Source organism: Corvus hawaiiensis, chromosome 23, assembly GCF_020740725.1.
Source record: "Corvus hawaiiensis isolate bCorHaw1 chromosome 23, bCorHaw1.pri.cur, whole genome shotgun sequence".
NCBI classification, from domain to species: domain Eukaryota; kingdom Metazoa; phylum Chordata; class Aves; order Passeriformes; family Corvidae; genus Corvus; species Corvus hawaiiensis.
Window position 1 is genome coordinate 2,028,042 of NC_063235.1, and position 140,901 is coordinate 2,168,942.

The 140,901-nt window shown below is 51.5% G+C and overlaps 2 protein-coding genes across 8 annotated transcripts; one reads left to right on the top strand and one right to left on the bottom strand.

The window, feature by feature from the left end:
• The first annotated feature begins 24,396 nt into the window (after nucleotides 1–24,396).
• On the top strand, nucleotides 24,397–97,703 carry SCMH1 (Scm polycomb group protein homolog 1). 7 transcript variants are annotated; one of them, XM_048326756.1, is made up of 16 exons: nucleotides 24,397–24,483; nucleotides 39,901–40,007; nucleotides 43,830–43,914; nucleotides 46,582–46,650; nucleotides 52,021–52,091; nucleotides 55,780–56,014; nucleotides 58,649–58,737; nucleotides 59,300–59,543; nucleotides 79,319–79,551; nucleotides 80,107–80,233; nucleotides 81,256–81,456; nucleotides 82,102–82,287; nucleotides 88,203–88,334; nucleotides 94,210–94,413; nucleotides 95,432–95,574; nucleotides 97,451–97,703. In XM_048326756.1, the coding sequence occupies exons 3-16, from the start codon at nucleotides 43,890–43,892 to the stop codon at nucleotides 97,574–97,576; spliced, it is 2,085 nt and encodes a 694-aa protein (XP_048182713.1). In that variant the 5' UTR covers nucleotides 24,397–24,483; nucleotides 39,901–40,007; nucleotides 43,830–43,889; the 3' UTR covers nucleotides 97,577–97,703. The 7 variants fall into 7 exon arrangements, with proteins under 7 accessions (XP_048182713.1, XP_048182716.1, XP_048182715.1 ...); XM_048326759.1 differs by lacking the exon at nucleotides 94,210–94,413; XM_048326758.1 differs by lacking the exon at nucleotides 88,203–88,334.
• Nucleotides 97,704–101,490: 3,787 nt separating this feature from the next.
• Nucleotides 101,491–119,274, bottom strand: CTPS1 (CTP synthase 1). The gene is made up of 19 exons (XM_048326763.1): nucleotides 119,187–119,274; nucleotides 118,699–118,875; nucleotides 118,158–118,328; nucleotides 117,431–117,531; nucleotides 115,654–115,770; nucleotides 114,923–115,006; nucleotides 114,595–114,675; nucleotides 112,826–112,977; nucleotides 111,193–111,325; nucleotides 109,702–109,790; nucleotides 108,716–108,810; nucleotides 108,114–108,176; nucleotides 107,306–107,349; nucleotides 106,471–106,567; nucleotides 106,173–106,228; nucleotides 105,992–106,088; nucleotides 105,563–105,707; nucleotides 104,471–104,561; nucleotides 101,491–103,098 (listed from the first exon to the last, which is right to left on the bottom strand). The coding sequence occupies exons 2-18, from the start codon at nucleotides 118,862–118,864 to the stop codon at nucleotides 104,477–104,479; spliced, it is 1,776 nt and encodes a 591-aa protein (XP_048182720.1). The 5' UTR covers nucleotides 118,865–118,875; nucleotides 119,187–119,274; the 3' UTR covers nucleotides 101,491–103,098; nucleotides 104,471–104,476.
• Nucleotides 119,275–140,901: the final 21,627 nt, after the last annotated feature.

The following is a 140,901-nucleotide window of genomic DNA, read 5'->3' on the forward strand; positions in this document are numbered from 1 at the left end:
AGGCTCAGGGGGGACCTTGTGGCTCTGCACAACTCCCTGACAGGAGGGGGCAGCCGGGGGGGTCGGGCTCTGCTGGCAGGGAACAGGGACAGGAGGAGAGGGAACGGCCTCAGGCTGGGCCAGGGGAGGGGCAGGATGGATATTGGGAAGATCCCTGTCCATGGCAGGGGAAGGGGCTCTGGCAGCTCTTGTGGGAGCCCCATACAACACCCACCCATATGACACCCCTGTTCTGGGGGAAGAGCTGAGCTGTGACCAGTGCTGCGTGTCCACACAAGGATTGGGCACCCTCAGGGTGTCTCTCCTCACTGCCCATTCCACAGGGTCATCCCGTGGTGCTCTGGCACCAACAAGCTGGGCCCGAGGCAGCTCTGGTGATCTGCAGGGTGGATCAGCCTTTTCCTATTCTCTGCAAGGACTCCAAGCCCTGCATTTCTGTGGAAAACCAAGTCAGGTAATCTGTCACTTGGTTATATTTTTAGGTTAATAACAGATGTGTAAATATATATATGTCTCATCTTCACAGGTACTTGGAGCCAGGAGCTCACCACTTGCCAATGTTTAAAACAAGCCCAGAGCTAACTTGATAAACTGACTGTAAATCCAGCTCTAACCTGACTCCCAGCTCCCAGGCTGAGGCTGCAGAGCTTCCCACACAGCTGACACCAAAATCTGCCCACAGGCAACAGGGTGATACCTCCAGCTGGGTGCTCATCCCAAACCCAACCCTCCACAAGGACAATGGGCATTGGGGGTTGTTTTCTTGCAGTGTCATCACTTTCCTGCCTGCTCCAGAGGGAGAAGATGAATGATGGCTCCAAGGGGTGCAGGCACCCAAAAACCAGGAGACTGCCCAGAAATCTCTTTGTAAAAGTGTAAGGAGCCTCAGTGCCTTCACCTTGTCAGTCTGTACTCACGGCGCTCTTCCCCACCAAAGAAGGAAACTGCTTTTATCCAGCAAGAGGAGCTGAGTTCCTCCCATCACCTGTGTCCAAGAGCTTGGGTTTTCAACAAAATCCCCAGGGATGCAAGGTCTGGCAAACAAGGTTGAGCCCTGGCCAGATCTGGCCAGCAAAAGCAGCAGAGCTTGGTGTACCCATACCATATGAGCCCTGGCACAGAGCAGGTGAGTACCTGGTCTCCAGTAGTGCCATGCTGCACTAGGACAGCAGCCAGCAGAGGAGGAAAAGGGAAGAGGAGAGATAATTATTAGTGATTGAAACTGATTGCATGAAAGAAGGACAGATGTTTCTTGTTGTGCTTGTGTGCCTGAGGCTACGGAGCCATGCAAGAGACCAGGGAAAACTCCTTCTCAGCCTGGGAATGCTGTGGCACTGAGCCGCATTCAAATGAGGGCTGAAATCCACACACACTTTTCCTCTGACTCTTTCAAATCCACCCAGGATCTGTTAAATGGCCAAACTTCTCACTCCCCCCATGCAGGCAGGTGATGTCCATACAGGTGCCCTCTGGCCAAGGGTCACCAGGGGCTGCAGAGATCCCCCCAGCTTCTCTCCACACCCCAGTCATGCAGCCATCCCAGTAAGGCCCAGGCTCTGGGAGATGATGGAACTGGAGAAACGCAGCCAGTCCAGGCAAAGCAGGTGGGGAGTTGAAATTTTGAGCACAGCATCTATAAAAGCACAGGACTGAAATCAGGGAAAGCCCCTGGTCACCCTGCTGCCAGAGCACAACAGGCCTTTCTCTGAGAACAGGAGGCTTTACAGTCACCATCCTCCCTTGCAGGACCTGGGACGGGGAATCCTGCTGATGTTTTCCTTGAGCAAGGATGGTCACCCATGGGGAGAGCCAGCTGGTGTCCCCACCAGGCTGAGGAGAGGCTGTTAAGGGGACACAAAGCCCCTGTGGTATGTTCTGTGGGCTGCAGTGCATATTTAATGCTATAAAATATGCAAATAGAGGCTTGTCTTAGCAATGTTACTGATGGTGGTGATGTGCTCCTGGCAGCGGTTCAGCTGGCTCCAGTGCCAAGGCAGGATGGAGCCAGAGATGCATTCAGGGAACTGAGCAGGGGTCTTGTCCCACCATGGGAGGAATCAGCCCCCCCCCAGCATGGCCTGGCTCCCTGTGGATGGCCTGAGCTCCTCCCTTGGCAGCCCTTGGAGGCACCATCCTGTTTGTGACCCTTGGGTACCAAGAGCCCCAGGCAGCGCTCCAGGCTCGGGGCAGAGTGGCTGGAAAGCTGCGGGTCAGGAACGGATCGGGGAGTGCCAGTGCTGACAGTGGCTGAACATGAGCCCAGGGGTGCCCAGGTGGCCAAGAAGGCCAATGACACCTGGCCTGTACCAGCAATGATGTGGCAGCAGGACCAGGGCAATGACCATCCCCCTGTGCTGGCACTCAAGAGGCACCTCCAGTTCTGGGGTCAGTTTTGGCCTCCTCATGACAAGGAAAACATTGAGGGCCTGGAGCATGTCCAGGGAAGGGAACAGAGCTGGGAAGGGGCTGGAGCCCCAGGAGCGGCTGAGGGAGCTGGGAAAGGGGCTCAGCCTGGAGCAAAGGAGGCTCAGGGGGGACCTTGTGGCTCTGCACAACTCCCTGACAGGAGGGGGCAGCCGGGGGGGGGGTCGGGCTCTGCTGGCAGGGAACAGGGACAGGAGGAGAGGAACGGCCTTAAGTTCTACTGGGTGAGGATTAGATTGAATATTAGAAAAAATTTCTTCTCTGAAAGGGTGATCAAGCCCTGGCACAGCTGCCCAGGGCAGTGGTGGAATCACCATCCCTGGAGGAATTTAAGAAGTGTAGATGTGGCAGCTGGAGACGTGGGTTAGTAATGGGACATGGCAGTGCTGGAGCACAGCTGATCTCTATCCGAAAGGTCTCTCCCAACCTGAATGATTCTGTGGCTCTATCCAGACTCTGACCTGCATTGGTTTCACTCGAAAGAGCAGCTGGATCACCTCTGTTATAGGCAGGCTCTAGGGAAGGTCCATGGGAGGCAGCAGGGCTCAGACCAGCGCGGGTCTCACTCCAGGAGGGATCCAAGGGAGATCCAAGGAGCCAGTGGCGCAGCGGATGGGCGAAGGCCACGCTCAGCCCCGGAGGTGCCACTACCAGCGCCTGCCGCCGGCTGACCCGGAGGACGGTCACCCCTAGCAGGCCCGTGTCCCCGGCGGGGTCACCGCGGGGGATGGCTCTGGGTGCCCCGGGCATGAGCAGGGCGAGTTCCCCACCCACGCGGGGCAGCGGCCCCGGATCCCCGGATCCCCGGATCCCCATCCCCACTGCGGGCTGCCGGCTGCACAGGGCCGCGTCCCCGTGCTGGGCTGACCTCAGGACCCCCCCCGCCCAGCGACAGACTGGCTGTAGGGCCTGTCCCCCTGTGCCGGGATGGCCGCACGGACACCTGTCCCCATCCCCCTGTTCCCGTCCCCCTGTCCCCATCCCCCTGTCCCTGCCCCATCCCCCTGTCCTTGTCCCCTGTCCCCATCTCCCTGTTCCCGTCCCCCTGTCCCCATCCCCCTGTCCCTGCCCCATCCCCCTGTCCTTGTCCCCTGTCCCCATCTCCCTGTCCCCGTCCCCATCCCCCTGTCCCCATCCCCCTGTCCCTGTCCCTGCCCCGTCCCCCTGTCCCTGCCCCGTCCCCCTGTCCCTGTCCCCTGTCCCCATCCCCCTGTCCCCATCCCCCTGTCCCTGTCCCTGCCCCATCCCCCTGTCCCTGTCCCCTGTCCCCATCCCCCTGTCCCCACCCCCCTGTCCCTGTCCCTGCCCCATCCCCCTGTCCCTGTCCCCTGTCCCCATCCCCCTGTCCCTGTCCCCTGTCCCGTCCCCCTGTCCCTGCCCCATCCCCCTGTCCCTGTCCCCTGTCCCCATCCCCCTGTCCCTGTCCTTGCCCCGTCCCCCTGTCCCTGCCCCATCCCCCTGTCCCTGTCCCCTGTCTCCATCCCCCTGTCCCTGTCCCTGCCCCATCCCCCTGTCCCTGTCCCCTGTCCCCATCCCCCTGTCCCTGTCCCTGCCCCATCCCCCTGTCCCTGTCCCGTCCCCATCCCCCTGTCCCTGCCCCATCCCCCTGTCCCTGTCCCCTGTCCCCATCCCCCTGTCCCTGTCTCTGCCCCATCCCCCTGTCCCTGTCCCCTGTCCCCATCCCCCTGTCCCCATCCCCCTGTCCCTGTCCCTGCCCCGTCCCCCTGTCCCTGCCCCATCCCCCTGTCCCCGTCCCCATCCCCCTGTCCCCATCCCCCTGTCCCTGCCCCATCCCCCTGTCCCTGTCCCCTGTCCCCATCCCCCTGTCCCTGTCCCCGTCCCCATCCCCCTGTCCCTGTCCCGTCCCCATCCCCCTGTCCCTGTCCCCTGTCCCCATCCCCCTGTCCCTGTCCCTGCCCCATCCCCCTGTCCCTGTCCCGTCCCCATCCCCCTGTCCCTGCCCCGTCCCCCCGTCCCTGTCCCGTCCCCCCGTCCCGGCCCCGCCCCGGCCCCTCCCGGGCAGCGCCGATCCGCGCGCGGCCACTGCCCCCTGGTGGGCACGGCCGCCGGGACACGCGGTTGCCACGGAAACGGGCCTTGCGCTCCGCCAGCGCCGCGCGGGCCCCGCGGGACAGCGAGGGCTGGAGGGCCGGGGGGCACACCCGGCTCCTCACGGCACGGTGAAGGCGCAGGGGCCGCTGCGAGGCTGTTCCCGAGGAGGGGCGAGGGCACGGCTGCTCGTCCCACCGTGAACCCCCGCTGCCATGGAGGCACAGCAGCAGAAATTGGTTTGGGTTGGAAGGGACATTAAAGCTCATCTCCTTCCACTCCCTGCCGTGGGCAGGGACACCTCCCACTGTCCCAGGCTGCTCCAAGCCCCATCCAACCTGGCCTGGGACACTGCCAGGGATCCAGGGGCAGCCACAGCTGCTCTGGGCACCCTGTGCCAGGGCCTGGCCACCCTCACAGGGAAGAATTTTTCCTAACATCTCATTTAGCCCTGCCCTCTTGCCCTGGCACTCTCTTCCCATGTAAAAAGTCATTCTCCCTCCTTTTTATAATCCACCTTGCAGTACTGGAAGCACTTAACCTCCCCAATGTCCAGCAGGGGCCTTTTCCCACACAACCCCCCAGCCCTGGGTACCCCAATTCCTCTGCAGCTGCCCCTGCTCTGGCACTATGCAGAGAAATCACACTCTTGCCTCTTCAGATTGGGGGAAAGGCCCCAGTCTTCAGCACATCAGTCCTTCTCAGCTGTTCCTGCTCATTTTGGGAACACCCACAAATGTACAGCCTCTGGACGGTCCTGGTGGCAGCCAGGGACCAGCCCCAGGGTTTCCCCAGTTGCTACTGCCCTTCACTGGCCACTGCCAAGGCAGTGCTGTGTTTTTCCTGCTGCCAAAATCACCTTCCTCCAGCAGGAAAGGGCACTGAGCTAAGCCTTGCTCTTCCCACAGTGTAGACATTCCCTGGATATCCCATGTCATGCTCCCTGGCTGGGCTGGTGTTTCCACGCACCGAGGTACCAGCCAGTGACATCTCCATGCCCAGCCACAGCTGTCCCCTGCCCATGGAGCAGCTCCTCCAGCCTCACAGGGCCTCTCTCAGAGCAGTGTGGGTCTCACTTCAGAAGAAATAAAAGGGAGATTAAATGAGCACCAGTCTCCTTTCCATCCCCTGAGAGCAGCTGTGGTGGCTTTGGGGTCAGGATAGGCTGGAGAAGTTCTTGGCTGCTCTGGGCAGCAGAGGTCTCCTGGTGCATGGAGGGACTGTAATAAAGGAACCATTCACCACTTGTGCTGGTGAGGGCCAAGCACAGCCCCCAGCGCCCCTGGGCCTGGCTGCTGGCGTGGGGTCACTGCAGGGATCAGTGTGGGCAGCAGCAGGGGACACCAGCTGGGGCTGGGCGCTGCCCCAGCGCATCCCCAGGAAACTGATCTCCCACAGGATTTGGGTGGCAGCTGGACCACGGCCCCACCACAGCTGCCAGGACAGCCCATCACCCACATCTGCACCGAGCTCCCAGTGTGCACAGCCCAGGGAGGTCCCAGTGTGGATGTCCTGTGTGCTGGGCAGGATGACCAAGCATTGCAGTCCACCAGACCCCCATCTCCTGCCTCATGCCAGGCTTGGAGCCCTGCTCCAGGCAGCCGGTGGGATGGCTGGGCTGGTCCTGCCTGCACGACTTCGCCCCAGGACCACTCCAGGTCCTGCTCCAGTCTGGGATCACAGGTCCTGGCCAGGATATCTGCAGAGACGGGACCTGTGCAGAGGCTCAGCTCAGCCCAGCACACCTCCCCACAGCCTGACACCCTAAGAGCCCAAGCCGGGCCATGTCTGCACTTTCTGCCTTTGCCATCTCTCTGAGCATTTCCTGCAAAGGATAAAAACATTCACGGAGTGAGAGAAGAGCTGAGGCTGAAAGGAGCCTCTGGAGATGGTCTGCTCCAGATCCTGCTCCCAGCATCCATGTGTTTGTGGGTCTGGCCATGGTGTGCACGTGTGTCCATGTGAGCCTCTCCCCCTCCACAGCTCTGCCCAGGATTACACAGCAGAGAAGAGCAGAGCAGAGCAGAGAAGGGCTGGGATCTGAAGGAGTTGCTTCTCCAGACTTCAGTGCTGCCTTTCAAAGCACATGAAAGGAGGCAGCTCCTGAGCAACCAAAGCCCAGCTCAAGGAGACAAATGTCCTTCTACGCAGCCTCAGCCTTTTCCTGCCACACATGTGACTTTCCTGCTCTCCTGGGCACTGGGATTTGGATGGCTGACATTGGGCTGGGGCCTGCAGGTACTTGGGAGGAGCAGTGGTCCTTGAGAAGGGGCCTGGCTTGGGTCCAGGGCTGCTGGAGACAAGAGCCCCACAGTCCCCACCGTGGGGAGAGCAGCCAGTGCCAGCACTGGCCCCAAGAGCCTCATGTGGGGATGTGGGGAGCAAGAGAAGCAGCGTCTCAGCCCCCCAGCCCTGTCCCAGCACCTCCACCACTGCCCTGGCCTTTCTCAGGGACCAGCGGCTGGAAAGGCCAGTTCCTCCTGCACTCCCTGCCTGGGGCAGGACAGCTGGTCCTGTCCCTCTGATGGGGTTCAACCCCAGCCTGCAACGAAGCATCTACCCATAGGTTGAGATAAGAACAGGTCAATAATTGAAAAGAAGTAAAATATAATAATAGTAACAGTAATGATAATAATAGTAGCAATGAAAAAGGAGATAACAAGAGGAGAGAGAGGAATAAAACCCAACAGAAACAAGTGATGGCCAATACAATTGCTCACCACCCACTGCCCAGCCTGCCCCCCAGCTTCCATCGGCAGCCCCCGGGTGACTCCCCCCAGTTTCTGCACTGGGCATACCAGGCTGTGGTGCAGAATATCCTCTGGCCAGTTTGGGCCAGCTCTCCTGTCCATCACAGACCATGGGGTACTGAAAAGTCCTTGATTTAGAGGAAGCACTACTCAGCAACAGCTAAAACAGCATTTCATCACCATTATTCTCATTCCAAAACCCAGCACTGTACCAATTTCTGGGAAGAAAATTAACTCTATCCCAGACCAAACCAGGACACCCTCTGCCATGTCAGGCTGGCACCAGAGCAGAGGAGGACCATCCCCTAGCAGGGAGCTGTGCAAGTCCCACCCTGAGGCTCTGATGCAGCCACTAACCCAGCCTCTGCTTTGCCAACCCACGTTGGCTGCACTGACCATGCTCCAGCAGACCCATGGTGTGGGGCAACCTCCTTCTGCTGTTGCCCAGGCAATGCCTGAGCACAGCTCTCCTGCCTGCACCCACAGCAGCCGAGGCCACGCTCACGGTGACTGCACGAGGCCACGCGTGACCCAGCCCCCAAACTGACAATTACCCTGCAGCTCCTGCTACAACCTTGGCCAGCCTCCTCTGCATTTCCCCAGGGCCAGAAATCACTCCCTGGACCAAAGGGAAGCTCCTAACAATGGTTTAATCACAACCAAATCCTTTCTGCAGGAAGTTTGGGGTTTGGGAAATCACTGCTCAGTTTTTGTCCTGGTGTAACTTGGTGTTCCCAACTCATCTCAAAAAGCCTCTTGTTCTTTCATCACTTCTCCCCTCACACTGGAGAATAATATTTTCACTCACACGCTGAAATTAGATCCTGATGTTTCTGCCAGCAAGGCTTTCAATAGCTCGCTTATGTTCCTGGATGGAATTGCCTGGCAGGCTGTGCTCAGGGCGCGGGGGAGTGTGGAAAAAGACCCGTGAATCTCCCCCAGCAGCCCCCAGCCCATGTTGGCTGTACCATCAGAGCCAGATGAAGGACAGGCAGAGGGTGAGCACAGACAGGGATGACCCCTCAGCACAGCACCAAGGGGATCCTCCACGAGCTCTGCAGGAACCAGGATCCCTGCTCAACAGTTCCCTAACTCATATCCATAACGCCCAGATCCTTCCCAGCAACTCTCTATGTGACCTGAGCTGCCTCCCAGCCTGGGGGGCTCTCACAGTGGATGAGGGGTGCCAGCAAGGAGGGACACCTGTGTCCCTGACCACTGACACCCTGGTAGGTGCAGCAGCAGACCCCAAAGTGCTGCTGTGCCAGAGACAGGATTTAGTTTCAGGGTTCCCTGAGCTCTCAGCTTTCCTGCTGCACAGCACCTGGCCAGGCGGCACCTGGAAGTCCTGATGGTTCCAGGTGCTGAGCACAGTCCCAGGTTGCCACAGCTTGGGCCAAGAGCCCCGGGGAGCAGGCCAGCTCGGGGATGCTGAGAGCCTGCCAAGCGGGCAGCATGGAGCAGGGGATCCCTGCCAGCCCGGTGGTCCATCTGGCACGCTGTGGAGCGGGTTGGCAATCCCCACTCTGCAGCAACCTGCATGGCAAGCTGCTGGGGACTCAGCGAGCCTGGAAGCCGTGGGTGCCCATCTGCCGGCCTGTCTTAGCAGGCTTGGCAGGGGCTGGAGAGCCCCCACCACTCTCAGCCACTCTCATATTTCAGGAGATCAACGTAGGGAGGAACCTCCCTTGCCCATCAGGAAATCACAGTTCTCCAGGGTGCAATTCCAAAGTTATCCTTGAAGCACCTCTCCAGCCAGGCCACCTCAGCTCTGCTGTACAGCATCTCCTGAGGCTCCGGGAGCTGCTGCACTGCCCGCACCTTCCCACAGCCCCTGGGCACTGGTCACCCCTGCCCCTGGCTGGCCCCAAGGCTCAAGGCCACCACTCCAATGCCCCATCAGCACACCCTTGATGGGGATTCAGCATCTCCTGTGGGCTCTTACAGCTGCAGAGCTGAGCTTTCTGAAGGCACAAGAAGTTGTTCATAAACAATGGGGAAATAATATCTGTCTCCTCATATCCTCAGGAGTATCATGGTCATTTTCCTTTGGTTTTTCCGAAACAGCTCATCCTCTGGCACAGACCGCATGTGGGGAGCTCAGCTGGGTGATTCAGACAACTTTGAACAACTACAAAAAAGGCTGTAAGTGGTCTCTGCATTAGATACAGCTGTGTCTTAAACTTCTGATGGCTCACAAATATTCACCAGGATGGTACCAGTTACAGCCCAGATCCTGCAGACCTTCCACGTACGACTAAGCTGAGGTTGGAGTGTTCTCCTTCGGGAGCAGAGGCTCTGGCAGGGTGCAGAGGTACCTCTGGGCAGTTCTTGCAGGGAGCCTGAGCCAGCAGGAGTCATCCCTGACCTCCCTGCCTGGCAGGTCACTTCCTCTCCTAGGTTCAAACCAGCCCTGGCTCTGCTGCTCTCATTCAGAGGAGCCTTTCAACAGCACCACAGGAGGTTGGCAGGACTGGGGCTGGGAACTTCTGGCTCAAGCCCTCCCAGCTACCACAACTCAGCTGCCCCAGACAGTCCCTGGCCCCAGTTTGTTCATAAACCCAGCCTCCAGTGAGCACAGTGTCCCAGGGCACGAAGCAGGACACCTGTGGGCACTGCGGAGAGCTGGGCCCTGCTCCTTGGAGGGATGTCAGCCTTTCTCCAGCACTGTCCCTCTGCTCCAGAGATGATGCTGCTTGGCCTGAGCACCTCAGCAGCTCTGGGAGGTGAACCCTCCTCAGGCCTTGGGGCCAGGTGACCAGATTTAAGGTGTCCCAGAGCCACAGCAGGAAGGTCACACTGAGCAGTGAAGGACAATGCTGGCATGGTGTGTAATCATCCTTTTGCTTCCAACTGGGTTTTGAAACAACACACACTGTAAGCTATTTTTTTTAACTATTTTTTTTTAATCAGCTTTTGGGAACTGCGTCTCTTTCCACCTCCAACAGCCTGAATCCCTGCCCATGCTTCTGGTGGCTTCAGCTGCTGTAAAGATGCCTGTAATGAGGAGAGGGAAGACCATCCGCTCCTCCCGCCTGAGCCACGCTTCCCAACAGCAGTTGCTGATAATCCGTGCCACGGTCAGCTGTGCAATCTGGAGATATTTCACCTTGTGAATGTGCTGTCAGGGGGACAGGATTGGGCAGCCAGAGTTCAGCTCTCCCCTTCTGCCAAGCAGGAGTCACCTGGAGAAGGTCTGGCAGGATTTATGGCCCATATAAAGGGGCAGGAGTTGGATGTTTGCTGTTATTATGGGCTGTATTTCTCTCCTTCAGCAACCTGCAGCCTTTACCCCCTCCAGCAGGTTGCTGCTGCCATCCCTTGCTGGAGCCTCATGGGGTGGGAAGAGCTAGGTTTGGGCTCACACAGCCTCATCCCCTCCACTCGGGGAGTGCACAGCACCATGGTGCTGCAGGCCCCACAGGGGATAGGAGGGGACTGGGTGGGACCACATGGCCAAAGCCCCCTGGGGCACCTGTGTCCTTCTCTTCCTCCTGCTGCCAGCCTGCCCATCCCCTTGGAAGGCACACCAGACCACACTGGGGGCCAGGAGCTCGGGGTTGGGAAGAGCTGCAGTAGCACAACCCAGTCCTGGACCCCTTCTCTGACTTCCAGGTGAAGTAATAAATGAACCTGTAATAAATGAACTACTTGTGTTAAAAGTGACACCACCCACCCCACGCCTGTGGGTATTGTAGGGCCAAAGCAGTCAACTCAGTCATTCTTGAGTCAAAGAGTAGGAACTGAAGACTGTGCCTCGGCAGTGTCTGTTCTGGATGTCCCCTACAGGCCTCTCTGCAATAAAAGCTACATCAGGAAGAAAATGACAGGACCATGCAGAGCCTGGAGAGCATATGGAGAGCCTGGTTCAGTTGCTGCCTCAGTTTCCCCCTCTTGGGCACTAAAAATTGTCCAGCAGCAAAGATTCAAACAAACTATTCCCCGATAAGCATCTGTACCCCATCTCAGACCAAGCTCTCCAACCCATCTTCTTTTCCTTTTCCCTAATACGGCCATGTCCAAGGCTCTTCAAGAAGCAGCCTCAGCTTCACCCACCCCTCCAGAACAGCCCAGATCTTCTTCCAGGCCATTGCACCTGCTGATGGGTTGCAATCAATTTTTTGAAGGAAGGAGAGGAGGTAGCTGGGAGCTGTTTGGGTCAGAAAGCAGGTCCTTGGGATATAAAATGTGCTGATGGCAGCACCTCACCTTCCCACCTCCAGAGCTTTGTGGTCCCCAGGGCCATGGAGAGCCTTGCTGGCAGCAGCAGCACAAGGGGTCACCCCTGCACGGATCAGGAAGGAAGGAGTGTGGGCAACAAGGAGCTGAAGTGGCTAAAATGAAGCTAAAGGAAAATGAAGGACATTTAAAGACATTCAGCCGGCACAGGAAAAGACTCAAGTGCACCTTGAAGATTATAGAAAAACAGCAGATTTTTTTTCCCAAGATTGAGAATATTTATGTTCTGAAACACTGCCCAAAGCACCAACCTCCCCTTCGAGTGAGGGACTCTGTGCAGAGAATTGTGCTGAGCCAGGGGAGCTTTGCCCAGCACAGGGCAGGTGTCTCAGTGTGTGGCTCTGCCCAGGCACACACCAGGTGAGGGCAGCTCCAGGTTTCAGAGGGACCTGAGGAATCTGCAGCTGTGTCTCCACTGCCACGAGCTCACTGCAAACCCTGCTGGCTCCAAATACCACAGCGGAGCAGGAGCCACACGCTGAGAGGCTCCAGCAGTGATTCAGAGCAGCGAGGGATGAGGGACCCTTTCCATCACCTAACAAACGTGGCTGGACCTGGAAGCAAAGGAACAGCCCCAGCCCAGTCAAGGTGGCAATAAAGCCAGAGTCTGCATTCCCCTGAGCATCACCTGCACCTCAGTCCAGCTCCCTCCAGGTGAAGCACCTGTGCCACCAGCTCTGCAGCACAGCAGGAGCTTGGGCAGTGAGACCTTTAGAGGCAGCAGAGATATAAACAAGCTGTGGATAAGTTTGAAACTTCCAAGTCATGCCTGAGCCCACCGGCTGGGGTTGGTTCCAACTGGGTGTGTGAGAACATCCTCTCGGATGGATGAGCTAAAGGTGGGGATGCTCTGATGGTCACAAGAGCTTTACTACTTTTACCAGAGCTTCAAAATTGTCCTTCTCTCTGCTCGGGCTGGAAAAATGCTCCCATCTCCAACTGTCCTTCTCAGTCCAAGTCCAAGAAGCAAAGGCCCCTCTGGTTTTGCAGAAGAAGCATCTCTCTGCTGCCCTGGGCACCCCGTGAGCCCAAGATGGAGCTACCTCAGCCTCTACTTTTTAACCTGACTCAGAGGAGCTGCAAAACATAAACCTTCCCCACTCCCAAAGCAGCAACATGAGCAGTGCTGGTTTCTGGTGCACCCCTGGCTCCCTCACAGCCCTTTCAGCACTCACAGCCTGTTTTTCGCAGCTTCTCCTACTTACACCATTCTCCAGGACAAGGAGGAGAGTTCCAGCCTTTGAGGACTGTTTCAGCTGAAGGGAAAACAGCACTTCATTTTAAAATCCTGATATCATTAATCCCATCAGTTTCAAAAAATAAGGTTTTTTCTACCCTACGTTTGAATTTTTGTTTCCCTTTTCTCTTCTAAGTGTTTCCTCCTCTAAGTGTTTTCTCCCCCTTCCGCCATCCTGTGCCTTGCTACCAAAACACTGTACCCTGGAAAGGATGAAAGCAAGACCCCAAAACTGCCTTTTCTTCATGCCAATTTTGTCAAATTGGAAATGTAAAAGATAAGCTTCTCCAGGCTTTTTTCCCCCTCATTTAACCAAAGGCACTGTGGCAGGGGAACATCCCTCTGAGCAGCTGTGCTTCCAGGCTGCTCAGCGTGTCTCCTACCTGTGGAAGCAGATGGAGGCCCATGGCACCTGTGAGGCGTTCATCTCCTATCTGTTGTTCTCTCTCTTTTTCATGAGCATCATGTGTTTATTCCCCCTTTTAGACTCCCAAGTCCCACTGGAGCTGCCCCATATTTTGCCTTATTTTGACTCTTCCATTTTTCCCACATCCCATCCATATCCTGATATGAACTCACACATCAGCAGATCGTTCTGTCTAGGATTTTTTCTATGGGCTTGTTGCAACTCCCTTACTAAAATTCCCCCAGGTTTTCAGCTCCACACTGCTCAGAGTGCTTCTCTTCCCGTGCTTAAGCTGCCACAGCTGCTCCCAGACACAGTCTCTTGGAAAGTGTCTGATCTCCGAGCACCTCCTAAAGCTCATTTCATTCTGCCCTTCCCACACAGACACATCATATTCTTCTGGATTATCAGTGGGAAATCCCTGCTGGACACACTCCACAATGCCACGAGCAGCCACAAGCTCAGCTCATCACTATTTTTCCCCTAAAATAAAGAGTTATTTAAAAAAGAGCAATTTTTTGATTTTCAGCCCCTGCATGAACACTACTCCAGTGTCTTCTCCACCACAAGATTTGGGTCAAAAAGGGACCTGCCCTTCCCTGACCTGCTGAGGACCAGGAGAGTTTTTCCTTCCTTCACATCAGGAGCACCCCTCACCTCCTGCTCATCTGGCTCATTTCCCTAATTTTTGGAAAGCAGGAGCAGGAACTCAAGGCACTGGCAGTGCCCATTCTCCTGCCTCCCATAGGCTCCAAGGCCCCATGTTCAGCATCCTGAAAATCTCGTGTCTCTGGCACAGTTCGTGACACTGTAATAAACACTGAAACTAATAGCAGGTATTTGTGAGCCATGTTTTGTTCTCTGCAAAATGTTAATAGAGAAAAATCTGCAGCACCATGCCAGGAAATCTTTTTATATCTTATTTCCAGGCTACCCTAATATCAATTTATATCTGCAATTCAATTAATGTTCTGGGAGAGGCAAATTAGCATCCCCGGGTCCCTCCTGTCTCAGCAAAGCAAGTTCCCATGGAGAGAGAAAGTCTGGCACAGCCTCTCCCAGGGGCTCAGAGTGGATCAGTGCAAGACCCCAAACACACAGAGATCCCCCAAATAACCAGGGGGTAGCTTCAGACATGCCCCAAAACACCTTTTGTATCATAGAACAGCACTTAACCCCCCCTGAAGCTGGTAGTGGGGTGCATGACACTTCACCTGTAAATCTGCCTGCTATTAAGTGCATTGTGTTTGAACTCTGTAGATTTTAAAATATGATTCAGATCAGATGATGTCACTCAGCTGTGCATGCATCCGCTGGATTTTATGCTCACAGAAGCAGCAGGATGCTGCAATTTTAATTTAAGCAGAACTAGGGAGCTGGTCTTAAAAGATAATCAGGGCCCATTCTGAGCCTTCTGAGGACACTGCCTCAAGTTGTGCTAGGGGAGGTTTAAATTGGATTATAGGAAAAAGGGCGAAAGGGTGGTCAGGCATTAGAAGAAGCTGCCCAGGGCACTGGTGGAGTCACCATCCCTGGAAGTGTTCAAAAAACACGTGGATGTGGCACATGGGGACACGTCTGAGTGGTGGCCCTGGCAGTGCCACAGTCCGAAGTGTAGGGGATAGGAAAACCCCACCTCCCTTCAAAATCCCTACACAGCACCACCCACTGCAGGCAGGGTGGGACCCTCTGCTCCACGCTTTGGGCAGAGGCAAAGCCCTGGAAATTAAAAAAGCTCCTCATGCAAGTCTCCTCAGCATGCTGGCAGCGTCCCGAGGAGAGCGAAGACATTACATAGGAAAAGCACTTTTGAAAGCAAACAGCTCCATTTCCATACTGAACAGCCGATCTCCGATCTCCGAGTTCATGTCCTGAAATAGCCCCGGAGCCATTTCCCAGCAGGATTGCACAGGAACCTCCCCCTTTCTCCAGCACAGTCTCTGTGCTCTTACCTGTATTGATGGGCAATAAATAACCCAGCGACACATCTGCAGGAAAACACAGGATGCCCTGGAAAACGCTCCAAGCCCAGGAGCTGCCCCTGGCCCCCGGTGCCCACGTGTGTGGGAGCCGTGTCCCAGAGAGCCCGGCCACCCGTTAATAATCGTAATGAACAACTCACAAATTAATTCACCAAAATGATTTTCCAACCGGCTTCGAGCTGAGCACGCAGTCAAGGATCTGCTGCAAGTGGTGATGAGGAAAAGGCAAATGCAAGGTGGAAATTGTTGCCAGCTGTTGCTCCAGGGAGTGGGCAAGTTGGGTGGGAGCAGCCCTGCTGCACCATGGTGGTGCTGCTGGAGCAAGGAGCCTGCAGTGGAATTCGAGCACTTCCCTGTAGAAGAGCAGTGGAATCCAAGCCCTTCCAGCCCCACAGGAATGACCACGGGCTGGTCCTGCTTTCCCACCATCACTAGGTATAGGATCTACCCACCACAGAGAAAAGGAAAATGGCTGAGGTCTCTTGACCTGGAAGAGGCTCATCACGTGCAAATGGGAAATAATTCTATTTAATTTAGAAGACATGAATGGGCTGTGTGGCTACTTCTGAAAAAAAAAAAAAAAAACAGAAAGACTGCAAAAATTAAAGCCAAAGTAACTGTTAGAGACCACTTACTGCGACTTTTATGTGTCACAAGTCTCACCCAAACACTCTCTGCTGAGCCCAAAGACTGTAGTGAAGCTGAATGTTTCAATCTTGTAAAACTCAGCTGTCAGAAGAAAGGGACCAGCAGGGCCACTGGAAGGGGTGGGATCCACCATGATCCCCCCCAGATGAACATGGTAAACCACATGCTTCAAGTGAGATGGAAGCCCTTCAGGTCCCTGTCAGTCTGAGGAGCAGGTTCCTCCCAGGGTTCGTGCTCCATTAAGAGACATAATAGACAATTCAGGGCCAGTGGAAACTCTCTGTCACAGGTGAAAGCATGGTCCACCATACTCCACCTCTGGGTGGGACAGACCTGCAATCATTTGGAGAAAGGAAAACGCAGAAAGGCAGGACAAGTGTTTCTGCAGATACAAACAGAAGCTCAGTGTGTGCTATTTAAACGCGATCCCTGCTCTAGGGCAGGAACTCATCTCTTCAGCCAGGATCAGTGTGAAGGGGGAGAGTCCCAGCGTGAGAAGCTCAGCTTCCCTGGCCCCAGTCAGGCCACCCCTGGCACTGACGTCTCTCCCCTCTCTGCACCATCCCCGTTTTCATTCCCAGCCCCTCCATCTCATTCCAACTGCTTCCACACAAGCGGGGCACACGCCATGGCAAAGATCCTTCAGCTTCCTGTGCTGAGCATGAAGAACTCCTTGACCTCAAGTCAAGGAGGTTTTCTAGCCCCCAGAAGATGCTTTTTTTTCCAGCCATCTTTGTGCTTCTACAAGCCCTGTCAGAGGCTGACAGCAGAGCTGCCGTGTTGTTCCTGGAATAGCTTTTCCAACGCCGTGTGAAGGATCTAGGTCACTCCTGACTCCTTGCTATTCCCCTTTTTATAAACCCAGTGTCAGGCAGATACACAGAACGACTCTGAAGCTGCCCTGAATGATGCTTTGTGAGACAGAGTCTCTCATCTTGGGGTATGCATTTTCCAGGCTCTCCGGGGTGGATTGGTGGATGGCTCTTCAAATACAGCAGCTGGACTGGGGCTATTTAACAGTCCTGAGGGTTTGGCAGCCATAACCTGCCCTGCTCGGGATTTTTGTCACCTGCAACCCTTACTGCAGATTTTATGATTGTCATCATCTTTACTAAAATTACTTCACAGCTCTGTCTTCCTAATTTCCAGTCCCAGTAGGAGCAGCACCTCTCCTTCATCTCAGTGCGTTGGCGTTGGTCAGAGGCTCTGTCACAAAGCCAGGCACAGCTGACATTTAACATGCATTACAGCATTTTTACAGCATTAATGATTTCCTTGCTGGCTGGCTCCTCAGGGATTTGTATCCAGCCTCCCCAATCCATGGTGCTGCCAAGGTGCTACTTAGAACTGCTCGGACATGGCCTGGACCAGTGTGGATATTTCCACCAGCCCAAATCTTTCACAGCAAAGCTCACGAGTCTGTCCAGCCAGAGCTACTTTCCATACCAAAAGCCATTAACTGTGCCAGTGTGTAGCTGCAGGAACTTAATTATCCCTCCTACCATCTGATCTGGGTTCGTGGCTTCCTTTCTCAAACCATTATGACAATTGTGTAGATCCCCAGTCCTCTGGGATTTTCCAAGTTTTCAAGGCTTGCTAAATCTCATGGTTCCCAACTCAAGCAGCTTCCCAGCTGCCGCCTTTGTGTATCCCAGGTTTAGACTTTCCGGAGTGTCAACCTGAAAATATTGATGTCATTGGGCTTCCACCCTCCTTAGTTCAGCATGACAGATTTTCCAAGGAAAACCAGCTGAACTGGAGCAGTATTTCATAGAATCACAGAACCACAGATTGGTTTGGGTTAGAAGAGACCTTAAATGCCATCTCATTCCAACCCCCTGCCATGGGCAGGGACACCTCCCACTGTCCCAGGCTGCTCCGAGCCCCAGTGTCCAGCCTGGCCTTGGACACTTCCAGGCATCCAGGGGCAGCCACAGCTGCTCTGGGCGCCCTGTGCCAGGGCCTCAGCACCCTCCCAGGGAACAACTCCTTCCCAATATCCCATCTAGCCCTGCCCTATGGCAGGGGGAAGCCATTCTCTGTGTCCTGTCACAAAGAAAATCTTCCCAGGAAGACACATACAACTTTCAGTCACATGTGGACTCTACATTCTGGTTTGTTGATTATGTATTCCTTCAGTTAGCTAAAGTAATTAATATTATTTTGCATTCTAAAGGGATATTCTGTTCTGAAGGGAATAGAAAGCTGCCACACTCGCTGGAGGGTGAGTCCAGCCAGCAGCTGATGAAGGAGCTGTGAGCTATTGGCCGTATGTTTTAGGAGCAAAATTTAGTCAGAAAAATTGAATGGAGATGGAGACTTCCTGGTGAAACTTTTTTTCAGGTACTCAAAATGGTCACATCATTGTAAGGAGAGCAACAGCTGCAATCCATCCTATTTCACTGGAAAAGGAGGGGGGAAAATTGTAAATTGATAATCCCAAATTGAGATGTATGTGTCAAAGAGCAGTAAGGGCAAACAAATAGCAAGACATATAAATAATAACATTTTATATTGATCAGTGAGTCCAAGATGACCCTGAATCTGAGCAATGCCAGAAATTCAATGGGTGGTTTGAGAAAAGATGACTCAAATTTAATCAATACCTTGAGCTCTTTCCTCTGCCCAATAGTTTATTACGATTCTGAAAAATCTCTTGCTTGAAATTTTTTACAGTAATTCAAGAAGCTGAGCAGGTGCTGTGTTGGAGAAAATGGCAAAAAGGAAAGAAGGGAGAAAGCTCAAGAGGAGGCCTGAACATGAGATCTTCTAAATTAAATTAAATTAAATTAAATTAAATTCCTCAAACAGTTGGTTTCAAAGTTTGGGTGGGAGTGGAAAGGTCAAAAAGTGATGAGAATTTTCTCCCAGCTCTGACCTGCTGGGTGTCACGGGACAGGACTTAGGGATGTGATTTACACTCTCCCACATGCCTTGGGAAGGTTCCCTCCACTCTCCTGGCACGAACAAGGCACAGACACCGGATACTGAGCAGTGAGTGCCCAGCTCTCCCACGTCCCCGCTGCTCCATCCCCTCTGCCCCCACCCCTTCCCTGCACCCCAGTGCTGCTGGCTGGGAGCCCACCAGCAGCCACCACGCTAATGACCTATCACAGCAGCTTGTCATGTCCCGGGGAACGGCATCTCCTTCTGATATGTGGATCAAAGAGGACTCTGGAGCCGTGAATCCCTCCGGGAGGATGAGAGGTCGGCTCGGATTAAGACGTGCAGTAATTTGTGAAGGGTACGAACAGAAGAAATGAGCTATTAGGGGAAGGATTCGTGGCTGGCAGGATCAAAGAGCACCAGTAGGAAATGTTTAGAAGGCGCTGGGAACAAAGGGAATTCAAACCCATATGAGTCTATTAATAGACACAGGAAATTTATTAACAGCAGCAACAAATCAAGTGTTCAATAACTTCCTAAATTCTGCTTTTGCAGAGAAACCAGATCTTTTTTCATAAAGCTGATGAAGGACTTGCAAGACTGCTATTAGCCAAGAAATTTAAACAACATATCTCAAAATAAACTGATATTTTACACCAATACCTGGATAACCCAAACACAATCATCCTTAAAGTGTTGACAGAGGCATATAGCAGGCTTTGGAAATACCAGACAACTGCTGAGTTAGGACTGAGCTATTGTGACAGTCTGAAATCAGATAATTATGGGTTGTATATTGATATTAAATAATAATAAGATAATAATTTCATATTAGAATAACACAAGGATTACAAATATGTACCCAAGCTTGGTGGGGTGCTAAGCAGCAAAGGTGGGGTGGGATCAAGAAAGCAGCAACTCTGGGAAGAAGTTCAGGATGAGCAAAGCAGACCTGAACGGCAAGGAGTGACTCTGTAACAGAGGGGGCTTAGCTTAAATTTGGGTGTATATACTGACAGGAACAGGTATATTTAACCAGGACAAGGGGTGCGAGCCCTGGACGTGGCACAGTGACACCCTGGCACTTTGGACCCAGTCTTGGCATCCACCTGGGATGTGGAGAAGAGAAATAATTGCAAAGAGCCATGAGAAACAGGAGAAACAGATGTGTTATGATGAGAAAATATGTTCTTTTGCCTCACAAGGATATTGGGGGCTCACAGGGGTCTGCAGCGGGCAGCTTTGTCAGAGGGTCACTGTGCAATTGGACAGGGAAAGGCAGAACTGCCTGTAAATGTCTGGCACATGAGGCCAGGAGATTTCCCACTACCAAGAGAGCGCTCTGGTATTCACAAAGGTGATTTTCTAGGCCATGAAGTCTTCAGAACAAAAATGGGCTCTTTGGGGCAGACAGACCCAAAAATTCAACAGCTGGTCTCAATATGAGATTGCTTTGGGAAAGGAAACTTATGGCAGGCCCTGCAAAATGATGTGCTGATTGTTGGGGCTTTAATCTCTGTAAATAACCTTTTCTTCTGCCTTTTTGAGGCATGGGGAGGAGCTTCCCACCTCCTCTCCCCAAGAAAGATGTCAGGTCAAAGAACATATCTATGAGAGAAGCAGGAATACTGGGTGCACATGTTCCTTTAGATCTTCCTCCTCTACATCCATGCCTGTGCCCTCTTCTTCACCTTTTTATTAAGTATCATATTCAGGATAAAAAGGTCACGGACTAGGGGACATTAGGCTTTTTCTTTCAAGCAGAACATGCTCTATATTTTCATCCATGCCAGACTGAGGATCAATTTGTGACAGAAAACAAAGTTCATTAATGGGGACACTGCAAAGAGTGGGAACCAGCCTAGGAGGATATTTGATGCCAGATCGCTGCAAGGCACTAATGGGGAAGGAAGAGGGAGGGGAGAAGGGAAGACAGCAGGAGATTTTCTTCCCAGTCACATTTCCTTATATCCCACTCCACCCTCTCCTTCTGCAGGTCCTGCTCCAGTGTGTCCAACACCCCATGCATCAGGGTACCGGTGCCCCTGTGAGGGGATTCCCTCCCAGCCGTTCATCTCCAGGAGCTGGCCCAAACCGGGCTGCAAATGTGCTGAGCTTTTCTGGCAACACTTCAGAATAAATTGCAAACCATTTCTGCAGCTCGTTTCCATTGTAGTATTAATCAAACTGAATTCCTGTGGTGCTCATATGGATATCATATGTAAATCCCACTGAACTTGGCTGCTGCTCATTCCACATTAAAGCCAATGGGGAAATTTTGCTCCTGTTTCCATCTTGCATCTCTGAGCTCTTGCACATTTATTCCATTCATGAAATCCTGACTACTGTGGACAGGAGGGAATACCAGAGTTGATGACACCCATGAGAAGCATTGGTAATGCTTGTGAATTTATAGAGAAGGTGCTCAGGTGCAAGGTTGAAGCAAACATTCTTCCATGTCCTACCTCAACCAAGTACTCCTCATCTTAAAACAGAAGCCCTCACCAGCATTTCAAACTGTCCATCCCTCAGTGTGAGTTTTTCAGAGCAAGAGGCTTTCCAGGCCAGTGCTGGGCCTCAGTAGTGGCCAGTGCCACCATTCAGAAGAAGACATGAAAAACCTCCAAACAGCAGCTCTGCAACAGTTTCAAAGAGTTTTCTCTCCCACTATTAAAAATCCCACCCTGTTCGATGAAGTATATGTCTTTATTTATAATTTTTTTTTGTGGTGAGAGACAGGCAAACACAGGTTTATTTTGCTCTGAGAGTACTGATCCCTTTTTTCTCTCTTTGAGAAGGGGGTCAAAGAGCTGTGGACTAATTGCTGGACCTCAGAAGCTAGCTGTCACTCAGGCAGAAGCCTTGGGCTGGACTTTCAGCCTTGCACCTGCTGAACCAAGTCCAGCATCTGAACTAGGACAGAGTGAGCACCTACAGGGTGTCTCTTGACTTCAGTCCAGCCATCAGTTTCAGTCCCTTGGGAGCACTGCAGCCTTCAGCCCATCACAGTGATGCCATTCTTTTCCCAGAGGAAAAGGGAGGAACACAGGAATGGGCTGAGGTGCTTCCAGCCCTTCCTGAAAGGCTGGGCAGTGGTGGGAAGGTCCCACCCTGGAGCCCTTGCCCACCCTGTGCTCCCCTGGCTGGCATCAGATTTGGCAGTGGGCAGTGAGCAGATGACTCACGGCTTGGCCTTCTCTCTGTCACTGACAACAAAGCCATTTACTGCAGGAAGCCACACATATTGCAGGGCTTTCCAGAACAACCTTTCCAGACTCCAGCGAGCCCTGTCCACACCACGGGTGTTTCCTTCTGATCTTCTGCCTCACTTTTGACCTAAGCCACTCAAGTTTCCATGTAATCCCCCAGAACAAGAAATCATTCAGGGGGAGACTCCTACATTAGCCATGTCACTACAAGTACTTTGGAAATTGTTCAGGTGCTTTTTCCCTGAGAGGACTTGTCGCACTTGTCTATGTCACTCCAAAAATACGTAAGAAAATATATTAGGAGAAAGCTATTCCCTAGGAGGGTGGGGAGGCCGTGGCACAGGGTGCCCAGAGAAGCTGTGGCTGCCCCATCTCTGGCAGTGTCCAAGACCAGACTGGACAGGGCTTGGAGCAACCTGGGACATTAGTAGGTGTCCCTGCCCATGGCAGAGAGGTGGAACTGGATTATGTTTGCCTCCTCCAACCCAAACCATTCTGTGATTCTATGGTGTCTCCCCTGTCCCAGTGAAATACCTGGGTCATGAGAAATCACTGCTACCCCCAGAGGTCTTTTAGATTTACTGACCGCTCACTTGAGTAGCTTAAAAGATGTGAACTGAATCTCCAAAACACAAGAATTTTGTTGGGATATTTTTTCTGGGCGATCCAGCAAGCAGAGCAAGGACAGGATCTCCTGCTCTGTGTCCAGCTGCAGTGTGACCTGGTTGCTATTTAAGATGAACAGCTTCCTTCAGCTGTGATCCCTACAGTGGAAGCAGGGTCCTCAGCACAGCAAACCCAGCAGCCAGGATACTGCACAGAGCAAATGGGAAATGGCATCCTCAGCTGGGAACCTGGAACACCGTGTCCCGACTGCAAGGGTGGGAGATGGCTGCACCAGGAGTAGGGTGCAGGGCTTGGGGGGAACAGAGGGTGGGCTCTGCTACAGACAGATGTGTTGGTGAGGCAGCTGTGGGGGTGTTGGTGCAAGGGCTAAAGGGATGGTGGGGGAACGACACTGGTGGGGGGCTGTGGGGACAAAAGTGGCTCTTGCAGTAGCCCATGTCACACAGAATCACCAATTGTTTGGGTCAGAAAAGCCTCTAAGATCAAATCCAACAGTTACCCTGGCACTGCCAAGGCCACCACTAACCCATGTCCCCAAGTGCCACATCTACATGTCTTAAATCCCTCCAGGGATGGTAACTCCACCACTGCCCTGGGCATCCTGTGCCAGGGCTGGACAACCCTTTCCATGGCGGTATTTTTCTCAATATCCAATCGAAACCTCCCCTGGCACAACCTGAAGCTGTTTGCTCTTGTTCTGTCGCTTGTTACCTGGGAGTTCCCAAGATAAGGGGCGACAGGGCATGATTTTGGGGTACCATGAGTAGGCTCTGATTGTTCTACAGGACAGAGAAGGACCCCAGCAAGGTCCAAGTCTGGTCAGGATGCTCATGGATGCTCATGGGGCCAGCTTGCACAGGGTTCTCTCCAGATGGAACCTGGAGATGGTGTGTGCAGGTAATGAGGTACAACAGTGGTATGAGGGATCATTTTAGCTTTGGGACTCCTTTAGGGAGTCACAGGGGTCTTACTCTGTTGGGGGGGGGGAATTTGGGGACACTGAGTCCCCAAATACATGTGTACATCTATGGTGTCTCTGGCTGGGATGGCACGGCAGGGAGAGGTCCTGCCCAGTCTGGGAGGAAAGAGTATCTGGGGGTTGCCTGTCCCAGCATTTGGCTGCGCTGCATGGAGTCCACGCCAATCCTGGCCAGCCCCAGTGGGGAGCCAGGCAAGGATGGACATGGCTCTGCACTACCCGAGGGTGTCTCTGGTGGGAACAGGGGGTCCCTCAGGTCACAGTGGGGCTCTGCCCTATGCCCAGAGCGTCCTGGTTGGGAACTGGGGCACCCACTCCCAAGTGTGGAGATCATGGTGGGGGTCTGCCCCATGCCCATGTGTCCCGGGTGGGCATGGGGGGGTCTATCCCAAGGCTGGGGCTCGTGACAGGGAGCAAGTCTGTCCTGTGCCAAGGGTCCGAGCACAGGGGAGTCTGCCCCCAGGTTGGGGCTCACAGTTAGGGTCTGCCCAGTGCCCAGAGTGCGGGGTGAGGACAGGGGTCTGTCCCTGCGTGAGGACGGGCCCGAGCGGGCATGGCCGGGGGCGGCCCGCGGGGCGCAGCGACGGTGCGGGGGATTGTGAGGGCCGAGCCGAGCCGGGCATGGCCGGGCCGAGCCGAGCCGAGCCGAGCCGGGCCGAGCCTGAGCCCGAGCCCGAGCCCGAGCCCGAGCCCGAGCCCGAGCCCGAGCCCGAGCCCGAGCCCGAGCCCGAGCCCGAGCCCGAGCGGAGCCGTGCCGAGACAAGCCGAGAGGAGCCGAGCGGAGCCGATCCGAGCGGACCTGCACGGAGCCAGCCGAACCTCGCCGAGCCTCGGCCGATCAGCTGCCGGGCCCCGGCGCTGGCCGGAGCCGTGCCGGTGGTGGGGGCGGCGCGGGGCCGGACCGGGCCGCCGGTCCCTCCTCCCCGATCCCCCGCCGCTCCCCCTTCGCTCCCCCCCGTTCCCTCCCCGCCTCCCTGCGCAGCGCGAACATGGCGGCGGCGGCAGCGGCGAGGGACTGAGCAGCGCCAGCGCTCGGCGGCCGCGCAGGTGAGGGGGCGGCCCGGGGCGGGCGGCTCGGCCGGGCCCGGTCCGGCCCGGCGCGGGGAGGCGCGGCGGGGGTCGAGCGGGGGTCGGGCTCGCAGCCCAGCCCGGATCTCATCCCTCCTGTTAGCGCGGCCCGGCCGCCGCCTCAGCGCGGTGCCCGGGCCGGGGGCGGCTGTCACCGCCCGCACCTGCTGGTGCCCGTCCGGGACCGGCCCTCCCGGCGGCGGGGCAGCGCCCCAGGGGCTCCCCGGCCCTACGGCTGCTCGGCCGGGCTGTGCCTCCCGGGGAAGCCTCTTCCAGGGCTTTGTTGTTCTGCCGGGTGTCCCCGGGCAGGGCCTCGGGCAGCCGCGGTACCGCCTCGCCCCGAGGCCTCGGAGCGGTTCTTGAACCGGCCGGAGCCGCCCCCCTCCCCGGCGCCGTTCGGTATCAGCCGGACGCTCCTGGCAGGAAAGGGGAAGCGGGACCGAGCTGCCGGAGGTTTGCAGGAGGTGGCCCTCGGCTGCGGGCTGTGCCCGGGGGGGTTTTGTGCCCCTTCTCCCTCACGAGCCCTTCGGGGCTCGGTGACACCCCGTTGTCACTCCAGTGCGTGGAGCTGGTCCCTGGTGCTCCGAGCAGGACCCCCACGAGATCCTGCTGCTGGAGGTGTCAGGGGTGACCTCGGGGACCAGCCGGAGAAATCCCATAACCACCATGCCTGGGGAAAAGCTGCGCCTCCTTCGCAGCCGCCCCGAGTCGAGTGCTGGGATAGAGCTGGGAGTGAGGCAAGATTTGAGCGTTTCGTGCACAGTGAGGTGTTTAAAAATAACCCTGGTGACGGCTGGCTCCTGCCGCGCAGGTTTAATCCGCAAGCTCTTTGAAGCTCCCGTGTAAAACTGTGGCAGCACTTTGGAGTCTGGATGACTGAAGGTAGAGCTGGCAAATCCGAACAGGTTGCTTGAGTTTGGGATGCACTGAGCAGCTTGGCTCCCTTGGGCCTCGGATTGTTTAGGTTCAGCAGCTGAACATGAAACTGATTATTTCGGTGGGGAAAGTTGGGATGTGGAGACCCAGCTCTGGGGTCCCTGGCTTTGATTTTTTGGCTGAGTTTCTGTTTACTGTTGTTGTTTATAGTAAACAGCGTGCACTGAGTGGCTGGGAACAGCCATGTGGTCGCTGCAGTTCGCAGCCAGTAATATTGGGGGAAAATGTTCTCCCACTTCGGTTCAATGGCTGAGCGATGGCTGCGGCAGGCTGGGCCTCCTCCTCTCGCCTTCCTCTCCTCTTACTCTCAGCTTCTGCTGGCCAGACTGTGTTGTCCATATGTGTTTGCTGGGAATATTTGGAGTATGGGATGGTGGTTTCATTCCTTGTGCTTCATCTCAGGCACTGGCCTGTGGCTTGGTGTTAATATAGGGAACAAAACTTGGCTCATGGGGGGCTCAGCTTGGGACAAGCTGCCATGGGATACCGCCCTCATGTGCTGGTGGGTAGTTCAGGATCTGCCCAGTAGATGGTATGAAAATGCAGATGGAAATCAGGGAGTCCCTTGCAATGGGCACGAGGGAAATGCAGATATTTCTAAGCTATTTAAAGTATTTATTTAATTTAAAGTGTGAGTGCGTTTTATTTGAGAGAGTTGTGCTGAGCTTTGGTCCTCCTGGTTTGGTTATTTGCATCTTAGCAAGTGACAATTCTGCATCTTGATAATCTGCTTTTCTTGAGGCACTTCTGTGGAAACCTGCTGAATTTTGCAGGACAATATGGAGTCTTTAAGTGAAAGATGCTGTTAGGGTATTAAATGATGATCTTATTCATGGAGTAGCTGTGCTTCAGTCTAGAGGTGAGTGCTCTGGGATCTGTATCCCTGCCCTATGTCTAATTTAAAGAAAACTCTGAAACTTTGTTTCATAGCCTTATGCATTGAGGACCTCCAGAGATGTCCTCCTTGTATCCCGTCTCTAGTTAAGGTCGAATAGACTTCTAAACCCTTCCTGAGTAACAGTTCTTCTTTTAAGGCTCTTCCTGCTGGCATTCCACATCCTGTGTAGCTGATGTATGCCAGCACTTAGGCCTCCTCATCATTGGAGAGACTTCTCAGGATGTTTAATCTAAATCTTTGTCTTGCACTTTAAACCTGTTCTTTTTCTGATCTCCAGAGCACATGGAGAACACCCTACTCCCCACATTGCTCCACTTCTTACATGTCTGCAGCTCAGTTTGAAGCATTTGAAGACTTTTTTTCCTCTCCGCGAGCTGACCAAGATCAGTTTCTCTGTTCTTCTCACATGGGCATGTCAGCCTAGCCGACCTCTGCCTCTCACTTGGGTTCTGCTTTCATTCATACTTCACCTAAAGCGCTGTGGTCAGTCAGGGTAGGACTGTGTTAGTGGGGCTTCTGCAGAGCAGTTGTAATAAGTGGGCCCAAATGACCCCATTTTGGGTATGTCTCAGCACTGTTATGTGACAAGGAGTGCAGATCACATGTTTGCATATTTGTGCTTTTAACTGTGTGTTTGTGACAGAGGTCTTGGCATGCTCGGTGAGCTCCTGTTTGCAAGTCTGGAGTAGTGTACTAGCAACAGGCTGAGTTAAACCTTGGCATGTTTGGGGCTCATGTCTGAGCTGTAATGTTTGCATCTAGCACCCTGTCTTTTCTCCTTTTCTTTTCCTTGCCTGCAACTGAAACTCAGTTTTTGCAATGAGACAAGCAGATTCTGAGTCGTTTATACATCCATTTATGTTTGAAAAGTTTCCTAACAAGGAGGGGTCCCTGAGACATGCAGGAAGTTGTATTGAGGACAGAGCAGCAACTCTGGCTGTCAGCTTCTCTTGTGAGATGGTTAATCTCCTGCATATCTGTAATTCAGAGACATGCCAAGGTAAAAATCATCTCCACAACTGAACTCTCAGTGTAGCAGAACTGTAACTCTGACCCTTCCTTCACCCCAGCACTACATCCTGGTGTAGCACCTGCACTCCAAGCTGGGACATGAACGTTTCATCCCACTTCATCTGCAGAATAACAGAGCCTAATCCTAAAGGAAATGTTTTTTCTGGGTTTAAGGCAGTTGTAAAGAACTGCTTTCTTACCCAGCTTAAATATCTACCAATTGAAGCTGTTATAAAGCATTTGCACAACGTTTAAACTGATAGTGCAAATCTGAGAGCAGCAGGAAGCACAAGAAAACTTCCTTGTGTATCACCAGGTCTCACTGGGCTTGGAGTGAACAAATACAGTGACCTGGACTGGTGGTATCAGAATGGTATCTGCTGGGGGCACCTGAGCCCTGGAGATCAGCACCTCCTCCTCTTGGCAAAGTTGTGCTCTGTCCTGGGTGGCACTCTCCCTTAGCAGAACATTTCAGAGGTGGTTTCAATTGTGAGCAGAAGGATGGATCAGTACAGGGACATCACTGCAGCCTGGTTGGTGCTGAAAACACTTAATTCCCAGAGATCTCTATCTTCATTCAATTCCCTTTAAAAAACAGTGTAATATTGAGCTCTTTTACCGAGGTTTCTGACATGCACCACCTCTAGCACATTTAGACACTGTGATATACTGTTTGTAGTCTGCAGGGTTCATTCAGGCATCTACCAAATGTTTCTGCCGCTCCGGCAGGGATTTAAGCAGAGTTTGTGTCTGTGCCTCTGCTCTTTCTGGGCTGAGTCTCACACTTTTATGCAGACTCATCCTGAACAAAAAAATCAAGAATTTGGCTGAGAACTGAAGGAAAAGATGAACGTCCGTTTCGCTGCCTCTGCTGTTTGCGTGGCAGCCTCGTCCAACAGGCCAGATGGACGGGTGATGTCTGAGCTGCTGTAGAGGAGTCTAAAGCACTTGGCTTCCTGAGAGCTGACTTGATCAGAGGAGGGAAGTCACCCCTGCAGCTCCACTGTCTGGTTGGTAACAGGTCACTGGAGATAAGGAAACAGAGCAGAATCGATGTGGCCATTGCCAACACAAGGGAGCTGACATGGGAGTTCAGGGCAGGACTGTTTTTTCCCTGGGACCAGCTTGTGCTTCTGCCCCTCTCTATTTCTTGCTCAGAAGTTTTTCTGTTTGTGTTATAAATTGACTGGTGTTATCACCAGTCAGAAACTAAACTCCTGCTGGAGGTGCCTGTTCCCAGCCGATGTGCTCGGAGTTACCCAGCTCCAATTAGCTTGTACGTTTTCCAGACTGCCACAGCGGGAACAGCCCAGAAACCTCCCCATGGCTCGGGTTTGTTTTCAGCAACAGAAACTGTAGGAATAGATGCCAGTGGAAATTTGTGATGCTCAATCTTTGCCCACTAAGTTTCGTGCAATTCCAGTTTCACTGGACACTGGGCCGGGTCCTTTCTCCTGGGTATCATGGCAAGGGAACAAGTTTGGTTCTCCCATTGCTGGAGTGACATCTGCTGCAGTTTGCTTGGGGATGGGGGGAAGTAGGTGCACCCTTCTGATTCCCCAGGGTGCTGCTGATGTTTGACTCCAGGAAAAGGTCCTGCCATGAAAAATGGGATTCGTGCCTGGGGGTAGCTGGAGGACACTTGCGATGTTGGAGTTCAGTGTTGGCAGAGGCTGCACAGGGTGAAGCCCAGCTGTGCTCCACTGAGTGAGCCATGGTCCCATTGGCTGCCACTTGCAGTCACCTCCCTGTTGCCCGCCTGGACAAGGCAGTGCTGGAACTCCTGCCACCCGCGCCTGACCAGCTTTCATCCACTCTGCCCTCCCCGTGCCACTGCTGCACGGTATCCCTGCTCCTGGGCCTCCCTCCCTTCCCGTTTGGAGCAGCCCCTGCCTCCTCCCCCAACGCTGAGCCCTCAGCAGTGGGATGCGCATCCAGCTGTGTCTGCAGTGAGCGGGAGGGCAGCCTGTGTTCCCTGTTCCCCCTCGCTCCCTCCTGTCTGTGGGAGCCTCCCTGGGCCGCTGCCAGGGCCTGCCTGCCCTCCCTGTGTCCCTGCAGCTGTGGGGAGGCCAGGCCAGGCCAGGGGGCCGGGCTGGGCTGCACACACTGTGGGGGACACAGACGAGCAGCACTTTGGGGCAGGAACCCGGGCTTAGCTCTGGCTCCTGGTGGCACAAAACACCCCCACAGTGCAGCTGAATGTCCCTGAAACCAGCTGCTCTGAGAGGTGATGGCTCAGGGTGAGGGTGGCTACCCGAGCTCGGGCTGAACGCACTGGGGGGACTCTGCAGCATGTTGGGCATCTCCCAGCAGTGCTCTCTCCCTGCGGTCACTGCCGCAGGGCCCCTCCCTCCCCACGTTTGCCTTTCCTGCCCAGCTGGCACACATAAGGTAGGAGAAATCTCTGCTCTATACTCATTAGTTAAGTGAAGGCGTAGTGAGCAGGCAGAAGAGCTGATGGAGTCTGATGTGGACCGAGGAGGAAGTTGTACCAATTCCACTTTCTAAAAATAAGTTGAGTGACTTATTCATGCAGCCGAGAGACTGCTGCTCTCTGTACGCTGACTGTACGCTGTGGTTGCTTTTATTTTTTCTTTGTCTTGTTACAGCAAATCTTAGATGCACAGTCCGTTAAAATTGTGCAGTGGCTGTGTGATCAGAGAAGTGCCTATGGAGAAAGTCTTGTGGTTTCAGTGTTTCTAGAAGTGACCTTGAAGGATCACCTATACATAATGTTTCCTAGCGGTTTCTCTAAGGTGTTCTAAGATTTCCAGTGATGGTGATTCTGACTTTCCTCAGCAATCCACTCCGGTGCCTGACTATTCTGAGATTAAGGAGCTTTGACTGATTTCAGCCTGGTATTGCTGCACTTTAACCCCATCATTTTGACATCTCACCTTCTCTACTGGCAAGCTACCAAAGAGAAGAAAAATTCTGTAAATGTAAAAGTAATCATTATGTAGTGTTCAATCTTCTTTTCTGCCTTTCCCTTCTGTGCTCAGAGAGCATCTGCTGGCTCTTGGGCAGTGCTGTGGATTTAATGACACGTGTGGCAGCTGGGCAGCCCCAGTCCCACCTCCCCCTGTTGTGTTGGCCATGACTAACAGTTCTTGATCTGTGCTGATGTCACTGAAAATAGGGTGCTTGAGGTGGCATGGGTTTTATTAAAATTGTAAATCATGAATTCCTGAGTTGTCTTACACTTCGGTAGCAAAATCTATTGTCTTGAACATTTTTAAAGAGTTTTTGGTTAGTGGTATATTTTATAAAAAGCAACAAGATTACATTAAAAGTTACATTATTTCAAAACATGTTTTGTTGCCCAGAGAAGCTGTGGCTGCCCCCGGATCCCTGGAAGTGTCCAAGGCCAGGTTGGACAGGGCTTGGAGCAAGCTGGGATAGTGAGAGGTGTCCCTGCCCATGGCAGGGGGTGGAACCGGATGGACTTTAAGGTCCATCCCAACCCAGGCCATTCAGTGATTCTGTGTGTGCATACACCAGCTCTCCAGACCTGTGAGATTGGTGAGAAGTACCTGGCAGGTGCCCAACTCCCTGTTTTTTGTTGGTAGCAGGTCAGTGTGAGGCAGCGCTGACCCAGGAGCTGTGTGCTGCTGCCTTTGGGCTGAGCAGTGCTGATTGCAGTTGTATGATTTCAGCTCAAAGTTTCTGTGCCTGCCTTCAAAAAGACCAGGGAGACATTCTTATCATCAGCTGGTGTCCTAAGTTTTTAGTCAGACTCTTACAGAAAATAACTCTTGAGGTAGTACAGCATCATTGAAGAATGTTTTCAGGTGTGGTGTCTGTTAGAGTATCAGCTGCAAGTTAAGTACTGTAACCTGCTGATGTGGTAAAGGGCCATCAGCCACCAAGTGTTGTGATTGTTGTTCCTTTATATCTGTGTCAGGAGTGGTTCCTAGTTCAGTAACAGTGTGTAATACATGGTTCCTATGTAGCTCCCTAGGTGATAGAAGTTTAGATCTTTCAGGTTTTGGTCCTAGCCATATTTCTGTCCTTGTGTGCAGAATGTAAAATGTCAATTTTTTTCCTGTAGCTGAATACCTGCTGTACCTCTTGTTATGTACAGTTGACATTATCTAGCAGATATTGGCCACTAATGGGCAGCAGGTATCAGTTCTAGCCAGCAAAGCTACCACCTTGCTGCTCACCTGTAGCCCTTAACTCCTACCACGAGTGGAGTAAACCATGACAACTGGCCGACCTCCTGGTTTGCCATGTGACTCCAGAGGTGAAGTCCATGTTGTCATTTCCACAGCCCCAGACTGGAGGGCTTTGGGTGGCTGCACAATGCCACGTGTCCCCAGCATGGCAGGAGGTAGCAGCTCACTTGATGGCGAATTGCTGTGCCTGGAGAGGGCAGGCAGAACTTGTTTCCACTCGGCATTATCCAAGCCCTGCACTGTAGATCTGGGCAGTCCCACTGTTGTTCCAGCATTATGGTGGGGCTGAGGGATGGCTTTTGAATCTCAGCTCCTTTTCCATCACCGTGAGCTTTGGTCTCGTCTTGTGCACTGCTGGCAGTCTCCAGTTGCGTTAGTTGTGTTTGTGTGTGTGTGTGTGTGTGTGTGGTAGTATCTGTTCAGCGTTACCTTGTGCCTGACCAGAGGACTTGGTGTGTTCTGGAGCTGCTCAGTTATTTCATATTGTTGTCTGCTGGAAAATCTGTAAATGCCCTGTGGTATTTTATGACTTTATAAGCTGTACAAAATGTCCATCAGGTACTTGAATGTCAAGCAGATACAGTCTGTAAGAGTGCCTTGTTTTCATTAGCTCCTTGGCAGACACTGAACATACTTGCAAAGCTGCAGGATGGACTTTTGGTTGCTTGTGGTCATAGTTTGGGGTTTTTTTATTGGCATCTACCGTGTGTTGTACAGAAAACAGTGAAGGGCCTCACAGTATATTTTTTAGTTGTCCAAACTTTTGGCCCTTCAGGAATGTAAAGCAGCCTAACAACTTTTGCTTTACATAATTAACAGCAATCTGTTCAGGGTTTCCTGCAGGAACTGGATAGTGATTTTTCCTCTCTGGGAGTAATTCTCCTGAGCTAATATTTCTATCCACGTCTAGACTGCTCTTTCTTTTGTTATTAAAATTGAGTATAATCTTGATGAACATGTTAGAATTTTTCTGTATCCAGACTTTGTACCCAGTAGAGGATATTTCTCCTATTTGAGTAGATACATGGTTTTGAATCCTGGGATTTTAGCTTCTTAAGTCACAGACGAGACCAGAGTTATACGCAGGATAAAAATAGCAAGCAGTAATTAATACCCATCCTCGGTGAGCCTGGCTCTTCTGGTTTCTCTTGACATGTTGCTCTGTAGCAATTTCCTTTCTTTTTCCTAAGAAATAGACCAATTAATATCTTTCTACAGGAGTGAGAAAATAAAACAAAGATGCTTGTTTCCTGCCTTAGCAGAGCATTCCCTTGGGGTACAGTGAGTTTGTGGGAGCTCTTCTCCTGGGCAGCCCTTTGCCTTGATTGGGCTGGAGCACGCCAGGGCCAGGCACCAGGAGGAATGGCACAGCCTCTCCCTTCACTCTTCCAGACATCCCTCTTTCTTTCTATCAGGGCTGGATTATCTCTGTCTCAGTGCTCCAAGCAGCAGAGACTGACTCCTCTTCCGCTCTAACAGGGGTAAATCCAGGTTTTGTGGCTCTGCTGCATACCCTGAGGGTTTGGAGATTTTATCTTTCTCATTTTTTTAGCAGATGGGGCAGATCAGTAGGAACTGTTTCTCATCTGTCCTTTGTTTCCACAAAAACAATCAGCTGCTGGAAGTGTTGGAGGGGAGTCTGGCTGTGCTGCATGGCAGAGAGACCCTGAGTTTTGTCAGTCTAAGGGTAGATTTTTATTTTCATATATATATATGTATACACATTAAAGGGATCGTTTCACCTTGCCTTCTCTGAGAGGGCAGGCTCAGGAGGGCGGAGAGAGTTCTGTTTGGAAGGTTTGGGAAGATTGGCTGTATGGATGCCAGGGACAGGGATCTTATGAAGGATTCAGCCTTGAGTGTGACTGGAGTCATGTCCACCCTCTGTCAGTAGGGACATGTCTGTGTTGGTGCTGGACCCCAGGAAGGTAAGAAATACTTAACTCCATGGAAGGTCATTCTTTTGCGCTGGATGAGGAAAGAGAGCACTTTAGGCACCCCAGGAACATGCTCAGCGATTGCTTTGATGCCATGTAAGGCTTGAGGGTGAGTTTTCATCCAGTGTGTTTTCCCAAGGGATATTGCTAAGCATTCCATTTAATTGTTAGGATTGGTTACAGAAGGAAAGCAGAAGGAAAATGCAATTCTAGGTGTATGTAACCATCATCATCCCCCACGCCTCAGTATTTAGCTCATTAGAGAGTGGTGATTTTGTCCCTCGCCTTTTCTTCTGGACTGGTTTGTTCTCCTCGGCTCCCTGAGCTCTCATCTCCCTCCCTGCCATTTCAGTGGAAACCCTTGCCCGTGTGTCTCTCCCTGGAAATCACCCTCCTCCTTTATGAGATACAGGGTACTTTAAGGGATTGGGTCATCTCCTTCCCCTCTCTTTCCAAGGTTTTCCTCATTTACATTTCTGTTGTGTCCCCTAATTACCATCCCTCTGGTTTTTTATTCCCCCTCAAGCTGCCTTTCCCTGTTTGTGGTCTCCTGAGGATGTTCTGCTGAAACTTTATCAAACTTACATTACTAGAAATAGTTAATGCAAAATTTTCTTTGAGGAATTCTCGCATCCTGCTTGCAGCATCACTGCACAGTCTGTCGTGAGATTTCCAATAGAGACACAACTGGAAGTCGTCCTTTCCTTCTGGATTGCCTCCTGTTTCCCCTTGCATAGGGACATAGGAATACATTGTCCTCCCATATCTTTCATCCCATAAAGAGTTTATTTTTTAATAGAGTCCAGTAGAGAATTAAGTATAAGGTTGATTAAACATTTTATATATACATGTATCTACTGGGTGTCAACCAGAGACCCATGAAGAGTGTACGCACTGGAGCCCATTCTGGGGCCACATACATCACATATGTAACTGCTGTCTGGGAGAGCAGCCGTGGCTGACTGCAAGGGGGGCTGTACTTGCCTGTCTAGGTATGATATGGAAACCATGTACTGGTTTTTAATGTAGCCCTGTTTAAATTCTTATTTAAAGGCTTTGAAGCATCCTATTGTGTGCTTTTGTGATGGGTGACTTTGTAATTGCCTTGGGCAGAATCCCATTTCAAGGTGTTCTGTAAGCCATCTGCTTTCAGTAACAGCTCTTAGCTTTGGCATGTGTCTCAGTGCAGGCTGAAATAGCCACATTGCTGCAAAACTGTCTTTACTGCCTGCATCGGTTTGGGCTTCCCACTGTGCCTTCGCAGGCTGAGTGCAGCCGCGGGGTGTTCTGCATCGAGCCTGCCCTTGGGGTGCACCCTCCAGCTTGTCCCCAGGTGAGGGGGTCCATGACCCAGCACAGGAGTGTGGGGTGCACAGTCCTGCACCTGTCCGTGTTCTGGGATTGCCATGTAAGGAAACTCAGGTGATTCCAAAACTGGCCTATGGCCTGGTTCCCAGTCACTAGGGTGTCAGGGTATGATCAGAACATGCTGGGATCAGGCTACAGAGCCCCCCATTTGTGATAAACCTTCTGTACTTGCAGATGTCCTCAGTGGATTGGGTACACTGCTGTGCCAATCTGCAACCCAGGCCATTCCTCTTCTAAAGTCAGGAGACTTTAACTTTTAGCTATGGGAGTCCTGCTGACACAAAGTAGCTGTAACACAGCTGGTTCAGTGTTAGAAACAGCAGCCTTAAGCACAAAGATTCAATTCCTTGCTTTGGCATGTTCTTCCCATATGGCACTGAAGTCCATCAGTCCTTTGCTTTTCTATATGTAACAGGCACCTTACCTGCCCAAAAAGTCTCTGTGTTAAGTTTTGTTACAGTGAGTTTGGGAGAGCTCCATGGAGGTACAGTGGTGGTACAGGTCAGAAATGTCTCTGCTTAACACCCAGGAACAGAGATCTGCAGCTTTTCCCAAAACTCCTTCAGAACACTTGTGGAGAGCAATGGTGTTGGTGGCATCTTTCACACTGGGATGTGGGACACGGGCATTGCTCACCTCAGAGGCAGAACCTCAAAGTGACTTCAGCAGTAGGACCAGCCATGAAGGATTTGCTGAAATAATTCTGGAGCACAGTGAAGCTTCCTTAACCCCAGCTGTTATCACAGGGGATTTGTATGATTAGCTAAATCTGTGCCATATCATCCTGTGTTCATGGTGGGCCACTCGCTGTCCCTGGCAATGGGAGGCAGCCCAGGCCTTGGCTCCAAGCCTTGAACATGGTACTGTCTGGGGAGGAGCAGCACAGGATCCTCTGTGTGCTGTGAATCCCTGCCTGTGTCAAGGGGGTTGGAACAAGAGGATCCTTGAGATCCCGTCTGACCCAAACCATTCCACGATTCCATGTTGCCCTGCATGGAAAGGCTTTAGGTTTGGCGCTGTTACCTTCCTATTTGAGTGGGCAGGGGTTTCTAAGAAACTAATCAATACCAGTCTTAAAAGCAGCTCTGATTTTTCAACAGTGTGTGGACTTACAGTCGAGCAGCAGCCGAGCCCCATCTTCCCAAGGAGGATTTGCAGGGCTGGAGTGCTCACCCCCCTCACTACAGAAATGGCAGCCACGGAGCTGTAAGTCCCAGCTCATCAGTAAACATGTCTGTACTGAGAAAACTCAGTCTGTTAAGGGTCTTCCTTTAGCAGACTCAGCAGATTTAGCAGATTATTTTATTTGGCTTTTATTTTAAGCCCTTTCATCTCTCCATTTCTCTCAGCCTGGGTATCCTGTTCCTGGAGTGTGCCAAATATGTTGTCTTTATTGCAACCTCTTCAGTCTTCATGGAGAGCAAGATCTGCTCACAGTGATACATGTCAGGATGTTTTTGGTTTGATCCAAGGCCCATGCTGGTTTTGTTGGGTTGTTTTTGGGGTGGATTTTTTTGGATAGGGAAGGAACCTTTATTGAAATCCTGCAAGGTTTTATTTCATTTCCTCCATGATCATGAGCAGTGGTAACTGTTGTAGCTTTGCTCACGATGGTCCCTGGTTTTCATACTCACCCTGAGGGTGATCTCTTGAGCTTGACTCAGCAGTATCTGATGGTCCAGCTGCCATTTCCTGGGAGGATGACCTATCTCCTCTCCCCAGCAACCTGAAGGTGTTCAAAAGGAAGTCATGAAGTCAATATTTTCATTGTAGAAACATGGTCTATCCAAGTTTTTCACGTGTTTTTGTCTTTTAAAATATGTACTCCCGTGAGACTTGGCTCAGGGACTGAGGAAGTGTGTTGCTTGTGATCACATCTTTGAGACACCTCAGTGTGTTAACACAAGAATGTGTTTGTGAGGAGCCTGTCACAAAGTCTGGAGTTTTATCAGTCCACTTCTTACACTGTAGAAAGATAAAATTAATTCCAGAGAATGAGAGATGTTGGAAATGACAGAAAATCCTTCTGGTAGAAAGAGGAGTACTGGTTTGCAGCCGTCAGGTATTTCAGATCACACAAGGGGATCAGTACTGCAGATGGAAATACCAGCATTCATTGTACAGTGTTACTTAGAAATATTCCCTGCTATGAATGTAGGGACTCTCTAGACCTGATGAGGGGAGATGCTTCCAGAGGTGCTGTTTCTTCATCAGCCTTCGTTTGGAGCTGCCAAAAACGTGACTTTGCACAGACAGGGAAAATAAAACTCCAGTCTTGCCCAGGAGGATGGTAACAGGGAGGTGGAAGGAAATAAAATCATTGGTTAAGATAAATTCTGACTCACCTTTTCAAACGTGGAAGCTGCTCACTCCCAAGAGTTTCCTTCAGGTCCCACGTAAGCATTCATTTGGCATTTTGGTCTAGGACTCCTTGCCTGCATGTCTGGCTCTGAGAAGGCTGGTGCTCAGTCCTGGGAGCTGGTCTTTGGCTTCTGCCCAGGAAAGGGGTCAGTCAGCCAGCTCATCAGAGCATGCCTTGAGAGCAGGAACTGTGCTTTAGACCAGCAAAAGTTCTGGTGTCCACAGGTCAGGCAGAAATCTGAGGAGCCAATCCGGTGTGAAAACCAAAAGCAGTAAGAGGTGTCAGATCATGCACTGACAGCCTTTTGATTTCTCAAGATAGGCTGAAAGTGCTTTTCTTTCTCCACCATAGAAACTAAAAATGGCAAAAAATACATTAAATGAGAAACCAGGCTGAGTTCAGAAAAGGTTCTTCCCCTAGAGGATGGTTGGGCACTGAACAGGCTTCCAGGGAATGGTCACAGCTCCAAGGCTGCCGGAACTCCAGGAACATTTGGAAAATGCTCTCAGGGACAGGGTGAGATTGTTGGGGTGTCTGCAGGGCCAGGAGCTGGACTCGATGATCCTTATGGATCCCTCCCAACTCAGGATATTCTGTAATTCACATAACGTGCTCATCATGTGCCTGGTTTTCTGATAGCGTTGAGATGCCACTGGATGCTCCCATGGTCACATAGGGGCTTCCAGAATGGAGCTGAAACACGCCAGCAGAGAGGATGGAATGGCAGCACCACCATCACCCACAATAGGAAGGAGCTTAGAGTGCTGCCCTCACATTTCCTGAGGGAATTTGTAAGGGACAGCTCTTTACTGCTGGAAACATTGATAGTGTTTGATGGAAAGATAACTGTGAAGAAAACCTCAACTGAAGCAGGGGTTACATGGAAGGGATTTTTAGTGGCTGCAGTGGTCATGGTGCTCCAGACCCATGCTTTTGTGGGGAACAAATCAAAGACTGCAGGCACTTTGCATCGTGAGAAACTGTCAGGATTCTCTTGTGGCAGCCCCATGGGATTTCCAAGAAGCGACGTTCTCGCAGTCCTCTGTCAATATGCGGAGTTTCCTTTTTTTTCCCCCAATCCTAATCTGTGGAGTATGTATCCAACCTAATAAAACCATTTTTCAGCTTCGCTGTTGGTGGTTTTCTTCCTCTTCTCTCTGAAATCCTCTGGCCTGCTGGCAACGGCATTGTCCAGCAAGGTTTGAAGCCTGGCATGCTGTCAACAAACCTTCACATTCCCTTTCAATCAAACATGGTAGTGCTGAGATCCGACTTGGATTCCATCCCAAGGTTCACCATAATCATCCTTGTATAATAGGAAGTCCAAACAACCCCAGGAAATAATTCAGATGTGACTGGTGCCCTGAGTGGAATAAAGAAGTGCCTAGAAGAGACATTAAGAGCGTCAGCTCTAACTCTTTTCATAATTATGCGCTCTGAAGGAGCGGAGGCTTTGGAGATCAAGGGATTACATGCATCTCATGAGGTCTGGAAAGATGGGACAGCATCTTCCATCCACATTTTCTCTTTTTTGTTTTACTGATATTGCAGTTGCCACATTTGGTGGAAGAATATTGCAGAGCAGGCTCCCCTCTAACCCTGCAGTTCCCTTCCAATCTGGCTCAGGTAAATTGAATCCGTCTGCCCTTAGGGATGAGCTTTTGGAAGAGCCTGTTGGCAAGAGCAGTGGGGGGAGAACTTAATTAGATTAAGATGCATTTCTGCAGTGTTTGTGCTGTGGGCTGTGCGGTGCTGGAGAGAGCAGCGCTCGGAGCTGGGGATGCCCTGGGATGCTCTTCCAGCTGCCTCTCTGCTGCCTGAGAAAAAGGAAAATGCATCGGAGGTGTAAATCACAGTGTTACCCAGCACAGGGCTTGCCAGGGTGTGAACAAACCCTGTCCTGAGCCGGTGTCCTGCCCCTGGCCGTGAGCCGGTGTCAGCAGCCTGGCAGGAGGGCAAGGGCTCAGCTTCTCCTTGCCACAGCACAGCAGCTGAGGCAGTGATGTGCTGGGCATGGTCTGGCTGGGCACCCAACCTTCATTCAGCTCTTGCTTGAGGCCTGGGTTGATTGGCCCATTGATGGCCCATGGGTCTCATACTTTGATACCCGTACAAATGCTGGTTTGCTTTTCAATGCCTTTCTCATTTCTAAGGTTACTTGTTTACTTCCCTTGACAACTTCCTCCATAAGGAAGTTGCATGTCTGTTAGTTTCCAATGAACATTTCCTTCTCCCTGGTATATACTTGGCAGGTTTTTAGTTTTGTAGGTTTGTTCTGCTGCACTGGGAAGGGATAATTTGGAGTCCCCAGTTCTCTCTCTTCATGCTACTCATTATTTTATATGCCTCTCCTGTGGTCTCTCTCCTTTTCATTACTAATCAGGTCTAGTCTTTTCAATCCTCCTTTGTGTGATAGTTTCATTTTACAAAAGCTGAACTAGTTTCTATCAGCTCAGTTGATGTGATCTTACTCATATCAAAGGTGTTTAACAGCCGCAGTCCCGTGTACTCACTGCAAGCTGAACTTAAATTGTGTCAAGTTCTGTGCTGCTTTGCAAGTGCAAGTGGGAACGTTTGTTACAGCTGTCTTTAAATTTAAATTTGGATGTTTTAAATGAATTAAATATGAACATGAATAATGCAGCTGGTAACATAGGCTTTCTGCAATTAAATGCAAACTTTTTCATTTTGTCTCTCTGCTTTCAGGTTTTGCTATGCCGCAGTGTTTGTACTGACTCTGCTGTCTTGTAGGAGTGATGGGGAACTAGAGCCCATGACAGTTCAGTGGAGCCCTTGGCACTTTTGATATCTCGGTGAGTGAAAGTTGTTTGAAACTCTAGGAGAGGCACTTCATCTGCTACTAAAGGCAGCAAATCAGTTGGTCTTTTTACATTTTTAAGGTAGGATCCTGCTGAAATGAATTTGCACATTGATCTGCCCTTTCAGGTTATAAATTCTGGAAACCAACACTCCGTAATGCTGTAGTTCATGCTTGGGAGATTATCTTGATCTCCACAAGCAGGAGAAACACAGCTTTTGAAAACAAGGGGAGTTTTAACTGTGATGTGCAGCTCCGTGCAAGTGTCAGGCTCTGGAGATGGAACATTGCAGCAGGTGCTGGGCTGTGGAAATCCCAAAGGCTTTATGTGATGCAACAGTAAGATTATGTCCTTTGTGCCATGGATCAGCCAACAGGTCCTCAGCAGGGGCATGTTTGTGTCTGAGGTGATTCTGGAAGATCTGTGTCTGTGGATAGCCCATTTTTCCCCCTTGGATTCCGGACTGTAGCTATTTATTACTTTCACATTTTTTCAATCTTCAGTCCCTGAATGGAGTAAAGGCCACATCCATTGGTACTGCAGTGCTCGTGTCCTGCAGTGCCTGTGAGCTTGTCTGTTCTGCTGTTGGCTTTCTTCTCTCTGCACTGAAGTCTCCTTACAAGGCATTTCAGCCTTGTCAAAACCTATAGAGTGATTCCCCTTGCCATCCAATCCGTTGTCAGTGAGATAAAGTCCCTGGGTGTTTCAGGTTGGAAGGAGCTTTTGGAGGTTGTCTGGTCCAGTGCCACACGCAGACAGAGATGGGCTCTGAAGTCAGACTCAGCTACAAGGTTAGATCAGGCTGGCAGGGGAGGGAGCTGGTGATGTTTGGAGTATCTCCAAGGGTGGAGATTTTATAGCTCCTCTGGGCAACTGTAAATTACAGTCAGTGGAATTCATCAATTCCCAAGCCCTGTGTTAGTAAAGCCCAGGGGCAGCAGAGGGGCAGCTCCTATTTCTGTTCTCTGTGACCAGGGACAGGACCCAAGGGAATGGCTGGAGCTGTGTCAGGAGAGGGTCAGGCTGGACATCAGGGAAAGGTTCTTCCCCCAGGGAATGGGCACGGTCCCAAGCCTGCCAGAACTCCGTTTGGATAATGCTGTCAGGCACCTCCCAGGTGGGATTGTTGGGGTGTCTGTGAAGGGCCTGGAGTTGGATTTGGTGATCCTTGTGGGTCCCTCCCAATTGTGATTGTACCAGTTTCAGGAGGGCTGGGGTACACAGTGTCTGTCTCCATGGCTGAAGAAGGGCATCCCTGCATCCCAGGGCAGGAACTGGTTCCTGGGGTGCAGTGAGGCTGGTGGCTCCCATCGGTCTGTGTAGGTCCAGCTGCCCCTGCAGCAGGCAGGCTGAAGCCGTGCATCATGGGGTTTGGTTCTGCCTCTTCTCTAGGCATTACATGACTCTGAGCACACTAATTGTTTTGCTTTTTTTCTTTTCTTATGATTTTGCGGGATTTACCCCCGTGTTGCTGTCCTGTGGTGTGAGACGTACGGGAGATCTGGGTGGTGCAGAGCTGTGGTGGAGGCTCGTGAAGGCTGGCAGGAGTCCAGCAGGGGCTGTTGCATTTGGGCAGTTTCTTGGAAGCGTGTTTTGGAGTGCAATGTCCTTGAGCTGGCACTCATGTGGCTCTCAGCAAAGTGGGACTCCCCATGCCGCTTAAGTCTTCCTCCTTTGAGGAAGAGTCACCATTCATTTATTAATTTAAATAGGACATTTACAACATCTGGTTCTTTTCCATGACATGAGATCTTGCTGAGAGCCTGCTGCAGTGTTGGCTGAGGAATACCAGCAGTGAGCTCTGTGCTTTATCAGTATCACAGAATTATAGAATCATTAAGGTTGGAAAAGACCTCCAAGATCATCAAGACCAAACAAGCACCGTGTCCACTACAGAGCACCAGTGCCACATCCAGCCATTTCTTCAATACACCACCACCTCCTTGGGCAGCCCATGCTGACAATGCTCTCCATGAAGAGATTCTTCCTAATGTCCAACCTGAACTTCCCCAGGCACATCTTGAGGCCATTTCCTCTTGAACTGTCCTTGTTACCTCAAAGAAGAGACTGATCCCCACCTGTCCGCACCCTCCTGTCAGGGAGCTGTAGAGGGTGAGAAGGTCCCCCGAGCCACATTAGGGTTATTGCCACTGTGAGGATGGAGGGTGCAGAAGTGCACCCTTGTCCTGGGCCACAACCGTCCACAAACCCTGTCTGAGCAGCTCAAACACTGTCGTAATTTTTTTTCTCCCAATACTTCTGCAGGGAAGCAGTCACACATCCCTGCCAGCAGGACTGAGGTGCTGAGGCTCAAGCAGCTTTTCAGAAGCCCTCAGAGGGGCACAGGAACTCCTGTGCCAAACACATGAGATTTATGTGTGGGGGTACTTGAGAAAGTCCCACTCACAGCAGAGGGGCAGAGCCAGAGATGGCGAATGCTTGTCTGGTTATATATAAACGCCTTTCAGCCTGGGTTTTAATGTCTAGGGCACTTTTCCTGCCAGGACTGCTAGACTTTAATAAAAATGACAGAAGAAAATTATGAAAAGAAGCTTTAAAAGTTGTAAATAACCTTTCACATGTAGGTTACCTTCTGCTATTGAAAGGGAAACCAACTTTACTCCTTTCACAAGTGTGTACAGACACACACGCTATTTAGGAGAGAGGCAATAAGTGACTACTGTGCACCTTTTGATTTGGATTAAAAAAACAACCAGGAATTTCTTTTCCTTTAGTATTTAATACTCCTTCAGTGTTTTTCTTCTCAGAGTATTGCTCAGTGTTGCATGTAAAAGGGCTGTAGTTTGTAGAGCTTTTATAGAAAATTAAACTCTATTTCTCTCACATTTAGAAAAAGCCTGGTTTTTAAAACCCCAACTTCTTGCCAAGTTGGATCTGTAAATAACCCTTTAAGCAGCGACTCAGTGCTGCATCCTGAGACAGCTTCCTCTTCCATCCTCCTCCTGACTACCCCACTGTGAACAAAATGGAATTATATTGATACAATTAATCTTTCATTAGTTAGTGGAGTGTCAAAACATGCTATTCCTGGCTTTCCCAAGGGCCTGTTTGTGGCTCAGCCATTCATTTGGATGTTTTCTGGCAGGGCTTGGCAAGGCTTGGTGGGTGCAGCAGGCCCTGCCGTGTGAGAGTGGTTGTCCTGGAGCGCTGGGTCCCTATGCATGTCCAGCATACATCTCCCAAGAGCTCTGATTTTTCAGGAATATTTCTTTATAACAAGAATGCAAATGCCTTTGCTTGTTGGGAGCAGTCCAGCCAGTTTTCCTCCAACCAGGAAAAAAAAATGCAGCTTAACTTGGACACTCATGGCAGTAATAACAGCAAAAGTATTTCCTGGGTCATTGTCCAATTTCTCATCCTTATTCCCCAGAACTGCTGTGAGCAATTTGAATTGTAAGTGGCAAGCTGGGGATTGCTGTGCTGCTTTGCCAGAGTTAATGTTATGTTTCCATGTGTTTTCTTTCATAAATTCCAGCTCTGCCTCCCTTTGTTAGTGAGTGGGAGCAGCCCCTCCTTCCACACACGCTCCAGACCCACTGTAGGGTTAGCAGGGAGACAGGCATGTGCTCCTTGTGCTTATTTATGCTGCTCCTGCTGCCATGAATTTGACGTTGTCCACAAATTGGAGAAAGTCTTGTAGTTTCAGGGGGTGAAATGAGCTGTGTGTGTTCTGTGTTCTGTGCAACCCCGGGTGATGGAACATGTGTTTCCCCCCACTGTGTGATGAGTTAATGGTGCAGATGACTGTGTGCTCCAGAATGGGGAATTTTCTCATCGTTATTTCTTTTGTCCTAGACATCTTCAGTTCTGTAAGAGCAACCCAGTCCCAGGATAAGGACAGCAGCAGGTGGTAGAATGCGGAAACCAGGCCCTCAGAAAGGTGAGCAGTGATGCTTGGCACAGCCAAGGGCCCTGCAGTGAGCTGGCGTGGCCTGGAGGGCCAAGTGCCTCAGGGGACTGACAGTGGGGTGGGAGCTGAGGGGGTGTGGTTGGAAGGCCAAAACAGAGTTGTGTGTTTCTCCATCAGCGTGCACAGAGCAGTTCATCAATCCACCCCTGTGACGGGAAGAGGAGAGTCCCTTTTTGGGGCATCCCTGCAGCTCGTGGGGCGCAGTGTCAGCAGCGAGGGTGCCCTGCAGAACCCACGGCACCATCTGGCAGAGCTCCCAGCATGGGGCAAACTGGCTGTGCTGGCACAGGCCTCCCCCCTCTAATGAGGCATGAAAGCAGAGACCAGCCTACCTTGTGGAGAGGAAATCTGTCAGGAGGTTACCACTGCCACCGAGTCCCTCGGCCCCTCACACAGCACGTGCTTCCTGGGTCCTGCATCCCCAGCCAAAAGGGTGAAGCCGAGCAGGCTGCCTGCAGCTGAGCTGCTCTGGCTTCTTGTGCTTGACAAAAATATTGATTTCCTTTGGTGCTGTGCCATGCATGTGCGTTGGACTGGAGTGATCTCATCAGATGCGCTCCGGAGGAGGGGGGAAGGGAGAAGCGAGAGGATGGAGCATCCTCTGCAGCTCTTTGTTCACATCTGCTCCACACTCCCAAAGTTTATTGCAGGAGATTTCTATGCTCGATTTCTCTCCTCCTTTTATTTTTTTTAAATGTCTCCTTTGCTTCTGTCGTGGTTCATCTTACAGCAGCATTATCCTCTTCCTAACACTGCTTGTCCTTTAATGAAGTGAAAATAAATGAAGGAAAGCAGGGAATGGGGAGACCCTGCTGCGAGGCAGCTGGAGGGCTTGGCAATAAAGGAGGCCGGTTGATTAGTCAGCAGCGTGGCTGAGGCCCGGGCTGGCTGGATTCAGCCTCACTCACAGCTTGTTCTCTGTGCTCCTGGAGCCTCCAGCCAGCCTGCCTCTGTGACCTGTGCTCGGAATGCCGTGCCATGGGTTGCAGAGGCAACATCTGCACTGTGCACATGTGGGTTTCTGTCCTACTTACCTGCTTTTTTAATAATGCATTGAACTTTCACTCTTTCTTTATTTGTCTGCAGAAATTCTTGTTTCTTTCTCTCTGCTGGTTTTGTATCCTCCTTAATGAGGATTTTTGCATGTTACAGGTTAAGAACAAAATGTACCTTCACCTGCAGAGTATGGCGAGAGGCTCCTTTGAGTGCATGGATGCTGTTAGAGCTGTCCTGCAGCACCGAGGGGAGCCTTACCCACCCACGGGGCTCTTTTGCTTCTGACTTAAATACTTTATGTCCTTTATTCTTGCTTTCTTAGGGAGATGGCACAATACTGTGCTTCATGGTAATGCATTTATTAGGAAGGGTGTCCTTCAATCCTTTTCATTCCTTTATGTCTCTCCAAGGAGGCTCTTTGTCTGGTCCATGTCTAGTGACGCCGTGGCCACACTCCATATGTCCCTCGTGTTCATCTAAGGGATGCTGATCTGGCATCCCTCTGTTGGACTGGAGGCTGTTGGAGGCAGGGTGGGCATCCCCCACTTCTTGCTCTGTCACTCTCCAGAGCAATAAAACCTACATACCATCCTGTCCATTGTGCTGAAAAGAACATGTCAAGAAGAGAAGATTGCAAAAATAATTGTCCAAAAGCAATTCCAGACATGTTAAAACACCCCAGGCCACTTTAGAAGCAGCTCTTAGCCTGCCTCTTCCAGCTACTTGTCAGGAGATTTCAAAACTTTTCCTTTCACAAGGAATTGCTTTTTATGGGGGCAAGGCACATTTTGTAGGGCACTACCAAGCTGTTGTCTACAACAGCCCTAAAAATGCTCTGTAAAATAAAGGAGCTGGAGTGCAGCAGCACTCCCGGGGTGCCCAGCAGGTCAAGGAGCTGGCTCAGGGTGAGCTCTGCTGTGGCACAGCAATCTTCCATCCCTCCTTTGGGCTGGAGGCTGCTGGAGGCAGGGATGAGCATTCCCCACTTCTTGCTCTGTCACTTTCCAGAGCTGTCTTGAGAACTTAATTTTTTTTTGAGCTCTGGGACCCAAAGCTGTCATGGGCAAAGACAGCTCAGGTGAGCTGCTTTGCAGAGCTGGTGCTGCTTTGCTGTGCACTCTTCCGAGCTGCAAGGGACCCATGGAAACCTGGTGTTGTGCATGGACAGAGCACTTGTGCAGATTTTCAGAGAAGTCCTTTCCCAGTCACCACAAAGGGTTGAGGCTGTTTGTGTGGAATAACCTGGAGTTGATACACAAGGAGCCATTCTGCACCAAAGATTCACATGAGTCAATTTAGTGGCAGTTACGTTTGTTCCTCTCAAGCCCTTTTTCTCATAGCTGAAATGATGGAGCTCTAGCAGTTTGCTGTTCTTTGTTATTGCTTGTCACTGAGGGAAAACAGTGGCTGGTGGACACTAAGCAGGGATTGAGGTGCAAATGTAGATACCTCCTGTCAGGTACGTGCATGAGCTATGGGGAGGAAGGGAGCACGCCCCAGAGATAGAGGCAAATCATCCGTGTTATGGGGTCATGATAGGGAGGTCACTCCTCTCCTCTGAGTGCCTGTAAAGCAGACAGTGTTGAAGGGTGCATTGTCTGGCTCCTTTCCCTGACACAAGCGCTCTGTTTCTTGTCTCAGCCATAGACTGGAAAGATGGTAAAAAGCACAAGTACAGCCGCCCGTCAGAGTCTCCCTCCCAGTACCAAGGTAAGAGAGCTCCCTTCTTCCTCCCTGCTTTTTTTCCCCCACTTCTCCCTTTTTTGATTTCCTAAGATTTTTTTTTTGACAAGTGCATGGTGCAGCATCAGGATTGGCCATCACCTGCAAGAAACTCTGAGCAGCTCATCACTGCCCAAAGCTTGGGCACATCCTTGTAGAGTTTGGGCCTGGAGAAGAGAAAGGTCTGAGGAGACCATAGAGCTGCTTCCAGTGCCTCAAGGGACTCCAGGAGAGCTGAAGGGGGACTTCGGACAAGGGCCTGAAGTGACAGGACAAGGGGAATGGCATCACACTGTCAGAGGGTTAGATGGAATATGGAGAAGAAATTCTTCCCTGTGAGGGTGGGCAGGCCCTGGCACAGGCTGCCCAGAGAAGCTGTGGCTGCCCCTGGATCCCTGGAAGTGTCCAAGACCGGGTTGGACCAGGTTTGGAACAACTTGGGATGGTGGAAGGTGTCCCTGCCCATGGCAGGGGGTGGGACTGGATGGGCTTTAAGGTCCTTTCCAACTCAAACCGTTCTGTGATTCTACACAGTGAGGGGGTGAAACTGCAGCGTCTTTCTGGCATGGAGCACTCTGTAATCCAGGCTGGAAGGATTTCTGGTCAAAGCTGCATTGGGACACCTCTGAGGAGAGCAGGACAGACCAGACAGCACCCTGGTGTTTCAGAGTTGTTAGTTTTGACTCGCACATTGTCACCTTTTACTGAGCAGGACAGGGAGCAGTGGGGCTCACGTTACCGACTGCAGCTGTTACCGATGGAGCACATACAGCTGGATTGATGGCTGAGCAAAGTGCCTGGGACTGGGAAGGGTGGGACAGGCAGGAGCTGTGCCATGCCCATGGGAGGGCTGACCCCTCGGGAGGCCATGCTCAGACATCAGGGACAGCCAGTGGCGCCTTGGATCTGCGAGCCCAGACGATGCTCTGCTCATTTTCATACCGAGCTGGCTCGGACTGTGCTGCTTTCATGTGCTGCCTTGGTGCTCCTTAGCAGCCACACATATGGGCTGCAGACTTTAGTGGGGAAGCCTTGATCTGGGTAGGGCACGTTCTCCTTCACAGATGTGACCTGAAACGCGCATGTATTGTTTCAGTTGGATTGATGACCCCTAGGGAGCCAAAATGCTAATGGAGCCCAAACCAGACTTCAGTTAAAGATATAAACAGAAACTCCATCTTCATTTAAATTCTGGGCAAAGGATCAATGTTAAATGCAACATGAAGAGAATCAAAACATGAGGGTGCAGAGCTGCATTGTTCACAACTACTGCAGTTTGACCCCTTGGGTGTGTGGAGTGTTTTGTTTGGAGTAAATATTTTTGAAGGTTAAGACATCAGAGCCCAAATCTGACTCTTTGCCTGGAAGTAATATCTGCCTTTGGCGTGAGCACACGACAAGCAGCTTTCTCAAGGCAAGCACAAGTGACAGACAGTCACCCCAGTGGCATTTCCACAGCCAAGTCACAGGGAGTCACACGGGTTCCCAATCCTTGGCTTTTGTTTGGCTCACAGATGTAGTTGCAAAAATAGGGTGTTTCTCATTAAAGTGTCTTTCTCTCATTTCTTCCTGTGAAGAAGATCCAGTGTGCTGGAGAGAGCTGGAGAGGGACTTAGGACAAGGGCCTGAAGAGCCAGGATCTTCCCACTGCCAGAGGGCAGGGCTGGATGGGATAGTGGGAAAAAATTCTTCCCTGGGAGGGTGGGGAGGCCCTGGCACAGGGTGCCCAGAGAAGCTGTGGCTGCCCTCGGATCCCTGGAAGTGTCCAAGGCCAGGCTGGATGCAGCTTGGAGCACCCTGGGATAGTGGGAGGTGTCCCTGCCCATGGCAGAAGGTGGCACTGGATGAGCTTTATGGCCCCTTCCAACCCAAACTATTTTATTGTTTGGTTCTGTTTATGTTACCTGGAGGAACGCAGTCCTCTCCAATGGAGATCCTTCCAGTGGTGTCCTCTGCAAGGCAAGGGAGGGAACATGAAAGAGCAGGCAGAGACCAGCTGATTTTAGGGCTGGTAGGACAATTTGCATATTGTTCTGGAAACCAGCAGCAGTGGTATTGCTTTATGGGGCAAGAGAGGGTTTCATTCCCTACAGTCAGCTCCTGCTCCCTCACCAGTAAAAGGGACAGCTCAGGACTGGCTGAAGTTTTTTCACGAAGCAAAGTGATGCACTGACAAGTGGAGAAAAGCCATCAGTGTTTTTTGACCAACACTCTGGAAACAGGGTTACCTGCCCAGGCCAGATAAGAAACAAGCATCTTGCACCCTAAAATGTCCTGTCACTCTAGGGTAAGGCATCCAATTTATTAATATGGATAAGAATATTGAGAAAATATAAAATACAAGGCCATTGGTCAGTGCTTAGAAGAAAGCCAGGTAAGATACTCTCAGTTTTTCCCTCTGGCCTTACACCCTCCGTGCCCAGTGCCTGTAGAATGGCATGAGCAGCACCCGGCACTTTGGTGTCCTGGCTCTTTCTCAAGCACAGAGCTCGGGGCTTGTGCTCTGCTCCCCCATTAAAAAAGCCCCAATGTATCCTGCTTTTCTCTATTCGTTGGCAGCTATCCCTCTGTTGTAAAAAGAACAACCTCAGCTTTTGTGTTGTGCCTTTTTTTTCTGATTCTGTCTGCAGTTCTTAGGTTGAGGCTGATTGTATTTGGTAAAGTTTAAGCGTACTTTGAAATTCCTGCTTGAAAAATATTGCATCATGAGCTAGATACTATTACTGAATTAATTTAAACCCATTCCTTCCATTCTGTGTGGGATTTCTTCTCATGCTAAGGGTGTGGTGGCAGCTTCCAGCTGCAGTCTGCAGTTTTTACCTTGGTTTCAGAGTAATCCTGAAAAAGAAGTCCAGGTTTTACCTGTGCTTGCCCTGCCATCTGTGTGTAAGGGGGTGGCTGGTAGTGAACAGAGAGGGAGGGAGGGAAGGCTGAACACTGCTGTATCAGCTCTCTTTTCTTAGAAGTCTTTCCACTGCTCCTGCTTTTCTTTGCAAAATAAATCACCAGAACAGTTAGTCATAGGAATCAGAGAATCACAGAACATCCTGAGCTGAAGGGACCCACAGGGATCACGGATTCCAGCCCCAGGACCTGCACAGACACCCCAAATCCCACCCTGGGCATCCCTGGCAGCGCTGCCCAAACGCTCCTGGAGCTCTGGCAGCCTCGGGGCCGTGCCCATTCCCTGGGGAGCCTGGGCAGTGCCCAGCAGCCTCTGGGGGAAGAACCTTTCCCTGCTCTCCAGCCTGAGCCTGCCCTGGCCCAGCTTCATGCTGTTCTCTCAGGTCCTAGAGAAGCTGCAGTTTTAGTGCTGTGTGTGTCTTCATACAGTGGTTGAATCCCAGCAGGCTCTAGAATTAATCTCAAATAAGTTCCATGTCCAAACACTATTTTTAGATGCCTGCAGCTGTCTCAGAAATTCCCTGCTCCTGCTGGGGTTGTGCAGCGTGGATCTCGGCTGTGGGGGTGAGCTGCTGCAGGCAGCAGAACAGCCTGGCTTGGTATGGAGGGAGTGAAAAGTGGAAAGATTAAAACCATGACAACTTTTAATAGCGATGGATTGAAACCATCTGAGGGGAGGGTTGGGTTTTTTTAAATAAAATTGCCAAGCACAGCTGATCCTGTTCAAGCTGCTGGCTCAGGGCCTGGGGCTGAGACTGGTACTGCTCACCTGGTACTGTCACCTGGGCATCCTCTGTGCTCCAGGGACAATGGCCTCTGAAGGGCTACCCCAGTCTGAGATGAGCCCAGATCAGCAACCAGAGTTAAGGGGTGGGATGCATAAGGCATTTCCAGGCCAGGAGTGCCCAGCTTGCCGTACCTGGGTGTTTACTCCACGTTATTCATACAAAGAGTTTCATTGATAGAACCAAGTATAAAATCGTATCTTCAATTAAAGCAAAAGGATTTTGGTTTTGTGAGAGCATCATTGCAGTAACTCACTGAATTTCTTCATTCACCCAGTGTGAGGCTGGCTGAAAGGAAAATATGTGCCAGTGGATGGAGCTGAGTGCTCTGGGACATGGAGAGTGCTGTCACTCTGTAAACAGCAATATCCAGCCAGTGTGGCAGTGGAACTGTATTTTTTCTGTTCATTTTCCCTATTTTTGACAGTGTACTAGTCATCTGCATGGGAGCTGGTGAGAAAGCAGCATTCCTTGTATTTATTTGAAGCTTGTAGATTATGAAGGCTCCTCTGTGCACGAGGCAGCACTGAAGCAATGTGTGCTGACCTTACTGCCTCAATTTTCAGAGGTGTGGTGTGTGCTGCAGTAGCTAAAATGGCTCTTATTGTAGCTTTTATTTTGAAAATAGACTGATTAAGAACTTGCCTTGACTCGGGGAAGCAGTGGCTGACTTTAATTGTGCTGCCACCAATGCTCTTGAAATGCCTTGAAAACAGTGGTCTCCCGGGAGCTGTTTGGATGAATGCAAGCGAATGTCATGCTGGAAGGTTCCTCTCCCAGCTGCTCAGTTTAAATGGCAAAAGTCATGATTTGCTCGGATCACAGGAGCTTTTAATTCCTCATTTAATAACAGGTTTCCCTGGGTGGCATATTGTTTTTACCCTTCCTGCTGTCCATGAGGAAGGTGCAGGCAAGGATGAAATGTGCTTCCCGTGGCAGCAGCACTCAGTGGAAGGAGGCTTGGTGTTGCATGTGAGGTGTTGAGCTCAGTAAATTCCTGTTTGGAGGATCCCTCCTCCCATCCTGCCCATCCTATGGACTCCATGGCACTTCAGGAAGTTAATTGCTGACCTGTCCACTGATTGCTGGGGTTGGGCTGATCCCTGGCCCATGGGGTGGGCTCTGTGTGTGCTGGACCAGGGGGACTGTACAGTCACCACAAAGCAGGTTCCTGTTCTAAATCCATGATTTAGAATCATGGGATCACAGAATGGCTTGGGTTGGAAATGACCTTAGAGATAATCTTGTTCCAGCCCCCAAGCTGGGCTGCTCGTAGCCCACAGTGACTGTTCGTAATCCCCAGACTGAGTGATGTGTTTAATGAATGGTTTTTAAGGGACAGTTGTCTGGAAGACTCCGCAGATTCCCATCTGTGCTGGATGTTTCCCATTAAGTTGTAGGTTGTTATCCTGACTTTGTGCAGCCCCTTCTCGGCAGCATGGAGGCAGGAGGATGCCGAAGGCAGCACTGTGCTTTGTTCTGCCTGTCAGTTGCAGTTGTAAATCTTCTGTGCTCACAAACATCAGAGGTTCTTGATGAAAACATGTTGCCTGTGAGCACCTCCTCTGTGAGAAGTGCAGAACTGCCGGCTCAGGAGTCTGGCCAGCTCTTTTGCTGAGAATTTTGCTCATCCAGTTCCTATTTGAATCCTTTTGTTTTTACTTCTCAGGTCACTTCACCTGGGAGAAATACCTGAAAGAGACATGTGCCATCCCAGCTCCTGCCCATTGTTTCAAGCAGGTAAGAGGGTGACAACAAGAAAGGTCAAGGTCTATGGTCCACTGGGGACCCCAGAGTTCTGTGCCTGGGATAGGCCTCTGGTTTGGCAAGGGCAATACTTAAGGATATTGGAGACTCAACAGCAAATTTAAAAGATACATTTAGAGTAGCACAGAAGATTTTCCTCTCAAATGTGCATGTTGGGAATATGAGTATGCTGTTACTCTGTCAAGCAGAGGCCCTTGGAGAAAGTGTCCTGAGTAGGATAGGATCCAGCTTTTGGTGGATCCTGCCCAATAAGGAGATTTTTGTCAGAATTCAGCCAATTTTTGTGACAGAATAGCAGCCCCTGGGCAGCAGGTACTGAGCCCAGAGGTGGTTGTGCTGAGTACAGGGGGTGCAGGAGTGAATCAGTGTGGGGCACCTGGGTCCGGGCAGAGGGGAGCGGGGAGCATGAGTGTCTGTTGTGTGGGTCTGGGATTGGCTGGGTGAGTCTTCCCAGGAGAGCGTTAATCCCCTGTACTGGGCACTGATGGGGCTGCACCTCAAATCCTGGGATCAGTTTTGGGCCCCTCACAAGGGGGCTGGAGCGTGTCCAGAGAAGGGAATGGAGCTGGGAAGGGGCTGGAGCCCCAGGAGCGGCTGAGGGAGCTGGGAAAGGGGCTCAGCCTGGAGCAAAGGAAGCTCAGGGGGGACCTTGTGGCTCTGCACAAGTCCCTGACAGGAGGGGGCAGCCGGGGGGGCCGGGCTCTGCTCCCAGGGAACAGGGACAGGAGGAGAGGGAACAGCTTTAGCTTGTGCCAGGAGAGGGTCAGGTTGTATATCAGGAAAATTTCTTCACTGAAAGGCTGATCAGGCCTGGTGGAGTCCCCATCCCTGGAAGCGTTCAAAAAATTGTAGATACAGTGCTTGGGGACATGGGTCAGTGGTGGGCTTGGCAGTGCTGTAGGAACAGCTGGAATCGATGATGTTAGAGGTGTTTTCCAGCATTAATGATTCTGTGATTCCAAGGGAACAGGCTTTAATTGCCCAGATGATGCGGGATGGAAGGATGGGGGTTTGTTACAGACCCACCAGGGCTTGCTGAGCTGTCTGTGGTGCCTGTTCTGTGCTGTGCCTGGAGGGGCTGTCAGCCTTCAGTAGACTCCATTTGGCTGCTCTTAGTGCTGAAGCTTTGTGCCTGAGCTGGTGCAGTACTGTCAGTCCTGAGCTGGTGCAGTACTGTCAGTCCTGAGCAGTACTGTCAGTCCTGAGCTGGTGCAGTACTGTCAGTCCTGAGCTGGTGCAGTACTGGCAATCCTGAGCTGGTGCCATGTACTGGCAATCCTGAGCTGGTGCCATGTACTGGCAATCCTGAGCTGGTGCAGTACTGGCAATCCTGAGCTGGTGCCATGTACTGGCAATCCTGAGCTGGTGCCATGTACTGGCAATCCTGAGCTGGTGCAGTACTGGCAATCCTGAGCTGGTGCCATGTACTGGCAATCCTGAGCTGGTGCCATGTACTGGCAATCCTGAGCTGGTGCAGTACTGTCAGTCCTGAGCTGGTGCAGTACTGGCAATCCTGAGCTGGTGCCATGTACTGGCAATCCTGAGCTGGTGCAGTACTGGCAATCCTGAGCTGGTGCCATGTACTGGCAATCCTGAGCTGGTGCCATGTACTGGCAATCCTGAGCTGGTGCAGTACTGGCAATCCTGAGCTGGTGCCATGTACTGGCAATCCTGAGCTGGTGCCATGTACTGGCAATCCTGAGCTGGTGCAGTACTGGCAATCCTGAGCTGGTGCCATGTACTGGCAATCCTGAGCTGGTGCAGTACTGGCAATCCTGAGCTGGTGCCATGTACTGGCAGTCCTGAGCTGGTGCCATGTACTGGCAATCCTGAGCTGGTGCCATGTACTGGCAATCCTGAGCTGGTGCAGTACTGTCAGTCCTGAGCTGGTGCCATGTACTGGCAATCCTGAGCTGGTGCAGTACTGGCAATCCTGAGCTGGTGCCATGTACTGGCAATCCTGAGCTGGTGCCATGTACTGGCAATCCTGAGCTGGTGCCATGTACTGGCAATCCTGAGCTGGTGCCATGTACTGTCAGTCCTGAGCTGGTGCCATGTACTGGCAATCCTGAGCTGGTGCAGTACTGGCAATCCTGAGCTGGTGCCATGTACTGTCAGTCCTGAGCTGGTGCCATGTACTGGCAATCCTGAGCTGGTGCCATGTACTGGCAATCCTGAGCTGGTGCCATGTACTGGCAATCCTGAGCTGGTTCAGTACTGTCAGTCCTGAGCTGGTGCCATGTACTGGCAATCCTGAGCTGGTGCAGTACTGGCAATCCTGAGCTGGTGCAGTACTGTCAGTCCTGAGCTGGTGCCATGTACTGGCAGTCCTGAGCTGGTGCCATGTACTGGCAATCCTGAGCTGGTGCCATGTACTGGCAATCCTGAGCTGGTGCCATGTACTGGCAATCCTGAGCTGGTGCCATGTACTGGCAATCCTGAGCTGGTGCAGTACTGTCAGTCCTGAGCTGGTGCCATGTACTGGCAATCCTGAGCTGGTGCCATGTACTGGCAATCCTGAGCTGGTGCAGTACTGTCAGTCCTGAGCTGGTGCCATGTACTGGCAATCCTGAGCTGGTGCAGTACTGGCAGTCCTGAGCTGGTGCAGTACTGGCAATCCTGAGCTGGTGCCATGTACTGGCAATCCTGAGCTGGTGCCATGTACTGGCAATCCTGAGCTGGTGCCATGTACTGGCAATCCTGAGCTGGTGCCATGTACTGGCAATCCTGAGCTGGTGCAGTACTGGCAATCCTGAGCTGGTGCCATGTACTGGCAATCCTGAGCTGGTGCCATGTACTGGCAATCCTGAGCTGGTGCCATGTACTGGCAGTCCTGAGCTGGTGCAGTACTGGCAATCCTGAGCTGGTGCCATGTACTGGCAATCCTGAGCTGGTGCCATGTACTGGCAATCCTGAGCTGGTGCCATGTACTGGCAATCCTGAGCTGGTGCAGTACTGTCAGTCCTGAGCTGGTGCCATGTACTGGCAATCCTGAGCTGGTGCAGTACTGGCAATCCTGAGCTGGTGCCATGTACTGGCAGTCCTGAGCTGGTGCCATGTACTGGCAATCCTGAGCTGGTGCCATGTACTGGCAATCCTGAGCTGGTGCAGTACTGTCAGTCCTGAGCTGGTGCCATGTACTGGCAATCCTGAGCTGGTGCCATGTACTGGCAATCCTGAGCTGGTGCAGTACTGTCAGTCCTGAGCTGGTGCAGTACTGGCAATCCTGAGCTGGTGCCATGTACTGGCAATCCTGAGCTGGTGCCATGTACTGGCAATCCTGAGCTGGTGCCATGTACTGTCAGTCCTGAGCTGGTGCCATGTACTGGCAATCCTGAGCTGGTGCAGTACTGGCAATCCTGAGCTGGTGCCATGTACTGGCAATCCTGAGCTGGTGCCATGTACTGGCAATCCTGAGCTGGTGCCATGTACTGGCAGTCCTGAGCTGGTGCAGTACTGGCAATCCTGAGCTGGTGCCATGTACTGGCAATCCTGAGCTGGTGCCATGTACTGGCAATCCTGAGCTGGTGCCATGTACTGGCAATCCTGAGCTGGTGCAGTACTGGCAATCCTGAGCTGGTGCCATGTACTGGCAATCCTGAGCTGGTGCCATGTACTGGCAATCCTGGCTCTGACTGGCCCTCTGTTCCGCTCTTTGCAGTCCTACACTCCACCTGCAAACGAGTTCAAGATCAGTATGAAACTGGAGGCCCAGGACCCCCGGAACACCACGTCCACGTGCATCGCCACCGTGGTGGGGCTGACGGGCGCCCGCCTGCGCCTGCGCCTCGATGGCAGCGACAACAAGAACGACTTCTGGAGGCTGGTGGACTCTGCTGAGATCCAGCCCATTGGGAACTGTGAGAAGAATGGAGGGATGCTGCAGCCTCCACTGGGTGAGCTGGAGTTCAGCTGTCCAGCAAGGGTGAAATCGATGGTGGGGAAAGCTTGGGGGTTTTTATAGATCTGTGCTTGGGACACAGGCCCATGGCCTGCCCCTGCCTACTCCGGGATACATAAACCACACCAGGTCTGTATTTCCACACAGACACTGTGACATGGACAGAGAGGTCCTTTAGGGTGTAGATGAAAGAGGTCTCTGCAGCAAGGTGAGCTGCTTGCCCTGGTTGCAGCTCAAGCTCAGGACTGTGGCCCAGAGAAGCTGTGGCTGCCCCATCTCTGGAAGTGTCCAAGGCTAGGTTGGACAGGGCTTGGAGTAACCTGGGATAGTGGAAGATAGTCCCAGCCCATGGCAGAGGAGTGAAACTGGTTGATCTTTAAGGTCCCTTCCAACCCAACCTACCCTGTGATTCTAGGATTCAATACCAGCTTACCTGGACAGGAAACATAATGTCTGAAAAGGCTCACAGTGATTAAAGTCCTGTCTCATGTGAAGGGACACTTGCAAGAATTCATACTTATTTATTTCATTTTGCTTGGCTACAACTTTATAAATAGCCTGGACAGTCTAACACTTCTTCCCGTCTTGTCTTCAGTTAAACACACACCACTTTCCATTTTCTTTGATGCTAGCCAAGTGACAAGCTGATTTGCTGGTTCCTTCCTGATAATCAGCAAGATTAACCTCCTGCATTCCGCTGCCCAATAGTTTGAGTGTCTTCATAAATCTTTCTCTCCATTAGCATATCCCCAAATAATATTTTCAAGGCCAGGTTGGACAGGGCTTGGAGCAACCTGGTGTAGTGGAAGGTGTCCCTGCACATGGCAGGGGGTGGGATGAGATGAGCTTTAAGGTCCCTTCCAACGCCAACCATTCCGTGGTTGTGCTGCCCATCGCTTCCCGAGCCCTGTCCCGGCTGCGGTGCCGGGCCCAGCCCGCGGGGCCGTGGCTCGCTCCTGTGCCGTGCCGGGTGTGGCCAGCAGAGGGCGCGAAGCGCGGCCAAAGCAGCCCTGCCTGTGCCGGGGCACCGGGGCGAGCTCGGGGACGGCTCGGGCTACTCCGTGTGCCCGGCCCTGGCCTGTGTCGCCTGCTTAACCCTACGCCAGACAGGAGGGCAGGGTTGGGTGAGATACTGGGAAAAGTTTTTTCCCTGTGAGGGTGCTGAGGCCCTGGCACAGGGTGCCCGGAGAAGCTGTGGCTGCCCCTGGATCCTTGGAAGTGTCCCAGGCCAGGTTGGACAAGGCTTGGAGCAGCCTGGGATAGTGGAAGGTGTCCCTGCCCATGGCAGGGGAGTGGAACTGGATGATTTTGCACCCAGCATAAAGACAGGTAACAGAGCTAGTGCTGCAGTTGTCCTTGCTGCCTGCAGAGTGCAAGGGCTGAGAAAACCCAGCAAGGTTTTTCTGTTTCCTGTAGTATTTTCCATGTGCACACATCTGCTGCTGCTCTTTCTTTACATAGATCATTCCAGTGACAGCACCCAGGGAGCGGCTGGAGCTGCGCCAGGGCAGGCTCAGGCTGGAGAGCAGGGAAAGGTTCTTCCCCCAGAGGCTGCTGGGCACTGCCCAGGCTCCCCAGGGAATGGGCACGGCTCCGAGGCTGCCAGAGCTCCAGGAGCATTTGGGCAGCACTGCCGGGGATGCCCAGAGTGGGGCTGTTGGGGTGTCTGCAGGGCCAGGAGCTGGGCTGGATGAACCTTGAGGGTCCCTTCCAGCTCAGGATCTTTTATGATTTACGTAAAGTCTTTGCCACTCTGGGAGCTGAGCTCTCCCATCCCCTGCAGTTGTGGCTACTTGAGTTGGTTTCCAAGCTGATCTGACAGAGTTCAGGGCTGGCAGTGCGACCTGTGCTGAGCATTGCAACCTTGGCAAAGTTTTGCCATGTTCTTGGTCCAGGTCTGGTGCCAGGATTACCTTCAAAACCCCACAAACACAGACCAAACACAGCTGAGCAGCAGAAATTGCCTGTGCAGGAAGATACACATTTAGCAAAGAAGATGTTCTGTGATAGCCTTCTGTTGGTTGTGTAGTCATAGTCAGCTCCATACATACTTCAGAGCATGTGAAACTGATTTTTTTTTCTTCCCATAAGCCCCCTCTTGTTATTTCTCCACTTTTTTCACAGCAGGTGTCAAGCCAAAACCTGATATCCTTCTCTGTAATGCTTAAATCTGTTTCCCAGCCAAGTCACAGGCTCTATTTCTTCAAAATAACTTGCCTGCAGCTTACACTAGAGGTGGAGGAGGCCACCCAGAAGCTGTGATTCCCTGTTGAGGAAGAAATTCCATAGCCTGAGTGTGCACTTGCTGATTCATGTCTCCCCTGCAGCAGGATCACTGGAGCTGCCAGCACTGACGCTGCACAAAGTGCTCTGCCTGAATTGTCAATGGGTCAATGGGATTGTTATGATAAGTGAATATTGCAGTCAGACAGCTGTTTCCAGATGTTTATTTTCAATAACACAATGCTTTGCATTCAGAATACCTGGAAAAAGTCCCACCTGACTCCAGCATGGGAGGAGGGTGCTGTGGCATCACAGCTGTGTGAGTTCCCATCAGAGCAGACATGTGCTGCCAGATCCATTGACCTCCACAGTCTAAAAGTCTCCATCTCTGCTTCCCTCTCCTCAGGCTTCCGGCTGAATGCCTCCTCCTGGCCCATGTTCCTTCTGAAGACTCTGAATGGAGCAGAGATGGCTCCAGTCCGGATTTTTCACAAGGTATTTCACTGTTTGTGCAGATCCTTCTGGCAATGGCCCCTTCGCTGCAGAGCACCAAACTCAGAGCTGGTGTTTCATGAGAGATGTGCTGGTCCCAGAGGAGGTGACATTGCACAGCTCTGCCTCGGTGCTGCTCTAGGAGAGACCTGTGTCCTCTCCAGCTGTATTGTAGCAATGTCAAGATGCAGCCAGAGATCTGCCAAGGAAGTGCCTTGGCTTCAGTGCTCGGGCTTGAGGCAGGAGCTGGTTTTTCACTGGAGCTGCAGGTGCTGCTCAAAGTGGGGAATGCAAGGTGGGAACATCAGCACTGCTCTGAATGTCCCACTCCCTGCGTTTGGTCCAGCCTAGGGCAGAGCAGTGGGTAGTGGACTTTGCTGCCTGTTGATTAAAGGGCAGTGGCTGTGTAGCCCAGCCAGTGTGTGCACACCTATTTGGGTTCAAATGCAGCCCACTAGCACCCTTCAGCTGTTCATGGAGGTGAGTTTGCTGGTGAGGGCACAGCCCTGGTGTGGGGAGGCAGTGGCATATCCCCTTTGAGCATATATTCCACTTCTTCTTGTAGGAACCACCATCTCCTTCCCAAAACTTCTTCAAGACAGGTATGAAGCTGGAGGCAGTGGACAGGAAGAACCCTCACTTCATCTGCCCGGCCACCATTGGGGAGGTGAGAGGTTCTGAGGTCCTCATAACATTTGATGGCTGGAGAGGTGCCTTCGATTACTGGTGCCGATATGATTCCCGGGACATCTTTCCCGTAGGCTGGTGTTCGCTGACTGGAGATAATCTGCAGCCCCCTGGTACAAAAGGTAAGGCCCACGCTGTTGCTTAGCTGTCTTTCTCCTCCACTCAGCTCTCAACGAGCAGCAAAGCAGGCAGAGACTGGCAGCAAGGACATCTGGGTGCCCTGTCTGGTTTTTGTGCTGCTTCATGCATGGTAAAGGTGATCAGACCTATAGCACTGGAACAGCCTGGCACCAAGGTGCTGAGGAGCAGCTATCCATAAAGATGGGCGGTATGATGGCTCTGGGGAGGGATGGTGCTGTACAACATTGCTGAGGTCTGCTCCTCCCCAGGAATTTCCTTGCAGTTTTTCCTGCGCCTTTGAACCACATTTTCCTGTGGAGTTTTTCTCAGAGGGACTGGAATAATGAGAACTGTGAATTGCAGGACTGCGCCTCTTTGTACTTTGGGCAGTTTTCTTGCTCTGCCTTATGCTGTGAACATGGACGAAGCAGGTGTGGAGCAGGTGGTACCTGCCGCATTCCCAGGACTGTGATTGCTGAGTAGGAGCAGCACTGGGGAGCTTGCTGCCTTGCAAAGGTCTGAGCCATGGCTGGTTTGATTCTCAGATGTGTCTCAAGCTTTCTCACATCACAGTTGTGTTTGGGCCCGGGGGGGCTGTCACTGTCCCAAGCACATCCCTCTGGCATTTGGTGGCTGGCAAGCCCTGCACGTGCTTGTCAATGAAATGAGGGGTGGGAGAGCAACCTCTCTGCCAGAGCTGAAGGATTGCTTAGGAAAGGCATTTCTCTGATGAGACTGTTCCTCTTAGAAATCCTGGGTCAGCTCATGCTGCCCTGTCAGGCTGGCGCTGCCCTGTGTCCCTGACGTGGGCCAGGTCTGCGGGCCAGGTCTGTGCTCGGGGCTGCAGGGCTGGTGTCAGTGGGCTGCCTGAGATGATCTCCCATGACCTGTGTGCAGGCAGAGCTGTGGGCTCCCCTTGGGTGGGGATGATTCCTCTTTATCTTGGATTTCTTCATTTTGCCTTGATGTTCCCAGCATCTCCCTCTCTTCTTGCTGGTTGTTTGTGTCCCACCTGCTGCTGCCCTGCAGGCTCTGCAGAGCACTGGGGCCCTCTCGGCCAGTGCCTGACCCCTCCAGTGGTGCCCTGCAGTCAGGGGCTCTCGCCACGCTCTCTCCAGGATGCCTCTCAGGTTCTGCATGAGTGGCTAAAGACATGTTTGTGTTGTGTGGGAGCTTTCCTGGCAGTAACCTGGGGGTGGAATGTTTCAGGAGCACGGTGGAAGCCGCCTTCTCAGGAGAAGTGGGAACCTCTGTCTGACCCACGGCCCCAGCACAGGCAGCTCTGCTCCTCCCTGGCCTCCCCTTGCCAGGGGCTGAAGCTGTGAGTGAGCAGAGCCCAGTCAGTTATCCAGAAACAGCACCCCATTGTGCCATCCTGGGAAGCTTGTGCTTTCCCCCTTGGCAGGTGGCACTGACAGCTTCTCCCTTTCACATTGGCTCCATGTGCAGTGACTCTGCACTTCCTGCTCATGTACAAAAACAGTGACCCCAAAAGTCACATCTCCCCACTCACAGGCAGAGGCAGCCCTCACTCTCAGGCAGATTTCTGCTCTCTTTGTCCTTTGTTTTCAACTTGTGGGACAAGAGTAGGGGTTGCCAGGGATTGCATGAGCCATGGTAAAAATGCCAGGGAGTTGAGATCAGCCTTGTCTTTGTGGCTTTACTTCTCCCTCTGTGACTGTCTGCTCCCTTTCCTGCCCAAGAATTTCTGACTTCCACTTTGTGGGTTTAAACCAAAAGAGGAGAGTACTGGGAAGTTTCTCTTTTTTAATGAAATTCCTCCTGTGTTTCCTCACTCCTCAGCCCTGCTGTGGTGGAGGGTTGATCACAGTCCTCCCAGACCTGAGCGTGCTGCTCTTGGCAGGGTTGGAGGACACATCACCACAGAGGAATCGCCCTTTCCTTGAGCTCCAATAAACCTTCTCCATGTGCCAGCCTAGAGCCTGCAGGACTGTGTGGTGGAGTTGGGCAGTTTCCCTTTCCTGGTGGGAATTCCTCCTAAAGAGCACTGGAGAGACATGCAGGGGATCAAGTGCTGCTGTGCTAGTACTGGTCTGTGCTCATATACTGGACTGACCGTGTGAGGTCCTTGTGGAATCTTGTGAAGAGCTAACTCCATGGAAGGTGAGGAATCCTGTGAAGAGCCAACTCCATGGGGAATGACGGCTTCCTGGGGCTGAGCAAAAAAAAGCCTCGTGGAATGAGCTCACGTTCAAGGGAAGCAGAACTTCAAAGAGGGCAGGCATGTTTATTTAACACTGGTAACTCCATTCAGCTCTAATCTGACTCTGCTGCTGGCTGCCAGCAGAGGTGGAGGAGTGCAGGGCTTCTCCCAGGCATGGTCCTTCTCCATCTCCGAGCCCTCCCACTCCCGGCAGTGTTTGCTTAGCTGGAGTGGCTGGGCAGGGAGCTGGTGGAGCTGGGGCCCAGCCAGCCACTCCGGGGAGCTTTCATGAGGGCACGTGTGTGTGTTAAGGAAGGAAAGGGAGGTCAAACAGCGCCGAGGAGCAGCCTGCACACCCACTTGGTAATTCCATTGCTGCCTGCTGGCTGTGCAGCAGCCTGCTGGGAGAGCTCAGTGGCCAGATGGCTGTGGGCTCCCAGGCGCCTCCTGGAGCTCCTGTCCAGATGCAGCACACCTTGGAACTGGGGGATCCAAACCAACACACACCACACAGGGGAAATGTAGTTCTGGGAGTGCCTTCGCCCATGGTGGGTCCTGGTCCTCTCTCCACGTCGGCTATAGGCTGGGGATAGATGTTGGCTCTGCTGGACTACAGAGCAGGGTGGAATGTGGAAGAGTTCATCCTGTGCATCCTCAGCTTCTCCACCTCAGCCTGGCAGCCATTGGGGGGGGCAGGTCCCAGTGGCTGTCCCAAAGGGTGGGGAGTTCTGTGTGTGTGCAGCAAACTTCCCTCAGCATCCCTCCCACACCACTGGGGTGCTCCCAGGGTTGTTCATTGGCCAGGAATCCCTACTCCACTCCTTATACATGGTGTACAGCATCTTACATGTCTTTTCATGCCTCTTCTACATGTGCTTTTTTACCCTTAAATACATATCTGGGCTTTTAGGAATGTAAAGTGAAGTGGACTTTCTGTTCAGCTGAGCTCTGGCTGGGAGCCTGGAGCTCTGCTCAGAGGGTGTAGAGTCAGAGAACATCCTGAGCTGGAAGGGACCCACAAGGATCATCCAGTCCAACTCCTGGCCCAGCACAGCACAACCACAATCAAAGCTGAACATCCTCTGCTGTTCTTTCTCACATGTTTTCTCCAGGTACCTCCCAGGACCATCTCTCAGAACTCAGAACAATGGGTAGGCTGGTTCAGTGACAGCTGCTGCACTTCCCTTGCTCAGGACTTGTGGGGTCACTTCAGAGTTTCAGAAATTAGGGGATTTTAACTGTTCCTGGAAGAGCTGCTTGCATGATTGCTCTTACTGAGTCAAGCACTCATCCTAGAGAAGTACTGACTGAGAAATATTTATCTGTCACAGCACACAGACATAAACCAGCTGAATTAAGGTTACATGAGGCTTCCTACAACGTTCTGGTGCACAGTGGGGTCAGTTTCAGAATGAGGGCAAAGCAGAGGAGAGAGAGATGTCTCCCCATCTTTAGATACTGCAGCACACAAAAGTGAGGCCGGAATACATTGTGTGCACATTGCTAACAACATGGATTTTTGTCAACAGAAGACCCTGAAGGTGTGTTGGGTGGGGAAGGAGTTACCCACATCTTCCAGGTGTGTGTGCTTTCCCACTGGAGTTAGATAGTGATCCAGCTGGCAGCACAGCAGGTACAGAGTAGGTGGCTGATGTTCCTCAGGCCAAGAACTTCAAGGTTTAGGTGTTTGATGCACATAAGGAGTGCACGAGTCTGTGCACTGTAGCAATAGTTGGTGGAATGGTTGGAAGTGTAATTTGGGAGGGAAGCAGAGATTGAAGGAGGAAAATGTGTATGTCAGGTGTGGTGGGTTGTCCTGGGAACAGCTGAGCACCCCCAGCCACTCACTGCCACAGTGGGATGGGAGAGAGAATCAGAAGGGTAAAGGGGTGAAAACTGATTGAGGTACAGTTTAACAGGTAAAGCAAAAGCTGCAGGTGCAGGCCAAGCCAGACAGTCACTGCTCCCCCCCGCAGGCGGGTGCTCAGCATCCCCAGGAGAGCCGGGTCCATCCCATGGGCTGGGGACTGGGAAGACAAACACCCTAGCTCCATCCTCCCTTCTCCCTCCTTGCCCAGCTCTACATGCAGGGCATGGAGCTGTAGGGTCTGGGGCACCCCTGGGGCAGTGGGGTCTCAGCTGTGCCCCCTCCCAGCTCCCTGTGCCCCCCAGCCCAATGCTGGCCATGGGAACAGAGCAGAGCTGGGCTCTGTGCAGGCCCAGCCCAGCCCAGCTGACCCGTGGGGTGCTGTCAGCCCTGCCTGGGGCACAAACCCCAGCACAGCAGCACCCGAGCTGCTACTGCAGAAGGAGAACTCCAGCCCAGCCAAACCCAGTGCTTTGGAAAAACTTTTGCATGCATTTTACTTCTTCTAACCATCCTTCTGCTTGGGAAGCCTGTGGGCTCTTAGGACAGGTCACTGCCATAAGTGGAGAGTGGATGTGGGAAGCTGCTTTGGAAAGTCCCTCCCCATTATAAGCAGTGCAGAAAATCGATATTTAGGATCGACCTAAAGAATAAGGGTGGTTGTTTAGTTACTTTAAATCATGGCTGGGGAGAAAGAGAGAAGGAGATGCACACAGAAATGGAGGTGCTGCTGTTGAGCTTCAGGGAAACAAAGAGGAAAATAATTGTGATAAAAATCGATGAGAAAAAAGAGAAAGAGATAAGAGGCTGGTTAATGATTGTAGTTTCTGAGGCCGCCTGCTCTTAGCAGGGAGGTGGGATGAGGGAAATCCCCCTCAGCCAAGGCATGGTTCTGTAGAGATGAGTGTGTCTGCCTCTGTAATTCATGGGAAATGTGGGAGTTCACAGCTGATCACAGACTGGAAGAAAGCTCAGTTCTTTGCAGTCAGGGAAGCAAGCACACATTGGTACAGGATCCATGGAAAGTTACTTTCCTTTCTGAAGTGGTTTGTGGGATGGAGAACTGTGAGGCCCTGGGGGAAGAGCAGCTAAAGCAGCATCTTCTCAGGTACTTCTGCATGGAAGCTTTGTGCTCTGAGCTCTTCACCTGAGGAGCTGGTGACTGAAGGGTCCCTTTCTGCCAGGTAAAGGCACGTGGGCTGGGAAAAGGGCCTGGGCAGGTGGGATCAGGGCTTCCTGCCTGGACGTGTGATTGTGGGCTCAGGCATCTGAGAATTCCCACAGGATCTGTCTTTGCTCAAGAAAGGGCTCTTACTTAAACACCAGCTTTAAGTTTTGAAGAAGTGTGGGCATTTTTCTAGGGTTTGTGCCACAGTATCAAGGTCTTTAGCTGGGATTTGGTCCAAAAACTGTGAGACCTTTACAGGACCCTCTTACAGCTGAGTGCCAGTGGCTGTGTGCACAATCCCAACAGTGCTGCTGCTGGGGGATGCTGTGGCAGTGACAGTCTTCCTGGCCTTTGAAATCAGCTCATTTTCTCCGTCCTCAGAAGTCTAGATTTAATCCATACCTGTGGAAGGACCTTCCCCACACACACACATATGGACACCTCTTTCTCTGTAACAGCGTCCTTTAAACCTGCTCCCACGTTTCACGTGTTACTGCTGGAGGGCAAGGAAATACTGTCACCTTGAACACAAGGATGCAGGGACACACCTGCCCGGGGACACGGGTAAAGCTCTCAGTGTCTGTAGCTCAGAAGGTCCCTGTGCTGTTCCTCCATTTGGGCTGTGCCCTTGGCTGATGCTGAGTTGCTCTGGAGTTCCTGCTGGGTTTGCTATTCCCTATTCCACCCTTCTGGATGCTCTGTGACAGAAGAGGGGTGACTCCGTGCTGTGGGAGAGGGGCAGCAGTGAAAGCGTTAAGATTGGGCGGGCAGAGCTGGAAGCTGCTTCAGCTCTGGAATTTGGAGGACTGGAATTGCTGCCTTGGCACGAGCCCAGCTGGCAGAGAGCCCCAAGCCCAGGCAGGCAGGGCAGAGCTAACACAGAGCTCGTCCTCTGCCACCGTGCCAGTGCTGGTGGGAGCTGGGCGAGGGCTCTGGGGACACTGGTCAGTGCCTGCACAGGTCTGTGTGGGCTGTCAGACCCTGCTCGCTCTGCCTGGGCTCGGCTGCTGCCTCCTCTGCTGGCAGAGCAAGCAGATGTGAATAGCTGCAGATAGTTACCGTGGGGATAGGCTGAAAAGGAGCTCCATCCAGGCCGGGCTCACAGCTCTGTGTTACCTCGGGACTGGAGCTGCCTGCAGCAGCTGCTGCAGTGACTCCAGGGGGTTACAAGATTCTGGCCCTGGATAGAAAGTTCATTAAGTTCTTCATTTCTCATCACCATTGCTGCCATGTGATTTATTGTTTAACTGCTTCGTCTCCTCAAAGGAAGATGATGATCAGCTGCTAGGTTTCCTGCCCAGGGGCAAAGGTAATGTGTATTTTTTTATTTTATTTTGGATATTGCCTGGTTTCTCTTCCTTCTTCAGGGTGAGAACATAGTGGTGGGAAGAGGAGCCTCATCAGGAGTAGTTGGCAGGGTAACACTCAGGTGAGCGCCTGTGCTTTCCTGCTTGAAGGACATGGGAAAATACTAATTACTGTCTCTTCAGGACTGAGCTGGGATTTGGAGCTCCCACATCAAGCTGGATGATGTTGCTTTGCATTGACATGGCCGGTTTGGGGTCCACACAGGTGGGGCTTATGCACCAACAGCAGCAGGAAGGAGGGTCCACAGAGGAGCTCAGGTTTTTATCCATGAGTGTAACTCACAAGCAGCCCTGGTACCTGGGTGGTGCTGCTTCTCAGACTGCTGTTGGAAGATCCCAAGAAAAATCTCTTGAGCTGTTTGGAGCACAGAGCCAAGGCTCTTTGTAGTGACGCTGCCTCGGCTTGGATGTGTGTCATGGAAGATGTGTGGGGTTGGGAGGTTCAGGGCCTTGGATAAGGGAGCCCAGCACTGTGGGAGGCTGTGGGATGCCAACAGTGCCTGTGGCTCAGCAAACACTGAATCTGTGGCTCAGTGGGAACCATGGCTTGTCAGAGACCTGAGATTGCTGTGTGATGTCTTGGGGCTGGCAGGAGCCTCTGAGAAGAGGAACTGATCTGGGAAAAGCAGCTTCCTCTGGTCCCCTGCCTGTCCTTAGTCTCAGTGTCTAGACTTTCCTCTCAACTTGACTTTTCCTTGTTTTATTTTGAAATACTTCATATCCCAGAGAAGCTGGGTTTTGTTCAGGATGTTGCCTTCCCTTTTCCACCATGCTTCCTGGCCCAAAATGGGGTTTCAATATCTCAGGGTGTTACTGAGTCTTGGCAGGAGGTTTCAGCAGGACCCTGCTGTTGGAAGCTCCCTCTCTTTGGTTTAACAGCACTGGTCATCACTTTATTTCTGCAGGGTCTCTGACCAGTAACAACACTCCTGTTAACTGGGACATGGTGCAGGGCTGTGCCTGTGCAGGCTGGAAGTCTGAGTGCTTTCAGGATGGAGTTGGACAGCCACAAGGAAGAAGAGTATTCCAGGGCTGTTATTTATGGGGGTCTAAAAGTGCCTGACTCAGGAGGTCCTGAGCTGCTGGTTGCAGGCAGGGCTGGTGGCTCTGCCCAACCATCCTCTGCTGTGAGGTTCAGAAGCAGAGTGAAGTGAGCTTAAAGTATGGCCAGGGTGACAGTTTGTGTAGGACAACCACAGGAAGAGCAGAATTTCCCATCAGGATGAAAGGGTTTAAACGCTCAGTACTACGAAGCTTCACTTCAAGGATTTCGGGCTCCACACCTTGTTTCTGCCTGTCACCATATTCCAGCCTTGATGACAGGATCTTGGTCCCTTGTAAGGGTCCTGCTTCTCATGTGGGCACGTGCTGGAGAAGCCAGAACGATCGATCAGTCTCCTCTCACACAGGTCTGTAAAGGCTGCACACAGTGAGTCCTTAATCCCTTCAAGTTGGAAGGAACCTTAAAGCCCATCCAGCCCCACCCCCTGCCATGGGCAGTGACGCCTTCCACTAGCCCAGGCTGCTCCAGGCCCCATCCAGACTGGCCTTGGGCACTTCCAGGGATGGGGCAGCCACATGGTTGTGGTGGTTAATGGGCTGGGTGTGATTGGAGCAAGGTGGGTGTAAATGGGAGAAACAGCCCCATTTTGGTGGGATTTTTGACAGTGATTCTATGGAAGCAAGAACATTACATCATCTTTTCATGACCTGCTGGGGAGTTTCTTCATTTTTTTGTTTCCTCCTCATTTTTTGGAGAGGGGAAGTAAATGCTTTTGAGCCCAGCTGGCTCCAAACCCTGGCTTTGGGGAACAGGCCTAAGTTGCCAGTGTGCATTTTTATGGAATCCAGGAGCTTCATCCTGAACACAAAGCCCCACTTGTTACAGAGAACAGATCTTTTGCAGCTTGTCATTGTTCTTCTCTTGATCTTTGGTATTTTTATAACTTCTGAACTTTAAAAAAGAACAGAAGTTGGAACAAACCACACCCACTGAGCACTCTCCTCATTCTTTGAGCACTGATAAGTTGAAGGTGTTCTACTAATATTTAACCCAGAAGCCAAAGCTAAAAAAAGAGCTTCAGAGAAGATCAGAACAAGCAGAAACCCCAGGAACTGCCCTGAATAACCTGAGTAGGGCAGGAATACAGAGCCATTCTCAGTGGGGTTTTGGAAACCCCCAGCAGTTGCCTCCCAGGGGCAGAAGATGTGATCAGCCAGTGTGGCTGTAGTGGTCTCTCATGGCACATGCTTTTACTGATGAGCATCCTTGATACAGCTGTGTATAAATAGCAGCAGAGCCATGCAAACTTCCCAGGGGCTGCAAATCTCTGGAGAAGCCAAAGCTCTGTCCTGCTGCAGGTGTGGCTCAGGTGGGCTTGGGCATGGTGCCCAAGCTGAGAGCTCGACAGGCAGTGGGCTGGTTGCTCACTAAGATTTGGCTCTGGGGTCTTGGCGAGGACCAGACATGGCAGCCATCGCTGGTGCTTTTGACAGTGCCCTGCAGGGACAGGCTCTGCTGTGGCCTCTCTTGAAGCACTGAGTCTGGAGGAGCTGCAGTGATGGCTTTCCTCAGGTGTGGAAATCAGTTGGTTTTTGTTGTCACTGTCTGTGTCAGGACCAAAGGTGCCAGTTCTGCTCATGCTCACTCTGCCAAACAGCTCCAGGGGTCACAGGTGGGCTCTTCTGTTGCTGCTGGGTACCCACTATGTGCCCATGGGCACTGCCATGCAGGAGACAAAGCCTGGCTTTGGGGTAATCAAATCAAGTTTGAAGTTCAGATTTCTACTTGATTCTCTTCTCGCTTGGGCAATGCTGTTTCTCTTGGAGCTTCCTGGTTGCCCCTCAATCTCTCCTTTCACCCACTGGTGCATCCCCTTGGTCAGGAGCTTGAGTTTCAAATCTGCTGATGTGTTTCTCAGGCTGGAGCTGCCCAGCTCAGTTCTCATGTCCTTTCTGTAGTTCAGAATCTCTGTTTTAATTCCAAAGCTGCTTCACAGGTGATTAAAACAACACACTGCTTCAACAGCTTTGTTTTTTCACTGAAGAGCAGAAGATGAGGCTGTGATAGGGGGATCACAGCAAGCAAGAACCCAGGTTGTGTTGCAGCCAATTTATTTGGAATAAGAAATGGTGGGATGGGACAGGAGAAAAACTGCTGATTTGGGATGAGAAGAGGGTGACTGTAGACAAATCTGGCATTTCCTTGCCCTCTGCATTTGAACCATAAGCTGCAGGAGGCTCACTGCAGCTCCTTGTTGTCCCACCTGGGAGCTGTGTGGGAGGAGGAGCCGTGCTCCAGACAGGCTGGGGGAACTGGCGGCCCCTGTGTCAAGGAACATCTGGCTGGCCTTGAGAACTGGACCCAGAGATAAGTATCTGAGCACTGGAGAGGTAAAAACCAGTGCACAAAAGTGTGGGAGCTAAGGCCACCAGCTTTGTATAACTGGGCTGCAGTGGTTGCTGCACACTGGCTCCTACAAGTGAGTGTTTTCTCTGAGGGTGATGAGGACACTGTGCAGAGAATAAATGGCAGCCGTGCTGCAGTCTGGGCTGTAATTCTGCTGAGGGCTGCCTGTGCAATCCACATGTGCACACTGAGTCCCTCGAGCCAGCCCTGCCGTCCAGAACTGCCATTCTTCTCCAGGGTGTAAATGCCTGTGCCAGGTCTGTTCCCAGCAGGATCCTTCTTCTCCTTTGCTTTGCCTTCGGGGAGCTGGAATGGAGGATGGCAGGGAAAAGAAGGGCTGAAGAAGCAGGAATGTGTTACTGCTCCTCCAGGCCTCAGATGTGTAATTGGCAGCCTGAGAGGTTTGTGGCTGGTTGTGCAGATGTTCCACAGTAAATGTGCTGAGGCATGAGGTGCTTTGAGCTGCTGTTGAGGGAGAACTTGCTTGGCAGCTCCAGTGGTGGGACAGGAGGCCATTTTCCCTGTCCAAGTGCCAGACTTTGCAGGGTTTTATAGGAAAGATGTGTGACTCGGTTTCCCCATTCATTTCCTAATGCTACTCAGTGGGTACAGTGCACTTAATTTCTTTCCTGTGTGGGGGAGTGTAGCGGGTTGAGTTTGAAACCGGGCGGAAACACCAATTAAATGTAGTGGTTTTGATTCAAAATATTCATTAATTACTTATTTTCCTTCTGTGAGATAAGAATTAGGAGAAAAGCAAAGCAGGCACAAACCTTAAACAGTTGCAGTACAATGAAAGAGCTTTATTACTAACAGAATTAAAAGTAAAGAGAAAACAACAAAATTAAAGTAAATTCCGCCCCCCCCCCCCCCTCTTTCCAGCACTTCTCTCCTTTTATCCAGCTCACACAAGGGATAACAGAACATGGGATGTTAGTCAGTGTTCCAGTTCTTGAAAAGTCTCTCTCTTATGCTTAAGGAAAAAAGGGTTTTCCTTCAGTTGCACGTGGTTCCCAAACTGCCACCAATAGCAGACCCGCCCGGAAACAAACAGTCTGCTGTGTGTAGAACATCTCTCCCATGAAGAATTTCACAGTTCTTTCACACTACAGAACATGGGCCATCACATGGGGTTATTCATCTTTTTAAGGATAAGTTATTTTGGCCTGCACACAGAGGCTTTTCTTCGCCACAAGTCTCTAACAGCCTCTTACTACTTCTATATAGCCTGGCATAGGCACTCTTCACAAACTTCATAGGCACACGTTGATTCTCCACCCCCCCCCCCCCCCATGTTCTTCAAATGGATTAAAGAGACAAACAGTTTGTGGTATTACAGTTTCTTACCACGGCATGCAAGAAGGTTTCTTTTAAGCTGCGCGCCAGAATCGCGGCACCGCCCTCTTTTCTCCTGTCGCCATGCTCAGCTCCGTCCCACGGGACTCACTTCTCTTTCTCTCTGACTCTGAAGCCGCCATGTTGAAGAGTGTTCTTGTTCAGGCTTTACCGTGGGGAAAGCCTCGCTCCCTCTGTGCTGCTGGCTGCGTGGTGTCCTCTTCAGTTCAGCACGGAGTGTGCTGGCTGCAGACAGGAGGCTCTGCCGGCTCCCGCTGGCTCCGCCGGCTCCGCATGGAGAGGAGAGGGACCCGCCTGTCCCCAGAAGCCGCGCTGGATGGGTTTAGCTGTGAGCAGTCCATGGCTGGTTTTAGCTGCCTGCGGCTCTGGGACAGTCCCCCTCAGTGACCCAGGGTCCGTGCCGCGGTGTTGGGAAAGGGGGGAAGGGGCAGTGGCCCCGGCCCGGCCCGGTGGGGCCTGGAGGCTCGGAGCCCCCCCCACCTTCCAGCAGGCGAGCTCCGACAAAAGGGGAAGTCCCGCCTTTCCGTGCGGTTTAAATATGTAAATTGTGAGAAGCGTAATTGGTCTTAAAGACTGTCCATCAACTCAGGGTCAACCCAACACAGGGAGCAATGAAGACTTGGGTTTGGGACTAAGGAAATGTGTGTGCTCAGCACAAAACTGAACACGACTTTTGCTGAGGACAACAGTTTGGGTATCCTTGCTCTGCACAGGCTGTCACTGTGTGTCTCTGATCACGAGCCAGCCACTTCTCTATGTTTATTTTGCCCTCAGCAGAGCAGGGATGGTGCTGACCCCGGGGCAGTTTGGGGGATACGTCTGTTGTGTGGCACATCCTGACACTGTGCTGTGTCTCAGAGCACTTCCCCTCACTGAGGAATATCTGCACATGGATGTTTATACCCTAAAATGCATCAATAACTGCCAAGTAACAATAAGAGTTACTGCCTCTGAAAGGATGCTGGAAACTGATTAAAACCATTACAAACTGTTGGATGTTGTGTGCAGAAGAGCCAAAGCAGTGTGAAGGAACTCTCAAAATGCTCAGTGTGACCAATGAGTTTTGATAGGACCAGTGAAGGGCAGTCTGGGGGGTCCTTGTGTGCAGCAGGCAAGGCAGAGCTGAGCCCTGGATGAAATATCCCCAGAAAGTCTGGAACTCTGTGGAAATGAGAATCCAGGCATCAGCTGCATGTTTGGGGACTTTTTTGCTTGATTTGAATCAGTAAAACGAGGATTTCTATTCAGTTGGTGACATCCAGGGTTCTGGTCTCTCATTTTTCCAAAGTGGAAGCTTTGTCTGTGGCTCTTTCCGGCCGCTGCTCTGCTGTTCTTGTTCAGTGAGCATTGCAGCCCAAGTTCTCTGTCCTGAAGGAGCACGAGGCAGCTCAGAGCCCAGGGTTGTGCAGATGAAGGCAGGAGGGGGTTTCTCCACACTCACTGCTTTCTGTTTATCACCTGCTGTGTTCTCTCCCTTAAACTCAGTCTCTGCTCATGGGCTGCCACAGTCCTGCCTGCCCTGGAAGGGTGAATCCTTAGACTTTCTGAGCTCTCATCCCCTGATCAGGTCGCTCATGGATGAGCAGTGTGGATCCCGGTGCACCTCCCTGTATTCCCCGCATAGATATCTCTTCTCTTCAAGAATGAGTCTTTGCCCCTACCTCTTGTAATCCTTGATTTATGCCTTTAGAAACCTTTCTTCTTACTCCGTGGCTCTGGAGGTGTTGTCAAAGCCTTTGGTGAGGATCTTGGAGGTAGATGGGCTGTGTCACATCCTTCCACGTGGTCTCTGGCCAGTCCAGACCCCTCCAGGTTTCTGTTGCAGTAGCTGGACTGATGCTGCCTAAGTGGCTCAGATTCCTCTTGGGGGCTGTGTTATTGAGTTAAAGCTTCTGTTTTGTTTTGGAAAATGTTTTAGCAGATGTACCTTGTGCTTGGGTAGAATTATCTGCTTGGGTTTAGCAAGTGTCTGGGTGAATGGGGCAGACGGAGATGCACCAAGGGCAGCCTTGGAGATGGAGAGGTCTCTAGGGTCCCAAGTTCTGGTGTTTAGTTGTGCAAGCAGACCCTGTAGGTCCAGAATAGGGTTTTTGTCTTCAGCTCCAGTAGCACCAACCGCAGTCTCCAGCTCTTTTCCACGTCTCTGTGTGTGGTTACAATCAGAGGTGGGACATTTGGGCTGCTTTGCAGTTCGGTGACTGCTCTGGCACTTGAGGCAAGTCACTGAAGCTCGGGTTGTCATGTGCTGCCCAACACCTCTGAGACGTGGTGCAAGGTGCTGGGAACACCTGCCAAGGTTTGCAGGATCCCTGCTGTGCTGCTTCAGGGAGCACTGGGTGTAGTTGCCAGTACGGTTTAGGGCACACGGGAATGCTGCTGTGAGACTGAAAATGTGACACTTGTGCAAATAGCAAACAGCAGTCGCTGGTATCACTGTGACTCTTGAGACTTTTTTCCCCCAGTTGTTTTATTTTGATAAATAAAACAACTGGAAAAACAAATAAAACAACCCTAAAAAATGGCACAGCTTGTGCTGAGGGATGTACAGTGGCATCTGCAGTGACAGAGCTCATCCGAGTGCATGCCAACAACTAGGAGAAGTGCTGCTCCAGACCATGCAGATTTCTAAGCCTTTTAGAAATGGGACACTGATGATGAATGTTCAGAGACTGTCTCAGGTTCAATAAATGTGCAAGGCATTGCTTTAGTTTGAAGTAACAGGTCTTCATGTACATGTGGATGTCCTGCCCAAAAAAGACATCATAATGCACCCCCGTGGTCAGGATGAGCAGGATGGAGAGTTTTGGGGACTGTGGGTTTGGGTTTCTTTGTGTGCTACTGTGTCACCACTGGCCAGGGGATTAGGGGATAAAAGAACCTTATTTCAGTAGTCAAAACCTGCAAGTAGACAAACCTTGTGTAAAAAGAAAGTGTATCTTAGAGAGCTGATCATGAGAACAGGTAGAACACACCAAATCCTGCAGCACTTGGATCCCTGCGCTGTGTGGGATATCTCCTCTAGTCTCTGCTCAAGCAGGCATTTCCAACTGGAGAGCACGAATCCCTGCAAGAAATACTGAATTATTAGAATAATTGCCTTCTCACCTTTAAATTCCAGGATTTGGAGTCGTGTTCTTAATCCCTGTCTTTGCAAGGAGCCCATGTCTCCCACCCATGCTCCAACCCTTTCTCCTGCGTTGTGTCTGCCACATCTGCTCAGAGCTCAGGACAGTCCATGTCTGGAGCCTTCCCAGGGCTTGTATTTCTGTCCCAGTTGTGCTCATGGTGGTCAGTGATGACGGTCTCTGCTTTGGGAAGAATCACAAGGATTTGAAGCTTTCAGCTTTTACTCTGGTTCCTGTCCAGCTCCAGCCTTCAGGATGTCTAGGACTGAAATGCCTCATGCAAGGAGGGATTCAGCCAGATCTCAACAAGATTTCTGGTCTCTGACAAATTTGCTTATCTTAAATGGGTCTCTTTAACCCACCTCTGAGTGCTGCTTCTGCCCATGAAGTGCTGAAGATGGGACAAGGGGCAGTGAGCACCAAAGGACCACTGGAGGGGTGGCCTGCAGGACATCCATCAGAGGGGCTTTGGAGTGGGCATGAGTGGTGTGCTCAGAAACCTCCCCCTGCACTTCAGGACACTGCAGGGCCACTACGGAGATCTCCAGGGAGAAGAACATGATCTGTGGCTGCATCCGAGAGTACAGAGCCCTTGGCACGGAAAATGGGGATTTGGGATTTGTGCTCCTGCAGCTCTTGGTAAATGACCCTGGTAAATAAGAGAGAAAGGCAGGAAACCCTTCTGCAACTTCAACTTTTCTTTGTTCCATATTTTTCTACATGTTTTGACTTTGTAATTCTTGTCCCAAGGACATAATTTTGTCTTCTTCAAGCTGTGACAAGCCTGAGATAAGCTGAAGGGTGACAAATGCTGCTTCCTAGCATTGACTAATCCTCAGAGTGTGGATGGCAGAGTGTCCTGTAAGTAACAGTTTCAGTCACAGTGTGGCGGGCAGCTGCAGGTGCCATGTATCAGCTGACAGGGGATATTTTGGCATTAGGAAGTAGAGCCTGAAATCAGGAATCCTCTGTCAAGTCTCTGTTTCTGCAGAAAGCTCAGAACTATTGTTTAAACTAATCCTTCAGGGATGAATGACATCATCAGTGGTGCTCAACTTCTCTTCGGCTCTGAGTTCAGCCGTGTTTGATCCTGCATCTTCAGGGTGATGTTTCTCACTTTGGCAAATGGATCCGATGCCAGCCAGCCCAGCAAGGAGCCAGCCTCCCCCTCTGTGTCTGCCATTGTCCTGGATGCCTGTGTGATCCAAAACAAGACAGTTCAGCCAGCAGAAAATTTCCAATGATTAGTTTTCTGTCCCCTTAATGAGCTGAAGTAACCATAAGTTCAGATCCCTGAATAATTCAGGTCAGAAGGGATCTCAGGGTTGCATGGCTCAACTCCTCCAAAGCAAGGCCAGCTCTGGAGTTGGTTAGATTGCTCAGAGCTCAGGTGAGCACCAAAGCTGTGGCACAGAGAGATGCTGCTTTACTCAACAACAGCAAATTGTTGATTTTTTAAGTAAGAGAGGCCCCACTTGATTTTCTGAAAATGTGGTTCCTCTCAGTAGCTTGTACAAGGAAGAAGAAAGTGAGAATGTCTCTGGCAGCTGCTCACTGTTGAGCTGGCACTGTCACCAGCTGAATCACAGAACATCGTGAGCTGAAGGGACCCACAGGGATCATCCAGCCCAGCCCCAGGCCCTGCACAGACACCCCAAATCCCACCCTGGGCATCCCTGGCAGCGCTGCCCAAACGCTCCTGGAGCTCTGGCAGCCTCGGGGCCGTGCCCATTCCCTGGGGAGCCTGGGCAGTGCCCAGCAGCCTCTGGGGGAAGAACCTTTCCCTGCTCTCCAGCCTGAGCCTGCCCTGGCCCAGCTCCAGCCGCTCCCGGGTGCTGTCCCTGTCCCAGGAGCAGAGATCGGAGCTGCCCCTCGGGAGGAGCCGCAGCCCCGCTGAGCTCTGCCCTCGGTGTCCTCTGCTCCAGCTGGACACACCAAGAGCCCTCAGCTGCTCCTCCTGTGGCCCCTCCTGACCTTCCAACATCTTTTTGGTCCTTCTTTGGACACTCTTTGATAGCTTTAGATCCTTAATAATTAAGATGTAATAATAACAATAATAAGATGCAATAAATGGAAGCTTTTGGCAGGTAAAGGAGACTTGGGTGCAGACAGTGGTTGGAGCTGTGAGATAATACTGCTTGCTGGGCACAGCTATTTTCACCTCTGGAGCTCTGTGGGTGCTGGGGTGAATGCAGGCAGGGTTGAGTGCTGGGCACTGATCCCTCCACAGCAGTCCCATGTTTCTGGACCACATCTGCATGACAGCAGGGGCTGAAATGCTATAGAAAAATAACAGGCACCTGAAAAGAAACTTCAGGCTCCTTTAGGAAGCATCCAGTCACTGGAGTGGTGCTGGGGGGCTGAGGCAGAGTGTGGCCAGCTGTGTTTTGGGGGCTGCACCATTGATGTGTGGGTGCAGCTGGTGGGAGGACTCTGCTCTGGAGCTCTTGGTGTCTCCTTCTCACACAGCTCAGTGCATCTGGCAGGGCAAGAGAAATGTATTAACACAGGCTGGTGTTTGGTCAGATTCTGGTTCAAATCCAACAAAAAGCCAGGCAAGTCTGCTGGATCATGGGAGGATAAGACCTCATTTCATTAAATCACTCCGGGTCAGAAAAATTGCATTGCATCAGTCTGATGGAATCAGCCCCAGGGAAAACATCAGTGCCTGTCCAGGGCTGTGCTCAGGGCTGTGCTCAGGGCTGTGCTCAGCAGTACTGCTGGGCACACAGCACCAATCCAGGTCACAGTCTGTGTCTCTCTGTCCTGAGCTGGCTGCACATTTAGATGTAATTTAGCCTGTTTGGTGAACAGCGTCCCTTGCTGTGGCAGCTCCTCCACCCCTGCAGAAGCTGCAGCAGAGCTGGAGCTGTGCTGCCAGGGGCACAGGGTGGGAATTCCTCGGGGTGGCTGAATGACACGAGAAGTCCCATCAAGGGATCTGCATGCACCCAGTTATGGGCTTTTATTCCTCAAATCCCAAAACCAATTCTTCAAGCCTGTCAAATTACTATTACCTGTACTGTCTTTACAGCTGAAGTGGGCAACAGATTTTCTTGCATTTATTTCACCAAAAGATGAAATAATTTTTTAACATAAAATTATACAGTGAAAGCTTGCACCCCAGGACTTCATCTGAGAGCAGTCTCCTTTTTCCTGGCACTGGGTTCCCAGTGATGTGGTCCCAGCCTGGGAGCAAAGGGTGCAGTCCAGCTGCTCTGCCTACTGCATGCCAACTTCCCAAATGCACCATTCTGTGGGTTTGTTACTAGTAAAACTGACAGCATGGGTTTGCTTCACAGCTTGTCTGTAGAATTCTCAATTTCTCCTCCAGGTTGGAGAAACCTCAGCTTGGTTTAGACACTGAGCGTTGAGCAGATCTCAGATGAAATGCTTCCCTGCCCTGGCTTCCACATCCCTTGGATGTTTAACAGTTTCTTTGAAGTATGGAGAGTTTTAGAATCATGGAATCATGGAATGGTTTGGGTTGGAAGGGGCCATAAAGCCCATCCCATTCCACCCCCTGCCATGAGCAGGGACACCTTCCACTGTCCCAGGCTGCTCTAAGCCCTGTCCAGCCTGGCCTTGGGCACTTCCAGGGATCCAGGGGCAGCCACAGCTTCTCTGGGCAACCTGTTCATTTTATCTGTGTTTATTGTTGTTCTCTCAACTCATGGGATTCTAATAACGGGTTTACAAACATTTCTCTGCTGAGATCAGTCATTGCACACCTGAGGCCAGAGGCCCCACGATTCCATGATCAGCACCGGCCTTACATGAGCCATGCTTCCCTGCAGCTCAGTGTCAGATGTCACCTGGAGCAGGTGACACTCCTGAAGTACCATCAGTTGTAAGAAGTGCCTGAGCTATCATATTCATTTTCTTACCAGCAAAATAATCTTGCTGTTAATATTAACAGCTCAGACAAGGAGTAGTAAAACCCTATTTCTCCCACATTTCCTGTGTCTGCCTGACACAAAAAAAGTCTTTATTTGGGAAGTCAGGTAGATCCTGATGGCTATGTGCTTCTTCCCAGCTTCTGATACAGAATGCTAATGCAAAAAAACAAGGAAATAAAATTAAAACTAAACCTTTCCCTGCCCATGTGACAAGCAGAATGGGGCTGGATCCTGGATGCACCATGTTATTTGGGTTGGAAGGGACCTTAAAAGTCATCTCATTCCAACCCTCTGCCATGGGCAGGGACATCTTCCACTAGACCAGGTTGCTCCAAGCCTCGTCCGGTTTGGCCTTGGACACTTCCAGGGATGGGGCAGCCACAGCTTCCTTGTGCCAGGGGAATGAGTCCTTGCTCACAGTAACTGCTCATAAAATCCTCATTAAAGAAATCTTAATAATCTCTGTATATACCCACAGTTGTGCCATCCTGGTATCAATCTTTTATTGCACTCTCTTTCCCTGGCTAAGACTTTTTTTCCTTAACTACAAAGCCCCTGACTTCAAAACTGTTTGCTTGGGTTTTTTCCTAATTCCTTGCCCCTATATTGAATACACATTGAGGTTTCCAGATATGAGAAACAAGACATCCTAAAGATCACTCTGCAGTTTTCAAAATGCAGCAGGATTTTGTTTCTTTTTAGCAGAAATTTAAAACTGAAGCCAGCACATCTCTAGCCTTTAGCAGGCTTGGGAAAGATGATTGACCAAATTCAGGGGATTTGTGGGCAAGTATACCAGAAACCTGGTTTTGTCATGGAAAGAGTGAGAAGATAAGAAGGAGCAGACTTGCCTCTGGCAGTATGAGGGAGGAGCAGGGCAGCTGGTCCAGCTGAGATGAGCTGTTGCTCAGGGCCAGGAGCAGTAATCCTTGCAGGCAGCGAGGCTTGAGCTGGTCCCTTCCACTGCAGTTTGCTGGAAATTTAGGGATGGAACAAATTTGACGTCAGCCTTGAGAGAGGGGATTTCCAGTGTTTGCAGCGCTGCTCTGTGACTGTCAGACAGGTCTTGACTGATCGCTCCCTAGGAATGCTCTCGGAGCCTTTTCCGTGGTTGTTGGCAGGTCACCACTCGCAGAAGGAAGATCTGTAGGTGCCAGTTATTTTCAGGAAGGAAGGTATGGCTGCAAGCATGATCCTTCTGGAGCTCAGCCCATCCAGGTTAAGCCCCACTGTCCCCCAGCTCGAGTGCTGACCCGGGGTCCATGTGTTGGGTTTTTACTCTGGCATGGAGAGCAGTCCCCCTGCCCAGGGGGCTGGGAGTACTCCAGGTTTTTCCATGTGACACTGTATAAAGATGGAGGCTGCTCTTGTTTTGATTCTCGCCTGATTTAATTACATTTGCTTTTTCTCTTTTTATTTCAGTTGTGATTCCAAAGAGCCCTTTACCTGCCTCCGAAGTAAACTCGGAGAAACCTAGCATGCACAGTAGCACAAAGACTGTTTTGGGGCATCAACAAGGGCAAAGGCGTCGCAAAACAGGGAAGAAGCGTGGTCGAACGACCAAAGCGCTAATCCACCACCCCATGCCTACACCCTCCAAGTCAGTGGAGCCTTTGAAATTCCCCAGAAAGAGAGGCCCCAAGCCTGGCAGTAAGGTAAAAGCTGATGCTGATGCAGGCGGGTGAACAGCAGGTGCTGCAGGTCCTGCCATGGGATGGTGCATGCGTGTGTTTGTGCACGTTTGTCTCAGCCTCTGGCTGTGTGACTGCAGCAAGTAGGAGACCGGAGGGGTACGTGGGCTGGGAGTATCCTCAGAGTCCAGCCCCAGAGCTGTAGAGAATGTCTGTGTCCTAAAAATCATTTCCATCAAGAACCCATGTCTTTGGAAGCACATTGGCTGTGGAGTAGCATGGCAGATGCTGGGAGCACAACAGGATGGCCAAAGGCTAGAATAAGCTCTCCCGTCCATTGTGTGTGGCTAGTCTGAGTCTAACAGAGGTGGCAGATCCCAGGCTTGTTATTTTTCAGGATTGTGGTTTGTAAAATACACACTTATTGCTTACTAGGTTCTTGAGACACCCCATCATCACCATCAGAAATGTGTCATGTTCCACAGTGCCTTGTCTGTTGGATGCAGAGGAGAGTGTAGTGATCATGGGTGGTAAAGGAGAGCAGGGGTAAAAGGAGAAATATCTCCTCTTTTTCTGCAGAGGAAACCTAGGACATTGCTGAACCCAGCACCCACCTCTCCAACAACCAGTACCCCAGAGCCAGACACAAGCACTGTGCCCCAGGACGCTGCTACAATCCCCAGCTCTGCCATGCAGGCTCCCACAGGTAAGGAGGGTCTTGGACCACAATCTTGACAGGATTGCACAGTTAGGAACTGCAGCAGGCAGACAGCAACACCCCAAGAGAATCCCATTTCTTCCTAAGCTGGTAAACCAGCAATCCTTACCACTCGAGAAAGGCTGGCCTGAGACAGGCACATGAGTCCAGATCAGCTGCTCATTTATCTCTCTCTGTCTATGTGGAAATAATGAAGTAGGAAGATTGCAGGCCCACCTGTTGAGTGCAAGGACCCCTTTCCCCTGCATGCTGGTGACTCCACAGCTCTCCAGGGACACTTGTGGCCCTTTGTGCCCAGGGGCAGTCGGGTGTACAGCACCCCTTGTGAGCCCCGAGCGTGAGCTCTCCCACACACTGCCAGGCACAGCTGCTGGAGCTGTGCAGGGGGCAGATGAGGTGCTGAAGGACTGTGATCTGCCCAGCTCCAGCCAGGATATCAAGGCACAGAGATACAGGAGGGAACTGGGGAGGAGGAGGAGCAGCAGTGAAGAGTGTATGCACTGCTACAGCTGAGGATGAATCTGGCCAGGAAAGTCGAATGCAAAGCTACTTTTGACATGTTGAGTCAAGCACTGGACATGGGCTGAACCCTCTGTTTCCCCAGAATGTAATTTGCTGGTTTTCAGAGGAACCTAAAGAAGCCAGTTTCCCTAAAAAGGAAAGGCTGTGGGAACCCCTCGAAAGTGGGGGCTGCATTCCTTCTTCCCCTCTGAACATCACAGCCACCTTACCTGGCTGGCATGGAAACCACTTTATGGTCTGACTGCAGGGGAGAGCATGGGAGAAACAGCAGCAGTTTGGAAGGTGAGCATGAGGCAGGAAGATTTTGGAGGTGATTCCCCTCTAGAAGCGGCTCCACTGTGAGGATGCAAGTTAGGCAGTCGTGGTGGATTCACTTTGTGAGCGGTTGGACAGTCTTAAAATCTCAGCATCTCTCAGGTTGGATTTTAGGCATCTGTTTCTCGCTTTCTTGAGTGGGTTAATGGCAAACACATTTCTCATCTTGGCAGTTTGCATTTACTTGAACAAGAACGGCAGCACTGGGCCCCACCTAGACAAGAAGAAAGTTCAGCAGCTGCCAGACCATTTTGGACCAGCTCGAGCTTCTGTTGTCCTGCAGCAAGCAGTACAGGCCTGCATTGATTGCGCTTATCATCAGAAAACAGTCTTCTCCTTCTTAAAACAAGGCCACGGGGGAGAGGTCATCTCAGGTGAGAACGGGCCCGCAGCACTTTGCCTCCAGAGAGGTTGTTGCAAGAATTCTCTCTTTGGAAGATGTCTGTCCTGAAGCTCGCTGCAGCCACAGGCCAGGGGCAGACAGAAGAGTTCTGTCTTCTCTTTCTTGCCACACATCTGTGTCAGTGAAGCAACAGCTGGCGGCTGACTCAGAGCGGAGCAGTTCCCATGGCCTGCGGGCACAGCTGCTGGAGCAGGCAGTGCTCAGTCCTGGCATCAGCCTGGGCAGCAATCCTGCTGCACTGCCCGGCCCCCCGCGCTGCCCCAGCCCTGGGAGGAGCCACAACAGGGGGGATTCCTCACCTCCTCACGGAAAGACAAGAAATACCCCGGGTTTTAATTTTCCTTTAAGCCCGTGCGTAGCCGGATCTGCGAGCGCAGGCCCCTCCTCGAATCCGTTCCGTTCCCTCGGACGTGGCTCCCCTGGCGCTGCTGCCCCGGCCCCGTGCTGGGTGCAGCAGGCCGGTCCTGGCCTGCCCCGGCAGCGGAAGGCAGTGGCTTTGTTGGCTCTAGACAGCCCAGCGATGCCGAGATCCAGGAGCTGGCTGTGCGGCCCTGGGCGTAGCCTCCCGCCTTCGCGGGGGGTTCACGTGTTGGGCTCTGTTTGTTTCTGTCTCCAGCTGTGTTTGATCGGGAACAGCACACTCTGAACCTGCCAGCAGTAAACAGTATCACCTACGTCCTCCGCTTCCTGGAGAAGCTCTGCCACAATCTGCGCAGTGACAACCTCTTTGGGAACCAGCCTTTCACTCAGAACAGCCACATGCAGCGCTCACACGAGTACGACCACGACAGGTATCTACCAGGTAGGAGCTGGGGCGGGGGCGGCACTGTAGGGACCCAGGTGCTCCGTGTCTTAACCCAGATTTTATCTCTATCTCCGGAGGAGGCAGGCCTGTGTTCCAGAGCCCTCTCACAGGGTTCATTACATCACACCCAGTGTTGTGCACATGCCCACAGGGCTCTTGTTGTGCAGGATTCCAGTTGCATTTCCTGCCTGTTGGTTTGGTTTCCATCTCGGCTGTAGGTTTCCGCTCATCCGTGCTGTCTCCTTGTCTTCCCTCCTCTCCTCATCCTGCAGTCCGTCCGGCTTCCTGTAATCTGATTATGGTGACTTCACAGAGCTAGGAATTCAGGTGAAAGGCTGCATGAGAAGGGAGAGTGATAACGTGCAGCAGGTAAACTGGAATTAGAAATTAATTAAAGCAGAGTGGTTTCCATGCTGGCCGTGGATCTGCTGCCAGCAGCCAGTGCATTCAGCCCTCGGTGACAACATGGCCTGTTCAGGGGTGATGCTCATGCAGCAATCCGAGGCAGAGGTGGTTTTGTTTCCCTTGGCGTGGCATTGAAGCAGCTCACCCCAGCAAGACAGTTCATGCCACAGTGCGGATTGTCAGGCTGCAGAACTGCTCTGAAGGAGAAGCAGTGGCAGCAAGCCTGGGGTGATGGCTGCCCCACAGGCTGTCTGGGGGCTCTGGGGGAGCTCCTGCTCCAGGAATGTCAATTGTGGAGAGGATCAAAGCTGTCTGCACCCTCTTAGGTGGTTGACAAGTGCTGATCTCCTTTCCTGTCTTGCTTTCTTCTCCCTCTAGTCAGCAAATAGCTGTGGTGTTGTTTGAGGTCTTTCCAAAGTTAATCCTTTCCATAATTATGGCTCTGGCAAGAAAAGCGAAAGTTGTATGAATGTAAAAGGATGGGAACTTAGGAAGAACTGTATAAGGAGAAGTTGTTAAGCATGAGGTGTGGGGACAACAACCAAATGCCACAGTGCTTCCATTCATTGCACCTCACAAAGCACCTTAGGCAGAGTCTAGAGAGCGAGAGGATCTTCCCATCCTTTGCTTCCTCCAAGGCTGAGCAGAGCCTTGCTGGAGCCAGCAGGGCCAGGAGCAAAAGCTGTGCTGTGAGAAGAGGAGCTGTAGGAAATGCAAGGACAGGAGCAGCATGACTAGTTACTGGGACTGGAGGCTGTCCCCTGAGGAACCCTCAAACAGAAGAAATCCCCATGTTTCAGTGTGGGGGTACCCTGTCATCATGAGACGGAGCAAATACAGAGTGGGAGGGAAAGCACCCAGGTCTGGGCATGGATGAGAGGACCCTGTAGCTCACACACGGGGTTTCCAGCCTCCATGAGAGGTCAGTGGTGGCTGTGCCAAGAGTTGGGCTGCTGGGCAAGATGGAAAAGTATAAATCAGAATTCAGGGAAACTCAGGCAGAGCACTGGATCTGACACGATGCTGAGACCTGCCCGTCCTGAACTCTGATTCAGAGTGTTTGCAGCACTTAAAGAAAAACTGACCACAGTCCAAAGAAGTGACAGCACCTAGTCCTGCACTTCATCCTGATGTCTCAGAGCTTGTTGGGCAACACCTTTCTCAGGCACCTGAAAGAAGGTGGTGAACATTGTTATCTACACATTACAGTGGCTTCTGGTGAGGGCAGGGAAAGAATGCCAGTGATTCTGGGTGGTATGGGCTGGTCATGGAGGAATGAGGGTGCAGTTGTACATCCTTAAATCACAACAGATGTCAAGGCTGCTGTGGTCTCACCTTCAGCTCTACATGTCCTGCCTTGTTTCCTTTCCAGTACAGGAATGTACTGTATGGGGCTGGTTCTTCCTGTAAATGGCCACTGGTTAGGACTGGGAGCTGGTCTGAGTTCCCAGAGCAAACTGGCTTTGCAGGAGCACCCCTGTGGGTGCCATGGAGAACTGGTGTGTGTGCTTGGGGCAGAGGGAAGGTCTGCAGCAGCCCTTAGGTCAGCAGTGTCCTGCCATTCTGCCTTACTGAGTAGATGGAAATAAGGGGAAACAGACCAAGTTGTACATCAGGAACAGCAGGGAACTGGGCAGCTGATTGCTGTTCACAGCAACATGAACAGGATGTAACCTGGAGCCATCTGAAAACACAGGACTGGAGAGACCTTCTGGACCACTGAGCCCTGGCTCCTGCTGTTACAGCACCACAGTACACGGTGTTTCTTGGATTAAATCTGGAGTTGCCAGTTTTGCTTTTCCACTGGAGACTGCCCCAAGGTTTTTTGCTGAGATTTTAGAAACTATGTTGTAATTTCCAGTTGTAATTTATTCTTGGGCAACTTGGTATCTATGTCTCCTGGTCTTAATATTGTCTTTAAGCTTAACTTGGTTCTCTTTCTTCTGGAAGTAGTTGCAGAGCTGTTGTAGCCCTCAGAGGAGTTCATCTTTTGGCTGCACTTCGCTCTCCTCAGCCAATGTTGGTTTGACTTAAACTTTATGGGGTGGCCAGAGTGCCACCCAGCACTCTGGGGAGGAGCTCACGGAGACCTGGTGCCACAGCACTGGCACCACCGTGGTCACAGGAAATGTCTCTGCAGTCACTTTTAGTCACTGTGTCCTTGTAACAGGTGATGATCAGCCTGTCCTGGTCACATACCCCGTTCTTCTCATCCACTGTTGTCACCTGCAGGTCCCCAGCTCATGGGACAGTGCTTCAAGTGCACATCTGGATTTAGCTGCTGGATTTTCCTCCTTGGTGGTTCTTGGTTCTATAGATATCCCTCCTGCCTGATTTTAAATGCTGCTTTGTCAGGCCTGACATGGGAAAACATCAGCAGATTTCATCAGTGAATCTCTAAAATTTCTGCCACAGCTGCTAATACAGTTATTAAATGACACTGGGCTCAAGGATGATCCTCAAGCAGATTCATTGGTTGCTCTCCAGTCTCATGTTCCCTCTCAGTGTGCTGCCGACAGCTTTTCCTCTCCAATCAGATTTCTGTGCATAGAACAAGGCTCCTGTAATTCATGTTCTGTCTCAGCTGGTGGCTCTCTGTACCTAACATCTTGCTGAATTCCAGGTATGTGAGGTTGATTTCTCCTCCCTCATGTGATAGATCAGCATTTCCCCATCGCAGGGAGGCCATTGGGTCGGTTTCCTCTGATGAACACCTGCCATAGAATGTGCCATGTGTATTTCCTGCCCTTTCCTTCAGAGCCTGCCACAAGCCTTGTGGTGCTGCTGAGGTCAGACATAGGCATTTTATTGTAAAAATGTTTTTTTCCACCTTCTTTTTCCAATGTTGGCACCACATTTCGAGTTGCTCTCAGTAATGTGGTGATGAGTTCTGTTAGAATTGACTGCGGCAGACCCAGAGCTTCAGGTGCACTGTCATTCTTGGCTTCCTCTGCACCCTCAAGTCTCCATTTTGAGGACATTCAATTGTTTGACTTAGTCAATGGTGGATTTTTTCATTCCTGTCCTTTTTTTTATCCTTAGAGCCTTGCCCCCAGTGCTCAGCATGGCTGCAGCGGGAAGTGAATCCCAGAATGGTTTGGGTTGGAAGAGACCCTTAAAACTCATCTCATTCCACCCCCTGCTATGGGCAGGGACACCTTTCACTGTCCCAGGCTGCTCCAAGCCCTGTCCAACCTGGCCTTGGACACTTCCAGGGATCCAGGGGCAGCCGCAGCTTCTCTGGGCAACCTGTGCCAGGGCCTCCCTACTCTCACAGGGAAGATTTTTTTCCATATATCCAGTGTAAATCTACCATCTTTCACCTTACAAGTGCACTGAGTGCAGGGAGATGTCACAGATGCATCAACACCTGAGCCAGGTGTGTAGGTGTGCTCTGCAGCCAGGGAGGAGGTGCCAGTGCAGTCAGTGCAAGGTACATTGTCCTAAAGTAGAAGCCCTGAGTGGCCTGACAAGATGAGGTGAGTGACTGTCACTGCTCGAAAAGGCATCCATCGCCATGGCCTTGGGATGGCCCACAGCACCATCCAGGCAAGGCAGGTGAGCTGCTCTTCCTCCCACCAGCCTCCCAAGGCAGGGGAGGTGAGATATCCCTTCCAACTGTCCTGTCATTTGGAGGCAAGGAGAATCCTTTTTCCTTTTCTCTCAATCCTTACTTTTCTGCACAGCATCCCCTCTCTCTGTTCCCCTGTGCTTGTTCCTTCTGTAGCTGAAACCCAGGCCTGTCTTTGCCTTTGCATTGTCTCAAAACACAGAATGAGTTAAAAACCTCCCTTCATCCCTGCGCTCCCCATCCTCTGAGGTGCATGGCTCCATGCTGAGCAGGGCCTTTTTATCCAAGTAAATGATCTCCTTGTTGTCAGCATCCTTCTCAATGTGAGCATCTATCCACTGAGGTTTGGGGTCCTTCCCTCTCAGATTATTTCCTCTTTGATGATACATATTCATGAGGTTTCTGGAATCTTTGAACTCAAGGCATTTTCTTTGTATTCCTGATGACCTGAGTGCAGTTCTGTCTGTTACTCCATTTCTTTACTTTCTTAAAACTTGTCCTTTAAAACCAGAATTCTATTTCTGGTTTATCCTCCCATTAATTTACACCGACCTCACTTCTGATTCCCGGGATTAACGTCTATAACCTGACCTGCTGTGTTTGCATTACTTTTAATGTCAACCACTTAAAAAAATATAACCCAAACCAAACCCTGATGAAACCTTTGTAGAGCATCGCCTTGTGTTGTGGTTCTGTGGCTGTTGGGTGAAGAAGGTCGTGCAGTTTGACACGGGGCTATCCAGCGACATTACCAAGAGCATGTGTTCCCCTCTCTGGGCTGAGTGTTTCTTACAGGGACTCGTCCTGAGGATGGAATTTGTTTTTCTGACAATGTTACAGTGATTTTTGGTCATACTCCTATGGAGTCCCAGGGCCTCAGTGCAAGCAGCTCTTTCATTTCCCTGAAGGATGTTAATTGAACAGGTACCTTCTCTACCTTTGTGTTTCCCCTTAATCAACTCAGCTGTGCCCGTCTGGTGCTTCCCCCCACCTGTACCTCTGTTTGTTGGGCATTTTGCATCTCCCTTGGTGTCGGTCCCGTCGGTCCCCCCCGTACCTGTTGCCCCTCCTGCACATGTTCCTGCCCTGTGCCAGCTGTTGGGGCTGCTCCAGGCTGGTGGTGGCTCCTGGCATTTGTGTAGGAGCATTGGACCCCTCTGTGCCCGCACCCAGGAATGCTGTGAGCTCTCACGTGTCACCCATGCTCAGGATGGCTGGAAGGGCCCAGCTGGGAGCTGGTGGCCTGTGTGGGCAGGGGGCAGCTGGAGGGTCACCTCAGCTGGGACAGGGTCTGTCACCCCTGTGTCACTTGCCTGGCTGCTGTCCCCATCAGTGTCAGTGCTTCCATTCCTTGTTCACCCACCCACTGACGCCGTGTGTGCAGAGACGTCCCAGCCCATCCCAGCGTCCCGTCTGCTGGGTAGGATAGGGAGAGTCCCGTCCTTGGGCTGTGTTTGGAGAGGAGCAGCAGTGACAGCGCCTGGGGGGTTCACAGAGGGGGGAAGTTGAAAATTGGAGTAAGGTTTAATCCAGAACTGTGCATGGCACAGAGGGTTTGCAGATCATCCAAGGGTTGTTTGCCAGTCATCCAAGGATTACGTGTGTCTGAAAGGTGATGAGTGGGGTGAGCAGGAATTGTGTGGATTGAGCCAAGGCATAGAAGGTGGAGAAACGGAATTAAGTCAATTAGAGGTGATATTTGGGTGAAATATGGCAAAACACGGCAAAGATTCTTTGTTAGTTTTCTCACCACACTTTTTCTGTGATAAAACCTGCAAACTCTGCTCTGTTGAGCCCTGCCAGATGTGCTGGATTGCAGCTCGAACAGGTGGTGGGTGCCCAGGCTGGCGATGCACACAGGGCTCAGGGGACTCTGTCAAGACTGCATTTCCCAGGACGTCTCCACTCCTAAAGAGGGCTTGTTCTCTTTTCCTAGACAGAAGCAGTTCGTTAGACGGCTCTCTGCAGGGACCAGGCCGGGGTACAAAGCGCTATTCCCAAGATTCCCCTCCATACAGTGCTCCTCTCTCCCCCAAGTTACCAAAGAATGACCATCACCCTTTGGAAGGTGAGCACAGCGTCTCTTCCCAAAGCTGGCTGTTCCCAGTGCCCTGTCCCGGCTGCAGCAGGGTCAGATCTGCTGTGCCAAACCGAGCTGTGGCTTCAGGGAGCTGCTTTGCTTGGCCCTGGCATGGGTTGTGCTTGGTGTTCCAGAGGGGAGTGGATGAGCTGCTCTGTGCTGAGGCAAGTTTCCCGCACAGATGTGTCAGGCATGTGGAATGCAGCAGGAATTCCTTCTAACCCTGACAGTCATCATCTCACACCGTATAATCTGGTTTAGCTTCCATCACTGCGCATGGGATTAACAGTGCTCAAACTGCCCAGCTGCCTCAGTCAATCTGCCCCCGGGTTTTTCCCTGAGGGTTTGCTGCAGCCTGTTGTCCAGATGCTGATGTGCAGCTCTATGGCCAGGAACCTGCTGCCCTTTCCCAGGATCTCATCTTGTTCCTCAGAGTCCTCCCTAAAACCCCCGTGGGGTCTCACTGGCTCCACCAGCACAGCCACATCATTCCCATCCCACACTGCTGCTGCTTCCCAGAGTCCCTTGGGATACCATTGGTGCAGATGTGCCGGGCCATGTTCCCAACAGCAGCTGCAGGAATGTCCTCTTTGGTGTGTGATCCACAGGTGTCCCTTGCATGCACAGGTGGGGGATTTCCAGAAGGTCCAGGTAGCCGGAGGACTCCCTGAACTGAGTAATCTTCAATTAATACACTCCCACTTTTGTTCTGAACTGCAAACCCTTCATAATGCAGATTGAAGATTTAATCTTACTGAGGCCTTTTAATTAATGGATGGTGAAATCTGCCAAGGTGTTAGTCACGATTCTTTGTGACTGAAATCCCTGAAAAATTGCTGGAGACTCCTGGGTGGGCTCGCAGTTCAGTGGCTTCATGCTCTGTTGCTGTCCCTTTAGAATCCCCGTTTCCCTGGTTTTGCTGGGGTTGCTGATCCCAAATGTGAGTGCCAAGCCTGGCACCTGTGGGTGATCTTGGTCTGCATCCATCACTGTGTCCTGTGCTCTGCAGGATCACTGACCCTGCCTCTAAGCACAGCTGGTCTGAACTTGCCCAGAGAAGCTGCGGCTGCCCCTGGATCCCTGGAAGTGTCCAAGGCCAGGTGGATGGGGCTTGGAGCAAGCTGGAGTAGTGGAAGGTGTCCCTGCCCATGGCAGGGGGTGGGACTGTATTACTGCAGTAAATATCACTGTATCCCGCAGCCGTAGGGAGGAGGAGAGAAATCCAGCAGGCAGGAATTGTGCAGCAAGATTGATTTATTTAATTCTTTTACAAACTCTTTTATAGACTTTTTCTTCATAGTCTAATTGGACAAAGGATCAGCCACCCCCTGGGGCGATTGGCTAAAATCCTAAAACATCCATTGTCAAAATATTTTTCTACTGTACCATAAACAAAGCTCTGCAAGGTCGCAGGTGTTCATAGTTTATAGAACTCTGCTAATATCTTCTGTGAGAGAGAAAAGTCTCTCACGGACTTAGAAAATAGCAAGAAAAATTCTTGCTAGCAGCATTTTTGTGTCCACAGGACTGGATGGGCTTTAAGGTCCCTTCCAACCCAAACCTTTCCATGACTCTGTGATGGACAGTTTCTAGTGACCTCATTATCTGCAGTGATTAAAACTGTAGGTTTGTCACAGAGCTGAAGCGAAGACAGAGCTGGTGTGTGGCACTGCCTCATCTACTCCAGCATATTGACAAGTTAAAAACTGTTCCCTGAGGCCCCTTCTTGTTTCTCACCTCCAAATGGGTGCTGTTCTCCTTGATTCCTCTCTGATCCATCAGCCACTGCATTTGGGTAACTGTTGGCACAGCCCAGCCCCTCCTCCTCCCCCAGCAGGTGGGACACGCAGTGTTCAGCCTGTTCTTGAAGCACTGGATTGCTCCAAAGGTTCAAATGCCTTGTTTGGGTGGTGAATATTTCACACTCTGTATTGTCAGTGAAGAGAGAAGGCTTCCATAATGGCTAATTCCAAGGAGGAGCCTTCATTAGGTTTCTACAAGATTGATTCTTAGTCTGCTTCAAAGTCTATTCAGTTATCCCTTGGCCTTCGAATGGGTTGTGCCATCTGGATGCCAGAATTCTCCAGCCTCTTCCAGAAAAACACAGACAAGTGGGCAGGAAGTGTGTCTGCCTGTGAGGGGGCTGATCCTTCCTGCAGCAGCTTGATCTGGTTCTGTTCTCAGTCCAAGCAGGGAGCAATGAGGTGCAGTTTCAAATTCCATCTAGAAATTCATTCTTACCCCACAGCTAAAAGCTGTAACGAATACATCCTCCTCCACCGTGAAATTGAGGTGCAGGCAGGAATATTTGCATTTCACAGGATATATTTTAAGAATATGCACCTGAAATACTCAGATATTGAGTATTTCTTGAGCAAGGTACATCTTCCCATGGGGGTGAACTCTGTCTCAGGCAGCAGCTCCTGAACACTTCCCAGTTTGCTGTATGGAAGGCTGTGAGCAGCAGTGGGACATCTCCATTCACCCTGCATTTGGCAAGAAGCAGAGACACGAGGAGGGGATCTCACATCTTGTATTGTTTTTCCTCTTGCATCCAGTGGCATTCGTGTGGCTTTTTGCTGAAACACTGCAGTCCCAGCACAGTGGGGACCTGCCTTCACAGCCCATCACTGGCTGGAAGCAGTGGGTGTTCAGGAGTAGTGCAAATCACATTTGTGCTTGTGGCCAAACTCCCGTGTTTTAGCAGCAAAATGACACCGTTGAGTCTATAGCACTATTTGTTTAATTAAACTTTAATTATCTGCTCCCTGCCTCTCCACCACTAATTGTGGTGTGTTTCCCTACAACGTGCCAACTGCCAGCCTTTAGTTAAATCCAACAGTTTGTGTAAGGAAATCTGCCTAAGGATCAGCCACCTCCTCCTCCAACACCGGTTATCAAGGGTGAAGGATCCTGGATCGTGCCTGAGTGCAGTTATGCCCTGCCACTTGCAGGAGCATCTTGTCTTCTGCTACAGGTGATTCTCAAGGGCAGTAATCGTTCCCCTCTTGTCTCATCTCCATCTCCCTTCCCTGGGGGTATCATTCATTGAGCAGTTCCCTGTGTACTTGTATTTTTAGGAAAACCCTCAATCTCTCTTGCACTGACCCTGCCACGAAGCCCCCAGCTCTGCTGCAGTGTTACAGCCCAACCAGGCACTCACCTGTGCAGGGATAGGGAACCTGGGGATCAATGTGTGCCTTCGGTTTTACCTCCTGGGCAAAAAAACATCGTGCCCCTAGGGCCTCACCCGTGCCCTTGGGTGTGTGATCACCAGCATGTGAGAACAGGATCACATGTTTGCAGAATGCATCACAGTGCACTCCTGTCATGACAGTGTGTTAATTGTTGAGTGAAGTCATTTCTGAGGGTGAGTTTTGGATCCTCAGCCTTGCACTGACAGGAACCTGTGCATGTGCTCTCCCAAACTGGGCCCTGAAATTCCTTCTGCTGATGCCAGCCCGCGCTGTGAGAGCTCTGGGCTTTTTGGGAGCACAGACACGTGTGTTTGCCTGACCCAGCACATCTGGGTGAGTGTCCCAGGACTTCCTGGCAAGCTGAAGCTCTCTGTCACCTCCAAAGGTGCTGGGTTTCCTTGGAGGGCTGAGATGCACAGCTTGGATCTGTTCCATGCCCACAGCCACTGTCCTGTGACAGCTCAAAGGGTTGCGCCCACTGACCCCTCTCCTGCCTCTGCCCTTCCCTGGCAGTCAGCACCCTTCCCCAGATGTTCAATGGGAAGTGTTTTGGGGTTTAAACAGAACTGTCCTGTCCAACAGGAGACCAAATGTAGTTGCTTGGAAGCAGCTACAGTGGAAACCCATTGGTGCGAGTGACACCCACAGGTGGGTCTGGCTGGGCAGGGGATGTCCACCCAGCCCAGGCCAGGGCAGCTAGCTCTGATTTGCACCCAGTCTGGGGCTGAAATGCAATGGTGGGAGTGCAGGAGGAGTTTGAAGTTATTCAGGAATAGCCTTGAGTCAGCAAACCATTCTTTGTGCATCCAGAGCAGGTGAGAACACAGCTGTCCATGCAGGAAGCAAGTGACGTGTGGGCCAGCACAGGACAGGTCACCAGGAGTGACAGTCTTCACACCAGCAGTTTGTACATGAGATTTTAAGGCTGTGCTGCTGTTTCTGGGCACATCCCAGAGACCTAAAAGCAAAGAAAGGCAGCAGTGCCTCAAGTGCAGAGTGGCAAAGCCCCGGATGGGAGCAGCAATTACCCAGGTGATAACCCCACACCAGCCACACTGGGCTGGCCAACAGCCAGACGAGGGTGTTCATGTTCCCATTTCGTATCCTTATGATGTGAAGCCCTGGAAGGTTGGGGCTGGACCAGCTGAACTGGCCTCTGGGGTCTCTGCTCAAACACAGACAGCAGGACATGTGACACTAGAGATCCCAGCTTTCACAATAGTGCCACGGTTCATAGAAACCAGAACAAATAAGGTGTAGCCAGGAGAGGCTGCCCCAGTCAATGGTACCCAACGTCCACAGCACTTGGGAACCGCTTCAGGCTCTGGCAAGCTGCACTTCCCTTCAGTGGAGCGTGGCAGCATCAGCTCAGGAGCGAATTTGGGAAAATCTCAACAGCTTTTGGGTCTCCCAGGCCGCAGACCCTGCACGCTCAACATGGTCCCAGTTCAGCACAGCAGGGCTGTGCTGGCTTCTCACCTGCTGCTCCTGTAGTCTGAAGTCCCAGGGAAGGAGCCCAGGGCCTGGCCAGTGCAGTGGCTCAGGCTTCTTCACCCTTGTCACCTGCCGTGGTGTTCGAGTGGCAGCAGCTCAGGGCTGTGAGCTGCCCTCAGGGTCCCTACGGACGCTGGTGGAGGAGCTGCAGCTCCCAGCCACGTGTGCTGGCAGGTCTGGAGTACACAGGCAACGCCCCTCACCCCCTCACCGTGGAGCTGCTTCCCTCCTTGGCAGGTGTTTCATAATAAAGAACTCAGGTATTTGAGGGTGACTCATGAGGCACAAGGACCACCTGGGCTGAGACTCAGTTGTGCCATAGTAAAACCTACAGACGTGCCATGAAGCTGTCACAGTGTTACAGCAGAGGCAGACCTTGCTGGCTCAGCCAGCACAACCTGTCACCCTGGACAGTCTGCTCAGCCCTTCCATCCCAATAGTGCCACAGACAGCTGCAAATTCAGTGCATTTCTGGAGCAGGTGAGGAAGCCGGTATTGCTCTAATACCCTGCCTGGGGAGAGCCCTCAGCCCAGGCCCTCCTGTGCATGTCCCAGCACAGGGAGTTGGCCCAGCAGGAGGTCAGGAGGGATGAGCAGCTTGTTGCTTTTGGGGCCAGAGGACCAGCATGGTGTGGGAGCGTTGCCTGGCCTACAGCTCCCTCCTGCTCTGCATGTGTGTCTGACACCCCAGTCCCAAACACCAGGACCATTTCCTGAGGATGTGCAGTGTGTGACCCCTCGGGCAGCGTCCCCTCCCTTCCCTGCTCAGGACTGTCTGTGAGTCCTGTGTCCATTGGCATCCAGATCGGACAGCCCTGCCCTACCCTGCAGTGCCCCTTGGCCAGGGAGAGGCTCAGGGCAGTCAGGCCACAGGGCTGGGCCACAGCTGGTGGTGGCACGGACAGAGTAGCTGAACAGCGGAGCTGCTGCTCCAGTCTGGGACCATTGTCACTATGCTGGTTGGACTGGCATCGGCAGATGGTGACACCGTTTGCAGATTGGCAAACTGGTGAACACCAGGGCTCCAGCAGTGCCTGCTTTGATCCCTGTGCTGGGGAGAGACCAGCAAGGGGTCGCACCCAGCGAGCACTGCCGCTGCTGTGGCTCTGCCTCGCGTGGGAGCGTGGGGCCGTGGCGTTCGGGTGCACTGACTGCAGCTTGGTGCATTCCAGGTGAAACCTTTGTCCTGGGAGATGGCCTCCCAGGGCCCTTGGAGCCTCGCCTGGACCCCATGGACTCTGCCTTGAACTCTGTCAATTCATCCAGCCACAGCAGGAGTTCCAGAGACTATCGCCTGCCAGGATACAGGCACCTGCACCAGCCCTCTAGCCTCAGCCAGGGCAGCACCTCTGCCCTGCGCAGGCTTAGCTCTGGGGGTAAGAGCTCAGAACAGCCCTGCAGCTGTAAATTGGGCAATAAAGGGCTATTCTAACTCCAGTTACACCTTTGTGACTTCAGCAAGTACCAGAGGCTGGGCTCTGCACAGCCAACCAAGTCTGTTAGGTATGATGGCACCTGGCAGGTGGCAGTGTGGACAAGTGACGTTGCTCCTTTGGCTGGTGACTCGGGGGACCTGGAGGTCGGTGGGGAGAAAGGAATAGGCAGGAGCTGAACTGTGTCCAAGTGACAAATGGGTGTCTGAGTCCATAAGGACGGATTGGGAATGGTTGGGCAGTCAAAAGTTGCCTGGTGGGGCTGGGAGGATGGGCAGATGCATGAATGGCATTTGTCTGTATGGAGGAAGAGGGGCAGAAGAGCTGAACTGCTCATTGCAGCATGTGGGGTTGCAAATAGTGTCATTTTAGGTGCATGGCATCAGTAAAAGCCTCTGAAAAGCTCAGGCTGCTGGTGCGTCCCCCACACATTTGCAGGCAGCTGAGACAAGGGGCTGTGCACGTTGGGAACAGGACCAGTGCCAGCTCAGGCCGTGCTTTTGGACAACGGGATGTCACCTGTGGGTTCAGTCCGTCAGAAGATGCAGCCAGTGAAAACATAAACCAGCTTTGCCGTGTTAAATGTGCTAAAGGTGTTGGGAGGGGAGGAGGAACCATGCGTGGGGAGAGACGTGGGAATGGCAGGGCGATGTTCTGCTGAGGTGGGAAGTGTCAGCCGATGGACAAGGAGGAGTGAGAGCTGGGGACAAACAAGGGGAATGGGGGTTGAGAGAGGGGACAAGGGCTCAGTATAGAAGGCTGCCCAGAAAAGTCAGGCTGAGGAGAGGGAATAAGGCTTCAGTGCCAGACCTGCGCCACAGGAATCTGGGGCACGACTGGGACGTGCCCCTTGCTGTGTCTCTGCCCTGCTGTGGGAGAGGAGCTGAGTGGTGGACTGAGGGGGAATGACTGCGGGGCGCTGCCAGGGACCCCCAGTAAGAGCTGTGTCTGCCGTCCCCAGGGTCGGACAGGTACCTCGGCTCCCGGGACGTCTCCCGGCTCAGCAGCCGCGACCCCTCGTCCTGGACGGTGGAGGAGGTGATGCAGTTCATCCGCGAGTCGGACCCACAGCTGGGCCCCCACGCTGACCTCTTCCGAAAACACGTGAGTGCCACGGTTCATGTACAAATGTGTGCGTGTGTGTGTGTACACATCTGGGAGGGGGCAAATCACACAAAGAAAATCCAGGAGTGTCAGAACACGGCAGCACTTCGGAACAGCTGGAGTTTTGTGGTTCATAAAAAGATCCTCATAAATCCTGGTCATGCCCTGTCAGGGCTTGGATCCTCATCAGAACCCCTCAGGGGCAGCCTGGGTGCACATGGAGCCTCTGCAGTGAATCCCAGTGCTGAAAACACAAACTCTCCTCCTTCTGGAGGCTAATACTCACCTCGTGGCAAATTTCTTCTGGCAAGAAACACATTCCTAATGGGATTCATGGAGTGTGTTGCTGCTCAACTCCTGTAACAGGGAGTCTCTTAAGGCTCTGGTCCTTGTGCACATCTGTAAGTGTAAAACAGCTGCAGACACAGCATGGAGTTTGTACCATTACAGCTACAAGAGAGGTTTGGCAGCTGCACATCCTGCCCCCTGCAAGAACCGTCTTCCCTCTGCCCTATTTGATTAAGTCCATGTTCTGGTGCTGCTCATGAAGAGCAGTGGGAGCAAACACCCAGTGCTGCGTCCTGCTCTGGGCTGGGCTGACACAACACTTCTGGTTTTAATTAGTTCTATTTTAGAAACACCAGTAATTGAGAAATGTTTGTTTTAATTATGCAAAAGCTGCCAAGGGATGGAAGTGCCCTGGATTGGCAATCTTGATGAGAATCTTGCTTTCATCTGTGGAAGGGGAAAACAGATCAAACCTGGTACTGGAGACCCCTGGAGATCTCACCAACCTGAAAGTAACTGAGCATTGACATAGGACAGGATTTTCTGTTGTTCAAAGTCATGATTTTTATTTTTCACTTTTAAGCCCATTAACATTTTCTTCATGGAAAACTGCCCAGTGCAAAGCTCTGGACCCAGCCTGGACTGGGTCATGGGCAGGAGTGCTGCAAGGGACCGCAAGACTTCGACTTGCAAATGCCAAGTACAAAGCTGTTCCCTGGTTATTTTAAGCTTCATGATCCATCCTCTCCTTAGTCTCAGGAGGGACACGTCTGGCTCTGCTGTAAAGCATCAGATGCTTTGAAAGCTGCTGTGTTGGAATCAGCCCCAGTGGGGATGAGGAGCTCCACCACTCTCTGCCAGTGGCTGGGACTGTGCTGTGGAGCTCCAGAAATAGAACCACAGAATCATTCAGGTTGGGAAAGCCCTCTGAGGTCATACAGTCCAACATTCCCCCAGTACTGCCAAGGCCACCACTAAACCGTTTTCCCAAGTGCCACATCCATACATTTTTTGAACACTTAGAGGATGATGATTTCAGCCTGTGCCAGTGCCTGACCACCCCTTCAAGGAAGAAATTTTTCCTAATACCCAGTCACAGAGCACAGGCTCTTTGGGTTTCAGGATCTGTTCCCTCACCTCCGTTTTCAGCTGTGACTTCAGGGCTCTGTGTGTCTCAGCAGGGCTGTCACCATTGACGCATCCTCTGCCAGATTTCTCCTGTGCTGGGATGACAATGCCCTGGAGTGAGCGATTGCTCCCCTGCATTGCCACTGCCTCTGTCATTCCCCTGTCAGTGAAACCTCCCTTTTCCTTCCTCCCCACCTCCCTTCAGGATGTGCTGGCCCTCTGGAAATGGCTCCTGGGGGTTGATCACCCAGCAGAATTCCCATTGCGCACATGGGTCCAGCGCTGCAGCAGGGTGGATGTAGGGCTGCCTGTGCTGTCCATACTGGGGTGTCCATACTGGGATGCTGCTGAGCAGGGCTCTCACACCCAGCCCTGCTGTTGCATTTTGGGCACGGCCTGGCTCGGGCAGAGCTGGGGCTTCCAGGTGCCATCACAAGCACTGTCATTCCCCTCCCTGCAGGAGATCGACGGGAAAGCCCTGCTCTTGCTGCGGAGTGACATGATGATGAAGTACATGGGGCTGAAGCTGGGGCCAGCCCTGAAGCTCACTTACCACATCGACAAGCTGAAGCAAGGCAAGTTCTGAGAGGACTCCTGGCAGGATGGATCCTGGAAGCTCCGCTCCCGGCCGTCCCCACCCGCGCTCACCTGCCGACAGGTTCGCATGCACACACCCCTTTCCGCCGCAGACGGACACTCCCGACGCCCGGCCGGGCCCTCGGGGCCCCGCCCCGGCCAGGCCCCGACGGGAGCTCAGGAGGAGCCCGGCACAGCTGGGCTTTGCACCAGACTTGAGCTGTGGGTGTTGGAAGCGGAGGGTCTCTCCCTGCTGCCCAGCCAGCACTTCTCCGTGGGCTCGCGGTCCTGCTTTCCTGGGATGGAGCAGCGCTCCGGGCAGTGCCCGTGGGGACTGGGAACATGCAGCCACTCCTCTCACACTCTCCGTGGCTCAGCGCTCCTGGCCATGCCTGCTCGGGACAGCCCATGGGGGTGGCTCTGGGCTGGGGGCCGGACGAGTCTGCCCAGCCTCAAGGGGCTCAGTGCCCCCAGCCTGCTTTCAGCTCTGTGGCACCGCAGCGAGCTCAGAGCATGGACCACCCCGCCCCGTCTTCCGCATTGGGGGAGCCCATCCACCTGTCTCTGCCTGCCCCCAGCTCCTGAGCTGGCTCCAGCTGGGCACACCGGGCCGGGGTTGGAGGCCTCCATATTTATTCCAGACTGGGGAGGCCGTGTGGGAGCGTGGAGCGAGCTGGGAGAGCTGAGGAGCAGGGCTGGGCCTGGCGTGCCCCCTGGCACTGATGGCCCTGGGCTGGTGTCGGAGGCTGCCTGGATGCTGCAGGACTTGGCTGATCTTTCTCTCCTTTTTTTTTTTTTACTTTTTTTTATTTTGGAATTTTTTTTTTACTAAGGAGTTGTCTGTTTCAAACGATGAGACGATTTTTCTACCTGTGTTGAACTCGCAACTCTTGGTGATTTTTAGCCAGAGCTGCTAAGGTTTGTCTTCCCAGGGGCCCTCCTGCTCCTCTAGAGTTTCGGTCTGTCCAGCTCAGCGTGTGTGAGAGGGTTTTGGGTCTGGCCAGAGCATCCCGGGGTGGTGACCTGTCCCGCCATCGCTATTCCTGTGAGGGCTTTGCCCTGCCCGAGGCACCTGTTGGTCTCAGGCAGTTTAATGTATTTATTTTTGATGGCACTTGAGTGGTTCCAGTGGTCCCAGACATGTTTCTGCAGCTGCACGAGGAGTGTCGGAGTGGAGCCACCAGCTGTGCCACCACGGTGTCCCCTGGGCAGCAGCTGCCACCTCGGGGCTGCCACCTCGGGGCAGGGGCTGCCCGGACCCTGGAGCATCACTGGCACCAGCCTGGCCTGAGCTGGGACAGGGCTGATGGGGCCTGGCTGACAGGACAGGGCTGATGGGGCCAGCACGGGCTGTCCCTGGTGTGTGCCCACACATGCACCTCAGCACGGACCCCCCCACACACACACTCCCTCTGCAGTGACCAAAGGGCTGGGACGGAATCTCCACTGCAAGCACTTCCTTCTCCTGTCCTTAGCTCACCCTCTGCATCCGGAGCCACAGCTCACACCCTCCCCAGCAGCCTCGAGGGCCTGGCCAGCAGCAGGATGGGCCCCTGTGGTGACCAACCCTCCAGGCTCTTGCACTGAGTCAAGTTTACCCCTAAGGGGCAAAGTTTCAAAAAAAAAAATACCCCAAACTCCAAAGTAATAAAAAGGCAAAATGGCTTTTTGTCCTATAGCGCAGCCTGGCTGCTGGCCCGGGGCTGGGGGCTCTGGCTGCTCTCGGAGCCCCTCGCTCACAGCACGACCAGGGACCCCTCGGTGTGACCCAGCGTCGGTCCCACTGCAGCCAGGCCCCGGCGGGGTCAGCCAGTGCTTTCCTCTGCACTTATTTTACGTTGATTTGTTCATAAATAAAAGGATACCAAGTTCCTCGCCGCGGTTTGTGCACTGATGGCAGCACCGGGCTGAGCCCCGGCCGTGGGGCAGCACAGGGACAGGCAGTGGGAGAGTGGGGTGGGAGAGCGGGGCCCGGGCGGGGCTGAGGGAAGCAAAGCGGCACTCGCCGGGTGGCAGCACGGAATGGCCCGGGACTGGTTCGCGAGGCCGGCGAGGCACATCGTGTCCTCCCTCTGTCCACCAGCCCCTGTGGCACCCCCAGGCTGACACCCCCGCCTGCCCTTCGAGTGCTGCCTGGTGCTGACAGAGGCTTTGGCAATTCCTTGCTCCAGTCTGGAGCTTGAGGGGGGTGTTGGGGCAGGGGCAGCCCCTGGCTGAGCCCCTGAACCCATCGCTGCCCACACCCTTCAGAGCCCTTCCTGGGGCCCTGGTGCCGGTAAGGGAGGTGGGAAAAGAGCCCCTGCAGCCAGACAGGGGTGGGAGCTGAGTCCCCCACACTGCTCCCCAACACAGACCACTGCCATGAGCCCAAACCCACATGAGCCCCTGAGGGCTGCCAGGGGCTGCTCCGTCCCACAGGGAGAGGGTTCCTCGCACGGGATGGGCAACCCAGAGGGGCCTGAGGCCGAGGGGGCCTGGCCAGGCCCCACACCTGGGGCTCAGCAGGGCTGGTCCTCCGTGACAGGGCTGATGAGTGAGGGGCGATGGGTCTCACCACCTTGTGCTCTGAGCCACGGGTTTGTGTCCCAGCTTGAGCTGCACCTGGAGCACCTGGTGACATCCTGCAGGGGCTGGTGGCAGGAGAAGGCAGGTAAGGGGCACCCAGCCCCAGGGAGGGCAGTGAGGTGGGCACTGGAAAGTCTTGGCTGGTCCTCGAGGTCCAGCCCCAGGTGAGGGGGCAGAAGCCCCCAGGTCTCTCCTGCAGGCCCAGCTCTGCTGCCCCGGGGCTCCTGCCCAGGTGACTCACCCCTGGGGCCACTTGTCACAGCACAGGGACCCAGCCCAGGCTCACAGGGTCCTTGGGCTCCACCGTGCCAGCACCGTCCCCCCACAGCGCCATCTCCTCGGGGACTGCAGCAGAAGCGTCTGTGCCCACGGCCCCTGGCAGCAGAGCCTGGGGGCAGCTGGATCCATGGTTTGGGCTGGGACTGTGCTGTTGGGGCACAGCAGCGCTTTGGTGAGGTCCCAAAGCCACCAAATGCCCAAACCTCTGCACCAAGCCCCATGGATGCCCAATTTATTTGTAAAATTTTGCTGCATCTTCTTTAACTGCTCATTTCTGTTGCTGTTCCAGCTCAGGAGCTGAAGTGCAGCAGCTCAGGGTGGGGACCAAAACAGAGCTCCCCATGCCACTGGGGTGGAGTGCCCCAGCCCCAGTGGGCTCAGGGCTGCCGTGGGACCAACAAACCCAGGAGCTGGACAGTGGGAACAGCCCAGTCCTGGTCGGGGGAGGCTGTGCCATCACCCCAGCTCGCCCCTGAGGACCCTGTAACCGGGAGATGCTGAGGCAAAGGCAGAGCCCTGGGAGCAGCCAGGGCCCAGCAGAAGCGGGGAGACAGCCTGGCCCCAGTGCTGAGGATGAGGAGTCAAAGGGGAACAGCATTTCCCCCTCCTCATGGAGAGTGGGGACAGGAACCACAGGGTGCCCTCGGGTGACAGTTCTCCCAGGACTTGTCCCAAGGGAGTTGGTTACTGAACCCAGAGCCAGGGCTGAGGCTGCTCTGGGGAGAGCAGAATTGGTGGGAGTGACAGCCCCACATCACCCCATGGCCCAGGGACACAGCTCTGGCCATGGGCCTGGGCCTGCAGCAGGCAAGAAAGGCTGTGGCAGAGTGGGGGACAAACCCTCCAGGGGTAGCTTGAAGCCTAATTCCTCAGGCTGAGCCCAGGTTCCCCAGGTTTCTCCACTGCTGGAGGGAAGCTCCATAATTTCAGACTTTGGAGATCCACATCTAAACCCACTGTGAATACAGCTCACAAGTTTTTGCTAGCTTAGAGGGGATTAATTCAAGGTCAGGCACTTTTGTGCTCCAGTCCTTTCCCTCCCTCCGAGCAGGCAGAACAGAGTGAGCTCAGGGCTCTTACTCAGTTTGTTACAAATGAGCATTTAATGACCGAGTCAGTTGCACAGTTTTGGCCAAAACAAACATTTCAGGAGAAAAAAACACAGTTGTGCTGCAGCTGAGGGAAGATCTCACCCTGCCCCCAGGAGTAGCCAGGCCAGGGCAGGACTGGGCAGTAGCAGAGCACTGCAACTTGATCATTCCTGCACAACAGCTGGAACTGGCACACGAGGAATGCTCGAAGCTCTCCAGGCTCACAGCAGCTTTACAGGGAATATTTAAAACAACTGAGGACTAAAGCATGGGGGGTGGGGAGGAGGTCACTGAGGAGGGACAGGACAGGGTTTGGTTTCATGGCTCAGCCAGGTCTGACCGTGCAGCTCTCCCCAAACTCCACCGAGCTGCTGGATTCTGAGTGTGCGACATCTCAGACAGCGGAGACACTTTTCTTCCTTTCCTCTCAAACACCAAGGGCCACGCAGGGCATTCCATGGCAGCAGCAGGCAGGGAACCAAAGGAGTTCAGCCCCCTCAGCACTGCACAGCTGGACAGCAACACCCACCACCCAACCCGGGTAACGCCGAGGGGAGGGCGAGCCCCTCCCTCAGGAACAGCCCTTGGGAACTGCGGGAGCACAGGACACACAGCTCCAACGTGGACAAAAAGGCAACGAAAGGCTCCACTTCAAATCCATGAAAAAGCACCAGGAACTGCTGTGTCCCAGGGCAGGGACACGGTTCAAGGCAGCAGTGGAAGTGGCTCAGTGGTTCACTCTGTTCTCACCTCCCCCTTGATGCAAGGGGTCGGAGTTTCCCAGCTCCAGGAGTGCTGGCACAGGGAGGGCTCGCACCGACCCCTCGGGTCAGGGCTTCCCTGGCAGCTTTGCTCTCCTGCCCCCCCAACCTGATCCCAGTTAATCACATCCCTGCAGTGACACGTCAGCCAGAGATGAGCGTGTTCCAGAGTAACACAATTCCAGGAAGATTTTCCTGGTTACAAGTTCATTGTGACAATGAATGCACCAAGAGCACCAGTGCCAAAGATTTGTAAATACTACTGAAAAAAAACCCCAAACAAACAGAAATCATCCCCTCCCCCTTTTGCCTGAAAAAAAGAAAAAACAAACCAAAAAGGCTGCATGAAGCTGCCCAGAGCCTTCTCTGCAGCACAGCCCAGCTCAGACGCTGAGCCAGCCCCCAAAATCTCATGCCATCCATAATTTCACCAGTAAGCGAAGACTGAGGAGGGAGCAGGAAGACTGGAGAAAGAACTCCACTGTCAGTGTCCAAGGCACCCTGATGCCAAGCACTCCCTGCACTGGGTAGGACATGTGCCATGGGATTCCCCTCAACACATCAAATCCCACACCCCAGTTTGCTTTGACCTCCAAGCAACTGAAGGAACTGAAGGAAGTGTGGAGGGGCCTCTGTGAACTTTCCTCCACAAATAACCAAGATCTACATAGAAAATAAAGGAAGGACAGAACAGCTGAGGAAATAAGGGACAGGATCTCAGAACAAAAATTATAAACCCATAAATTAGGAAAGCCCAAAGCTGAGGGTGTTGAAGCTATTGCTGTAAGAACACCTGGAAAACCTAACAGTGACTCCTCTCTGCAGCAAGGACACACCTGGAGAGGGAGAGAGAAAAGGAGCAGGAATTACTCACAGGGAAGAGCTAGAGGCTGGAACTGCACAGCCCTGGAGGCAGAGTCTGACACGTGGGCCCTGGCAAGAGCCTGTGCCCAGCTCAGGGGTGTCTGCCAGCTTTCCAGGGCACTGTGGCACCACCAAAGGCTCCCTTGGACACGTGCTCCTTACACACACACCCACGTCCACCCAGAGCACGGGGAGCGAGCAGCGCTCAGCCAGGACCGAGCCCCTGCTCTGCCCAGCACTGCCATGGCAGTGCCAAAGGGACACTGTGCTGCAGCCCTAGGAGAGCTGGGCTGAGACAAGCCCCAGGGACACTGCCACCCTCCCCACAGCTCTCTCATGTGGGGACAGCCTCAAAGCCACCAGATGTGCCACATTAGGGAGCACATGGGATACTGTCAGTGAGACCAAGGTTCAGAGTATCTTTAGGATAAAAATTTACAGAGAGAATTCTTCAGCTCTTGGTGTTGCACCAGCTGTGGAACAGCCCAACACCCAGCAATCCCTGCATCTGGTCCCAGTCCTGTGCCCAGGGATGGGGAGCACTCCTGTGACACACTGGGGCTGGCCCTGCTTTCCCTCTGCAGTTCACTCTGGAAGTGTCTGTTACACAAAGGGAAGGGGGAGGAGGGAAGGGCTGGACCTCTTGAGTGCCCTGGCACTCAGCAGCAGAGCCCTGCTCTCACCCCAGAGCTGTGTGCACAGATGCTGCTCAGCTCCTGCAACACCCCCACACAAACCAGCCAGAGCAGGGAAAGTCACATCCATGATCACCTACTGCACAGGGGGATAACTCAGATTTAAAGTCTGCCTGTTCTCCTGGTGCAGTCTGAGTGCCAGGTTTTAGTGTCTCCTTCCCTGAACTGTGTACATCCACTTTTCACATCCCTGTAACACCTGCAGCCCTTAACAGACCAGAGCTCGAGCCCCAGGTCTGACAGGAACTGCTGTCCCAGGAGATGGACACAAATGGATACTTCCAAAGTATTATTTTACAGTAGTGAGGGACTACAAAACACTGCATTTCCTAAACCCAGGAACCCCTTGCTCAGCTCTGTCCTCATTTCCAGGAGTTTGTGCTCCACTGGTGCTTTTATGTGAATTTAACCCCAAACTGGTGTGTATTTGTATTTTATTGTGGGTCAGTTTGCTAAGAGGACACCCACCCCCAGCTGTAACATAGACAGAGGCACTACCCAGCCCTCAGCACAGCTGGAACACATGAGCACCAGCACATCTCGTGGTGTGCCAGCTTCCTACCAAATACTGTGGAAGTCAGATGCCAGGAGCAAAGACTGGGCAAGGAATTTTTTCCAAAAGGAAGAGGTTGAGATCATTAAACATTACCAGGAATCAGTCGTGATTTGCTGAAGGGAACTTCAGCTCTGTTATCTCCAGGTCAGGGGAGCTGCTGCCGCTCCGGTCGCTGTAGGTGTCCCTGCAGGAGGAAGAGATTTGGAGATTTGGGGTTAGGGAGCACAAGTCCTTTAAGGACTGATAATTCTGATGTGGGATGCTGCAGCACAGGGAAAACTTCAGCTCCTCTGCTGTGAGGAGCCATTTCAAACTCAAATGTGCAAAAGCAGAAAATTAAAATATCCCTCAACCCTTGGAGGCATTGAAATGAGGGTCCCTCACACATGAAACTCTTCTGGACCCCACCTGACCACTGTGATGTTAACACTGACACAGGAATCCCGTGGTGCAGCTGCACTGCAGCTCAACCCACAAAGCCAACACGTTTCTTTTGGCATTGCATTTGCCTGGGTTTGATACAGGCACTGCTAATTCTCCCCTGCACTTGGTCTGGTTTTCATTTAGTGCCTACCAGGACTCAGCAACCCCTCCAGGTTCTCTGTGAGGAGAACAGGTCAGTACCAAATTGTTGTAATTGGTTGCACAGTCCCAAGTGCCAAACAGAACTGAAGGCACTGGGGAACAGCAGCACCAAGTAACTGCATCATTAAATCCACCCAAAACACCACTTGCTTTGCAAACTGAAACAAAGAAAGCTGAAGTCAGCAGAAAAAAATATGAGGCTGCAACAACCAGGCCCTGTTCTTTAAACCAGCAGCAGGAACAAGCTTCTTATGGACGTGCCTGTACGTGGGACTTGTGTGAGGAATGTGGGGAAAAGCCCATGAGGTCTCCAGCCATGTAAAAGAGCAGGCCCAACCTGTTTCCCCAAACATCCTGACTGACAGCACAAGGCTGCAGATCTCCTCTCCCTGAAGCCAGGGCCTCTCTGCAGGACAGCTCTGTGGCTCCACAGTCAGCCTCAACACACCAGACATGAGCTTTCAAAAAAAGAGTGGAAAGAAGAGGTGCTGCAATACCAAGTTATCCCCAGGAACTCTGTGCCAAGAGGATGCTCCAGGTTATCCTGCAGGAAGCAGCACTGCCTGTGGCAGCTCTGACTGGGGTCTGTCTTAAACCCACCTGGGTGAGAGCCTGCAGCCCTTCTGTAGGTAGTGGGTGAGTCTCCCTGCAGATGCCAGGAGGAGCCCAAAGTATGGGGGTGATGGCTTGATGGGCCTGGAGAGGAACTCGGGGTGATACTGAACACCAACGAAGAAAGGATGCTCTGAGAGGAACAAACAAAACATTCACGTCAAGTCTCTCAAGCTTGTGGCTGAGCTGCAGGTGAAATCCCAATTCTGCTGAAGCCGTGATGACAGGGAAGTATCATTTCCATGCCTTTTGTCCATAAATGGACAGGGACATGGGATTCTATTTTTACCATCAGTTTATGGATGGAATCATTCTGAGACAGTCTGAATGGGTCCCACACAAAAACTTGCTCCATTACCCTCCAAACACTTTCCCTTGTCCATCCCACACCCACAAACCAACTGCTTAAGGACTCACCTTCCAGCTCAACCACTTCCATCCGCTCTCCCTCCTCATCCTGCCCCACAAACTTCAGACCTTGCTCTTCAAAACACTTTTTCAACTCTGGATTGACCTAGAAAACCAGAAGCAAGACAAGCCATGATCTCTTGAGTCTGGATTACACAGGAAAGCTCGATACCCACAGGAGCATTTTTACCTCAAATCTGTGTCTGTGTCTCTCTTCCAAGAAATCATGATCTCCATACAGCTTCCCTGCACCAGAAGGAAGATGTTCCTTAGAGCAGTGATCACAGCTTTTAACACATTCATTTGAACAGCATCCTTCAGAATCTGCCATTTCTGGAGAGGATCAAATTTCCTAACCCCCATTCCCCACCAGTCCCCACCTGCCATTCAAGGATGCTTCAACAATCCCAGGTCTCACTTCCCCATACCGACCATACATGCAAGCCATTCCCAGGAAAGATTTCCAGAAGAGGGAAGAAGGGCCTTACTCATGATTGAATTCTTGGTTTGGAAGAGTGTTCTTCTCTTGCCAAGCCTCATTGTCCCGCCCATTTGCCCAGGATTATGTTCTGGCATGTCTATGACCTGTGGAGAGAATTCAGAGGGAAGTGGGAATCAGGGAGGAATAATAGTTCTAGGCAGACTCTGACATGTTAAAAGAAAAAAATCCCACCAACATTCGTGCAAAAAACCAAGGAAACCAGCCCAAGGAACACTGTCTTGACAAGGCAGAGCAACAGAACCAGGTTAGCTGGCCAAGCTGTTCTGGTACAGCCTGCACAGAACATACGGGAGGTTTGTGGATATTCAGGAAGCTTTCACACAGGAAACGGCCTCAGTCAGAGTCTACACAGATCACACCCACCAATACTGTGCTGTTTACTGAACTGCATGTGAAACAAGCAAATTTATGGAAACAAAATCCCCAAAGCAGAATTGCTTACTCTCAGATAAACAACATCATAAGCTGCTTTTTGTTAACCTCCTCACTTTGAGTAGCATTTCAAATTACAGCAGAAGCCAATCATTATGTTCCTGGACAAGGAACACAGAGATTTCCACAACCATTCCCAGGAATTCAGGACTGTCTGTGGCTATCATACAACAGTTCGAGTTGGAAGGGACCTTAAAGCCCATCCAGTGCCACTCCCTGCCATGGGCAGGGACACCTCCCACTGTGCCAGGCTGCTCCAAGCCCCATCCAACCTGGCCTTGGACACTTCCAGGGATTCAGGGGCAGCCGCAGCTTCTCCTGGCAACTGTGCCCAGGGACGTGCAGATAAGTCTGGTAAGAATATCACAAGAAAGTCACCATAAACTCACCACTGGATGAGAAGTTTTGGGGTCAAACTCTGTTGAGTTGGCATCTGCAATGTAACGTTCAGCAATCAGAAACATCAAGTCTCTCAGACCATGACATCATCACCTACAGGACCTGCCCCAGGTACAGCTGCTTCTCATCCCCAGCTGTGCTGAACCCCCCCAGGCACAGAACACCCCAGGCAGCAGGAACAGGGCTGTCAGCACTGTTTGGTATCAATTTCAAAGGACAACCCACTCTCGTTCAGGAAAAGCCCACATTCAACAGCTTCAAATACAGAAGTAAAGGCACAGAGGGGGAAGGGAGCAGAGTGGTCTGAGAAACTCCTTTTTTCTCACCCTCACTACTGCTGAAAGTCAGAGTCAGGCTGAGAACTCCATTTAGCAATCTCTGAAGGGAGTTCTGTTAACAGGGACCTGCTCAATTCAAGTAGTGGGGCTCAGAAGGTAACTCCACTCACTGAAGGAGCTGCAACTGCTGGCTGGCTGAAGTGGTTTTTGGGCTTCATTCCCCCTGGCTGCAGTGGGAATTTGGGATGCCCAGCACATGTAGGCCACCAAAGTGTTTCATTCAGGAGCTGAACCTCATGTTAAGCAAGAGGAAGCTTTCTGTCATTATAAGCATGACTTACTCCATTGATTTTTATTTAAATATGGTAAGGAAATTTTTACTTTGAATTAGCAAAAGAGATGAGGAATTTTACAGGTCTAGGGGAAAAATTAAACCTACCTATAAAAAATGTAAAATCACAGGTATTACTCAAGCAACCCAAGAAATGACCAAAAGGCAGGAAGGGTTCTGTGCAATTACCTTGCCAACCAAGGACACTGCGTGCAAACTCCACCACTGCCAACTGCATTCCCAAACAGACTCCTGTGGAAGGAAAGGCAGGACACGAATCAGGTCAGGACAAGGACCTCTGAGCCCATGGTGCAAAGCACACACACCTTCAGAGAGTATCCTGAGTCAGAGGAAAACCTGGATGAGGCAGATCTTTGACTGGGATTTAGAGATCTGCAGTCCTGACAAGCTTTACTTCCCTCCCTTTCCCATCCCTCTGCTCACACACCAGTTCAGTCTCTCACCACAGGCATTTCATACTCACATATTTCTTGGTGCCAAGACCACCACAGCCTGCTCTGAAACATTCCCAGACTGCTATCCCCTCATTACAGATTCCTTGTCAGCACATCCCATCCAACTCTGACCACTTCAGAGCTAACCAGGGATGAGGCTGCATTCCCAGCTCAGCTGAGCACAGATCACTGCCTTCCTCAGCCAACTGCCTGCAAAACTGCTCATCCCAGGCACCAGTGAAAACCAGGGCAGCTCTTGCTGCAGACCAGTTAGGCTGTTACCCCACCTCCTTTCCTTTGCTTTCTTTCTTCTTATGGATGAAACATGTTTCTCACCTAAGAAGGGTTTTTTCTGTTTTCTTGCCCAGGAAATAGCTTGAATTTTGCCTTCTGTCCCTCGAACACCAAATCCACCAGGAACCAGAACTCCGCTGCATGAGGATGAAAGGATTCCATTCAGCATGGCTCCCCCAAACCACATACCCACATATCACCTCCCAGCCATAAAATCTTGGGCTTGCAAGACCTCTCTCCTGAAAAGGGCTCTCAAGTAGCCACGTGGCAAGGCCTGGCTGCAGCAGTTTCCACATGACTTCACATGAGCTGTCACACAAAGCAGAATTTACAGGGAAATATTTTATAAATGCCAATTTTACCTTCCCAAAGAAAGATCCCAAATACAATGCAGGTTACCATATTGAAATGGTTCATGCTGTGGGACTCACATGCCCTGCACCAAACACGTTTGCAAACACATCACCCAGCCAGGCCCACGCTGAGGAAGCCTCTGGCTACAGTGTCAGGTTGCCCTAACACCAAACTCTGCAGGAGCTTCTTTCTTCTGATCCCACCCAAATCCTGCCACCCTGAGGAGTAACAGGCCCTCGTTCTTGTTTTTGTGCTAACTCTTGGCCCTCCTCTGCATACTAACACTTTTCCCCTTCTCACACTTTATTTCTAAAGAACTTGTTACCCCATACACACCTTCTATTCTCACTCTGGCTTTAACAGCCTCTACCAGTACCTTTCCTTTCTTCTGATTTCCTCTCACTGTTTCCACCTGATCATGCAGGTGTGCATATCCTCACCAGCATGATCATTTCCCCCTTTCTGCTCCCTTTCACCAACTCCCACGCTTCTTTAACAATTCTCCATTTAACATCTTATCCTAAATCCCCCTGAGAGGTGTTTGGGGGCCTTGTCAGAGTGTGCTGGTACAGTGGCTAAGAAAACAGTCTCCAGTGAGGCCCGTAACTCCAAAGCCAGCAGCAGCAGCAGGTTTATCAGACATTCTCCAAGGAAAGGGCCAGAGCAGAACTTACTCAGCACCACAGAGCTTCTGCCATGCCTCGTGGTACCGCACAGGCTCCTCCTGCAGAGTGTCTGGCTCCAAGTCGGCAGAGTCAATGTACTGGGAAGAAATCCAAAAAAGGATGAGATGAGATGAGATATTGCCACAAGAGTGTACAGGATCTCGAATTCTCATTAAATTAGGATAGCATCATTCTTCCTGGATAGCTCTGCATTTTTTTCCTAATGGATACTTAAGTTTATTTCTGGGCTGATTTCCCATCTGTTAGCCAACGAAACTACTTTCCTCACCACCCTACTACTGGTGCACAAACAGAACCCATGATTCCTCCATCCTCCCCTCTCTGCAGCTCGGCTGTAACATACACCAAGTCCAAGAGCCCCAGCCTGTAGCACAGCAAGGTGGGAACATGGGGCTGTGCAGGCACAAACCACCACACAGAGAGAAAAAAACCTACCACTCTCTCATCAAATAAACATCTTCTTCAAGAGGCACTGAAGAAGAAATAGGATATGGTGAGGCTGCTGTAATTAAAGGGCGTTATGACAATGGAAAAAAACCCTGCAATTTTTCCATTTTCTCATCTCCAGTATTCCAGTACCTCTGAACTTCGGGACGTTCTGGCAGGCTGCTAAACCTTTAAAATAACCATTTTGTCTTTTTTTTGGTTGTTTTTTGGAGGTTGCAAAACTACCCATCAGTTCTTTAACTAACTACTGTTAGTTCCTGAGCATAAGATCTCCATGCACAAGGCTCACAGAGCTCACTTCACTTCTGAGCCACTCAGACACAGCTGTGCCAGGGGCTACCCACAGATGCATGTGCAGGGTTTGCACTTCACCTGTCTTTTCTTCTACTGATTTTGGAAGTTGAAAGGTAACCCAGACCTAGATCAGTACTGTTAAAAAGCAACCACCTATTTCCATGACTCCCTGACATAATGAAACTGCTAGACATTTAAAAGTCTATTGAAATGAATATAAAATTTCTGGCAACAGGTATCTATTTCACCTCTTCAGAGCATCCAGCTACCACCAAGACCCCAAAAAGCACCTGTACAGCCAAACCAGCATGAAAACCTTAATAAAGCCTGAGGCAGGATCATCATAAAACCTGAGTTTTATGATACACAGCAACAACCCCAAAAAAGGATCACTTGCAACAACTATCAGAGGAATTAAAGCAGAGTGCCCTCCTCCAATCCATCTACCACTGTCACAGCACACAATGCTGAGCACTGAGGAGTTTCCATCCATTGCAGACACCTCATACAGATCACAGCATGAGAGGCTGGTTTGCTCTGAAGCTGGTTTAGGCCTGGTAACAGCTGTTTTGATGCTGTTATGATCAAAGCAGCTGTTTGGATGCAAGGACAATTTGGATGTTCACCAGCTGAATCTGCCTATGGGTTTGTGAAAATCTGAATTAGGATGGGCAGCACTGTAGGTGGAAGGAGCATGGAGGGAGTTTTTTCCACACACACACACAGACCCATCCCTACCTTAATGTCAAGTTTGTGGTTGATGGCCAGGGCAGAGTGCTCCAGGGCTTTGATGACAGATGCATAGGAGTCAGAAAACTTGGTGTACTTGCCCACAAGTGCAATGGAACATGTTTCAAGTAGACGGTCGTACCTACAGAACACCAGAACACACAGGTTATTCCAGCAGTAACAGGAGAGGGATGGGAATCACATTCTGTTCAGCTTTTCAAGGAACAATCAGCTGTGCTCTTCTAAGTCTGTCCAACAGAGCTGACATCTTTGGAAAGAGTGACCTTTCATAATAATTATGATTTAGAAACATCAAAGCAAGATCAAAACCAAAACAAAGACCAAGGAAAACAGTTGCAGAAAGCCACATATAAATTAACTCATCTCTCCTGATGATGAAAAGCCATTCTGAGCAGATCCAAACCGCCGTTTCAGGAAGCTGTATTAGATTCACAGACTGCAGTGAACTCCTAGGAGAGGATCAAAGCACAGCTTGGCGTATGTTTGTACTGCACAGCATCTTCCCACGCTGCTGCTGACTGAGTTCATTTCAGCAGCTACAAACACAGAGCGCATTTCTCGAGTCCTAAGGATGTGCTGCCTACATTTTCAATCCCCAGCACCTGGCAGCACGGGATTCACACAGCATTCCTGGCTACAGCCAAGAGTTTGTTTAAAGTTTCTCTCAGAACTGCTAAATACCTTCAGCCCAGCTGGGGACCAAGGGCTTTCCCCATCAAAAGGAAACGTTACTGACAGGGCTGGCTTGTGTCAGGCACACAAATAAAGGAAAGCATGAAAGCATCCACATCTTGACATCTCTTAATTTCTTATAAGAACAAACATATTTAACTCAAGTCAAACATATTGACACTCAAGTCCTTTCTGAAAAGACTCTATTCACTATTTCCCCATGAACATTGAGTCTATTCCTCACAAGAAAAAACCCCAGTGTCCAAGGAGTCTCAGAACAGGTACCAAACATTTGTCTCACTTGCCTGAAAGCACATGCAAAAGTGCCTTTTATTGACACTCCTGACATCTCCATACAGCTACAAAAGGATTTTAACACTTTGTAATGTTACTGAGAGGTTTTCTTATAGAAAGGGAGGGCAGGGCTTTTAATTACTTCAAGCTGGGTTTGACACAGACAGTACACTTCGAACACAAGATAAGGATCTCACTAAGTTTATCTCACAGGATTTTATGGAAGAAGGCTGAGGGAATTGGGGTGGTTCAGCCTGAAGAAGAAAAAGCTCCAGGGAGACTTTATGGCAGCCTTCCAGTAAGAGGATTTATGAGAAACAGGGGGACAGACTTTTTAGTAGGGTCTGTTGTGCCAGGACAAGGGGTGATGCTTTTAATCTGAAAGAGGGGAGATTTAGGCTAGATATAAGGATGAAATTTTGTACAATGAGAGCGGTGAGGCACTGACACAGGCTGTCTACAGCAGCTGGGGATTCCTCAGCCCTGGAAACATTCAAGGTTTGGGGATGGGGCTCTGAGCAAAAGGAAAAAACAATGTGAGCATGTAAGAACACCTGAGAACAGGAAATAACACCCATCATCTCACACAACCAGCAACCAAGAAGATGAACCAGTCTTGGAAGTGTGTTGCAGTGTGCCCAGCAGTGCAGCTCACCTGTCAGCCATCTCCTTCCACTTCATGAGCATCCTCCTGGGCTGCCTCTCGATGGGAAGGTCCAGCCTGTGCCTGAAGTAGTCCACGACTCCCTGCTCCTCTAATAACAGAGGAACCCGGTAGATAGAGGAGACATCATGAACACAAATGACCTGTTCATAAAAGAAGGATGTCATTAAAACACAGGCATCCAGTGCCCGTACAACCATTTCTACTCAGACATTCAGTGTTCCTGTCTCTATCAGAAAAGCACGTGACCACCTAAACTTCCAGGCAGTAACATGTTGAATAACATAACATATCAACAGCTTAACACTGCTTTCCTTATGCTTGAAAAGGCCATTCTTCAGTACTTCCAAGGCATTACTGCTCCCTGAAGCCCTTGGGAAGGGCTATAACACAGTAACCCAGCAGCAGGAAAGTCAGCTGCCCTGCACATTACATGAGCAATACACAGCAAAGTTCAAAGAACACTCCAGGGAGACTCCTGTGATACAGAATCCCACATGAAGCTACAGTCAAACTGCCACAGGCCCAGCTTCCCCCTGCCCACCACCGTCCTTCCTAATCAGGGCTCCCAGTCTGATTGAAACCCAGGGAAATCTGTGATCACTTTACAGGGTGCCCCTCATCAAATTTAGGATTAAACAACTATGAGGAAAGAATTCTTAGGTCAATGAGGAAAATTTACATCAAGAGTTCTAGTTCACTGAAACAGGAAAAGATGGCTCAGGACAACTGTCACCTGCCCATTAGTAATGAAGCTGTACTTTAAGGATCTAAAACACACTGGCACAACTTTTTAAAATCCTCATTTCTACTGACTCAACTGAAAGCAGAGTTCAACACTGCACTAGTCAAACCTCCTTGGCTGCACATTTTCCTTTTACCCTCAGTGCTGTTTACTTCTCAATCCAAGTGCAAATGCAGTCAGAGCAACAACTACATAGAACTGCATTAAACTTCCTGGAAAGGGACAAGAGCCAACTTATTTTGAATTCCTGGCCAACAAGAGGTAGATATTTTACTGATGACACATCAACATTATTGCCAGCAGTGCAGTGCTTGAAATTGCAGGACTCAAGTTTGGTCTTGTTGTAGAGCAAATTAATAAAAATTGCTTGACAGAACCTGGGATTGTGGAGTGATACTCAGTCTTTCACAAAAAGACAACATTTTTCAAGCTCCAGCTGGATCAGAAAGCGCTAACATTCAGCCTACGTACTTTTGACTATTTTCCAAGGTCCCCCTTTGACTGTGTTATGAGTCTCAGTACAGAAAGAATCGTGCTAACATGGAATTTGTGCATATCACAACTTTCAAGTGAAGCAATGCTTCTCCCAAAGCTTGGGCAGAAAAATAATACTGTGAAAAGAGCAGTGCATGAAATACAGTCATATATCCGTTAAACCTAGCTTGGGGCAATTCTTTCACCTCTAAATACTGGAAAATCTCATTCTTCTATGTTCACAGAAGGAATGTGGAAGTATAATTAAGGTCAAAACAGTGATTCAGAAATCACCTTGGATTCCATAGGATTCTCTAAGCTTACACCAACTACCTTATAAGAAAGCCTGGGTGCTGACACAAAAAGAATTGGTTTAGCAACAGGTCCATGTGTCTGGAAGGTAGGTAAGACAAAGCAGCAAATGATTTATGCAGCTACCAAAACACAGAGCTGGAACTGCTGCGCTCAGACAAAATTCCCCTCAGCATCTGACAAAGAGCTCCAGTATTTACTGCAAGGAAGCACAGACAGCAATCCTTACCTGTTCTGGTTCAACATGACAGAACATGGAAATCTTTTCTTTTACTGAGGTATCCAGTGGAGTGGAGCACCTGCAAACAATCTAACAGAGCAGCAACATCAGGGTTGTGATGCAAAACAGAAATACTCAGGCATTCACAAAACAGACCTCTAAAAAAGAGCTGTCTTTGTGCAGGCTCTGTGATTTGAGAAAAAAACCTCACAACTCAGTTTCTTTTTCTTTTTTATCACCACTGTACAAGAGCTCTCAACTGAAGCATTACTTAGACAAGACCGCTGTTGCAACATGCCAGATTTTTACACTCAAAACCGTGCAACACAAACCTTACCAGATCTGGTGAGAGCCCGAGACCCCTGAGCTCACGAACACTGTTCTGGGTGGGTTTGGTCTTCTGCTCCCCTGTCGAGCTTGGCTGGTCAGAGAAGAGCAGCAGTGGGTGTATCAGATTATGATCAGCAGCAATGATTCAGCAGGTTAATCAGGACTCTCACCCATCTTGTGAAAACTTTGACTCAGTTCTTGGACAATTCACATGAACCTCGTGTACCCCATTTTAATCCCCAGGACTGCAAGCAACCAGCAGGAACCCAAATTCCAATCTGCCCACCAGAGTGCAGGAAGGAGAGGGACAGAGAGCCTAAGGTTTATCCACTGCTCCCTCCAAATACCTAATATTTTATATTTCTAACTCTCCTCTGTAAATCACCTGGCCTGAACAGAAGGGGGAAAAGGGAGAAGAGAACAAAGATTGATCTGCACTCTGTAATTATCAATTTGCTCTGTCAAATTCAGTTCAGCCTGGCACAGGGAATGCTCATGCTGCATTCCTGCAACTCCCAAGCCTTTATTACACATTTATACACTTTGAAAAGCTCCTGTTCAATTCCTGTGAGACTTTTCAAACACAAAATGATATAATCTCTGCATTTCTGCCAGAAGTTTATATCCACAGAAATACAGAAGTAGAAACACTTAGAGATACAACATTTCAGAAGCACCTGCTTAGGAAGCAAATTTTGGATTGAGGAAGCCTCTGACCACCACGTTTTGGGTCCTTACCTGGGGAACCAGACTGACATGAATGTTACAGAAATTCTCTCTTTTGGCTTTGAACTGGAACTGGCGGAAGGCCTCGATGAAAGGCATGCTCTCGATGTCACCCACCGTGCCCCCGAGCTGGGAACACACAGACAGAGGGAATTCAAGTTACTGCCAAAACAGCACCTGGTGAAGCTGTACACTAAAGATGTACAAATATACAGAACAACACACAAACATCTCCCCAGCACATGCCTCTGATTGCCTAAAGGAGTATCAACACTAACAGAGCTTCCTCCTGAGGTGCACCACCAGTCTCTGCTATGACCCAGGACAGCACCCAGGGAGCGGCTGGAGCTGGGCCAGGGCAGGCTCAGGCTGGAGAGCAGGGAAAGGTTCTTCCCCCAGAGGCTGCTGGGCACTGCCCAGGCTCCCCAGGGAATGGGCACGGCCCCGAGGCTGCCAGAGCTCCAGGAGCGTTTGGGCAGCGCTGCCAGGGATGCCCGGGGTGGGATTTGGGGTGTCTGTGCAGGGCCTGGAGTTGAACTCTATGATCCTTGAAGGTCCCTTCCAGCTCAGGGTATTCTGTGATTCTATTCTATGCAAAGCACCAGCATTTGCCAGCTGTATGCACTCCTTCCACAGCCTCCAATCTGTTCCAAGTACTATTCTACCTCCATAATTTCCCCATAAATCAAAAAGCCACAAGAAAAACAGCTTTACATATGGGCAGCACCTCTCCAGAAACATCAGCTTTACCTCTATTTTCTCTTCAGAGAAAGACTTAAATGTTAAAATTATGATTTATGAACCTTAGGTGGCACTGAGAAGCAAAATTTCTGTTAAGTTTTAGGAATTATATAGAGTGGACACATGAAGGAACAGAGACAAGACAATACTTGGAGCCTCCCAGGCCCTGTCGGACAGTCCCCCCTCGGTACTTCAGATCTGGGCTTGTGATGCTGGCACAGAAATTGGCACCCAAGCTGCAGGCAGAGTCCAAGTCACCGTGACCTGACAAGCTCCCTCTCCTGTGTTAGCATATCCCAGCAGCCAGCTCAGCAACATCAGAGCCTTCACCCTGCTCCATCTCCTTTTGGCAGCAAAATGTTCCATAAACACACGGAAAACTGCCACCACTAACTTGTGCCATTCCCTATCACATGTCTGTGCTTGAAATGGTCACTTCAAGGCTCCTTTTACTGCTGAGGAGGAAAGACAACTGTTTCCAGAGTGGGGTTTACCTGCCCTCCCTCCAGCCACCAAGGAAGAAGAGGGCACAGCACAATTAACTCAGACTGGCATATTAAGTTACAAGAGCTAAAAAATTAATTCTGTAGGTTAATTCATAGAATTTCCTGAGCTGGAAGGGACCCACAAGATCATCCAGTCCAGCCCCAGGCCCTGCACAGACACCCCAAATCCCACCCTGGGCATCTCTGGCAGCGCTGCCCAAACGCTCCTGGAGCTCTGGCAGCCTCGGGGCCGTGCCCATTCCCTGGGGAGCCTGGGCAGTGCCCAGCAGCCTCTGGGGGAAGAACCTTTCCCTGCTCTCCAGCCTGAGCCTGCCCTGGCCCAGCTCCAGCCGCTCCCTGGGGTCCTGTGGGGCTGCTCCTCATGAGGCAGCTGTACTTTGCAATTCAGAAGAATAGAGTAAGTGAAGTTAACAAGGGGAATTTTTAACCCATTCAATAACATGCAAGTTGAACATTTCTGTAAAGAAATATGCAAAATATGCATACAGATCAGTATACTGCATACAAGAAGCAAAACTATCTACTTTTTAAAAGTTACAAACCTCAATCACACAAACTTGGGGTTCGACGCCATCTTCATCCACAGGAATCCGTGCCTGTGTCATTACCCATTCCTGTATGGCATCTGTGATGTGGGGAACAACTGGAAAGGAAACCCAGGCAAGGGTTAAAGCACCCCCACATGTTTCTCCCCCTTAACTCATTACAGAGCAAATTACTGACAATCACTAGCCAGTGCTTCCCATAGGGCTTGAGCAGGAATTTGTGTCTTTAAAGAACTATGCATTTTTGAAGTGATTATTCTTGGCTGTGATTTTCAAGTGCCTTGGCAGGAAATGGAACCCTGCCTCAATTTAAACACATGTAAGCAACATTTCCTTTAAGCTGAAAGATTCAAGCACAAATTGTTCTCTCTAAGCAGAGAGTCACTCTGTTTTTAACGTCCATAAAAGTCCTAATGTCAACCAACTGTGGAGAATGGTTAAAAAGGGAAGGGACTGATCTGTTACTCACAAATCCTTTGGGTTTTCTAATGACATGAGTTAACAAAAGCATTAACCATTTTAACCAGCTAACAAGCAACCCCCAAGTGTATTGGTCTGAAGTCTGTTCACTTTCATCACTGACTACATTAGACAGCTGGACCCAAGTCCAGCACAGTCCAAACACAAGCAGGATGGTGCAGAGCCTCAAGTGAAGATGAAAGACAAAAGCATCCAGCCAGGACAGAATGCATTTCTAAGCACCAGGAAAGAAGTTTTGCATCACCTTGGACCGTTTTGCCAAGATAATCTCCCTTCCTCTCCTTGTTAATGACATACTGGTAGATCTTCCCAGTGGTCAGGTTGTTGTCTTTGGTGAGTCGGATATCGAGGAAGCGCTCGTAGTTCCCAAGGTCCAGGTCCACCTCCCCTCCATCATCCAGAACAAACACCTCCCCTGCACACACAGAAACAGGCACAAGCACACATAGCAGGCATGTGAAAGAATTCAGTTTAAGGAAACACCTTCCCTGATTGCCACAGCAAGTTTAGGAGTGGCGAATAAAACTAACAGCCTTATATAACCGAGAGGACCAGTGCACTGGAGACTGAACCCCTCAGGGCAGCAGCAACAACAGTCCAGAGCACATCTGTGCTGGGGGCACAGCAGCCCCACCAGCCAGCCCGGAGTGCTGGCAGGCTCAGCCTCCGGGGCCCGCAGGCAGGACCAGGCACAAAGGCTCCTACAATGGAAATGATTCACTGCAACCCAAGGCAGCCCCGGGGCCACCCGGCAGACGCCGATGCTGAGCCCGCGGGGCACTCACCGTGCTCGTACGGGGAGAAGGTGCCGGCGTCGATGTTGATGTAGGGGTCGATCTTGATGGAGGTGACATGCAGCCCGCAGGACTTGAGGATGGTGCCGATGCTGCTGGCGATGATTCCCTTGCCGATGCCCGAGATCACCCCGCCCGTGACTAGGATGTACTTCATCTGCCCCGCGCCTGGACGCGACAGACACCGGCTCCGCCTCACCGCGGGCTCTGCGAGGAGGACGCGCCCCGGGCCCTGACATTCCTGACAACGACCCCCAACATGTTCCCCCGCCCGCCGCCGAGGGCCGGTGCCCGCTGTCCCCCCGCCGCCGAGGGCCGCTCCCCTCCTCGCTCCTCCCGCCAGAAATTCCCGCCACCGCCGCGCGGAACCTCCGGCGCGCCGCCCGTGTGCCCCCGCCAGGCCCGCGGGATCCGCGTGGTCCCGCTCTGCCGCCCCCCCCGCCCCGGGCTGCCCCGATGGTCCCGCCCGCCGCCCTCACCTGTGGCCGCCGGGCACGCGGACGGCGCGCGCGGGGGGGGAGCGGGCGGGAGATGCGGAGCGCGCGCGGCGCCGCTCCCGGCCGGTTCGGCTGGGAACCGCATGAGGCCCAGCTGCCCCTCTGCGCCTGCGCGGGGCGGGGCGGGGGGCGGGCCCAGCGCCGGAGGGCGGGGGCGTGGCCGGACCCCGAAATAGCCCCGCCCCCTGCCCCGCCCCCGCCGCCTCAGCGCCTCACGGAGAGCGGGAGCGGTCCGGTCCGGGCGCTGCGCGGTGCCTGCACCGCCACCGCTAAGCCGTGTTCCCAAGTGCCACATCCACACCTTTCTTGAACACGTCCAGAGATGGGGATTCCACCACTGCCCCGAGCAGCTGTGCCAGGGCTGGACAATCCTTTCAGTGAAGAAATTTCCCAAATATCCACCCTGCCCCTCCCCTGGCCCAGCCTGAGGCCGTTCCCTCTCCTCCTGTCCCTGTTCCCTGGCAGCAGAGCCCGACCCCCCCGGCTGCCCCCTCCTGTCAGGGAGTTGTGCAGAGCCACAAGGTCCCCCCTGAGCCTCCTTTGCTCCAAGCTGAGCCCCTTTCCAGCTCCCTCGGCTGTGCCTGAGATGGGTTCTGTCACTGTTGGTCTCCTTTTCCAGTGTCCATGCGTCCTGCCAGCACATTTCCCCATGGACATGGTCCCCTGGGTGTTGATAGCTCTGTGGGCAGAGATGTCTCTTTGTTTTCCTGTGGGCTCGGGCTGCCGCCTCGCTGCTGGCACATGGTGATCCTCCACAGGAGTGCACAGGAGTGAAGTGCCTGCTGCCTTCTTGGAGGAAGCATCTGCTTTGAGAATTGCCTGGCCATGCTGATTTGTTCCTTTATGAAGGGCTCTTCTTGCTTTCTTCTGTTCTGCAAATAGCTCCTAAGTGGGGGAAAAAAAAACATTTCCAGCTTTTCTGCAGAATGGTGGTGATGGGTGTGGTGGCAGTGAGATGGGTGACAGCAGGCAAGGGCTGTCACTGTCACTGCCTGGTGGCACAGCCTTATGGGGCACAGGGATGCTGAGCTCTCCCTGGACTGGGTTTAGACAACCCAGCTTTTCTCATTTCATGAGTGGGGCACAAGACATGCATGTTGTGGCTGAAGGGAAGTGCATTCTTGGGGAGATGTGTGTAACCTCGATGTGAGCATTAACTTTGGGACACACAAATTCTTTTCTCAGTGCCTCATTAAAGGCCTCAGGAGTCAGACATCCCATGGTGCTCAGGAGAGAACTGCACTCAGTGGGAGCTATTGTGACCATTAAATGGTGTGGAATAACAGTGACCCAGAAAAGTCAGATCACAAATATCTCAAGTTATGCAAAATTACATCAACTTTTTGCAGAAGTGGGTGAAGGTATGTGTGGGTCAGTGTGTGTTTCACCCTTAATTTTGCCCTCACAGTGCCTTGTTCTCAGCTCTCAGTAAAATACAGACTGAATATTTTCCTTTCAGAAATGTGAAATGAGATGAAGTGGATCTGCTCTGTTTATTTAACAGGATTTGATTCACAACAAAACAAATTAACTGTAAGACATTGCTGGGAGGACTGGCATAGCTCTGGGAAATGTTAATGTGTTACTGGGATTATGAAAGGAATGAATAGACTGGAATCCTCAAACACTGACTTGAACTTCCTTGTAGTTTAGGGGCTTATTTGTACAGGAAAAAGCTTATTGTGATGTTACATGTATATAATATTAATGACAGTGATAATAATAAATTATATAATATGTATAGTATATATGGAGTTATTCCAGTCAGGACATTCACAGCCTCCTCGTAGCATGGTCCCTCCTGAAGGTGACAGTATGACCTGTTGCAACAAGACTTTGAGACTGAGATACCAGTTTCAGGCAGTGACTCTTTATAACCAGTGAAAGAAGTGGCTAAAGATGGCCCTGCACTGGAATGTTCCTGACAGTGACAGGATATCCAGGAGCTTGCAGACCCTGTGGGGTCTGGCAGCTGCACAGGCTGGCTGTCACCACACCACTGGGCAGCACTGCAGAGAAAACACTTTGTCTTTATTGTTCCCAGTGTTGCTTAAACGTCACAGGTGTCTGATATTTACATTTAGCACCTGTCTCACTCATATCATGTTGGGTGGGTGTCAGCTCATGCTCTTCTGACTGATGCCTACTCCAAATGCCCTCCCTGCACATGCCCCAGATGGCAGCAGTGTGGGTGAGGACATCCCTGCCACCATCCCCATCCACCCTGACCCCATCCCTTGTTAGCAGCAGAGGGCTTTGCAGGAGAAGTCTGGTATCACCAAGGACAGACTGGACACTTGCAATCACAGAATCCCAGAATGCTTTGGGTGGGAAGGAACCTTAAAGATCATCTTGTTCCATCCACTGTCATGGGCAGGGACACCTTCCACTGTCCCAGGTTGCTCCAAGCCCTGTACAATGTGGCCTTGAACACCTCCAGGCAGAGCATCTCATGAGCTGCCAAAGTGCCCTGGGCATTTCTGCCTCTGAGTACTTGTGAAAAGCATCTTGGCTGATTTTTAAGCACAAAATATTGCAGATAGCTAAAAATCAAGGCATGAGGGCAATTGTCATCTGCCCTACTCCAGATTCACCCTCACTTCTTACTCTGTGACTGCTGAAGGGGTGATGAAATAGTTCCTGCTGTGATCCAAATGTCTTCTGAAAGGTTTCTTCAGTGGTTTGGGGTGGAAGTTCTTTCTTAGCAATGCAGGGGTGTACTGTCTGAGGTAGGATGCTGGACTTCCTTCTCTGGAGGTGACTGTAAAAATCCCCATTTTTAAGTTCTCCTGACCAACTCCCATCAGCACACGGATCAAAGCCAGGATCCAGTGCCAGCCAGGCCTTGGAACACACTGGGGAAGCTGTTCTACATTTGGTTTCCACTGTGTGCTGATCACTGGGTTTCACTTCATGATTAATATAAACTTCACAGGGGTGATGTGCAGTCACTGGCAACTGCCAGGCACTGTCCAGTCCCATTTCCACACAGCAGGAAGGCTCCCTGTGAGCCTTCTGTATGGCTCCTCGAGGGCTCCATTTGCAGGATTAATCAGAGTTTGTGTAAAATGTTCAAATCCTTTTACAAGTCCACACTTGTGCTCTGAACTTGATCAAGTTTTCATCTAAGTGCAAAGTAAACACGTGTTATGCTGAGCACCCAAAGGGTCTGGGCAGATCTTGAATAAGATACAAAATAATGTAGGAACAAGAGCTGTTACTGCATGTACATCACAGACATTGTGCTCTGGAGCACAAGTCCGATGAGGAGCAGCTGAGGGAACGAGTGACAGGACAAGGGGAAATGGCCTCAAGTTGTGCCACAGGAGGTTCAGGTTGGATTTTAGGGAAAATTTCTTCACTGAAGGAGTGGTCAGGCATTGGCACAGGATGCCCAGGGCAGTGGTGGAGACACCATCCCTGGAAGTGTTCAAAAAATGAGTAACTGTGCCACTTCATGATGTGGTTTGTGAACATGGTGGGATTCAGGCAGAGGTTGCACTTGATGATCTTGGAGGTCGTTTCCAACTTTAGTTGTTCTGTGGTCCTGTGTTCTGTGGCAGCTCTTGCCTTCTCTCCTTGCTGCACTGTGTCCTCTCAGAGATCTCCACTAGATGGTGGAATGGACCAGTAAAAGAGTTTGTGCGGTAACAAAGGGACGTGGTCAGGCTGTGGTGACACCCGTGGGGACCTCAGAGCTGCTCTCAGGACCAGATCCTGGAGCACCACACGTGCCCTGTGGGTTAGGGGGCATGTGGCAGCACCCCTCTGCATCAGCCTCTGCAGTGCCATCCCAAACCCCCTGGGACTGAAGAGCTGTGATCCTTCCTCATAGCTCTTGATTCTTTCAGGCAGGAGGGTTTCACCTTCAGGCCTCTTCCTCTCGACTTCTTTTTCTCCATGGAGAAGAGCTGCCTTTTTCCTAGGAGGAAAGGAGCAAACCCACTGATGTGCTGCAGGGCTCATCCATGCTAGGAAGGGAACGTTTCTGGCCAGAGAATGTGAATGAGAATGGGACAGCGTGTCACCAAAGGAGGGGGTGGGGCTGGGAAGAAAAAGTTTTGCGGGTGCAGAAGACGTGTGTGATGGGGATTAAAGCTCTCAAGTCTGTGTGATGGAGCCAGTGCTGGCCTTGGACAGAGTGCTGAACTGAGACCAGCTCTCAGTCCTCAGCCCTGAGAGGTCATGTCACAGTTTTGTGCCTCAGTTTCTCCTGTGTAAGATGGAGTCAAGGATTCTGACCTTTTGGGGACAGTCTTTTGTTATCTACAATGAAATGGGCGTCAGAGATCTCTGTTTTCATTACTGACTCTGCTGGTGACTTGTGGGATTGTGTCCTCTGTACCTGGAGTCACAGGGAGATGAGGCTTTAGCTCCACTCATGACACTGTCCAGGGTGAGGGGCTGAGCCTGCACTGTCCTGGTTCCCTCATTTCAGTTAGAGCTGCATGTCCTGCACACAGCAAAGGGAGATGTGCCAGAGCCAGCTGCTGCTGAAGGGGTGACGGGTGCTGGTTGAGCTGCTGTCACTCTTTGACCAGCCTGGTGAGGGTGCAGGCCTTCATGTCTGCAGAAAGACTCATGCAGATTTGGTGAGTCGAGAAGCTGTAGAAATAGGTGTTTTCCTTTAAAAAATGAAGTTCCCTTCTCTGAGGGGACTGTGCTGGTGGGGGTTTTGCCAGGAGATAACCTGGTTTAGGGGGAAGTGTCCCTGCCCATGAGGGTTGGAATGGGATGACCTCTAAAGTTCCTTCCAACTCAAACCATCCTGTGATTCTATGATTCTATGACCCCTTTTTTCTGAGGAGAGAAACCACACAGACCATCTGAAGCCTAAGGAGTGTCCTCAGCTCCTCCAGCACTCTGTGAGAGTGCATTTCCAGCTCGTGCATTCTGGAGAGGCCAGGCCAGCTGCCACGCAGTGTGTTACGAAGATGTGCAAGGACAAGAGGCAGAATTATCAAGAGCTGCTTCTCTACCTGCGTGACTGAGCAAAATTTAATTACCTCTGCTCCCAGGAGAGCTGCCTGGCCCTGGTACATGAACCATGCGATTTAGGTTTCTAACTATTTGCCAGCTCTGTGAGCCCTCCAGCTTGTAAAGTGCCTCTAGTGCTAGAGACCAGGGAAAGCTGGGACAAGGATTTTGTAGTGAGTCATCCAAGAAAAAGAATGGTGTAGGAAAAAGAGACATGCTACCCACAGGAAGCATGCTGGTTGGGTTTTGCATTCAGTCATCTGCCTTTAATGTTTTTAGCCTGTCATATTTCCATAGGTCCATTTTCACCTGCCTCTTTGATGCTGTGAGCTTGACTGTCTGTGGGATTTCTCTGGTGCCCAAATCTTCATTCACTGACTGTTGTGTTTGTATTTCAAGTCTTAAATTTTATCTGCTGCCAAGTAACGCCTTTTGTTCTTATGGACCAGGGAGATTAATTGTTCCCTTTCTTTCTAGCAAGCAACAAGCAACAAGGAGCCATCATAAAATTATCTCAGAGAGCTGCTCTTCAGTCATGGTTGTGAAAATAAACCAAGTGTTCAAGAAGAGGCTTGGGCCAGAGAGCTGAAAGGACAAGGTCAGAGATCTGCAGGAACATTTGTTGAGATGACTTCACCCTGGGATGTCAGGGTGTGCCTGTAGGTTCTACAAACAAACCCAAGCCATCCCTGCTACTTGTGACCTTGTCAGTCATACTTGTCTTGCTGTTGTGATGAAGCAGGACAGGTTGCCTGTCCGGGCATTTGGTAAATGGGCAGAACTGCTGTGGTGGGACCTGCACGGGGGCAAGAAAGTCACTGCCAGGCACAGAACAGGGTCTCAGTGCTTTGAAAAATAATGCAGTCACCCAGGGAGGGTCAGGTTCAGCAAACCTGAAGAGCTCTGCAGGGCAGGAACACTGAGCAAAGCACTGAGGTGCCAAGAGGCAAAACAGGTTTTGGCCTCACTATTTGCTGTGCACAATACATTAACAGAGTGTGGCCAAGGTTTACTTTAACACCAGCCAGGTGTGCCAGGCCCAGGGCAGGAGGTGAGGCACTGCACAGACACATGGGGAGGGGTCTCGTCTCTCCCAGACAGTTCATATCCTCAACAGAAAAGTCAGGGAAAAGAATAAATGTGATTCTTCATAATAATTTTCCTTAAATTAAAATACACACTAGGGTCACTGTTCCCCCAGCACCCTTTTGGCTCTCAACACATCTCACTCAGCCTTGATCCAAGAGGGATGTTTTCAGATACTGTATGACAAAGTCCAGGACAGAGCTGAGCCCCCTCCCCACACAGGGGTTGAGAACCATCTGCTCAAGTACAGGTTATCACACATGGAGGCCACCACGGCTAGAAAATCAGGTGGGACCATCCGTAGGAGACGTGTGTGTCACAGCAAACCACTGTGAGAGAGCACCAGAATCCCAGAGGAGCTTTGAGGATGTGAAATTATACCTGTCCCTAATCCAGGATGCTTTTGTGGATGTGTCAAAGACTGGAATTTTTTTTAAATACTGTTTCTCTGCCACGACTGTGAGTGTACATTCAGCTCACTCACCACGGGAAACAGCCCAGCTGGAGTTCATTTAAACCTCTGCTCAAATGCTTCATTTATCTGTCTTTAAACCTGTACTGACAATATTTGCATTGTAATGTTTGAACTCTGCTTTCACCTCAAGATTTGCCTAGTAGCAAAGGTGATTTCTGCATAACCAGAGAACATCTGAGTCTTCCCATTACTTTGGGAATGGTCTCACCTCTATTCAAGGCATAAGGGAGCTGCTTTTTCCCAACACTACAGGGGAAGGTTTGGAGCTGCAAATAGGTGCCAGGGTGCAAGAAGTACATTTTAGGGACTAGGATCAGCCAGGAAGCTCTGGGAGAATGTTGGGTTCTCCCACAAATTTGCAGGTGCCTCTTTGAAAAAAGAGGGAGGAGGACCTTTTATACAAGCAGATAGTGACAGGAGATGGGGAAATGGTTTTAAACTGGCCAAGGGAAGGGTTAGATGAGATATCAAGAATTAATTCTTCCCTATGAGGGTGGCAAGGCCCTGGCACAGGTTGCCCAGAGAAGCTGTGGCTGCCCCTGGATCCCTGGAAGCGTCCAAGGCCAGGGGCTTGGAGCAACCTGGGCTAGTGAAAGGTGTCCCTGCCCTGGCAAAGGGTGGAGCTGGATGAGCTTTAAGGTCCCTTTCTATCCAAGCTATTCCATGGTTCTATAGTTCTATGACCTAGGGATGAAGGCACTCAGTGTTTTGCTGGAGGTCCCATAGGATTTCTGCCAGAGTTAAGGGGTGAGAACAGATCTCCATGTTTCACTCCGCAACACAAATCTGACAAGATCACTCTCATGCACAGAACAGCTGACACAGACTCTCACCCAAGTTTCCCTTTCCCTCAGGTTTTTTTTTGCCTGTAAAAAAGGTGGAATCCTTCCATTTTAGGAGCAGAGCATATGTGATCACCAGCAGAAGAGAGTGGCCACCAGCACAGTGATGTGTGGGAACTGTGGGACCTGGCCTTGGCCTGAGAGCAGCAAAGCACAGCTCAGCACAGGCAGAAGGAGCCCCACTGACAAAGTGCTAAGCAAACAGAGGAACTGGTGTGAGGAAGGCAGCATGAGCAGAGGGTTGGAGAAGTATGGAACAAATATGCGGGCAGAAGAGTTTCCAGGCCAGCGTTGCTGGCTGAGAAAGGTGAGGTCCCACAGTGTCACTCCTGCGAGTCTCTTCCTGGCAAGCTGGGTGAGAGGAGGAAAGACACAAAGGCTTCAGAGAGAGGATGAAGGAAATGCAGGTTGACACAAAGCCCTGAGAGAGGAGGAATGCCCTGGGGGTTCCCTGGATGGACTTCTACAGAGGCAAAGCTGAGCTGGCAAGGAAACCTCGTAGGGCAGCTGAGCTCATGCTCTGCCCAAACCACGTGCAGGTCTGCTGTGCTGCAGGAGAGATGGCAGTTCCATGGGCACACAATGGGGTCAGCATCCAGTGGGGTGTTTTCTGTCAGCGTCCAAAGTCAAAGAAATCCAACAAAAAGCTTTGCATCTAACGGCCAGCCTCTGGCTGCAGCAGGTAACAGGAACAGGGTATCAGCAGAACTGGGGTGGTTGTTCCAGGAGCTGGATGGGTTTTGAGCCACCAGATTAAACACATAAAACCCTGAGTAAAACATTTGGGTGTGTGCACTGCAGGTGCAGTACAATACATGGTATGACTGAGCAGCACAGCCCCTGAGAACAGCCTGTCACCACCAGAGACATCCCTGTATCCACTCTGAAGGGACACAACAGCTCCACAGTGCAGGGATGTGCACTGGGATCCACAACGGTCCGAAAAATCGTTTACTCCCTTGCACTGATTTTTTTGGAGTCTTGCACTTTGAACCTGATTCTGCAGGTGGCCTCTTCCTCCTGCTGCGTCATTTAGTTTCTAATTTTGAAGGGGCAAAAATTTGAGGGATTTCAATCCTTTTCTGAGTGCATACATGCTTTGTTGGTTGGTAGTGAGAGTGTCACACAACCAGTGTGAGATGTCTCAAAAGGCACTTCATGGAAAAGGACAAATCACTCATAGTTCATGCAGCCCTAAGGACACCAAACCCTGCTGTAAGTGCTCTTTAAAATCTTTATGAAATGTGTGAGAAATACAGTGACATTCAGTTAACTGAATTGCAGGATAATTTGAACTTCTACTTAATTCAATCAAAACTCCTGAAATAAAACCATCTGTATTCTTGACACAAACCCATTTGCACTCTACTTCTGCTGGGCTGATGGAGATGTGATGAGTTTTTCACTTAGAGGCCACTTCACAGCTAATTTTTATACAGTTTTTGCTTAACTGACAATAAAGAAATACTCACACACTTGTGCTACAAATTCCTGCCTCAATTTATAACATTTCCTTGCACAAAGTGAGTCATTACAGAAGAAACCCTCAAGTGCAGTCAAAGGGTTTGAGTGCTCTCTCCTGCTGTGCTACAGCCAAACTAAAGCTTCCAGCTCATTTTGTTGAACATTCCTGCACACGCAGACGGGACCTTGTGATGTGTGAGCAGGTTGTAAACCCAAATCCTTGCCGAGAAGAGGCCAACATTGTGAAAGGAGGAGCTCAAAGGGGCTGAAGGTGTGAAGAGAGAGGCAGTCCCTGCGCGCTGGGCTCCCACACCAGGCAGGGGCAGTGCGAGTTACACAACCCTGACAAAGCTGAGTGTGGGGGGTAAGAGGATTTATTTCTTTCAGTCAGGAGTGGGAGGAGCTGGGTCAGGAAGAGAGGGAAGCTCTGCACAAGCACACATGGGTTGTTTGCAGGTATAAACGGGTGCCATCCATTGCCTGTGTTTCAGGAGCCCTGGGAGCACTGGCAGTGTAAAAAAAAAGCAATATCCACCTCATGGGGAAGCACTTGCCATTTTTATTTGTTCTCTGCCTCTTGATCTCTCTAGCAGAAGGCTGAGCATGGCGTCAAGAGCCCAGCAGTGAGGAGGGGATGTGCCATGAGGGCAGATCAGGGAAGCTTTTGTCTCTGCCATCACCCTGGGGCTTCGGTCCTGCTGTGCTTGCACGGGGGCAACTGGATGGGCCGGAGGAATTTTAATCCTGAATGATTTCCACATTCCTTCCAGCCTGCCAAAGGATTCTGCTGAGGCATCAACTGCCTTGTCCAGCTCAGCCTGTCCTGCATCTGATAAGTTAATTGAGGACTTAATTGAGGAATTAATTGAGGCATTCTGCTGGTTACCACAACATTATCAGTCAGCTTCCCAGAGTTGGAGCTTTCCAGTCTGTTTGGACTCAGTCCTGTAAATAACTAAATACCATCAACCTCCTCCAAAATCCCTGGAGTGGTAGCTGCTGGAAACTTGAGGGATCAGTATCCTCTTTGCCAGCCTTTCTTTGAGTGCTGTTTTGCTCAGCTGCAGGGAGAAAGTTCACTTTGGAAGCAGAAGTGCTGAAAAGTCTTTTTTCCTTCGTGTCCTGGTTCTGCAGCTGCAGCTGGTTGTGCTGTTCATTAGCTCTGATTCTGGCATTTGTCTTGGCGGTCTAGGAAGATGTTCAGCTTTTGTTCTGAAAATCATACAATACCCAGAGAGATTGCCATCTCTGTTGAATGCATTTGTGCACACTGGAGATGTAAGATGTAATGCAGCTGGAAGGTAATAACAGCACTTCTGTTAAATCTGAGTTCCTGAACTATAACATTTTAAACTGAAAACTTGACGTGATTATCTCTAACCCTTTGGGGCCCATTCTGGCCTTACTCAAATTGGTGTGAATGGGAGTAAGGTAATGGGATAGTCATGGGACAAGGAGGCAGAGGCAGCTCTGTGTTTTCACAGAATCACAGAATCCCAAAACAGCTTGGGTTGAAAGGGACCTTAAAGCTTATATCTCATTCCATGGACACCTTCCACTACCCCGGCTTGCTCTGAGCCCCCTCCAACCTGGTGGTGGATGCCTCCAGGGGTGGGGCAGCCACAGCTTCTCTGGGCATCCTGTGCCAGGGCCTCAGCACTGGGAAGAATTCAGGAATTCAGGGAACAACTCCTTCCCAATATCCCATCCATCCCTGCCCTCTGGCAGTGGGAAGCCATTCCTTGTGTCCTGTTCTTCCAGGCCTTTGTCCAAAGTCTCTCTCCAACCTTTTTGTAAGCCCCCTTTTTTCTGTTTATTAGACTTTTGTAGACAACTGCAGAATTTTGTTCAAAACAATTTTTAAATCTTTGCTTTCCCTTTTTTTCCCTCATCTCTTAATTATTAATAGTGTACTCCAAAGAGCCGGAAACAAGGAGCAGACACTTGGAACTTACCAGATCTCTGCCATGGCAACTCATCTGTTTAAGATGAAGCTGACCCCAGGGGTGTTTTGTCAGCATTAACAAAAATCTCATGTCCTTGTAGAGAGTACATTATTCAAAGTGCTAACAGGCTTTTCATACCTAAAGCTGTGTTGTCCTTCCAGCAACATAAAGGTCTTGCTGGTTTTGCCACAGATTGAGACACCATCCCCAGCTGCATGAATCTGAATGATCCAAAACATTTTGTCTTCCAGAAAGTGGGAAATGGAAATTAAAACCTTGACAGGGTGTTTGTGGGCTCTTGCTGTGCATCTCAGCTCGAGTGATGAAATTATCAGCCTCAACCTTTATGATTTCTAAGGGGGTGACATAGGACTTGGCTTGGAGTTACTGAGGGTGAGACCAAACTTCTCAACAGATCTCCAAGATGAAGTTCTGTATCTTTGTCTCAATGATTGTGGACACTAAGAGAGATGCCACTGAACTATGGCAAGTTCATATCCAGTAGAAGTGGTATTTCCTTTCAATTCTGTACTTAAACTGGAGAAACTGGTTGTCAGCCTGATCTGTTGTAACTCTTTCTCAAGCCTGATCCCTCCAGAAAACCAGACTAACAGTTTTATAGAAGCAGAGCAAAAGTAATAAAAACATTTGTGACCTTGTTCACAAGCCCAGACACTTAACCTGGCAATTATGGACATAATATATTTTATCTTGCCAAATAATAAACAATTAGATTATCCTTATCAAGAATGTCCCAACACAACAACCTCCACCAGCCTCTGGACTGTTGTTCTCTTCCATGTTTCTGTTATTTGTTGTCAAGAGAGCCAAGACATGGGCAAATGGGACTCTACTCCTCAGAGCTAACTTTCCATGCACAGTCAACACTTCTATGCTCTCCAGAAAATGGCAAGTACCAGGAAATTTTAGGAGGGTCAGATCCAAGCAGAGGCAGGGGTCTAGACTGCTGTTCCTCAGGCAGGTCTGGATACCAGGACCCAGCTGGTCCAGAGGTCAGAGTACCCAGGCCTGTCCCATTTTGATAGATGGTTCTGTGTCATTTCCCTTCTCTGCCTAAATGGAGTATTGCCTTTCTCTCATAGCTGTGACCTTATCATTGCTTCAGTTGAAAAGTTAAACTAAGTGGATTTTTTTTTCTCTGAAAGGAAGTGAGAAAAGTGGTGGCATGCCAGGGAATCCAGGCTAGCACTCTGAATGCTCCAGCCATGGCAGCAGTTTCACAATCCTACCGAGACATCAGAGAATCCACAGTGAGCCACACTATTTCAGGAACCAGGTGCTCCTACAAAAGTGTGAGTTACTCAGGGTCCATTCCACAGGTAACCATGGATCCTCAGCAATTTTAGCTGGACACCACGTGGTGTTTTTCCTGTTGCCCTTTGTAATACTGTGGTATCTCAGGCTGGTTTGGGTTGGTAGGGACCTCAAAGCCCATCCAGCCCCACCCCGCCTGTGGCACACCTTCCACTATCCCAGGTTGCTCCACGCCGTGTCCGACCTGGCCTTGGACACTTCCAGGGATCCAGAGGCAGCCACAGCTTCTCTGGGCAACCTCACCACACTCATCTGCCACCAGCAAAAAGATTTTGGCTCTGTTGTTTTTGTAACTGCAATTCAGGTGTCTTCACACTGCCATCAGGTTGTCCCTTATCCTTTCATCTGGACGATTGCAGCCTGGCCTCCTTGGCCTCTCCTTGTTGGTCACATGCTGCAGGCCCTGACCACCTTGGTCTCCTTTTGTGGCCCCTCTCTGGTTTCCCCACACCCCTCTCCACATGGCAGCCCTGCACCAGGGGCAGCGTTTCAGGCATGGCTTCCGCAATGCTGAGGCAGGGGTTGGTTCCTGGGCTCTGGAGCAGTGGCTGTGTTGCACCAGGGTGGCACCATGGTTCCCTTATCTGCAGTGAGAGTTCAGCATGTGGGGGTCACACCAAACCTCATGTCCACCACAACACCCAGACCCTTCCCAGGCTGCTGCTCCACCAGCTGGGTCTGCACGGGGCTAAGGGATGGGATTATCCTGCCCCGCAAGTTTGCACCTATCCCTAGGTGAGGTTTCTGTCAACTCACTGCAAGGTCCCAGTGGTTGATCCCATCTCGTTTGACACAACAGCCACAACCCCAGATTCTGTATCATGCATTTGCTGGGGGTGAGATCTCTGTCACAGTTCGGGTGTTGAAGATGGGAACCCCACTGTCCCCCTGGAGACACACACTTGTCACTGCCACCAGCTGTCCGTCTGTGCTGAGGGCTGTTAAGCCCAGGGGTCTGGCTGCTTTCCAACCCCCCACGTGCAGGTTTGCCCAGCCTGCAATGTAGCAGGTGAAGACCATGAAGGTGCCTGAGCATGATTTGCCCCTCAGTAAACCCGTTCTAGCTCTTCATGGTCACTTCCCCATCCTGCACACATTTGGATAAGGACTCCAAGAGGATGTGCTCCATGACCTATCTTGGCATAGACAGGAGACTGGCCCATAGTTCCCAGTCCTCTTCTTGCCCCAGCTGATGCAAATCCAGCAGGAATGTAAAATCTTGCCCGACTCTGTCCCTAGGCATTTCTTCTGGCTTCAAATCATAAAGGAATGCCACTCTGATGAACACAGGCAGAGTATGGCCCCAAAGCTCTTTTGGGTCAGAGGTGCTTTTCAAACCAACACTCCTGTTGTTGTGCCTCTTTCTCTTCAGCTGAGCAGCTGCTGCAGCTGTGCTTGTTCCAAATTGCAGCATGATGTTAATTTTCTCAGATCTGTCTATCGAGGAGGATTTCATTTCAGTTGGCCAAAGACAATGCACTGAAACAGCTACAGCCGAGACAAAGATGGAAATTAACATTTGTAAAGGAAGAAAGGGACAAAAGAAATGTTGGTGACAAGGAAGAAAGTGAAACAAAAATGAAATCATTGTCATTGTCTGACTACAAAAGAGAAGGGGTCCAGAGGTGAAGATTCCTGCCATGCCAGCCTACTGCCTGGGACTCATTCCAGAAACAATTTGTCCAGGAACAGGACATGGCTGTGAGGGCAAAGGGCTGCGTCTCCCACCATCAGTCCATGAGAAGGGATTGCTTCAATGATCGTTCCATGGTACTCACCATCAAAGCTGTGCATTCCCCATGTTAGGCAGGTTGTTTTAAAATGTCCCCCCAGGAAGAAGGAAGATGCCCCAAATGACTGCCAGGTTGGTTTCCAAGCTTCGGACTGATCCTTAATCTTCACCCGTCACTGGTGATTACTTGGGAGCAGTCCTAATCCCTCAGCTGGGAAAGGTCACTCCTACCTTCCACTGTTGTCTGTTGAACACACAAATTCCTCCTCCTTTTCTTTCCAGGAGGTCTCTGAGGGGGCTGTGGTCCCACTGATATCCCTAAAGTCACATCCATGGCAGGCAGCCGTGATGGCACACACCAGAGGCTTTGGCACCCTGGCAGGATGGGTGTTCTCCTGCAGGTCAGCACTTAGGGCCCTTGTCCTGGTGCAGCTCAGAGCCTCTGGCTGGAGTCAGAGAACAGTCAAATTGGACAAGTTCTAGCAAAAATGTAGGTACCAGGCCTGGAACATGTGAGTGTCTACATGTACAACTATTACGCTGAGTGACTCCAGGCTGGGAGTTGATGGGTGAACTAACACCCATGAGGGCTGTCCTGAGAGCTGCAGACACCAAACACTCTTGCTGAATACCTGCCCTGAAATGGAAAAAACTCTTCTGGAAGGACTTGGCTGTTTCCTAAATGCTTCTATGGCTCAATTCTCATATTCCCTGGGCAGGTACCATCCTGTCTTCATATCCCAGTGCCTGGCTGGCCTGGCTGGTGCCCTCCCAGTGCTGGACATGCCTCGTGCTCATGCTCTCTGTGGAGTCCATTTGCTTGTGAGAACCTTTCACGAGGTCATTTGCTCTGCATTTGTGCCTCAAATGTCACCTCTGAAGTCTGAGATGGGCCCGGGAAGGCAATCCATAGAGTCCTGCTTTGGGCTGGTTTGTGTCTTGTGTATCATCTCTCTGAAGTGTTAAAAATTGAATGCTCCTTACCATGACTGTCTCATTCTTCACAGAGAGGGACTTGGAACACGGGCATAGAGTGACAGGACACAGGGGAACGGCTTCACAATTGCAGAGGGATATTGGAGAGAAATTCTTCCCTGTGAGGCCCTGGCACAGGTTGCCCAGAGAAGCTGTGGCTGCCCCTGGATCCCTGGAAGTGTCCAAGGGCAGGTAGGACAGGGCTTGGAGCACTCTGGATAGTGGAAGGTGGGTTGGAATGAGATGAGCTTTAAGGTCCCTTCCAACCCAAACCAGTCTGTGATTCTGTGATTCTCCAGAAATTTAAACTCTGGTATTCTGAGGGGAAGAGTGCACCAGCCACTGTGACAGATGGAAGGGTTCTCCCTGACTGCAGCCCTTGCCATAGCAAGGGAGCTGCCAGGGAGCAGCAAAAGGGGTGTCAGGTCCTTGACTGGATCTTGGGATTGATTGAGCCCTAGAGACCAGGAGCTGCAGTGTTCAGGGACCTGCCCACACCCACAGGAGTCTCCAAGACAGGAGTTCAGTTTGGGGCACATGGAGGAGGCTGTGCATGTCCTGCTGTGGATAAGTCACACAAATCCGGGTGAGGCTTTTCCATCTCAGAGCATGGTGACTGGTCAGAAGAAGCCAGCTCTTAGTGGCCCTCCCGTCCCAGCCTGCTCTTCTGTCCTGGGTGACAGAAGCTCACCATATGCACTGGAGCAGGTGCTTCATCTGTTCCAGGAGAAACACCCTGAAATTTGGAGGTTTGTTGCTATCTGCAACAAAATCCATTTTTCTGGTCTGGGTTGGCTGTTGTCTGTCCATCTCAGGCGACAGCAGTCACTGCTCTAGTTCAGAGGTGATGCTTAAATTCCTCTTCCCAGAGGCAAGATCAGGTTGTCCCTGAGCACTGGTGGTGTTTTGGTGTTTCAGTTAGGGGGAACAGTTGTGGGCCGGGATCCACACTGGACACGAGCGGACTGATACGGGGATAATGGTGAAGTGCAATTGCACTCTGTCTGTATTTCTTATTCCCATCTCCAAGTCTGGAGCTGACTCGAGGCTCTGCCCTGGAGCTGTTGCCCAGCAGGGAGCTCACTTCACAGCCCCAAAGTCAACAGAAACTTTGGGACCTCCAAAAAAAGGTCTTTTTTTCAAGATGAAACAATTCTTCAAATGGCAGCTAGTACCTGTAACTCGGCGACAGTTTCCCCAGTAGCAGGCACAGGCTCGAACAGCGAAAGCTCAGCCAAAGGACAGATCTGAGGGTTTTGTGAGGCTGGGAATCAGCTTTGTGGGAACCGCAGGGACTCATTTACAAGTAATGAATCATGAAACAGCAGGAAGCGAACGAGCCAAGAGAAAGTGTGAGCTCTGCAATTAACTCCGGAGTGCTGAGGTGAATAACAAAGCGATGCGATACCAGGGCAGAAAGCAGGTCTCCAAGCTGGGAGTGTTGCAAGACTGATTTCTGTAAACCACAGTTTTTCCAAGCAACTTTTAGTCAAAGAAATTGCTACTTTCTCTCGAACTGAAACAAATCCCATGTGCGTGCATTTATCAGGCAAAACAGCTGACAGCTTTTAACTCAAATTTAAATTTATGAGTGACCCAGATCAGCAAAAACCCGGAAACCATCTCCTTGAATTGTCCTGCTGGAGGTCCTGTGCTGAGCCAAGGTGAGCAGCAGGTATCAGATAAGCCCGTGGGGCAGGGGAAGGATGGGTTTCCACTGTAAGAGACACTGGTGGGTTATCAGTTTACAATGAAGATGAAGGAAAACGTGTGTTACTAATTTTCCCCTGGATATGGGGAGAGGTTGGAAGTGCAAGTGAGAAGGCAAAGGACCCAGGACAGTACAACTGGTGTGTGGCAGAGCCACCACGAGTGGGACCCAGGGCTGGTGCACAGGACAGTGTGTGCTGTTCCCAGCCCTGTTATGGACACATGTGGTTACACACTGCCTGGGAAGGGAGAATTCTCTTTGTATGGATGCTGGAGATAGAGACAAAACTGCCTTTTCAGGACAACCATCTTTTATTAATGTCACCCAGGTCGGAGTAATCCATCCTCTTTGTCTGAGGCACTGTGCCAGGAGCAGCCGTGTCACAGCAGCTGGCTCCCCTGCAAATCCTGGTACAGTCAAGTGGAAGTGAGGAAATTTCTCCAGCAATCATGAATTTCAGCTGATAAGCCCATGTTTTGTGTTCCTTTCTCCCATTTTATGTAGCCCCAGAAATACAGATGAGCATAAACCACACTGTCACCTCTCCTGGGTAGGTTAAAGTTCAGTGTTACCAAACTGTCTCTGCATGAGGCACCAGGCACCATCACCCTCTGGACAAAGGGATGGAGACCAGCAGGGACACCACAGCCTCACTGGATCCAACAAAGATCCAGTGGATCCAAGAGTGTACCCCTGCTATCAGTCCAGACATGGCCCAGGGCTTTACCTGCTGTCCCTTTCTTCCTGTTCTGTATCCCTGGAGTTTGGGTCACCCTGGCCCTTCACATGCCCCCATTCACCCTTCTGCTGACAAACATCAGAGGAGCTGCTCTCCTTCCTTCTGTGCCTGTCATGTGGAATAACTGGAGCAGGCACAGGAGGAGCAGAGACTCTTTCTTCTTGTGTCCCTGGTGCAGCATCCCCTCTGAGAGCTGCCAGTTCACATGCGCAGCTCCAGTATTTGCCTGGGCTCTGTGAATAACCACAAATGCCACTTGGCTGGAATAATTGCTTCCAAGCATGCAAAGGACGGAAGGCACAGCCAGAGGCATGGCTCAAAACTTGTTGGAAGTAAGTGTTCAAGAGATCTGAGCAGAAACCCTGAGTGGAGTCAGCATTTGTGGCCTCAGCTGTGCAGGGGTGGCAGGATTGTCACACAGAGTCCATCACACCAGCTCGTGCTGCTTTTGCACCGTCTCTCTGCCCCAGTGACCCCACCGTGCTCACTCCTGATCTGGTGACTAGAGCTGCTGCAGGACAGGCACTGGGGGTGGGAAATGCCCTCTTCCCTTTGGATTGCTTTCAAAGTGGCATCCATGAAAAGCAGTGATGTCCCATGCCTGGCATCTGGGGACCCTCATTCCTTTGTGTTTGTTTTCTCTCTCTGCTTCTTCTCTGACCTCTTTTTGTTTTCTTTGCACCCCTTGCTGGTTTCCCAGACCCATGAGGAGAGCAGATCAAACAGATGGGTGCTCTGGGCTTGTCTCCCAAGCATTGGGAGAGCTGAGTTAGGCAGAGTGGGGAAGGTGGTGCCTGTCAGTGTGAGGCACCAAACCTCTGTGCAGATGCTGTCACTGAGCAGCAAAGCAGCACTCGCTCCCTGTAGCTTAATCCCCTGACCCCAGACCTGTACCACTGCAGCTGCAGGAGTAATTCTTGGTGTTTACATGGGTCAGCAGCTAGACAAGGACTTGACTGGGATTTTCCCAGCGGGTCACACGGCTATTTGCTAATCAGCAGTAGCATAAACATTGCCAGGCTCCTCATGGGTCACTTGCTAGGGACAGGCTAAACAAACCATCGCCAGAAGAAAAGCAGCATGGCTGAGTGGATGGGATTTGAAACTGTATTGGAGTCCTGAGTCTGTGCCCTGGAGGGGTTTCAGGGCTTGTGAAATGGAGAGGTAGTTAGCTGGGAGGGTTGGATCTCAGCCCGAGTGCTGGAGCGGGCAGGAGGGTTCACATGAGATGGGCCCCATGTGAGCACATGAGCTTGAACCCAGCAGGGATGGCAAAGAGCCTCCCCCTCCCTCAGGCTCACTGAGCCAGGCAGTGCTCCAGGGAGCTTGGTCATAGCAGCTTCAAAGCAGCTGCTCTGCTTTGCCCCCACCATGTGTGTCTGTTTACCTGGAGATACAAACTATCCCTGGAAATGCCACCTCAGCTGCCCGGGCAGAGGACAACAGTCATGGAGGAGTGAACTCCACGCAACAGCAGCACAGAGGAGACCTGGGCTCCCAGCTGGCAGCTGCAGAAGGTGATGTTTGTAGTTCTTGATGTGTTGTTCCCTTCCATCCCTGTCCTCAGCCATGGCACAGCTAAATACAGGAGTGAGTCTGGCACAGAAGTCACTGAGCTCTGCGGAGTGTGACACCTCCTGGAATGGGGTGACCTGACTGTTACTGGCACCTGGAACACAAGATCGAGGGCACAGCCTGGGCCAGGAGTGTGTAAGATTTCTTATTAGAGCTCCTGGAAATGTGAGACAGCAGAAAAGTCTGTTCTCCAGAACCATATGAGCAAGACCTTTCCCACAGGCATCCTGCTCCAAGCAGGGACACTCTCCTCACCCAGGAGCTGAGTCTCAGGGCAGTAAGGTGGCGAGGGAGGAATCTGCCTTCCCTTCACCAGTCCCCACTGTCAGCCAGAGAGGAAGGATTCAGGATTCAAAAGTCCAGAGAGAAAGGGAGTAAAAATTAAGAGCGCGATGAAGAAGGGGCTCTCTGTTGAAGGGGAAGTCCTGCCTTCCCTCACTCCCCTTACATGGAAGCAGTGAGTTGCTGTTGCCATCAGCCCTGGGGTGATGTGCAACGTGGCAGAAAGAGAGGAGCAGAAGTGTGCAGGAAATTGCCCTGGAGGAGAGGGATGGCAGAGAAGGCCTTGCATTCTGATGCCACCTGCCATCACTTCAGGGTGACAGTGATGACAAGGGGACATGCACTGCTGCCCAAGCAGCCATCACCTGCCCAGGGGCTGAGCCAACCTGGCTGGGCAGGAGCCAAAGGGCTCCTGCCTGGACCCTCCAGGTTTTTCCAGCACCTGGGCTGTGTTTCTCACCAACAGCCAACCAGCCAAGCTGGCTGGGAAGAAAACTTGCTTCTGGTTTCCAGACCAGGCACCTTTGATCTGGAAAAGTCAAAGGGGTGCTGCCAGCTTCCCAGGAAGTCATTTGCATGGAGTCGCTGTGGGCAGGCCCAGGGTGAGCCTCCTGCAGGAACCAACCTCTCTCAGTGCCCAGCTGGGAGGCCACAGAGGCTGAGCTGATAATGCAGGAGGGAATGACAGCACAGCCCAAGCGGAGCATGGGGGGTGCTGAAGGACACAGGAACAAGTGTCACACAGGGCATGTCAGGTGCCACAAGGCTTTACCAGCACCTGCTGAAATGGGAGGAGAGGATGGGGGTGTGTGCACATATGCACGTGTGTGTACAAGAGGGGCACAGGGAGGAGAGGTGACCAGGATTCAATCTCTGTGGTGATTTAGCTGGGGGGTATCAGCATTCAGTTCCTTTTTCCCCATGAGGTGTGGCTGTGCTACACTTGCCCAAGGGGTTGTCACCTCCTGGTTGAATGCCCTTCTGAATGGGACTGCTGGGAGCTGCCTGTCTGTGCTGAACCTGACCCTCACCAACACAGATCTGGGAGCTGGTGCCATCCCAACAGGTTGATATGATGCTATTATGGACCTAAGAACCAACATGTTTTATCAAAGCTGTGTCCAGTGAAGGACCAGTTCTGCTCTCCACTGCGCTCTGGAGGAGCCAGGAAGGATTTCATTGTGGTGGGTAATGGACTCATAGAATCACAGGATGCTTTGGGTTGGAAAGGACCTTAAAGCTCATTCTGTTCCACTCCCCACCATGGGCAGGGACACCTTCCACTGCACCAAGGTGCTCCAAGCCCCGTCCAACCTGGCCTTGGACACTTCCTGGGATGGGGCATCAGCAACTTCTCTGGGCAGTAATAACCTCCGTAAGAAAGAATTTCCTCTTTTCCTCCCTCTGCAGCTGCTTCATACCTTCATACCCAGGGATTTAGAGTTTATCTTTGTATATTGCTGTCAAACAAAATGTGAAACGTTCAGAGTATGTAACATCTTGATTTTACCTTCTTTCTGCAAAAGTCCTGGGATCAGTGTGGTGGGTGGTGATGGATCTTTTGGCTCTCTCTTCCATGCTGATCATTTCTGACCTGTCCTGGTTTTGCTGCATTCCTCGACCCACTGTGGTACTGTGCAGCTCATCATTCTTCCACCGAGAGCTAACACAGAAGCAAAATGCTCCCAAAATTCAGGTTTCTGGAGATGATCCCTAAGAACTCTGCCAGAATATCTGTGATATGAAAGAAAAATGGAGCAGGTGAGCGAAGCTGTGGCTAAAGCAGGCTGTGAGCTCCCACAGGGCTGGCAGCGAGGTGGGAACAGCAGCGTTAGGTGCCCTTGTGAATGGCTGCAATGTGGGTTTGAAGCCAGATCTGTTTTGCCTCTCAGTAAATCTGCCTGTGTGGGGCTGAGGAAGCAGGGATGTTATCGGGGGTGGAAAGCATCTTAAGCAAGTACCACAGGGCCCCCATACAGACCCAGAACCAGCTGTCCCCATCCTGCGGTCCAGCCTGTCCCTTCCTGCCTGCCAGGCCCTGCAATCTGCAGTGCAGGCAGACCTCAGGTTTGCAGGCTGACCTCAGGTTTGCAGGCTGAATCTACAAGGGCAACGTTGACCTAATTAGTCTCTGAAACAAACAGGAGAGAAAGACTTGCTGCCGTATGTTACAGAATGAAATCCTTTCCCTCTCCTTTTGCTCTCCTGGCCCCGGGGATTCATCCCAGGCAGGTGCATCTTTGATTGCAGCAGGTTTTGAATCCTCTTCCCTCTCCTCGCGGGGATGCCACATGCTGTCTTCTGACCTCGTTAGCTTCTCCTCCTGTTCCACTTCCCTGCTCTGCACTCCCAGCCCCACCGATGAGCTAATTACCACAAAGCAATCTGCAGGAACGCGCTCCTCGGAGCGGGGAGAGGAGGGAGGCGCTCTCAGAGACTCGTGGAGGGGGGAGCAAACTGGGGGAGCAGGAGCTTAGTTTAGCAAGGCTGATGTTTGAGCTCGTACCAGGCTGTCCCCCTGCGCAGGTCAGTGCCAGGTGTGGCACAGGGGTGTGCAG

Bases quoted from the DNA above. Each gene is read 5' to 3' on its own strand.
- SCMH1 (XM_048326756.1), top strand. From the start codon at position 43,890: ATGCGGAAACCAGGCCCTCAGAAAG. The intron at 43,915-46,581 runs GTGAGCAGTGAT...TTCTTGTCTCAG, and splicing joins GAAACCAGGCCCTCAGAAAG to CCATAGACTGGAAAGATGGT. The intron at 80,234-81,255 runs GTAAGGAGGGTC...TCATCTTGGCAG, and splicing joins TGCCATGCAGGCTCCCACAG to TTTGCATTTACTTGAACAAG.
- CTPS1 (XM_048326763.1), bottom strand. From the start codon at position 118,864: ATGAAGTACATCCTAGTCACGGGCGGGGTGATCTCGGGCATCGGCAAG. The intron at 111,326-112,825 runs GTGAGCTGCACT...GGTGTTCTGTAG, and splicing joins TGGAAGGAGATGGCTGACAG to GTACGACCGTCTACTTGAAA. The intron at 105,708-105,991 runs GTGAGTCCTTAA...TGTTCCTCTCAG, and splicing joins GGAAGTGGTTGAGCTGGAAG to AGCATCCTTTCTTCGTTGGT.